Source organism: Trichosurus vulpecula, chromosome 7 (assembly GCF_011100635.1).
Source record: "Trichosurus vulpecula isolate mTriVul1 chromosome 7, mTriVul1.pri, whole genome shotgun sequence".
NCBI lineage: Eukaryota > Metazoa > Chordata > Mammalia > Diprotodontia > Phalangeridae > Trichosurus > Trichosurus vulpecula.
This window is the reverse complement of record NC_050579.1, coordinates 244411681-244533576: the sequence shown is the minus strand read 5'-3', so window position 1 is coordinate 244533576 and position 121896 is coordinate 244411681. Positions and strand designations below refer to the sequence as shown.

Genomic DNA, 121896 nt, shown 5'->3' with positions numbered 1-121896 from the left:
CCCTCTGAAGTACAAGTGGATGTACAATCAGGGCATCTTTCTAGGCTTCCCTGCCCCCACCATGAACCCTCAGCCAAAAGAGAGGAGGAAATATAAACATCCTTCCCAACGTAATGGCTTGGTCATAGACTCACTGTGACTAGCTTGAGGCTGTTTGGCACAGTGAATAGAGTGCCAAATATGGGGTCAGGAAGACCTGGGTAAATATCCCTCCTCTGACACCTACTGGCCACGTGAAGGTGGGCAATTCATAACCTCCCTGAGCTTCTGTTTCACCACCTGTAAAATGGGAACAGTACCATTAATTTTTACCTTACCCAGTTGGGCCTCCTTAAGGCTTCCTATTATTTCTTTAAAGCACCAATTATTACTTAGTCTTGGAAGGGGTCCTTAGAGTTCATGAGCATTTGGTCCAGCTTCTTTATTTGATGAAAAAAAGCTGAGGCCCAGGGAGGTCAGTTGACACGGCCAGTAAATGGCTAGACTTGGATTCAAACTCAGGTCTCCCTACTCCAGAATCTAACGCTCTTTCCCCGAGGCCACACTGCCTCCGTCTCTACTGTCTTCAGTGTTTCCTCCCAATATTTCCCTAGCCCAACTCACCTACCTGGGCCTCAGCTGTCTTTTCTATAAAATTGACTCATGGGATTTTAGAGTGGGATGGGACTTCAGAATTTTACAGACAAGGAGACAAAGGCTCAGTGAGAAGTGACTGGTCTAAGGCCCTAACGACCCCTACCTCCTCACGGCTTTAGAGGACGTTTAAATGTAGGAGATTTATCATTGTGCCTGAACCTCAAACCAGTTCTTCTCACCTCCCACCTGGGATAGAGAGGGAAAGGTTGTAGGAGTAGAAAGAATTCAAGGATTTGACTTCCAGGAACAGAAAGAAAAGGATCTACCCAATTTCTCCTCCCACCCCTGCCCCCTCCCCTCTTCTCCCTTCCCCCATAACTCCAAATGCTCAACACACAACTGGAGAGCCAGTCACAGTCAGTAATCTCAAACTAAGCCTGTTTATTTCCAATGCCAAGAAAAACCCATTCTCTGCCTTTTCTAAATAACATACAGCAGTTAGCCCACACCCTACCCTTCCTGTGTGTGCATTAGTACAGAATATAAGTTAATAGACTCTTACAAAAATACACACAAATTTCATATACATAGAGCCAGGGCTGGACTTTGAGGTAGGGTCAAGTATATTTCTTATAAGGAGATGGGCAGATACCATTCCCTGGACACAGCAAGGGATATTTTAGGTTCTCTAGCAGGCTGCACATCCATTTCTCCATTCCCTACCTTCTCCCCCCCAGACTGTGCTTTGTTTCCTCTAAGCTATTTCTGCGCACTCCTCACTGGGCATGACTAATTGTCTCCATACACTGACATCGTTCATAATCCTTGTCACCTAATGGATCCGACCCCCCAGGGGACAGAGATGGCTAGCTCCCCTGGCTCTGGTCTGGGTTCAGGAATGTCACTTACCTGACCCTGGGGTCTAAGGAAGGACATTGCTTCCAAAGCAGATGTCCCTGTACTGAGCTGGATAGGCTAGATATAATCCTTCTCTCCTTCTCTCCCTCTTTCCTCACTTATCAGTTAACCATTAAACTCATGCGTTATAAATCATTCATTGACACTATCTCCCCTTATTCTCTCTTTTTTTTAGAGGGGGGAAGGCAAGGCAATTGGGGTTAAGTGACTTGCCCAAGGTCACACAGCTAGTGTGTCAAGTGTCTGAGGCTGAATTTGAACTCAGGTCCTCCTGACTCCAGGGCCAGTGCTCCACTCATTGCGCCACCTAGCTGCCCTATCTCCCCTTATTCTCAATCCCTTAGCTATGGGTTTTAAAACCTCAATAATATTTGTAGCGAACAATTTTCTTGAGGGGGTGGGTTGTGGGAATAGAGAGAGAATTTCTCCTCCCAAACCCAACGGAAGGCCTGGCTAAGCTAATGACCCCAAAGCCAAGCCCTAGAACCCCAGTCTTCTGGCTCCTTTGTGTTCTGATCCCAAAATCATGGCTAAGAAGACCTAGACTTGAATTGTGAAGCAAGTCCCATTCACCATTCCCCTTGACATATGACTCAACTTCCCCTATTCCTGGCCTAAGGAAATGGAAAAAATACAGTGTCCCTCCTCCCTTCCCCTACCTAAGGCAAACAGCAGTCCAAGGCACTTTGATCTTCTTGGGCCCCCACGTTAGTGGAGTGGTTCTGGGTGGGAGTGGGTCAGGGGGCCCTTCCATTGTAGGGAGTGAAAACTTTGGGACTGGCTATAGTCAAAGACCACCCCCCCCAACTCCCCTGGGACATGGCCAGGCCCTCTCCCAGAAGTAGCAAGCATTCAGAACAATATTTGAGGGCCACCTATTCTATGGGGCCCCATTAGGAATCCCATGGGGTTCCAATTAGGACTTCTAGCCCTTGGTAGACCTGGGGGTTGTGGATAGTTTCCCTGTTATTGTAGTCTGATCACAGGCTGTTTATGGTTTGAACTTTTAAAAACCTCATAAAATTTTTTGCATAAATATTTCTGGGGGCATGGGCTCTAACCTGCCAGAAACTTGGGCTTTGGCTAATCAAGGATCCTAGCCAAGTGTCTTCCCCTTTCCTTCCCTCCCCTCCAACATCTAAGTCGATTCAGGTGTTAATGACAGTGTTCTGTCAAACAAAACCCAAACAGGAGCCTTTCATTCTCTCCAGAAGACTGCTTCGCATTTGTCCATCTGTCTCTCAGCTAAGTTCCAGCCCACTGAAGCAGGCTCAGGATGCAGCTTTTCGATGCGCTCCAGAGTACACGTAGGAAATGGGCTGTCGGGTTCCAGGCCGCACTGTGAAGGTGTTGAGGGGACTGCTGTATTTAGCACTGCTCGGGGAGGGCCTGGGGTTGGGAAGAGAGGCAGTTAGAGTATTGTAGGCAGCTAGTCTGCTGAGTTCCCCCCGCCCCCCACCCCGCCATGGTGCTACATTATTGCCAGGGAAAAGAAGTTCCTCCAGTACTTAAGCATCTTCAGCCTAGCCCCAGGTTCCCAGGCCCAGATCCCTCGATCCAATAGTCTGGGCCCACTTTTCCTCAACAGTGTCTCATAGAAATGGTCACCCACTGTGACTGGGGGTGGACAGGGATGGCCCAGAATAAGTATATGTTGATAAAATTGCCAGCTTCTGGAATTCTAGGGTTCTACACCAAAAACTTAGCCTAAAGCTGTGGGATTCAAGAAGGAAGAGGGGCAATAGGAGGGTAGTGGGTAGAGAAAGAATCTAGGGGAAAAGGTCTGAGGATAGGAAGGAAAGGTAAAGAAACAATTCCAAGAAGAGGTTGGCACCCGTTAAAAAAAAAATCCTATTCTCCACAGTGGCTCTTCCAAACTTTTTTATCCCTCCTCAAACCTTCCATGGCTCCCACTCCCCCCACCCACTCAGCTGAGATCCTTGACTCATTTTATGTAAAAACTGAGGCTACTTGCCAGGAGCTCTCTTTTCTCCCTTCTTTCTCCTCTATCACTCAGATGCCTTCTGCCATTGGCTCTTCATCCCTGTCTCACATGATGAGGAGGTGCTCTTACTCCTTACCAAGGCTAACCTCTTCTAGCCATCCCATTCCATCTCATCTCCTCCAACAGATTACTCTCTCTGAAATCCCCATTTTGTCACTCAATCTCGTCCAGTCTACTGGCTCATTCCCCACTGCCTACAAACATGCCTGTCTACCCCATCCTCAGAAAACCCTCACTTGATTTTTCCATCCTAGAAAAGCGATAGAAAACGCCTACATCTCTCTTTTTCTCTGTGTAGCTAAACTTGGAAAAAGCTATCTTCATTAAGTGTCTCCACTTTCTCTCTCTTCTTAAACCTTTACAATCCAGCTCCAGCCTTATCATTCCACCAAAACTGCTCTCTCTGAAGTTGACAATTTCAATGGCCTTTTCTCCATCCTCAACCTTCTTAACCTCTCTGCAGCCTTGGTCACTGTCGATCACTCTCTCCTTCTTGATATTCTTTTCTCTCTGGGTTTTTGGGACACCACTCTCTCCTGGTTCTCCTACTTATCTGACTGCTCCTTCTCCACCTCCTTTGCTGGATCCTCTTCCAGATCATGCACTCTGACCATCGGTGTGCCACACAGTTCTATCCTAGGCCCTTTTCTCTTCTCCCTCCAGATAATTTCACTTAGTGATCTCATCAGTTCCCAAAGATTTAATTATCATTTCTGTGATGACAATTCTCAAATCTACCTTTCCTACCCCAAACTCCCTGCTGACCTCCAAACACACATCTCCAAACTGCCTTTCTGATATCTCCAAAGGGATGTCTAGTAAACAACTTAAACTCAACACGTCCAAAACAAAATTCATTATCTTTTCCCCTAAAACCCTCTCCCCCTACTTTCCCTATACTGTAGAGGGCAATAACATCCTCAGGCTTACAACCTTGGAGTTATCCTCCACTCCATATCTTGCTTACCCACCACATCCAAAACATTGCCAAGGCTTGTAGAATTCACCATAGCAACATTTCTTGAATATGCCCCCTTCTCTTCTCTGGCACTGATTTCACTCTGGTGCCTTGATTACTGCAACAGCCTGCTGGTGGGTAAGCCTGACTCAAATCTTTTCCTGAAACAATCCATTTTCCAGTCAGCCACCAAAGTGGTTTTCCTAAAGCATAGATTTGATCATACCCCACCACCCCAATAAACTCTAGTGGCTCCCTATTGCCTCTAGGATGCAATACAAAATGTCCTGTTTGGCATTCAAAGCCCTTTATAACCCAGCTAGCCTCTTCCTTCCTTTCCAGTCTTCTTACAGCTTACTCCTCTACATGTATTCTTTTAAGAACAAGGCACTCCAACTTTCCAGTCCAGGCGTTTTCTCTAGCTGTCCTCCATGCCTGGAATGCTCTCCCTCCTCAATTCCACCTACTAACCTGTACTCCTTTAAGTACCAGCTAAAATCCTGTCTCCTACAGGAAGCCTTTCCCAACCCCTCTTAATTCTAGTGCCTTCTTTCTGTTCATTATTTCCTATATATCTTACATATAGCTTGTTTCTTTAGATTTGTTTGTATGTTGTCTTCCCCATTAGATGGGGAGCTCTTTGAGGGCAGAGACTGTCTTTTACCTCTTTTTGTATCCTCAGTCCTTGGCATATAGTACATGCTTAATAAATGTTTATTAATTGATCGATTCCTTCCCTTCTCTCCCACCACTGCAGGAGCAGGTTGGGGAAGAAGGAAATTTCTTTAGTCTTTAATAGGTCACACATAGCAGAGCTGCAGCAGCGGTGGCTCCTGTCATCATAGTAAAAGAATGGATTTGTAGCCAGAAGCTCTGGATTTGCACCCTTATCCTACCACTTAATATGCTCTATGAGTTTATGTTTCTGGGTTGCAGGTTCTTTATCTGCAAAATGGGGATAATACTTGAACTATTTATCGCTCAAATGCAATGCTTCTGTCTTACAGGAGGCCCAGTGGAAGACTGAGAAGTCATCTCACCCTCTTAGAAAACAGGCCCTTAGAAGAAGTAGATGCCAAGTCTAGTGAAGGTGGGTTTGGTGTTGGGGGGAAAGGCTAACCCAGAGGCCTAGCAAGGAAGGGACAAATGACAGAAGGTATCACTGCCCCAGTAGTTTTGACTTGTGACTTGTATTTGTGAGCCGATAAAGAAACTCTTGAGGAGGGCTGCAGCTGGGGTCTGGCAATGAATGCTGGTCTCTTTCTTTTACAAGGAGGAAGAAAAAGAGAAGAGGGGAGGAGGATATTTCCAGCATCTGAAAATCATTGCTGGGTATGAGAGGAGAAAACCCAAAGTCGCCTTTGATGAGGTTGCTGTAAGTAGCTTATACCAGTCTGGCCTGACTTGGCCCCCTCTCCTTTCCCAACATCTTCCTTCATTTACCCCAGGACTCACCTGCTGGGTGCTGGGGCAAAGCTGTAGTCTGTATTAGATACTTTGTATAGATTCTCCCCAGGTCCACCACTGCTAACTCCCCCTCCTGCATAGGGTCCATTCCTTCCAGTCCCTTCTAGGGATAGCTTTCGGGTGTGCAGACCTCCGGGCGCCCGGCCTGAAGAATTAACCCGTCGCATCTCTGTTCCTCCAGGCCCAGACCCATAGGTCCCACCAGGCTGAGGCCCAAAGGCATTTGGGGTACTCAGACTTCGGGCAGTTCCACCTCCGGGGCCACAGCGTGGGGGTCCAGGGCTTCTCCTCGGTTCATTGAGGTATAGGCGTTTCTTAATGAGGGAGCTCCGGCCCCCACTTGAGAAACGTTCCAAGCCCCCACCCCCACCGTAGTGGACACCAGGGTAGTAGCGGGAGTAGCTATTTCCTGGGGATCCTGAGGGTGATGGCCGCTCGTAGCCTGGAAGGCCTAGGTCCAGGGTCTGGCCATAGTCCGAGAAGCTGCTTCGCAGAGGTGAACCCCTGTGGCCCAGGTAGGCTGGGGTTGGGACCGGAGCTGGAGCTGGAGCAGGAGGTGGGTTAGAAAGATCAGCATCATTGCTGAACTCAGGGGGTGGTGGGATGACCTCAAAGTTGAATTCTTCTACCTCGTCCTCCCCTCCTTTGTATGAAGGGGAGGATGGCGAAGAGAAGGACTTGGGCAGCGGGTGGCTTTGGGGGCTGTAGGAAGAGGCCGGTCTTTCCTGGACCAGTGAGGCCTGAGGCTCTTCCTCTGACCATCTCTGCCTAGGCTGGAACTCTGCAGTCACTGGCCCTCTTGGGGATGGGGATCCCCACTTGCTGGGTCTGTCATGCTGAGTTGGTGCAGACATCTGGGGAGCCTGCTCTACCTCTCTCATGGGCTTAGGCACAACTGTGAAGGAGTTGGGCCTGACCTCACTGTAGATGATGCTTTCAGAGACAGACTCTGATTGATTTCTGTTGCCACGGAGACTCCCTGGCAATGAGGACCGGCCCAGGGCACTTCCCCTAGCCCGTCCCTTCTGGGCCCTCTGTTTGGCAGCGAGGAGTAAGGCCATTGGAGATCCCCTTTCCACCACCTCCCCTGTCACTGGGTGTCTAAGGACCTCCCTGTCAGACTGATCTTCTCCAGGGGTCTTGACTGATGGGCTTTCATTTTCCTGTATTCCTTGAGGCTCCTTCTTGGCAGGGCAGCGTGTTACTACAATAGCCTCCTGGCCAGAGTGTGCTTGGTCTTGGCCCTGGTGGGGTTTGTAGAGAACCGGCACCTCCTCTTGTGCTAAGGGAGTCTTTGGTGCAGGGGCAGGGGAAGGAGGTGTCACCATCTTATTAGGTTTCGGAGGCACCAAAGGGGAACCCTTAGCCTTGAGGGGAGAAGGTACTGTTGAAGGTTGAGGTTCTGTGGCTTTCTCCCCTGGTCCAACAGTTCTGGCTGTGGGGACGTCTGGATCCTTCTCTGCTTCAGGTTTGGGTGGGGTGGGCAGAAGTGGGAGCTTCTTGGCCACTGGCTTAGGAAGTTTGGTATCCCCAGCCCCATTCTCAACTATTCTTCTGGCTTCTGGTGGGGGCTTAGGGGATATGAGACCTGTAGCCGGCTTAGCTTCCTTCTCCAGTGAGGGGGATATCAAGGCTTCCAGCTCACTCCTGATGCGCTGGACACTTGGAGTCGGGGGATCAGCTGAGGCGTAGTCCACAGGTGGGAGAGTCAGGCTTGGGGGAGATTCTTTCTTGGGTAAATTGGGGCTCTTGTTTCTGTTCTCTCCAACTTTGGCGGGAGGTGTGGGACTAATCCCATTGCAGGGAGGGCGTTCTTCTCTCCTTGAACCACAGAGGTAGGCGGCCAGCTCACTTCTCAGCTTGTCCATTTGTTTGGGATCCCGCCAGTCCACAGGATCTGAGGAGACCTCAGCCACTGGGGTGGGAGTTTTGGGTTTGGGGATGGGAGAACTTAGTTTGGGGCCTTTCCCAAGCCCTGTCACTGATACTGGGACCTTTTTGATCACAGGCAGAGGGGGAGCCTCTGGAGGGAGAGGGGGAGCCTCTGGAGGGAGAGGGGGAGCCTCTGGAGGGAGAGGGGGAGCCTCTGGAGGGAGAGGGGGTGCTTCTGGAGGGAGAGGGGGTGCTTCTGGAGGGAGAGAGGGTGCTGGGGGTGGCAATGGAGAGGCTGGGGGTGGTGTTGCTGTTCTGCTGTTTATTCTGGGGCTGGTTTGGCTAGGTTGAGGACTGGCTGGCACAGTGTTTTGAAGCTTCCTGGGGCCATCTGGCTCCTGAATCCCATCAGGGTATGCCTGGGATGCAGGGCGAATATGGAAGCTGGGTGGTAAGGGAAGCCGGTTTGAGACCTTCTTAGGAGTCTCCTTCTCCTCTTGGGGATCCCCAGGAGACTCTTGAACTGGGATGGATGAGGTCCTGACAGGTGCTGGAGGGGGCACCTTTAAGGAACGGGGGAAGGTAAGATGGGAGTCAGGCTTGGACTCAGTAGGAGGGGCAGCAGGGCTTCTGGGAGGGCTGTTCTTGTGGGCCTCAGACTGCCCTCCATTTAGCACAGTCTCTGATTTCCATTTGGTGACACCAGCGGAAGGGAAGAGCCGAGGCCCTGTTGGGGTACAAGGAGACTCCGGGACAGGGGGTCCAGGTGCTGGCATAGGAGGGGGCGGGGGTGCCAAGAAGGCTAGAGGTGGGGCTGGAGGGATAAAGTCCGGAGGGGTGGGCGTTGGTGGGGAAGAGAGTGTAGATGGGGGAGACAGAGACTTGGGCATAGGTGGTGGAGGTGGGGCCATGTTGGGTGGGGGTGGGGGTTGCGGTTCCAGCAGTAGGGGAGGAGGTGGGGGTGCCATGGAAGGTGGGGGAGGGGGTGGAGACTCCGCCTTGAACATGGAGACCTCAGGAGGTGGTCCTGGGGCTGGACCCACAGGGGGTGGGGGAATGACGGGCTCTTCACTATAGTGCCCAGACCTTAGGTCACCCACAGAGCTGTAGAGTCGGAGGTTACCGTTGACTTGCAGGCTGCTACCTATTAAAAAAAAAGAGAGAAGAGTGAGAAAGGTCTAGAACTTCCAGGGTACCCATCTCACCATTCCCCACTCCCAGGGAAGGTCACCCCTGAAGGCAAACTATCGGTTCCTGTTTCTCAGGTAGAAAAGATGGGGCAGCAGTGGCCTGAGCCCTGCATACTTGGCAACATGACCCTCCTCTTAACAGCAGGGTAGGAGGACAATGTGACTTAATGGGATCTGGGGGAAGGGTGACCAGCACAGCCCCATTCTTGTTCCACCTGGTATAAGCAGAAGAGATACAGTAAAGGGAGTGGGAGGTGGGGGCAGTGAGGAAAGGAAAAATGCTACTTATTAGGGATAGGAGGGCTGGGCAGGGGGTAGACCTAGCTTTTCCCTTCTTCTTCCCACCCCCCACAGAAACAGACCTTTTCCAGCTAGGTCTTCTCCCCTCAAACCCCTCCAGGTCTGTTTTGCTACATCAGCAGGAAGAGGATAGCAGAGTGTAGCTGGGCTCTCACAGTGTGGGCCCATATGGAGGCACTAACCACTGTCTGAGAGCCCCTACAGCCCAAAGGCAAGGGGACCCCAGGTACCTTTATTTGTTACATCTTTGCCCACAAAATCCTCAGGGACAGATGGGGTTGGCACAGCCAGTCCATGGTTTTCCTGTGCGTTCTAGAAGAAACCCAAGAATCGTGAGTAGGGAAAGATATAAATTCATATTCTTTCCCATGGAGTCAAGAGTACCTGAGTTCAAATCTAGCCTCAGACACTTGACACTTACTAGCTGTGTGACCCTGGGCAAGTCACTTAACCCCAACGGCCTCATCAAAAAAAAAAAGACTTTTATAAAGTCACTCCTTTGTCTTTGACTCAAGAGCTTAAAATGGTTCCCCATTGCTTATTATTTTTTTTTGGAGGGAGTAAGGCAGGGCAGTTGGGGTTGAGTGACTTGCCTAAGGTCACACAGCTAGTAAGTATGTCAAGTGTGTGAGGCTAGATTTGAACTCAGATCCTCCTGACTTCAGAGCCAGCGCTTGGTCCACTGCACCACCCAGCTGCCCCTCCCCATTGCTTATTAGACAAAATTTAAACTGTCAAGCCTGGCATTTGAAGCCCTTCATAGCTGGCCTTGACCTGCCTTATGGACCATTTGCTATAGTCAGACTAACTTCCTCACTCTTTTCATGTTTGCCATACCATTTCGGTTGGCCCTTTACTTGGAATACCTACCATTCTCTCCTCTAGCTATTGCAAAACATAGGTCAGGACGACTGGAGATGGCCCCTGATGCAGTGGGAGACCTGGTGACTTTGCACAGCCCTGACTCATTTGAATACAATTCACTCGCAAGTCATGCCATCACCTTCCCGATGTCATTGGTCCTCTCTGGGAACAGAGGACAAACAACAGCCTTCTAGCTGTGCCAATCCTAGCCTTCCTTCGAAGCTCAGTTCCATTAGCATACTCTGAAAGTCTCGCTGTCTTGGACACAATGATTTTGCTGCTCTCTGACCCCCTCACAGCACTTCTAGTCTGCATTACAACACGCTGCATTTAATTTCAGTTTCACCAGTCCAGCTTTGTCTCTTGGACAGTAACCTCCTCGGGGGCAGGGAAAACATCTAGAATGATGCCTAGCCAGGTACCACATACATACATGGCTGACGTTTGCTGATGGATATAGCCAGGCCCCTGGAAGAATGGTACAAGGGCTCCTAAAATATGACATGAGAAATTCACATTCTGGTCAAATCGGTCTATTTGCTATTTCCCATCCATGACAGTTTGTCTCTTCCCTCTGCCTTTTTCCAGGTTCTCTCTCCTGCCTGGAATGCCACTTCTACCTCTTGAAACTCCTACCTGCTTTCAAGGGTCTGCTCAAGTGCCATCTCCCATGAGAGGGCGTTCCCAATTCTCCCAATTGTTAATACCACTTCCCCAAATTACTTTTAAATTTCACATTTGATTGTGAGCTCCTTGAGGGCAGGGCCTGTCTTTTGCTTCTTTTTGTATTCTCAGTGCCTAGCACAGTGTCTAGCACATGCTTAATAAACGTTTGACAGAATTAATTTTTGTATATATTTTGTATTCACTTATTTGGCTATACATTGAGGTCCCCCTCCTTACCCCCCACCCTAAAGGTAAGCACTTTGAGGGTAGGGACCATTTTATTTTGTCTTTGTAGGATACATGGTAGGTAGTTTATAAATGCTTGTTATATTGAAGTTAGACGTTAAGGAGAAAATAACTTAGAAAGTGTTGAGAAACAAAGTTGGAAAGGACATTAAAGCTGATCTAATCCACATTTTCCACTGGATCCATGAGGAAACTAAGACTCTGAGGGCTAATCAGGATCTAGGACCTCGCAATTCAAGAAATCTTCTGGGACTGATCCTGAATTGGCTTCCCCAGCCTCCCCTAATCTGAGCCTCCTTGTTCCAGCCACTCACATGCTGCCCTCTCAGCATCCTTACAGTTGGCTCTCTCCTCTGTACCACAAACTGCTTCCATTTCTCTTTTAATGGGATGAAAGCTGACATCAGTTAGTTGTAGAGGCAGGGGGAGGAAAATTTTTATGAAAATGAGACGCAGTCCTTGGCAAATTGCCTGGACAAATCTGGCTACAGGGTTTACCTTCGGGCCTTCCGACTGGAGGTCTGGGGGGAGAGAGGGGTTTGCAGCTGTTTTCGTAAACAGGCTACAGGCCTCCAGGCTGGAGGCTTCTGAGGGTTGATGTCTTTATGGGAGCAGCTGTTGTAATCTTCATCTTCCAATACTACCCTAGACCAAACCTCTGGGGAAAAAGTTGGCCTCAAACTCGGGTCACAGAATCAGAGAGCTTGGCACAGAACTGAACGCATAATAGGCATTCAATAAGCCATTTGTTGAATGAATGAACAAATGAATGAATGAAATTTTAGAACTTCAGAGTGGTCAAAGCTGGAAGGGACCTTAGAGATTATCTAAATCCAACTGGATCATTTTATAGTTGAGGAATTTTGTCCAGAGAGAAGAGATTTGCCAAAGATCACAAGTCTAGTGAGGGGGAAAGACAAGATTTGAACCCAGGTCTTCTATTATTTCCACTACACTTTGGATGGTTTATCTACAATTCTATAAAGAAGGTCTCTATGCTCCTCAGTTCCACACAACTCTTGACCTCAAAGTACACTTAAGTTTCATTGCACTCAAAAACCACAACTAATGCAAACCCATTCTCAGACTCAGTTTGCAACACTGGCCTGGATAGATTGGATGCTTTTTAATAACCCTCTTAATACCCTTTTTAAAAACACCATGAGGATTCATGGGACACACCCTTCATGCCTTCCTCGGTTAGAGAAGCAAATGCTTTTAGGGTGTTCCGGTCACATAGCAGAGAGGGCAGGACACCCCTTTGAACTTTACAGTACAGTTTGGGTGAGGCTCAAAGTCAGCCTCTCGCCTCCTCACAAAAGCCTTCCTCGATAGGGCCTAAATTGGCTCACCACCCAGTCATCATCCAAGACCCCACCCATTCCCTCTCCCCCACTCATTCAGTCTTTATACAAACAAGTCAACTCAATTACTCACTCCCTTGACGATGATCTGTGGCATGCTTTAAAATTCCTGGCTAACTTGCCGTTCTCACCCAATATACTCTTTGGGACCCATCTGTCAATGCTCATTTGCTCAGGCAATGCAAATATAAATTCATTTAAATATCAGTCCAAGAAGAACCCAACTAGGAAGGTAAGCCAGCTGCCCTCTATCAGGACACAGAATTGAGGGACTGGAGATCCAGAATAACATCACTATATACATTCCTGTTGAATCCTAAGGCCCCACCATTCTATTGGATTTATAGCTGCATGTAGCCTCCTATGTGCACTATCCACCCCTCCTACCCCCACCATTAGAATTCAATCACCTTGAGAACAGGGTTGTATCTCTGGTGCTGTAGCACGTAATAATGCTTAATAAATACCTCTTTACTCATTCAATAACAGCTCACATTTCTATAATACTTTATGGTCTATAACGCACTTTCCTTAAAACATGTAGGCAGTACAAGACTATTGCTGTCATTTTGCAGAAGAAGAAGCATTTATTTTTTAACACGTACACACACATATGTATATATGCTAATTATTTTTATTACTCAATATATTAGGAAAAGCATTGCACAGAAGTGGGCCAAGGGCAAAATCTTATGCCATGTCAACTAGAAATCTCCCCTTGTAGGACCTTCCATGTCTATTAATCAACAATCTTTGGATTTAATTAATTTTTTTTAAAGAAGCATTTATTAAGAACTACTATGTACCAGGCACTGTATTAAGCACTTTACAAATATGTCATTTCCTCCTAACAGGGTGTAACTATTGTCTCCATCCTGTAAAGCTATTATGTGTCTGAGACTGGATTTGAACTCAGGTCTTCCTAACTCTTGGCCCAGTGCTCTATCCACTGAGACACCAAACTCCCTACTTGCCTTGTCTTAATTGCCCCCATTTTGCAGAAAAAAAAAAGCAGGAAAAGAGAGGTGAGTCAGGTCCGTTGTAGGTAGTGTTCTTTGAATAAAAATGGAAAGCTTCACTTTTCTAACCTCATCACCTCCCATCAGGACTCTGAAACAGCTTCTAATTGGTCACCAACAGATGGATGTAATAACGCTACTGGATGTTTTTGTTTGATTGGTTTGCTTTGCCATAAGGGAGGGGGCTTCTGAAATGACTGCTGGGAAGATAAGAGGCAGTAAAACATTTCTAAAAAATGAACTGGAAACCAAATTCTGAAAGGGGGAGTTACCAGGCTGAGTTGGGATCTGGTTCTCCACCAGGACTCTCAGCTGACTCCCTCACAGTGTAATTGCAGGGAAAGCCCACGGAACCAGGAGTCGGGAGACCTGGGTGAGAGTTCTGGCTCCCCCAATAACTCACTGTGTGACGTTGGATGAGTCATGTTTTCTCGTCTGTTAAGTCTGTTAAGACGTGATCTCTAAGATCTTTTGCAGCTCTCCTATTCTTAGGGTTGGGGACAGCAGGGGCTGGACCCCTGGTCTCCTGCCTCCAACTCCAGTTCTCTTTCCACCATCCCCTTCTGCTCCTATGTATCTCAGCAGGTTTCTATACACGCCTGCACATCTGAGTGCTCCCTTCACCGGCCCTTTCTTTGTTAACCTAGAGAATCAAGACTGGGAGAAAGGCCTCATCTTTGGACTTTGAACTTTCTACGGGGAGCTTTCAGAAGGTTTTTATGCCCCAGAATACAAGCCACTTTCCTTTCCCTGCCCTGTTCAGGCAGGGTAGCAAACAGAACACTAGATTTGGAACCAAAAGTGCTGGGTTCCAATCCTGTTTCTGCCACTTGGGCAACTAACCAGCAGTGAGGTGATACAGAGCATAGAGTGGTAGAAAGAACTGGAGTCAGGAAGACTGGATTTAAATTCAGCCTCAGATATTTACTAGCTGTGTAACCCTGGGCAGGTCACTCAACTTCTGTCTGCCTCAATTTCCTCAACTGTAAAATTAAGGTAATAATACCACTTGTGTTTTTCTCTTTCCCTCCCTCCCTCCTTCCTTCCTTCCTCCCTCCCTTCCTTCCCCCCCACCCTCTTTCTCTCTTCCTTCCTTCCTTCCTTTCTTTCTTGACAATTGGGGTTAAGTGACTTAACCAGGGTGGTCACACTGCTAGTAAATGTATGAGGCTGGATTTGAACTCAGGTCCTCCCGACTGCAGGGCCTGCACTTTATCCACTGAGCCACCTAGATCCCCGTAATTATTATTATTTGCTTACTTTCCCTCTCTGGGATTCAGTTTTTCTCCTTTCAGGCTGTTAGATTAAATGGTCTCTAATGTCTCCTTTAGTGCCAAAATCCTATGATGCCTACCCATAGCTTACACTTACACTGCGCTTTATGACTACAAAGTACTTTTAATCAACAACGCCCTAAGGTAAGTGCACTTAGCCCTTCCACACTGAGACTTTCCCCATCACAGTTCTGATATATCGAAGTTTTGACTTATCACAGGTCGGGATAAGAAATCAAATGGGAATTTTTGGGAAGTTTTACAAAGCTGCAGATGATGCAGAAAAAAACTGTAAACACCCCATAAAAGAAAAAGAACAAATTCAGACTCCCACTCTGGGCCAAAAATTTTAAGAGGATTTTCCAGATTGAGGGGGTGCCTCACCCTAAAACCCTGAGACGTGGAAGGGAGAACTGGAGTATAATTACCACCACTCCTATTGGACAAAGAAATTGGGATGAAGAGGAGCTGGGAGGTACTTTAGAGAGCCAGTGACCCACTCAAGGTCGCACATGTAGTTACATCACAGAGACTGTGAAAGGTTAATTTAAACTTGTTCGAGGTCTCACACGGCTGGTAAACATTAGAACTGGGACTTGAATCCAGGCCCAATATGCACTATTAGGTAACTAAGTGATACAGTGGCTAGGATACCGAGTCTAGAATCAGGAAGACCCAAGTTTCTTACTAGTGTGACCCTGGGCAAGTCTCTTAACTTCCGTCTGCCTCAGTTTCCTTAACAATAAAAAGAGGATAATACTAGTACTTAATTCCTAGGGTTTTTGTAAGGATAAATAATATATATAAAGCCCTCAACACAGTGGCTGGCACACAGTAGGCACTTAATAAATTTTACTTGTGCCATGTTTAATATGTAGAGCCTATATTGGATTGCATGGAGGGGAGGGAGGGGGAGAAAATTTGGAACTCAAAAGCTTGTGGAACTGAATGCTGCAAACTAAACATAAATAAATAAATACATTTTAAAAATGAATAAATACTTGTTCCATTTCCCCGTCTCCACTTTTCCCACCATACTCCTTACTGCTTTTCAGGAAGTAGCCCTATTATTAATAGCCATGCCCCAGATTTGAACCGAGTTTGTTGAGGGCCCCAAAGCAAAGTACTAATCACCCTAAAACCACCATGTGCCATGAGGGCTTAATCACCTCCTCTCTCTAAGCCTCAGTTTCCTTTTCTGTAAAATGAGCCAGTTGGACCGGATGATCTCTAAGGTCTCCTTTGGCTCTCACATTAGAGGATTCCTTTCCTTCCTGGCCCATAGTGAAGCTTTGAGTCACCCTGAAGTTCTCCAGAGAGCTGTCAGCTCTGGGAGCCGGAGGGCATGACTCAGTTACAGGAACATTGGGAGGAGAAGGAACAGAAGAGGAGACGTAGATGGGGAGGACTCAGGTGTCCCAAGCAGCTGTCTTCTCTGGGACAGGGAGGGAAGGGATTTCCTTGTCTCCCAGGCCAGGAGAAAGCTGCTGTGGCTCAGTGCTGGGGACCATTTCCTCATACTGCCCTTTTTTATGAGTTCCAGACTCGAAGTCCTATGTGTCGGGCACACGGGAGTGTCTAGACTGGGGCTGGGGAGCCTGTGGCCTTGAGGCCACATGTGGCCCTATAGGTCTTCAAGTGTGGCCCTTTGACTGAGTCCAAGTTTTACAGAACAAATCCTTTTATTCAGGGGATTTGTTCTGTGAAGTTTGGATTCAGTCAACAAAGGTGAGTTGGTTTGGTAACCTAACCTTCTTCTTAGGTCATTTTGCTCCTTTCCTCATACCTGCAGTCCAGGCATTGCTATGTCCAACCCAATAGTTTAAGGAGGATCATAGCTATGGAACTGGGAGGGAACTTAGAGTTCATTTAGTCAAACCTTCTTACTTTATAGATAAGGAAACTGAGGCCCAATAGGGTTAAATAATGCACCCAAGGTCACTCAGGTAATAATAGAGTTCAGATTCAAACTCAGGTCCTGGGACTTATGGCCTGGGACTTCAGTGCTTTTCCTCCTTATTATGTTGTCACCTTTTGATTGGGAAGGATAGGATCATAACCCTCCTTAGGGCTACCTGCCTAACTTTAAGAGTCAACAGATTTGAGGGGTAATCAAAACTAAAGAAATGAAATTTGAGCCAGGATTTGAACCCAAGTCTCCTGACTCTAACAAGCTGTGTCTCTGTGGACAAGTCATTTTCCCTCTCTGGGTCCATTTCCCAATCTGCAAAGGTGAAGTAGATTAATTCTAAGGTGCTTTCCTGCTCTAAATTTTATGATTCTAGTTACTGAAACAGGTGCACAATTTGCATGTGCCTCATTTGAAGTCCAAATCAGGGTCTGGACAACCTCTCGGAGGCTGGGCTCCTAGGCAGATTGCAGGTGTGTGAGGCCATTGCCTCTTTCTCCCTCCTCCACCCCTCTCAAGGAATAAATGCATTACTCTTTGCTCCACCCTCGGCCTGTCAAGTCAGGCCCTAATTTTCATTTGATGTTCCTCCCCAAAGCCTGCTCTCACATGGAACTACTCCAGCCCCAAGAAACTGTTGGTTCAGCTGTTGACAGCAGTGTTCCTGCACTTTGCAGGAGGCAGTTATGGTACAGTGGAGAGAACACTGGCTCTGGAGGCAGAGGTGGTGGTTGTGGTTGTTTAGTTCTGTTTGACTCTCCATGACCCCAATTGGGGCTTCCTTGGCAAAGATACTGGAGGGGTTTGCCATTTCCTTCTCTGGATCATTTTACAGATGAGGAAACTGAGGCAAACAGGGTGAAGTGACTTACCCAGGGTCACACATCTATGAAGTGTCTGAGGCCAGATTTGAACTCAGTTCTTCCTGACTCCAGGCCTAGCTGGATAAAGCTACTGAGCCACTTAGCTCCCAAGCGTAAGGAGTCAGAGGACCCAAGGTCAAAGCCTACCTCTGACACTAGGATTTTAGGCGAGTCACTTAATCTGTCCAGGCCTCAGTTTTCTCAATTCTAAAATAAGACATGTGGACGACCTCATCTCTGAAGTCCCCTCTAGCTCTAGAGCTAGAGGGACCATCAGAAAGCACATTATCCAACACCTTCATTTTACAGAGAGTTAAAGTCCAGAGAAAGAGCATAGCATGAAAGAACTAGAGTCCCAAGGAACCTCTGAGGCCAGATGCTCCAACGCCCTCACTTTTCCAAATGAGGAAACTGAGGTGCAGGGAAATTAGGTGATTTTCTTAAGGTTACAAAAAGTAAATATTGGAGGTCATGTCCCACAGATCACAAAGCACAGTCAGAAGTACTGATTAGGCGCTAGGTCCAGGGTTTATTTCATTGGGCTGCCCAAGTGGGACTGTGGCATCTGAGGCCACCTCCCGTCACCCTGATCTATATCTTGCTACTGGACCCAGGTGGCTCAAGAGGAGAGAGTGAGGCTGGTGACTTTGCACAGCCCTGACTCACTTAAATCTAACTTGCTTGCAAGTCATGACATCACCTTCCTGAAGTCATGGTCCTCTTTGAGAAGAAAGGACAAACCACCACCACCACCAGTGGCACTGTGATTAGCTAAAGAGGCCATGGTCCATTCATGGGGTGTGGGTGGGGAACCACGTAATCCCATACATATAATCAGGCCCCACAGCCTGCCTATCCCAGCTCTTAAAATCCCCTCTTGGAATATAAGGTACAACTAGTATAGAAAGCTATTAAGTTGTTTGCCCTGGAGCACGGGGGCAAAACCCAGAGGGAATGGTCAATGTAATGTCTTGAGCCCCCAGATACTTTGCTCTTTGGCTCATTTTCTTGAAGGGAGTGACAAATCCCCTGAATAGGGTGAATCCATCAGGAATCTCCCTATATTCCCTCTGTTTAGAGACACTTCTTACTTTTCTAAATGACTTAATTAATGAGGCTCTTTTTTTCTCCCTGGAAGTCCCAGGTCAGAGTCAAAATCCAGAGTTCACCAGCCCCTAAACCCCAGCCCCCCATCCCCTAGCTACACACACACCTTTTCTTCTTCCCTTTCCTTACAATTTCAATTTGACAAGGATTTATTAAGCCTGGGCTGTGTGCAAGGAGCTCTGCTAGATGCCAGAACTATAAAGACAAAATTAAAAATATCTTCTGCCCCCAAGGAGCTCACATTCTACAAAATGTATTCAAGACATACACAGAAAAGTAAAGACAAGATAATGTAGGAGGTAGAGAACCCTAACTGGGAGGGTTAGAAAAGGCTTAGAGTAGAAGGTTTTATCTGGGTTGGGCCTTGAAGGAAGCTATTGATTTTAAGAAAGGACTATAAAGAAGGAAGAAGATTTGAACTCTGGTCCTTCTGTTTCTGGGGCTGGCACTCTATCAACTGTGCCACCATGCAACAGTCCTAGGAAGGAAGCCTAGCCCAACCATAAAGGGCTTTAAATGTTACACTGAGGGGTTCGCCTTTTATACTGGAGGCAATAATTGAGTCTCTGAAAGTTTGTGAACAGAGGAATGATACAGTCAGAAGTCTGCCTTAGGAAGATGGTTGTGGCAGCTGTATGGAGGCTGGATTAGAGAGGGAGAGACTGAAGGCTGGGAGATGGATTAGGATGCCACTGAAATAGTCCAGGCAACAGATTATGAGAGCCTGAAATAGACTGGTGGCTGGAGAAGTGGAAAGAAGGCAACAGATTAAAGAGATGTTGTATGTATAACCTATATCGGATTGTTTACTGTCTCGGGAAGGGGAGGAGGGAAGGAAGGAGGCAGGGATAGATTTTGGAACTCAAAACTTTAAAAAAAATGTCAAAAATTATTTTAACATGTAATTGGGGGAAGTTATATATATATATATATATGTATATATACACACACACATATACATATATATATGAAAGAGATTTGTAGAGTAGGAATTTATTATCCTTGGCAACTGGTTGGATGGAGAGAAGTATGAGGAACAGCAGAGCAGAGCACTGGACCTAGAATCGGAAAGACTTGAGTTCAAATTCAGCTTTACTTACTAGCTGTGTGATCTTGGGTAAGTCACTTAACTTTGTTTGGCTCAGTTTCCTCATCTATAAAATTAACTGGAAAAGGAAATGGCAAACCACTCCAGTATCCTTGCCAAGAAAACCCCAAATGGGGTCACAAAGAATTGGACGTGACTAATTGACTAATGCATACCTTAAAATGCTATAAAAATGCTATCTATTGATGTTATCTGCAGAGAAATAAGTGAATCCATGAGAACTGACTGGTTCCCACTCCTCATAGACTTTGGAACCAAAAAGGATATTAGAGGTCAGCCAATGCCATGTCTTCATTTACAGAGGTGGATATAAGGGGATCAAGGAGGTGAAGTGATTCTCCCAAGGTTCCACAGTAACAGGGCCAGGATTTGAACCCCAGTCCTTCAAATCCAAATGCAGAGCTCTTTTTTTTAGTAGATCTCACTTGCTGTTCCTTTCATCTGACTCTCCATCTCTTTACTCCTCTCATTGACTGTCCCTCATGCTTGGCATGCTCTTCTGGGTTCCTTCAGATCTCAGCTAAAATCCCACCTTCTGCAAGAAGCCTTTCTGGGGCGCTCTCGATGCTCATGCCTTCCCTCTGAGATTTACCCTCCATAGATCTGGTATGGCTGTACATAGCTGTTTGCCTGTTGTCTACCCCATGAGAATGACAGCTTCCTTTTGTACAGGGACTGTTTTTTTACTTTGTATCTCAGGTGCTTAGTACAGTGCCTGATATGTGGTGAATACTTAATAAATGTTGTTAACTCAACCACACTGCCCCTAAGGGCCGAGAATTCATACCTTGTCCTTTTATATCCCCAGCCTTCGGATTCCTTCTCAGAGACATTAGAAGTTTACGGACCCCAGTTTAAGAAACCTTGCCCTAGAGAGAGGAAAGACACAGGCCTCTGCCTACTGAGTGAGCCAGGCTTCCTCACCTCTGTTCCTGAGCCCTGTGTTCCTTAAGACACTTTCACAAAGCTCTTTGTTCTTGGATACCCTCTCCCCACACCCAGGGCTTGGTGTTAAACACACACGAATATTCATTCTTAGAATTCCTTACACAGCCAAGCCCTGGGCATTCAGCCTCAGAGATTGGTTGGTAGGTAGAGGCTTGGCTGGACATCATAGCCACAGGTGCTCTTTCCACCAGATCCCACACCCTTGGCTACCCTGCCCTGTGCCACCCATTCAGGCTCCAGAGGGAGGAACAACTTGTCTACACTGGCCTGGGGGGTAGAGGAACATAAGGGAAAGAGCCTTGAATTGAAAAATTCCCATCCTGTCCCTTGACATAGTTCATTTGGCCTGGGAAGAGGTTTATCCCAAGAAGGAGGAAGGAAAGAAGCATTTATTAAGTGCCTATTACGTACCAGTGCTACGCTAAGTACTTTAAACATATTATCTCACTTGGTTCCCACAACAACTCTGAGAGTCAGGTGCTATTATTTTATAATTTTACAGTCATGGAAATGGAAGCAGACAGAAGTTACTGACTTGCCCAGGGTGATACAGTTAGTTTGTGAGGCTGGATTTGAACTCAGGTCTTCCTGACTCTAGGTCCAGCACTCTATCTGCTAGATCATCTAGCTGCTCAAGTGAAGACCATAGATATCAGAGTGCCTCTTCCCTCAAACCTAGTACTGATGGCAAGGCTTTTCATCACTACTGGGTGAAAAAAAAAATCATTGTTTTCCCAGTTTGGGTCAATACCACCTGGTGAGGGGTGGTGATGCCAAACTGGAGAAGGGGGCAGAATAAAAAAGGCCAGGGCCCATGGAGAACAAATGAAGGGCAGATGCCCTTCCACATGCCAAAAAGCATCTCTGCTGCTAATTCATGAATTTTGCTTTTCCGTACATTTGTGTGTTTTTTTAATGCCCTAGTACATAGTCAATTTTTGTAAAGGTGAGAAAGAAGTATACTACTTTCTGTTCCCATTCAGTAATCTCCACAGGCCTGGCATATCTGACTTTTCTCAAATTCTATCTGGGCTCTTAACTTTTTTTGTTTATATTATTTTGGTTAGATTTTTCTAGCTCTGAGAGGGGTAACATTGAGGCCCCTCACTTTTATAGTCCTACTATCAATTTCTTCTGTAATTCAATGAGCTTTTCCTTTAAGTATTTAGATGCTGTACCATTCAGTGCCTAAGTATTGATATTAGTTCACTGTCTATAGTGCCTTTAAGCAAAATGCAGTTCCCTTTTTCTCTCCTTTTCAGTCAATTTTTTTTATTGTCGTCTTGTCTGAGATCATGATTGCAATCTCTGCCTTAATCAAATGCATTTTTTGAAAAGAGATACACCCCTTTACCTCAAACCACTTCCAAATTACTAATTGCCCCCTTTCCTCATTTTTCTATTCACTAGAGGATTCTAGTTCCCATTTTCTCTCCATGTCTTTTTTCTCCAATGGCTACTAGACAGAAAGAGGAGGAGCAACCAGGATGCTTAGATAATTCACAAGTGGGATATAACCAAGGATCTACTGGAGCCAGAAAGGAACCAATTTCTAAATTTTCAGCATGAGTATGTATATATATATATATATATATATGTCAGTTTGATTTGTTTTGTTGCTTTTCTAGACTTAAGAAAGTGATGAAGAAAATGTTAATATACAGATTAAATTTAAAAGTGTGTTATGCTTACTTTTTTTTCCACCCAAAGAACTGGTTCTTAAACATTTACCAGTATAATTCTGGATATAATTTCTCTGTCATAGAGCCAGGACCCCAGGAAACAGCAGCCTATCTGGGGAGGTGGGCTCAGAAGTACAGCACTCCCTCCCAGCAAAAGTAGTGCCTTACCCTAGGGTTCCCTCACTCTTCGCTCACACCAGATCATATTAACTATATTACCAGCCAAAATCAAGATTGCCGCCTCTACCCAAACTCCAACAGAGCCTGAGTAAGCTCTATATATGAAGTAAGCTTAGTCCCAAATAAGAAATAAAAAAAGATATCTCCTCCCACTTCTCTGCAGAAGGCCGGAGCAGAGTGCTGTTGGTGGGGAATCAAGATGGTGGTAGAACATTGCGAATGGCATCAGATCTTTTTGATAGACTGATAGGTTTTGCTAATTTTTCCCCTCTTCTTCCTGTACTTCCTTTTCAAAATTCTTTGTTATAAGAGATGGCTCTGGGGAAAATCTAGGTGATGGAAAAAACCAAGGACTGAATAAAAATCTATTAAGAAAAGAAATAGCAGGGTACGGTGGGGCTCCATCTGATTCTGGTTTCCCCATTCCAGTGGCTATTAAGCAGAGATAATGGTCCAGAGTGGATGGGGTGATCAGAGTGACACCTTCGGGGCACAGCCCAGGACACCCCCCCCTCCCAAACTATTATCCAGCCTGACTCAGAGAGGGTGGGGTGACTGAAGTGCTCTCACTGCCCCAGGCACTGAGGACCTGTCTGGCCAGTTCCTTATATCACATTGGTATTAAATGTTTAATTCTCTGCCTATACCTCATTTGGGGATGGTTTGGTCTGGATCTGGAGAGGTGCCCCCAGTAAGGGAAAGTACATACTCATCTCCAACTTATTGGTGCAATCCCAGTAACACTTGGTCTATTTTCACCAGGAAGCTCCAAATGGGAGGGTGGGCTATAATAAGATACAATGAATTCTAGGCTTCTCATGCTGAAGTTCATAGGATTGTAGACTTAGTCTTGGAGGAGTCTCATGACCCTTGTTTTACAGATGAGGAAAATGAAAGCCTGAGAGAAGTGACTTGCCCAAGGTCATACAGGTGACCTACAGGAGTTCTCAGAACAATTTTTATTGTTGTTCAGTTATTTCTGTCATATCCGACTCTCTGTGACCTCATTTGGGATTTTCTTGGCAAAGATACTGGAATGTTTTGCCATTTCCTTCTCTGGCTCATTTTACAGATGAGGAAACTGAGGCAGATGAGGTTAAGTGACTTTCCCAGGGTCACATAGATAGGAAGTATGAGACGACATTTGAACCTAGATCTTTCTTTGACTTGCGATCCCATCTGGAGTTTTCTTGGCAAAGATACTGGAGTGGTTTGCCATTTCCTTCTTCAGCAACTTTTACAGATGAGGAAACTGAGGCAAACAAGGTTAAGTGACTTGTGACCCCATCTGGGATTTTCTTAGCAAAGATACTGGAGTGGTTTGCCATTTCCTTCTCCAAGTTATTTTGCAGATAAGGAAACTGAGGCAAACAGGGTTAAGTGACTTGCCCAGGTTATACAGCTAAAGTGTCTAGGTCAGATATGAAATCAGGAAGATGAGTCTTCCTGACCCCTGACACTCTATTCACTGTGCCACCTAGCTGCTGCTCTCAGAACCATCTCAGCTGCTAAAATATCTCTAATTTAACATAGATCTTCTCAGTCACTTGGCTAAGGCTGGTTGAGGAACAAATTTTCTATGGCTACTCTTGGCATCATGGTTCTTTCTCCTCTTGTCCCCACTTCAAATGGAAAAAAACCTAAAACTTTAGGGGAGAGGGGAAGGATGGCTGGTTCCCATCCTTTTCTCCCTATTGCCAGGCTCATTCTGCCCCAGTTTCTCCTCCTTGTCAGAAAGAGGGTTGCCCTATAACTGGTGGAAGTATCCAGAAAAGGGGAATGGGATAGTCCCCAGTGAAAGAGACTTCTCTTTCCACCTACCCCAACACACCAATCATCCCAAATATTCTTGGTAGCAACTCTGCCCCTTTTCCCTCCTTTTATGCCCTGTACTTGGCTCTTTCTTTTCTTCTCCCCTCCCACCCCATGCCAGAGAAGCCTTGAGGAGGTTTCTAGTGAGTGTGAGAACCATGCTGCAAAACTGGCACTGCCAACTTGGTGTCAACTTCCAAGTGAGCAAGTAGGCAGGGCCCTGGGCATCAATCCAGTTACTCTACCTGCCCCCAGCCCAGGGCAATGAAAGAAGACTAACATGACTTGACAGTGTGTGTGTTTGTGTGTGTGTAGCTGCCCTTCTCACTGCCCCATTGCCCAGGCAGGGTGATGAGAAGGGATTTGATAAGGAAAGCAGAGTTCATCTAGTCCAAACCCCTCAGTTTAACCCAGGGTCCCTCTGTAATCCAGAGAGCAGAAGTGTCCTTAGGGTACTTTGGATCTGTGGACAGAGAAAGATGGGTTTTCACTGCTTAGTGGACCACATAGCTGAGGAGGGAATCACAAAAGGGAGAAAAAGAGGCTCTAACAAGCTGCTTAGAAAAAATAAACAACCTAAGGTTTATATATAGTCATCCCATCTACTTCCTTTATCATCATGAGATTAGGGCTGACAGTGAATATTCCTCCTATATTACACACAGAGTCATAGATCCAGAGGCAGAAGGGCCTTCAGAGGCTCTCTAATCCAACCCTGTCATTTTTACAGATGGAGAAACTATGCCTTAGTGACATTGAGTTTCCCAAGATCACACAGGTCTTGTCAGAGGTAGGATTTGAATTCAGATCCTTTGACTCCAAAATCAATGCTCCAACACCCCCTTTCCTCTTTTCTTTTCCTGCCTTCTTTGTGACCCTTTGAAAGAGCCATTGACGTATAGTGTAGTGATCAGATTTGTCACCTGGACAAAAATTTGGGAGGAGAATGTTGGATGGGTGCACAGTAGAATTTGCTCACAGTGCCCATCCCCTTAAGGAGGATTCAGTCTCCCAGGAAAGGGCAGAGCCTTAAAAAAGCATTTTTTCCAGTAAGGAGTTAGCGCTTTAGGACTCTAAACCTGACTTGCAAACTAGGCTAAGCATTACTCTGCTGGGAGTCCTGTCTACAGCCTCACAAGAGTGAGTCACCATCAACTACACACAACCACTGACGTGGGTTAGACCCAAATGGACGGTTGAGCTGGGAAGGCAGGAGTTAGCTCTCTCCCAAGTCTTTTGGGATCAATACTAGTAGTCAATATATCTTGTAGGGCCTGATCCACCCTGGGAAGTGATCACCACCATCAGGGAGGCACAAATCAATTCTCCTTCCCACCAAAAATCCAAATGCCTTCACAATCCAGGCTTTTTCTCTAGCTCCCAGAAATTTCTCTGGCTGGGCACCTTGCTTGGATTGCTCTTTCTCTTCATCTCTTCATGGCTTCTCTGGCTTCCTTCATTTCCCAGCTAAAAATCCCACCTTTCATAGGAAACCTTTTCCAAGTCCTCTCAATTCTGGTGCTATCCCTCTGTTGGTCATTTCCTATTTATCCTGTACATAGCTTGTTTATGTTTTTTTTTTTTTTTTGCACATTGTCTCCCTCATTAGATTTGGAGCTCCTTAAGGGTGAGGACTGCCTTTTGCCTCTCTTTGAATCTCCAGCTCTTGGTACAATGCCTGGCACATATTAGGCACTTAATAAATGCTTACTGATTGACAATCATCCAAAACACATTTATCTAATCAAAGCCCGCTCTGTGCCCAGGAAGCAAAAAAAAAAAAAAATAAGGCACAGTTCCCACCTTCCAAGAACTTAAAAATATATGTAGGAGGGGAGACAAGATATATCTATCTATTTATCTATCTATCTATATCCATATCTGTATAGATAGATGTCGACACATGGGAAAAATTCAAGACAGAAGAGGTGGGACTTCAGTTGGAAATTGAAATAGATATTACCCAGTGGTGATTGTTTTTGGCTGGGGATATGGGGCGGGGTAGATGGGGTGGGGGTGCTGCAGTGAAGGAATAAGGGTAAAGTATATCTTTCAAATACGTTGAAAAATAAAATAAGAAGGCCTTTCTAACCTCTAGAAGTGATTGATTTAATGTAAATCCAAGTTCACAAAATATCTATTTCCTACATCATGGTGTTCAAGGTTCCCAACCACTCCCTTCTCCTGTGCACATCTCAAACTCTCACTCCAGCCTCCCTTGTACTTGTCTCAACACCAAAAGATTTCTGCTTTGTTTTGTTTTTGCCTTTCTTTATGTGCTTGAGGAGCATGTGCCTAGAACAATTTTTTCTGGTTGTTGTTAAGTCATTTTTCAGTCGTGTCCAACTCTTCATGACCCCATTTGGGGTTTTCTTGGCAAGGATACTGGAGTGGTTTGCCATTTCCTTCTCCAGCTCATTTTACAGATGAAGAATGAAAGCAAATAGGGTTAAGTGACTTGCCCTGGGTCACACAGACAGTAAGTGTCTGAGGCCAGATTTGAACTCAAGAAGATGAGTCTTCCTGACTCCAGGCCCAGAATTCTATTCACTTTGCCACATAGTAGGCGTTTAACAAATATTTGTTGACTTGACCTGACTTCACCCAGAAGCCCAGGTGGCTAGTTGCCGACTTCTTCATGTTTAGTGACTGCTGTCCTTCTCTGGTAATGGCACCAAGGACAAAGATGACCTCACATAAGTCAAGGGTAGGAGGGGCCTACCACAGCAGCCACGTGGCTCCCACCCCCTCAGCCTCAGGCCGGCAGGCCTGGTACCTTCCTCTGCCAGCCCACACTCCAGCAGGCTGGAACTCCATACTCACCAGGGGTAAGAAGGTTAACAGGGGGCGGACTCTTGGCCGAGGCTTGAGGGTGGCAGTTCCTGACTCACTCACTGTATTAAAATGATTGTCTCCATAATAAATTCCATCTGGAGGAGATAAAGGAGAGGGAGATGATGAGCTAGAAGATCAAAGACTTTGGGGCACCCCCCAATTGGTATGAACCCACTAAGTTTCCAAATCCGTCCTGGTGAAATTAGAGTCCTGAGGTAGCTCCTGATTTGACTCAGACAATATCATTTCCTCTTACATAACAGGCTTGAGAGGGTAAGAAAGAAGAAGGACACACATGCATACCACTCTGTTTAAAAGAATCCGTAGGGTTGGCCGAAGCTGGCCTGGTCCAGTTGCTTTTTTCTTTAAACATTAAAAAAAAAATGTCTTATTGATGGTTTTTGTTTTAAATAATAACAACAGCTCAAATATAGAACTTAAACCCTTATTTACAGAGAGTTTTACATGCATTATCTCACACTCACAACACAGTAGGTGCTATGGTCATTCCCATTTTCCAACGTTCATATAGATGGAGAGTCAGAGACAGGATCCTTGAGGGAAAGGACTATGTTTTATATTTCTTTCCCTCCGGCCTAGGCACAGTGTCTGGCTGTCCATAGTAGGATACAGAACAGGAAGGGAACTCAGAGGCCATCTAGTTCAATTCCCTCATTTTACAGATAAGGAAGCTGAGTCTCAGGGAAGTGATCTGCCCAAAGCCGCAAAGGTAGTAAGTAGCAGAGACAAGATTTGAACTTAGGTCCTCGAATTCCGAAGTTGGAGCCAATCCCACCCACCCCCACCCCCAGTCCCAGGCCCCCTTTTGGGTTCTTGATATCCCCTGTAACCATATTTGAGGCTGAGATAGGTTAAAGAGCTTGCTCTCGGTCACACAGTGTTAGAGGAAGCAAACCCAGGTGTAAGATTCGTCTGGATGTACCACAAGCCCTCCCTCTTCCCACCCCCGACACTGCACACATATTGAACTTTCTCTTGTAACCAGGAAAAACAGTTAAACAAAAATATCAGATAGCACAAACCCATCTAGATCACAACATGCTGCCTCTGTGCTAAGAAGAGGGAGGCGTGGAACCTTCATTTTCTCTGGCTCCTCAGAGCCCAGCTTCCCTTTAGCAATCTTTTCATTAACATCATTGTACTCACTGTGTACACAGTCCTGCTGGCTCCCTTTCAGTTCATACACACTATTTCTCTGAGTTCCTCATCCTCATTACTTCTTACCACACAATAATACTCCTCTATTCCCTGATGGATGGATGGCCTAGTTTAATAGATGAGACAGGGAGGTATAAAGTCAAAGCCAGAGCTTTAACCGGAAATTCTGGCCCTGGGCCAAACTCAATTGTTGTTGGTGGGGTAGGGTGGTGGTGGTGATGGGAACCTTAGGCCCTAGTTGGGTCAGGCTGGCAGGGAGGGCAGCCAGGCCCCCAGAGAGGCTGATGCATGGTCGATGATCCCTGACTTTCCAACCCCCCAGGAAAAGCTTAGGATGGGATGTGCAACCCAGAAAGGAGGCAGGGGCTTAGCAAGGGAGGAGCAAGTGACAGCTATGCCTTGTGCCATAGGGCTAGCCTGTTCTCTGTCATCTACTGTGTTTGCCTGGGACAAAACCCCTGATGACTCCTCTCTTAATAGCTCTAGTCCAGGCCAATTTCCCTAGATCCTCTGCAATTCAACTTTTAGGGATTTTATAGCCTCATGAAACTTATAACCTGTCTGTCCCTTTCAAGCCTGCAAATGCCCTTCTGAGGGCAAAGCTAAACACCGAGCCCAACTTCCTAGCTGAAGCTTATCTCCTAAAGAGAGAGAAAAACAAGAAAGGGTTTTTTTTTTTTTCAGGTGCTTGAATTTCTAGCTGGGATTGATTAGATGAGAACCCTCTCCTCCTTCCTGGCCTCCCAGACCCTGCCCTACTTAGAATCTGAACCTTACTTTCATGCAAATGTGTTTATCCCCAACACATATATTAGTAAGTATTAGTATCCCAAAGTACTGCCCTTCCTATACCATAATGATACTAATGACCACCTTCCCACTATGGGCAAGCCAACAGACTGAGGCTCAGAGTCACTTGCTTAAGGTCACATAGTAAAGCAGCAGAATCTAGACTGAAATCCCATCCCAGGGCCCTTTCTATTGTCTCAAATGGTGTCCCAGCGCTTCTGAGAGATTCAAGGTCACCGAAGGAAAATTTCATTTGTTAGCCCTATAGCACTAAGAAAAGGAGACCTCTTGGAAAATTCTCAACAAGAGTAGAAACAGATGGCTTAATCTCCAGTTAGGGAGAAAATTCAACTGCTCAGTATAGACTATTTCCTAAGTATTCTAGTTAATCTAGATTTTCCTGTCAGGAAAATTCTCTATACAAGCTGCCCACCAATACTTGGAATGGGGGGAGTGCTGGGGCTGGCTGAAACTGGCTTGGGAGAGCTGATTGTTAAATTTTCAGTGTGAGCATTTATACCTCTGAAATCAGCAAATGCTATAAATTATAGCTTGATTTACTGTTTCCTTGATTGTCTAGACTTAAGAAAGTGATGGGTAAATCTTGATAATTTGGATTAAACTTAAAAGTATCTCCTTCATACAAATTTTTGTGTGTGGGGAGAGCCAGATGTTAAACATTTACCCTCACACTATGGCCCGGAACACACTCTCATCTTCCCTTTTCAGAATTCATATCTTCCTTTAATGTGGACCTCTTAAAATGAAGGCTTCCCTAATGGCTACCCTCTCCTTCCCCTGGCTCCCACCAGCTCAAAAGCAAACAGGGTTAAGTGATTTACCCAGGATCACACAGCTAGCAAGTGTCTGAGGCCAGTTTGAACTCAGGAAGATAAAGTCTTCCTGACTCCATGCCTGGAGGCTCACTGTGCCCCACCCCACCCCCGCCAAAGGACCTAGGAGATCATCAACTCCAGCCCCTTCATTTTATAAAGAAACCAAGGCCTAGAGAGGTGAAGGGAGGATTTGATCCCAGGTCTTATCTCTTATCATACCATGCCACCTTTCTACTCAAGCTTCTTGATATCAGGGACTATATCTCTATCAACATAGAATCTTAAAAATACCTATTAAGCAGCTATTATGTACAAGTGGAAACAAAGACCAAACACAGTCCCAATTCTCTGGTTTATAATCCAGTTATCTTTTTCATCTTTATATTTCCCCTCCCTCTCTAGTGCCTAGAGCACGGCCTTACACATAGGAGGCATTCCATAAATGCCAGTTGAATGAAGGCTTGCTGGTCAAATGAAGGCTTTGGACTAGATCATCACTAAGATGCTTTCCATCTCAAAGGACCATAATCCTATTAATTACTGTGAACTAGATTAATTGGTCTTTATGGAAAACATAGGATCTGAGCTGGGTCTTGAAGAATGGGAAGATTAGGAAAAGTAGATAGGAGGGAGGAAAAGGGGGTTCCAGGCACAAAAGCATCCAGCAGTGAAGTTGGGGAAGTACCAAGAGTATCAGGGGAATAAGGAGACTGGCCAGCTTGAACACAGGAGTCACACAGGGGAATAGTGGGAGCCCAATCTAGAGAAATTGATTGAAGCCAGATTGTGTAGGGGTTTGAGCTGCTAGGGTGTTTGGACTGGACTCTATAAGCAGTGGGAAGGTGACCCTTCAGGGAAGCACATGAAGCATATTTGGATGGGCCAAGTAAAAAAACTCTTAGTTCAGAGACAGTTCTGGATGTCTTTCTATGTTTACCTCCAGGTAGTCCCCATGCCACCAGGGCTCAGCTTGGTAGTGTGGACACTTCCCCAGGTTATATTTACTAGAGAACTCAAGTTCGGGGCTTTCTTTACGTCACCCACAGCCTAGGATGAAAAATAACCTCCCTCAGAGACTTATTTCAGACAAGGGGGTGAGTCTCAGTCATCCTGAACTATTATCTTGCCACTAGACCTAGATGGCTCCAGAGGAGAAAGTGAGGCCGGTGACTTTGTACAGCCCTGCCTCACTTAAATCCAATTCAGTTTTATGTCACAGCATCACCTCCCTGATGTCATGGTCCTCTTCCAAAACAAAGGACAAACAACCTCTGGGAGTAGTAGTAGGACCTGCTCCACTGGGGACCCAACTGGAACTTGTCAATCTCAATCTCTCTCTCTCTCTCTCTCTCTCTCTCTCTCTCTCTCTGTCTCTCTCTCTCCCCCCCTCTCTCCCTCCCTTTCTTCCTTCCTTTCCCTTCCCTCTGTCCACAGAGGGTATCAAACCGTTACCTGCAGGTGTTCTGCTCAAAGCAATGTAAATTTTGATTGCTGAAACCTAGGGGTTTATGGGCCAGGTTTGGGCTTGGCATTACATTGCAGCAAGTTTCTTGGACAAATAATACTACTCATGCAATTAAAATGGATAACCAATCCTGGAATTACTTCTGTCATTTGCATAAACGACAGAAGACAACTGAGTTCCCAAACAGCTATTATTACCAAGCAACTAGTGTTCCCACTTATTCCAATCCTTATTTAGAGCCTCATGCTTTTCAGTCAAACTATGGAATGGACCAGTCCTGGAATATGTCCTCAAGAGATAACTGGCAACAGCAACAAAATAGAGGAAATTACCAAGCTGGCCTGGTTTATGACCACCCTGAAGTCAACTCATTGACTAGGGAATATACAGTCTTCACTCAACTTTAATACCATCATAAACCCCAGCCATACTTTCTACCTCTCTCTCTCCAGTCTGGTCTACCACCATATCAATTGCTTTTTTTCCTCAAGCATCCCCCTATTTGTATACTGTTTTGAACCAATTCAACTCTTTTCTTTTGGCACTTGAAATATTTATTAAGAAAAAGCACAGAGCCTTGGGCCTTAAACCCAAATCACTCAGGCTCTCAAGGATTGGCCAACAGAATTGGTCCCAGGCCAAGCCCTACTTGGTCATGGTTTGGACCTGGATTGCCTCAGAGTGAATGTAAATAGCAACTGTTTCTGTTTTGGCCAGAAACCCTGAGGGTCTTCCCCTCCCAGATTGATTTTTTTTTTTGACTAGGTAAAAGAGGCCATTCTCTGTCTCATTTCTTACCTAACCTTAATCACTGGTTGGGCATTGCCTCAGTTAAACTGAGACCTGTTAAAGACCTTAGTTTAAAAAGTCCAAGATGTCCCACTCCATCCAGGGCCATCTTCGGTTGTCCTGATCCATATTTTGCCACTGGATCCAGATGGCTGCAGAGGAGAAAGTGAGGCTGGTGACCTTGCACAGCCCTCCCTCACTTAAATCCAATTCACTTGCAAGTCATAGCATCACCTTCCTGAAATCATGGTCCTCTTCGAGAATGAAAGACAAACAATTTCAGAGACTGACATCAGGGAATAATAACCTAAGATCACTTTCCCAACATGAAGTAGGAACATAACTGAGATTAAAATAGATTAGAGTTTCCAACTTTTTGCACCCAAAGAGTACTGGATTTGGAGTCAGGTAAACTGGATTCAAATCCTACTGCATTTACTTATTAGCTAAGTAACCCTGGGCAAGTTACTTTGCCTCTCTGGGCTTCCTTCTTCTGTATCCTTCATCTCTAAATGAAAGGATTGAGAATAGAGGTCCTTTCTGGTCCCTAAGATCCCTTCTGGTTCTAAATGTATGCTCCTTTGCTTGTCTTTGTTTCCCTAAAAGGTCTTGGTATGACAGTGGTATACAGTTCCTTTCACATCTTGGTGGTTAGGGGTGCTGCACCCCCACGATCTGGAAAATCTAAGTGAAAATTTTTGTCTTTCCCTTCATACCAGAGAAGAAGTCTGAGTCATTAATGGTATTAAAAGATAAAATATTTTGATAGTATAAATATATTGTACATATTTTTATGCATTTCTGAGTTTCCAAACTTTTTCCGTGCCATCTGCTGGCCTTTGCACATCATCTGCAGTGTCCACAAAACTCCCCCAAAATTCCCATTTAATTCCATGTGCAAACCCACGATATATTGAAACCACCGTGATGGGGAAAGTCTCAAGGTGAAAGGGATAACTGTATATGTATTGGTGAGTTTGGCAGGGTGGGGTAGGAGTGGGGAAGAGATAGGGGTGATGACTTAGGATGGGAATTTGTTTAAAGGGAGAGAGAACAGCAGGAGCCACAGGTTTTGAAATACTCAACACAGGGATGATTTCCAAGATCCCTTCTTATTCAGAAATTCTATGATTTTAAAAAAGCTTGGTTGTGAAGGGGAAAGAAGAGGGTGGAAGATAAGACAAAAACAATCCTAGCTCCATTTGCATTCTAAGGAACACCAGGGACAACCTCAGTGGTGAGACTTTGAAACTCAAAAACTTTTCTTTTCTTTGTAAATTTTATGCCATCTGCTTCCCTGAAACTACTAGCAGTAAAAATTCTTAGAATACTTCTAAAAGCCGATGGACTTGTTTCAGAGACAAAAGAAAAAAGTAGGCATTAGGTTTTATCTATCTATTGCAAAACAGATCGCCTCTGGAGAATCACAAGATTTTTGCAGATGGGAGGCACCTTGGCAATCATGTGGCTTAATTCCATCTTGTGTTATTATCGTTCAGTCATTTAGTTGCATTTGACTCTTTGTGACCACTTATGGGGTTTTCTTGGCAAAAATACTATAACGGCTCACCATTTCCTTCTCCAGCACCTTTGACAGATGAGGAAACTGAGGCAAACAGGGTCAAGTGATTTGCCCAGAGTCACACAGCTAGTAAGTGTCTGAAGCCAGATTGGAACTCAGGAAGATGAGTCTTCCTGGCTCCAGTCCTGGCACTCTATCCACTGTGCCACCTAGCTGACCAGCTTCTTCTTTTACTGATGTAAAAAACAGAGCCCAGAAAGGGGAGTGATTTGCCCAAAGTCACAGAGCTTGTTAGTGGAAGAACCAGGAGTAGAAGCTGAGAGTCAGTCTGAGCCAGCAGGATGCCACCTTACTCCAAAAATTGGCTCTGGATGGTACTTGAGACACACTAAGTTGCAGAATTCCCTCTTCCAGGTTTGCCTAGCAAATCTTTAGAGGGGGCAAGTTCCATTCCTGATCAGGCATAGTTTAGGGTCTCTCAATTAATTCAGTAAGTGCAGTAAGTGATCTTCCTCCCCACCCCATTTTAATTTTCTAAATGATAAAAATACATGTATATGTATGTATGTGTATAAATATGTATACATAGATACATATATCTACATACACACACATGCACACACGCGATTTAAAGCAAACTCCATCTCTGAAAAATCCAGATTTCCAAAAAGAGAGAAATTAAGTTCACTTTCCCCCCCCCCCAAATAAAGGTTTTAGGATTGAGTTCCTTTTAAGTTCCCCTAGTGCACTGAAAATAGGGTTTGTTTTATACTTCAATTAAAGTGGAGAACAATGGATTTGGAGTCAGAATACTGGGGTTCAAATCCTGGATCAGCTATTTCCTGCCTCAAACTGGTGGGGGAGGGGTTTGTGGATTAGATGATTTGTACAATCTGTTCCAGCTCTAAATCCTATAATTGCATGATCCAATTCAGCATGTATTTCTTGAAAGCTGGTTACATGCTAGCGTGGAATTCCCAAATATTCAATTAATGCAGGACTTTCCAGGAATGTGCCTTTCGTATGAAAATAAGGGACAGCTGCATTTGTGGCTTCACATCAGATTGCAAACTAGAGTCCTGAGAACCTGCGACAGATGGGCTGCTGCCCATCCTTAGAAGGGGCCCTGGTCAGGGTTGCTGGCTTCAAGTCATAGCAGTGGTGCTAAAGAATCTGGTCCTGTCACAGGATCCAGGAGGAAGGCCCTGGAGCTCCATTCCTACCAAATCCAGCCTCTCACTACATGACTTTGTCCAAGTCCCTGAACCTCTCTGAGACTCAGTTTCCCCTTTTGAAAAATGAGGGCATAGGATTCTGAAGTCCTTTGGATTTTTAAGCCTATGATCCTATATGGTAGAAGTGGCATTGACCTAGGAATCAGGAGACCTAGGCTGGAGTCCCAGTTGTGCTGCTAATCTGCTGTGTGTTCTTGGACGAGTAAGTTATTCCACCTTCTGGGCCCAAACTTCCTTCTGGATAAAATGAGGGGCTTGGGCTAAGATGACCTGTAAGATCCCTTGACTTGAAGGTTCAAAGTGTGGTGGAGCCATGAGATTGATGCTATGGACACTACAGGAGAATATCATCCCCTCGTTGCTATAAGGCAGGCGTTCTTAGACTTGCTCTTTGACACTCTGGTGAAGCCTATAGACTCCTTCTCTGAATAATGTTTTTAAATGTCTAAAGTAAAATACATAGGATTACAAAGGAATCTCATAATTTTGAAATAAAGATGTAATTTTTTCCCATCTAAGTTCATGGACACCCTGACATTTATTCTCAGACCCCAAGTTAGGAACCCTTTGTTGTAAGGGAAGGCAGAGTCATTCCTCAGCAACTCTGGCATACTAACTGGTTATCAGTAGAAATCCCCCTCTGCTGCTGCTCCCCAAGTTTCATGCTCTTTGCCTCCTCAAACTAGATTGTATTTACTTATCTATTTTTTACGTCCAGCTATCACTAATTCCCCTTGTTCAAAGAGGGCGCTTAATGAGCATTTATGGAACTCACTCTGAATTCACACAGATTGAGTAATTTCGTGGATCTGAAGGCTGAGATCTCTGTTACCCAATCCTCCTCACTTACCCCCGTGACACGTCCCCTCTAGAAGGGTTCACCCTAGGGTTAGAAACAGATCAGTCGAGCTGCATGCAAAAGAGGGATTCATGGGGAGCAGGGACAGCTGTCCAATTCTAGAAATTTACATGCCACTCATTAGGCAGGCCTGGGGGCAGCACTCCAGACTACTTTTATTCAGCTCCCCGAAAGGAACTCTTCAAATCACTGACTAAGCAAGCTAAGTGAAGTCTCTGTGTTCTCTAGGGGGATAGGAATGAAAGGGGTGACCCCTTGGGCCCTGCTTGCTTCTGAGAAATCCAGGATGGAAAACAAGCTTTCTATAGGATGTAAGCTCCTCAAGGGCAGGGACTTTGTCGTTTATTCTTTGTATCCCCAGCACTGAGCCCGGCACATAGTAGACACCAATGAAATGCTTGTGTTAGATGGCTCCAATGCCCTCCTAGCCATTCCTCATTCCCAGTCCTGCCCTTCCCTCCTTTGCACCGCCTCCTGAGGATCCTACCAATCCTACTGAATTTCTCTTAAAAGCACAGTACTATAACAGTTAGTAGCATCCTAAAAAAGGAAAAAACACTTCCCTGTCTTCTTTCCCCTTTCTCACCCTAAAAGCTGCCTTTGAGTCTAAGTTAGGATGGAGAGGATGAGGGTCTGACATCAGTAGTCAACTATCTCAACCTGGAATGGCCTTCAAACAACAGATGGGGAATAAGGAGGGAGGAGATCTGCAATGAATGGAGCATCCAGACATGAGAGCACTCCTCCTCCCATCAAATGTAAGGGAGCCACGTCAGAATCAGAATCATGGGGCCTCAGCTGGCAGAAACCACACGAAGATTTGGGAACAGCTGTATGGCCTATTCCCAAATCCTGGAAGGGCTCAGATCACATAGAGAACTCTAAGACATTGCTCTCCCAGGGACTTTAGTAAAAACCCCAAACCTTTACGTGGGACAGAACATGGAAACTGATATGAGAAACCCATCCCCACGGGCTCCCTTGGGAAAAGGTAAAGGAACGGGATTTATTAAGCACCTACTATATGCCAGGCATGCTAGGCGAATTACAAATATTATCTCATTTGATCCTTACAACAATCCTGTGAGGTAGGTGATGTTTTATTCCCATTTTATAGTTGTGGCAACTAAGGCAAAGAGAGGTTAAGTGACTCGCCCAGAGTCTCATAGCTAGTGTCTGAGGCTGGATTTGAACTCAGGTCTTCCTGAGTCTAGGTCCAGAGCTCTATCCCCTGTGCCAACTAGCTACCTTGGTTCAGTATCTCCCTTTACTGAGAGTAGAATTCATTATTATTTTTTTTTGGAGGTAATCAGGGGTAAATGACTTGCTCAGAGTCACACAGCTAATAAGTATCTGAGGCCAGGTTTGAACTCAGGTCCTCCTGACTCCAGGACCAGTAGGCTATCCACTGCTGTTCCAGTAGAATTCATGATTAATGATAAGTTATTTTATATATATATATATATATATATATATATATATATATATATATATATATAATATAAAAATATATTATATATATATATATGTTTACACAGCTTTTAATTTTTTTAATTTATTTTTTTTTTGCTTTTTTGGCAGGGCAAGTGACTTGCCCAAGGTCACGCAACTAGTACATGTGTCAAGTGTCTGAGGCCGGATTTGAACTCAGGTCCTTCTGACTCCAGGGTCAATGCTCTACTCACTGTGCCACCTAGCTGCCCCTTACATGGCTTTTTAAAGTTTACAAAGTGCTTTCTTTACAACAGTCCAGTGAGGTTGACAGTACCATTATGATTAATTCTATTTTTCATATGAACCTAAAGCACAAATGACTTTCCCAAGGCAAAACGGAGAATAAATGCTGAAACTGGGATCCAAGCCCAGTTCTTCGGACTCCTGGTTCAGCACTCTTATCACCATACCATACTCTCTTTTTTAAAAAGGTTATTTTATTTTTTTTTAATCAGCATAAATCTACCTTCTCTTCCTCCCACCCTCGCCCCGTCATTGAAAAAGGAAGAAAAACAAAATCCTCGCTATAAACATATATAGTAAAAGTAAAAAACAAAACCAAAACTCAAAACAAACAGAAAAAACCCCAAACATAATTGCTATATCCCTCTCCCCCAAATCTCATTTTTGTACTCTGAGTCTTTTGCCTCTCTAATAAGGAGGTGGATAGCCACCACATTCCTTTTTAAGCCAGGTAAGCAACAGAGGAAAAACCTGTGGCCTGAGTCAAGGGCCAAGATTCCTCATCACAGCCTCCCTCCTCTCCTTCTACCCACCCAGGACTAAGTTTAGGAGTTTTCTATTTTTCACTTCCCCTGTTCTCCTCACCTCCACACCTCCACCCCATCCCTTAGATCCTAATCCCCTGGACAAACTCCCTCAGCTACCGAAGAGACAAAAGAACAGAAGCAGATGACTGGCCAATGCAGATTTCCTCTGCCCAGTCAACAAGCATTTATTAAGTGCTTTCAATGTACCAGGTCCTGTGCTAAGAGCTGGGGAGACACAGAAACCCAGTCCCTAACAGTATCCCTAACAGTATGAGGCTATCTCCGCAGCTACAAAGACAACCAGCAAGGTCTACTGGACAAAAGTGCCAGGACTCCTGGGTCCTAACCTCAGCTCTGCCACCTAGGGTGAGTCTCTTCTTCTACCCTGGGTTTGGGAGTCCTGGAAGCTGCCAAACTCAGGCACCATCTCCACCTCACAGGTAACTGTTGGTGAAGAAAAGCGACAGGCAGTCTTGGGGGGAAGGGCAGGGACAGAGGCAAGAAGCAAGAGCTGGAACATCAGCATCATTAGCGCTCCAGCTGTTTGTGGTTCTTCTTTATGAGTTTCCTACAGACTCCACTTAAGAAAGCCTATTCCTGGAAAGTTAGAGAGAAGAGGAAGAGGAGGGAGCCCAGCAATGAGTCATGAGGCTGGAGCCCCACGGGGCGAGCCAGGGTGACTGCCAGGCCTTTCTCTACAACCCTTTCCTCCTGCCTTCATGATTCTTTTCTGGCTGGCTAATAGAGCCAGGCTCTGAGTGACTGAATGCCCTGATCCATTTAATATTCACTAGGTACCACGTGCAAAGGCACCATGTCAGGAAACATTCGGGGTGTTGAAGTCTGTTGGCATTCCCTACTCTTCAGGATCTTTAAAAACTAGCTAACAGTACAACAACAGCAGTATATAACAAACACTGACTGAACGATGGGTTCTACTCCCAGCTCTGCCATGAATTTGCTGTGTAGGCTTGAGCAAACTGCTTTCCTTCTCTGGGCCTCACTTAGCTCCTCGGTAAAAAGCAGGGAGTGGACTAGGTTATCAGGTCGCTTGCAACTCTGACATTCTAGGAGTGGGTGATTCCACAAGTGGCTCAGACAATGAAGACTCTGAGAGCAAAGAGGATGAAATATCAGTGTGGGCTGGGGCTGTCGGGGAAGGTTTCCTGGAGGTGCTCCTGGGGCAGGCAGGTAGGGGTGGGGTGGGATAAGTAAACAGGCAAAACAAGGGCACCAAGTGGTCCTTAGGCAGAATTTCCAGGCTTTCAGGTTCCTGTTTGCCCTCCTTTCTTGATCTTTTTCATTTCTAAAAAAAAAAAAATGAACACATCTTCTCTACCTCCTACTTCCTCTCCCCTCCCCCCACCAAATCTTATCCTATTGGGCAAATAGACTCTAGGGTCATCTTAATCCTATATTTATTTGTATACCTAGTTCATCCTATCCCCCACCCCCAGAATGAAAGCTCCTTCAGGACAGGATTGTTTCTTGTATTTGTTTGCCCAGCACCTAGGATAGTACCTAAGCACATGGTAGGTGCTTACTACTTCTCTGCTGAAAGGAATGGAATAAATGTTTGTTGACTGAATACTCTAAGACAGAATTGCCTTCAGGGTGGGGTGGGGGTGGAGAAAGAGTTAGGGGCAAAGACAGTGACCTTCTGAGCCCAAATGACCCCAGAGCTACAAGCTGGAGGGCAGCCTCTAATCGGATCCTCGGGAATTAGGTAGGGACAGAGGCTTAATTCTGCTGTTGTAGCCCAGAATAATCCCAGTGACCCCAGTCCCCCTCATCCTAGGTCCTATTCTAATCCACTGACCCTGCCAGCCAGGGGGCAGCCACAGCCTTCCCAGGGGAGGGCGGTGAGGGGAAAGAAGGGATGCAGCCAGTAATTGACCATAATGAAGTCCTTCCTTGGTAATTAGCAGGTGAGAAGGACAAGAGGTTGAAAAGCTCCAGCCCTTTCCAGAGGGACTCCTGAGTGATCAGGCATTGCCTCACTCAAATGCAAAAGGAGAGGGGATGGACTGGTCTAAGGACAGAGGGAGCTTCAGAGGGCATGGGGAGTTAAAGCGGGGTGGGTCCCAAAAAGAACATAAAGGAAAGGATGGTAGGGCTAGAAAGGGGGGCCAGGGGCTTGTGTGAGGGAGAGGGAAGAGAGATGATCATACATGGGAAAGGGATAGTATGGAATAGAGGAAACCACAGACAAGCTATGGAGTGTGTACATGGGGAGTGGGTGGGAGGTGGCGTTGGAGGGAGCCACCCTCTCCTTCCTGGGAAATACAGAATCATGGAACAGGAAGGGGCCTTAGAGATCTTCTAGGCAAGAGAGTTCTTAACCTTGTCGGGATCACAGCTCCCTTTGGAAGTCTGGAGAAGCCTTCTCAGAATCACATTTTTAAATGCATAAAATATACAGGATTGCCAAAGAAACCAAAGATATTGAAATAGTTATTAAAATAATAAAATTTTCAAGTTCACCCTCTCCCCCCCAATCTGTCCATAGGTTCCCTCAGGGATCTGTGGACCTCAGGTTAAGAACCTTGATGTAGTCCAAACCTCTTATTTTAAAGATGAACTGAGAGGTCCGAAGCAAGGAAGTGGTTTGCTTAAGGTCACACACACAGTTATCATACTAAAACAAAATTTGAACCCAGGTTGGGAGACTTGAAATCTAGGGCTCTTTGGCCAGCACTGTATAAATTGGCTACAAAAACAACAACAAGGGATTATATAATACATGTACTGCAGAAGGGGGAGCTGGGGGAGGAAAGGGGTGGCAGGTTGCGTATGTGTATGTGCAAAGCTCCAGGCAAATCACAGAACACCTCCAGGAAACAGGAGCACAAACAAAAGTCTCCTTCACATCCACAGAAAGAAAGTCACAGGTCAGCCTTCTCTGCTGGTGCCAGCCTGGTCTTGGCTGAGAAGATTAGCTTAGTTCCACCTATAAAGAATGCACCTCCAGAGGCCCAACAAGAACCAAACCCTAGACCAAGTCCTCTTCAAGGTCTTCTTTAAGCCTTTTTTATTGCAGGAGGCTATGAACTTAAAAAAATACATTTTTAATAATTGTATTTCAATATAATTGGGTTTTTTGTAATCCTATGTATTTTGTTTGTTGAAAAACACTATTTTCAGTGGTCCATGGACTTCATTAAAACACCAGAGGTGTCCATGACTCAAAAATGGTTAAGAAACCCAGCTCTAATGAGATTCAGGAGAAAGAGCAAATAAATGACTTTTGTTCTAGCCCTGGACTTGCTTGCTACTTGCTTTCCGTGTAACCCCTCAAAAGTCTTATGAGCCTCCATTTCCTAATTTACAAAAGTAAGAAGCCAGGTGGTACCGTGGATGGAGTGTTGCATTTAGAGTCGAAAAGACCTAAGTTCAAATCTTGCCTCAGACACTTAGCATCTGTTCCATCCTGGACAAGTATTTGTACTTTTCATCTTCAGTGTATTTAACTGTAAAATGTGTGTAATTATAGCCCCTACCACACAGATTGTTGTGATGATCAGAGGAGATCCCCTATGTGAAGTGCTCTATAAACCTTAGATTACTATATAAACGCTGGCCATTATTATTGTTTGTTGTTAATATTATTATAATGGCAATATCTGCACTTGGTTGACGTGGGACCAAAATGAGAGAGCATGTGTAAAATATTATCTGAACATTAAAAACAGTGATGATACACATACACGGCAGAGATTTTGGGGTGGTGGCCTCTTCTCTACTGCACTCAGCCAAATGGCTCTGGGGTACAAGCCAATTAGAGAGGCATTAAGGAAACCTACAGTAGTGGGGGCGGGACTAGGTCTGGTACAAAGGAGAGAACACTGGTCCTGGGGTTAGAGCTCTTGGGCTCAAATCCTCCTTCTGATACTTCATAGCTTGGGCAAGTCACTTAACCTCGGTGTTCTCAGTTCTCAGTTCCCCCACCTGTAAATTAAGGAGGTGGGATTAGATGATCTCTGAGGTTCCTTCCAGCCCTACGGACATTAGCCTACAATGCTTATGCCATCTCTGGGGCCTGGGCATCCATCCGCCAGGCACAAAGTAACCAGGAAATAGAAAACCATACTCTGAACTCTCTAAAGATATTCAAGGCAGCTTTTCCTCCTCAGAGTCAGGGTAGAGCGGGTGACCATCCACCAGGAAGCTGACACGCAAATCATATTGCTCTATTGAGCAAGGAGGAGGGTGATGATGGAAGGGATGAAGAGGAGCTCGGGGAACATAACTTCCCTTCCAGGTCTTCAGGAAGTAAGGGAGCACCCTGGCTTAAAAGGAAGAACCACAACTATGAACACAAGAGCTAAGGCTTAAAGAGTGCTTTAGGATCACAAAGTGCTTTCCCATGCATTATCTCATTTTATCCTTACCACAACCCTGTGAGGTAGACGGTGAAGGTATTATTCACATCAACCCCATTTTACAGAGGCAGAAATTGAGGCTCAGGGATGGGGAAGGATTTGCTCAAGGTCACACTGCTAGTAAAGGGTGCGGAGTCATGACTCAAAACTGGAATCTCCCAACTCCAAACACAGTGCTCCTTCCACAAGACTCATTAGGACAGGAGATCTTACCTAGAGCTACAAGGGGTCTGACCGGCATACCAGGGACAGTTAGGCAACCGTGCCATGAAGAGCGGATTCTATTCTTTTTCTTAAAATTCTATCAGCAAAAATAACATATATATTCTGCCCTGCACTCTCCTTGTGCATCTGGGGGAGGGGGAGGGGATGGAGAGGGAGGACTTCCCCAATCTATTCCAACCTAGCAACCTAGCAAAGTCTTCTACATTGACTGTCTCCCGATGGGCCAACCCCCATCACCCCAGGGTCCGGAGGCAATATCCCAGGCAGGGGGTTGAGGGGTCTAGTCTTTAGCTCTTTGTGTGAACTTGAGAGAACTGCTTCATACCCCTCAGCATCAGTTTCTGCTGACGTCTAACAGGACAGTTAGGAGGAAAGAGCTGAGGAAAGCGAGCAAACAATGCTGGAAATAATCTTTAGACAGGAGTGGTAGAGATAAAACCCCATTTGTAGAAATCCTAGTGCTTTTCAAAGTACCTCCAAGTCAATTAGGGGAAGATATGATTCTCCTAATTCTGGGAATTTGGTCAGAATAGATATTAGCCCCATTTGAGATGAGAAAATTGAGTGAAGCACAGAGACTGTTAATAGCAGCCAGGACTAGAATCTAGGGCTCTTGACTCCTAATCCATTCTTTTCATAGTTGGGCTTTGATATATACAATCCTCTCCCCCTCACCCTCCAATGCCATACATACCCACCCACCCCTATTCCTGTTTGACAGGGTGGAGGGCCAGCTACCACACCCACCAGCACCCAACACCTCCAACTCAGCACACAGGACACCCAGGAGAACCAACTACCCAATGCATGCTTTATTTTCCACCCCTACTTGTGCTGGGATGAGCCCAGGCTGAGTCAGCTGTGTGCCTGAGCCCTGCCCTGGGGAGAGGGAGCTACCCAGATGAGCTCCTGGCCCAGCCCAAATCTAGGAAGGATACTAGCTACCTCTTGGATCCAGGGTTCCCTCTTCCACTGTCTCACTAGGTTCTAAGTGTCAGGGAAGACTGAGACAGAAATGTTTCCTTCTCCTTCCTCTTTTTCAGTTGCTACCTTTGGCTAATCTCTACTGGCCTACCTATGCCCTCTGCTTTGCCCAGCCCACGGCTCAGAGCTCAAATGAGGATACAGAAAGGAAAAAAAAAGTTTCATACCCGTCTCCTTCCCAGTCCCACTGAATTAAGAGCCAAGAAGGTCCTGTGAGCACTGCAGGGCACATGAACACACAGGGTGTATCAGGGCAGACCTTGGGCTCTACTCCTTCCCCCAAACACACAGCTTCAGATCATAGGATGTAAAGGGCCAAGGGAACTCAGAAGCCAGCTAGTGGAATTCCCTCCTGCTACATATGAGGAAACTGAGTCCTGGGGAAATCATGTGACTTGTTCAAGGTCAGGAAGATGGTAAAGCAGTCCCACCTATCATCTTACAGATGGGGGATGCTCATTTTGAGTTTATCCTCATAATGACTGTCCCATCCCTTTCTCACCAGCCCTCTTTGCTCATTGCCTGTATAAACTGCAAATATCTGGGGTATGTTTTGCATTTCTAGAGTTTGTTTCTGTGTTTCACATGGTGGGGGGGAGGGGGCAGGGCTGTGCTTGTAAATACCTCAATATCGGTTGCCAGGTCCATGTAACTTTTCTCTCTATTTGGGCTACCATAGATTCTTCAGGTCCCTCCACCCCACCACTAGTACAAACCATGTTGCCCCAACCGATGTAACTAGTAGTAAATAAAGAATCCCTGAAGCGGGAGACAAGAACCAGTCTAGTGACTACAGGAGCCCCAAGTGGGGTTCTTGTAGCTTGCCTTTGCTATACCTCCAGGGACACAAGCCCCTCTGTTACTGGCCCACAATTGAATCTTCTTCCCCTCCACTCTCCATTTCTGCCAAATCAGAGGAAGTACAGATTGTAGTGAGATAGATTATTAATAAGGTGACACAAGGCCCAAGCCCTGGGGCTTGGCTGAACTGTCCACTAATTTCTTCTTTTTTAGATGGCTGTCCATCCTGACCTTGCTAAGCAGGGAGTGTAGCAGGGGGTCGAAGTGGAAAGGGTGAGAGGACCTGGGTGACCTCGGGTAATTTACTAAAACTTCCTAGGTCTCAGTTTCCTCACTTGAGGAGTGAGAGGAGTGGACCAGATGGCCTTAGAGCTCTAAGATCTTATGACCACTTTTCCCACCTTCCCAGCTCCTTCCAGTTTCCTCTCTTGATCCAAGCCTCCTACTTCCCAACAGAGTCCCTTCGGACCATTAGAGAAATCCAGACCCCAAGATAACTCTGATGGCAGGGATGGAAGTGGGGGAAAAGTCAGTGTTAATAAGTGAAAATGTGAGTCATTTCTTCACATGTACTGGCACCAAGGGCAGTCAACCCCCACCTCTATTGACTTTTCCCGCTGATAGAAAACCCAACCATGCCAAAGTGGGAGGGGCGGCATGAATAGAGAGAGTGCCTCTGATGAGCCTGTAACAGCTGGCTCCCCTCTGGCTCCTCTGACCAAGCTGGCCCCAATGTAGCAACACTGGGCAGGGCCTGTGGCAAGGTCAGGGCCTGGAAGTCAGGGGTATGGGCAAGGCAGGGCTGTCCGAGGAGTCAGTCCTTCAGCTCTCTCTTTGATTGAGAGCTGGAACTTTTAGTAAACCCTTTTTTTGCAGATGAAGGAACTGAGGGCGGGAGAGGGAAAGTGATTCAGAAAGAAACATTTCCAGATCGTAAAGACAAAGGGGGTGGGAGGTTAGGAAGTTCCATTGGCCGGCTTTGCTACAAACCCTAACTGTGAGAACTAAAAAAAAATAAAAAGTTACTTAACCAACATAGGTGAAGAATAAATACCCCAGAAAGAGAACCGTGGGTATCTCAGGCAGGGGAGTGGGAAGGAAGTCCTGCGTTGGGATCCGTTGGAATCCCCTCCATGCACACACAGACATACACATACACACACACACACACCCCTCTGGATCCTAACAGCACCTCCTTCTCAGAGCCCAGCCCAGTAATCAGTCCCCCAGCTCTCCTCCCCCTTCCCCAGCAGTTTCTCTCTCTCCCTAATTCACAGGTTCTAACGCGTCCCTTTCCCGTCCACCCTCTTCTCCGAGTCTCACGTCTCCCCTGTTGTGCAGAGCCCATGGAGAGAGCCTCAGACTCGCGCTCTCTGGGCACATGCGCCTCTCAGCTCTCTGCAGGGAGAACAGGAGCCAAGACACTGGGCCAAGCCCTTCAGTGGGGGCTTTCGGGGGACCCTTTAATTCCTGGCCCCACCCACTAGCAGAGCTCTCCCCCTTCCGGCCCCAGTTCCAGAATCTACTTACCAAAGTTCCTGGTCCCCTCTACGGGGACCTCCTGGGTGAAGATCCAGGGGGGGTTGGTGGCATACAAGGAGGTGGTCGTGGGAGGTGTATGTTTCTTTCCAAAGAGTTTGCTGAAGGTCCCTTGCACCGATTGGTTCTTCTTCATCTTGCCCTCTGTGTGTATTGGGGTGCGGAGGGCTCCCTCCTCCCCTGCACTGGGGCTCCACTGAGTTTGACTGGACTCTGCCCCGGCCTGTCCCCGAGGGGAAGAGTCTAAGAAGCCATGCCCCCGTCCCCGGTCCTTACCCCGTCACAGGCTGCAACGGGCTGCAGGTGCTGTCGGCTGCGCAGCACTCCTGGAAATGGGAGGCACCTGGACAGGTAGAAGGGCTGGTTGCTGTTACCTGGCCCCGCCCAGCCGCCGCGCCACAGCAGCCGCCCCACCGCCTAACTCCCCGGGTCACATTCCTGCCTGCCTCCTGCCTACAACAAGCCATTGTTCGGTTGGCCTAGCTCTCTGGTAGTCTGGCGATCTCCTTTTCTGGGTGGCCATCTAGGACCTCCCTGGCAAGTCTGCAAGACCCACTGAGTTCATGCTCCCTGATTTCTTCCACTGCCTCAGCACCCATTGAGGAGAGGGTTCAAATTCCTACAAGACTCAGGTGCTCATGGTGGTTCATAGGACCAAAGGTAGGATTTGGAACAGAAACACAGCTTAGAGAACATCTTGACTTGTCCAAAGTTGTCCCAGATAATAAGAAATAGAGGCAGATTTCAAACCCAGATCCTTTTTCTCAGTCCTTCAATCTCATTCCACAACCATTTATTTAGTGTGAACTAGAAGCAGCATGGCCTAGTAGATAGTCCACTGCACTTGGAGTCAGGAAGGCCAGGGTTTGACCACCAGGGATTCTTACCAAGCTGAAACTTAGGAGCTCAGATACCTACTGGATAAGTTACCGAACCTCTGAGTGTCTTAGTTATCTCATCTGTAAAACGAAGAGGTTAAAAAAAATGAAGAGGTTAGACTCAATGGCCTCTAAGGTCACTTTCAGCTCTAAATCTGTTCCTATGACCACACAAGGAACTGAGGGATTTCTTTAGGAAAGTCATGAGAGGCCTCAGCAAGTCCCAGGCCATGCACTGTAGCCTTGGTTGGTTATAACACTCTTCTAGGTCCTGTTTGCTTCAGGGCCTGGAAGCCAGAGGGAAAGATGGAGGAGGAAAGGGTAGGAGTCAGGCTCATGCCTCTTGACAATCAGCTGGGGAGGCTGTGAAGTATGTGATCCCGAGACAGAGACAGATACTGGACTTTTCCCCGAATTACCCTCCTACCTGCCCTTCTTTCCAGCTCCCCTTTCCTCTATCTGATTTAGAGTGCAACTCTGATGGGCTAGCCAAGTTGTTTGAATGCAAAACGTACGCTTGCCAAAAAGACTATTTCATGGAGAACTCACACAGGGTAAACATTCACATGGTGGTCAGAAGAAGCAATACAAGACACTCTCAAGAACTTTGGAATTGATTGCGTGACATGGGAGACACTGGCACTGTTCAGCATGGCGTTCCCACATCAGAGAAAGGAGAAGTGAAACGGCTCAAAGGAAATGCAGGATGAGCAAATTTAGAATATTCGCCCCAAAGGTTCACATGGATTATTTGTGCCTGACCGGTGGTAGAGCATTCCAAGCTTGTATTGGTCTGATCAGCCACAGTTGGATACATTGAAACTTGACTCTAGCATAGTGATGTCATTTTGATCCTCTTCGAGGATGAAGGACAACAACCAACCAATCCTCTATCTGACTTACAAAGGTCTAGGAGTGCTCCAGGTATCCAGATGCTTGTAATTTTGATTTGGCTCTACCAGTGATGGCCGGATTATATGGCATGGAAGCTTCTGACCTCGATAAACTAGTGTCCCCCAACCTTTGAGACACCTGTGACCTGATGAGGTCCTGAGATTGACTGCTCTTGTTCCCTATTCTGTAAAGATGCTTTTTGTGCCACCAGCTCATGTCCAAAGCCCATATTTCATTAGAGTATCACGTATTGGAGAGAGCAAATCAAGTTGTTATCAAAGTTTTAATTAAGTGCTTACCCCATGCCAAGCACTGTCCTAAGCATTGGGAATATAAATACAAGCAGAAAGAAAGTCCCAACCCTCAAGGAGCTTCTGCTTTAATTAGGGAAGACAACACATGAAAGGAAGCAGAAAAGGGGTGGGGATGGGGGGAGAAGGTACCCATGAGGCAGGATGAGGAGTGGAGCCTGTAGAGGAATGGAAGTATGGCTGGCCTGGGAGCTTCCCTTGCAATGGAGGGTCTGGGAGGAGCCAAGCAATCAGAGGAAGGTATTGAGAGGGGGTAGTGTACTTCCAATATGGTGAAGTCCAGGGGAAGAGTCAACTTTCAGGATGAGGAGGCTTCTGTGGCATTGGAGCAAGTTTGGACAGAGTGGAGTCTAGGGAGGGATGGAAGCACTGAACTTATACCCAAGAATTTTTTATTCAGATCCTGTCTCTGGTGCTCTAAGAATTAGAGACAGGTGACTAGAACAGGGATTTCAATTCAATAAATTGTTTATTAAGTACCTACTATGTGCCGGGCACAGTGCTGAGGATTGTTGTTGTTTGTCCTTCAGAAGAGGACCGTGACTTCAGTGAATTGGATTTAAGTGAGGTAGGGCTGTGCAAAATCACCAGCCTTACTCTCTTCCCCGGAGCCATCTGGGTCCAGTGGCAAGATTTAGATCAGGACGACTGGAGATGGCCCTTGCTGGGGATGCAAAGAGAGGCAAAAGACAGTCCCTGCCCTCAAGGAGTTTACAATGGAATGATAACAGGGCTGCTGGAGGAGGGAAGGACTTGACCGAATTTCTTCCCCATTCTTCCAGTTCCCTCGGTATGACCATGAATAAGTCACTTAACTTTTGAAGTTTCCTTATCTGTAATATGGCATAATAATACTTGTACAACCTACTCACACAACCGTGGTTAGAGACAAAAGTTCTTAAACCTTAAAACACTAAATTAACATGCTGTTTAATAATAAAGAAAATGTACTGAGTGCGGATTATCCACTATCAATCAGTAAGCATTTAACAAGTGCCTTCTTTGGGCCAGGCATGGTGCTAGTGTGGAGATAAAAGACAAAAATAAAACAGACCCTGCCCTCAAGGAGTTTTCATTCTGTTGGGGGAGGAGAGAGACAATATGTACGTAAGTAAATGTAAATTACATGCAAAATAAATGCAATTTTGAGGGGGAGGGCACTGGCAGCTGGAGGTCTGGAGAGGCTTCCTCGGAGAAGGTGGTGCTTGAGCTGTTTTTGGAAGAAGCAAGAGATTCTAAGAGGCAGAGGAGAGGTGGAAAGGGGGATAGTCAGTAAAAAGGCTTGGAGACATGGTTAGCTGGGAGATAGAGATGTATCCAGCCTGGCTAAGCACCGGGTGTGATGACTAAAGTGTAAGAGATTCTTGCCCCAAAGAAGCCCAGAGTCTCATCATAGAGACAAGCCCTACATATAGAGAACAAGATAAACTATTACATATACATACATACATACATACACATACATATATGAATCTATGTACATAGGGGGCGGCACCTACGATTTCATTGACATAGGGAGCTTCATGGACATAGGGATGAGGGAACTCTTTCTACCAATGCAGGTTGACATCATCTCTGCAACTTACAGTCTTAGGGAGTTTCCTAGAGCTCAGAGAGGTTAAGTGACTCGCCCAGGGTCACACAGTGTATGGCAGAGGCAGGACTTGCTAGGTCTTCTTGGCTCCCAAAACAGCTCTTTACATACCATATAGCTATATAGTATTGCATATATTGATACTGCATATCTATCTATCATCTATCAACCCTTCTCTCTATCTCTATGTTTCTCTATCTACCTATCTCTTTATCTATGTATCTAATACCTATTTCTTTATATCTATCTGTTTCTTTTTATCTGTCTGTATATTTTTATCTCTCCATCTCTATCTCTCTGTATAACTCTTTGTATCTATATATCTAATTATCTTTTTTATATCTACTTATTTTTTGTATCTATATCTGTGTCTTTGTCTATATCTATTTCTCTATGTATCTATATCTGCTAATATATCTGTATCTAATTATCTATGTTGATATCTATATCTGTCTATATATCCATATCTAATTACCTCTCTATATTGATTTATCTATATATCTGTATGTCTATATATCTATATCTAATTACCTCTCGATATGTATTTATATCTGTCTAGATATTTATATCTAATTATCTCTCTATATCTATCTATATCTCTCTGTCTATATATCTGTATCTAATTATTTATCTCTCTATATCTATTTATGTATCTATATCTATCTCTATGTATCTATATCTATCTGTCTATATATCTATTTGCCTCTGTCTCTGTCTGTTTCTCTCTCCAAAAACGAGAGAGGCAAAGGAGCCCTTGGGTCTGGAGTCAGAAGACATTGCTTGAAGACTGTCCTCTGCCACTTCCTGGCTGTGTGACTGTAGGAAAATCATTTCCTCTTTCAGGCCTCAGCTTTTTAATATATAAATGAGGGGGCTGGACTGTGATCTCTGAAGCCTTTTCCATTCTGACACTTTGGGATCCTATGGGCACAGGCAGCACATGCAGCAGGAGTTCAGTGGAGAGGACAGGTCTTTGTGCAGGCTCCAGTGGTCCAGGATTTTAGATGGGCCTGGAAAGATAAGCAGGATTTTAAGATAGGAAGAGAGAAGGCAAAGCATTCCAAGTTGGGGATTGGTAGGAAGCACACAGGAGCTCATAATTTAACAACAGGTATAGGATGAGATTGCTCCCCTCAAGAAGCTTACATTTGTGGTTGGGGAGGCAAGCTCAGCCCATATGGAATTCAGAAGGGGAAACTGAGTACTAAACTGGGAGGTGCTGACAATAGGCACTGCAGAGGCAGCCAGGAAGCACAGCGGGTAGAGGGCTAGACTTGGAGTCAAGATAGACCTGTGTTTGAATCCTGCCTCAAACATGTACTAGTTGTGGGATCCTGGGCAAGTTACTTAGCTGATGCCTGCCTCAGTTTCCTTATCTGTAAAATGAGGATAACAATAGCACGTACCTCATAGAGTTGTCCTAAGGATCAAATGAGACGACATATGTGATGCAGACCTCAAACTGCCATATGAATGTTAGCTCTTGTTATAATTGGGTATTCTAGGACTTCAGGGAGGAGAGGTCATTGTGGGCTGCCAGTGTCCAGGAGGGCCTCACAAAATAGTGGGTAGGATTTGTATAGGTGGAAGGAGCTGGCCATTCCAAACAGATGGAACCACAGGAGCTAATTGAGCATGGGGATAAGAGCGAGCAAGAAGGAAATGTGTTTAAAGGGAGATCAGAAGGGAAGAGGCACCAAGGTGTACCAGACAGAGTACTGTTCTCAGAGCTGGCCCTGCTTGGGTTCAGCTCTCATCTCCCACGATTTCTGGCTGTGTGACCCCAGGGAAGTCACTTAACCTCTCTGTGCCTTATCTACAAAGTAAGAGGATTGAACTCACTGACCTCTAAGTTCCCTTCCGGGTGTAAATCAATGATCCTATGACCTACCTAATGGGAGGCGAGGGCTCATAAGAGGAGTGGTAGGACATAATGTTGGTTAGGTTAGAGGCAGGAAGTGCATTTTTTTTTTGTTATTTTTTGTTTTCAACATTCACTTTCTAAGATTTTGAGTTCTAAATTTTTCCCTCCTCTTTTCCCAAGATGAGGGAGTGCATTTCTTGAGGGTCTCAGAGTTTGGACTTGATTTGTGATTCAGGGGAAGGAATGCTAGACTGGGAATCAGAAGCCCTGGATTCAAATTCTGCCTCTGACATATGTGACCCAGAACTAATCATTAAAGCTCCCCTGTCCTCAGTTCCCTCATCTATAAAATGAAAGATTTGGACCAGATGGCCTCTCCAGTCGATCTTCCAACTCTTGAGTTATTATTCTGTGGCAGATAATGGGGGAAATGTAGAATCTTGAGCAGGGGGTGACAGGATGAAAGTGGCAGGTGTGTGCCGTCGGGATTGGAAGAGCTGGGGACTAGGAAGAGGCAAGACAGACAGACAACCCCCTGAAGAGAGGCAGGACAGACAGCCCCCTGAAGAAAGGCAAGACAGACAGACAGCCCCCTGAAGAGAGGCAAGACAGACAGACAGCCCCCTGAAGAAAGGCAAGACAGACAGACAGCCCCCTGAAGAAAGGCAAGACAGACAGACAGCCCCCTGAAGAAAGGCAAGACAGACAGCTCCCTGAAAAGAGGCAAGACAGACAGACAGCCCCCTGTGCAGATTTGCCAACCAGGGCCTGTTAATTTACTTTTTTAAATTTAATTTGTTTTCCTAATGTAGGGGTGGGGAACCTTTGGCCTCAAGGTTCCTAGAGGCTGAAGGTTCCTCATCCCTGTCTTAATGTTTTTTGGCCTTTTATGAACTATCACTTTCACTTCCCAATTACTGCACTCCTTTTCCCCCATGGAACCTTTCCTTCTAACAAGGGCAGCTCTGTGATGCAGCAGATAGTGTTGGAACTGTGTGACCCTGGGCAAGTCACTTAACTCATTTCCCTCAGTTTTCCCATCTGTAAAATGGGGCTAATGATAGCACCTACCTCCCAGGGTATAGGGATCAAAGGAGATGATAACACAGTGCCTGGCACATATATACCATCTAACAGGGCACGCCGCGTTCTGCAGTCATAGTCCACCACCTCTCTCTGGAAGGAAAGGTCATGTTTCATCATCAGTTCTCTGGAATCAAGATCAATCATTTTATCGGTCTGAATCCTGATGTCTTTCAGTGTGTTTTCTTTTCTAAAGCTGTATTGTTAGTTGGTTCCACTTGCGCTTTCTGTCCTCTACATCTGTTCATATGAATCTTCCCAAGTTTATCAGAATTCTTTGTACCTTTTTTCACGTAGTCCAATATTTTATCAAAGAAACCATTTCCTTCTTACTGTTATGGTCAGTCTGTCAGCAAGCATTTATTAAGCCCTTTCTATGTGCCAGGCACATATGTGTGTATTAGGAGGGCAAAGTTTATAATCTCAAAGAGGATCATATATATGTCTGAAAGGTTCGGAACCGCCGGATATAAGAAACTCTCAAAGTAGGAGGCAGAAGAATCAAAGCATATATTTAGGCTCCACAGTAACCAACCCATGAACCAGCATCCCCATTTTGACATATTGATCAAAAGCTTCCAGGCCCAATAAGTACGCCTTGAAAGAGTAACCAGGAGGCTACAGAGAAGCATGACGGTGTAAAACAAAATCACGCTTCCCCCTCTATGGTAAAAAGATTACCCACTGGCCTCAAGTCCTTGTTCAGCTTCCTCCCGTAGGTCAGCTCTGCTACTAGCAGCTCCTGCTTCAGCTTTGGCTGTAGCTGTAGCTGTAGCAGCCTCTGGCTCCAACGGAAGCTGTTTTTAACCATCCAGCTTCTGCGGGGGTGTAAGGTACGCCGGGGAAAGCACAGGTTCTTTCCATCAGCTTAAGCAAGGGAAGCAAGGTGAAGGGGCCGACAAGCTTACTCCAGTCCAACATACAAACAGCATTCAGTTTAGGGGAAAAAGCCAAACTAGTCAAGGGCACTTGTTGACTAAGTGCTAAGGAGCCCATTTTTGGTTGCCAACACAATGTGCTAAGTGCTGGAGATCCCAGGAGAGGCAGCAAACAGTCCCTTGCCCCCAAGAAGCTCACACTCTGATGGGGAACATAGGAGGTGGCAGGTAATCTCAAAGAGAAAGGTATGAGTAGCTAGGTGATTGGGGATGGTTTAGTCCAGAGAGTGGGTTTTGATTTGGGTCTTGAAGAAAGCAACTGAAACTGAGATGGAGATGAGAAGAGAAGAGACAGCATCCCAGGTATGGCAGATTACCTGTGCAAAGGCATGGAGATGGGAGATGGAAGTTCGAGGAACTTCAAATAGGCTGGTATAGCTGGGTCATGGAGCATGTGGAGGGGACATAAGAAGACCCTGTGGCTGTGGGTTTTGTTTTGTTCTTATTTTGGTAACCTTGGAAACATTTGGCAACTAGGATTCAGTGAGGGACATTGCTTTTAAAAAAATTTATTTACAGCAATTTAAAAAAAAAATTTGAATTCCAAATTCTCTTCCTCCTCTCCTCCTCCATCTCTTGAGCTGACAAGCAATATGATATTGATTATGCATGTGAGGTCATGTAAAACATTTTTCTCCATTTTTGTTGTTTTTCAGTTGTTTCAGTCATGTCTGATTCTCTGTGACCCCATTTGGCAAAGATACTGGAGTGGTTTGCTACTTTCTTCTCCAGCTCATTTTATAAATGAGGAAACTGAGGCAAACAGGGTTAAGTGACTTGCCCAGGGTCACATAGTAAGTATCTAAGGCCAGATTTGAACTCGGGAAGATGACTGTTCCTGGTTCCCAGCCCAGTGCTCTATCTACTTTACCACCTAACTGCCCCTCTATTAGCCATGTTACACACACACAAACACACACACAAACACACACACACACACACACACATGAGAAAAATAAAGAAGGTTAAAAAAAGTATGCTTTAATCTGGACTTAGGGTTCATCAGTTCTCTTTCTGGAGGTGGATAGCATTTTTCATCATGGGTCTTATGGAATTGTCTTGGGTCATTGTCTTGATCAGAGTAGCAAGTCTTTCAGAGTTGATTACCCTTACAATATTGCTGTTAATGTATACAATGTTCCCTTGGTTCTGCTCGCTTTACTTTGCGTCAGTTCATATAAATCTTCCCAGGTTTTTCTGAAACCATACTGCTCCTCATTTCTTATAGCATAATAGTATTCCATCACAATCACATACCACAACTTGTTCAGCCATTCCCCATTTGATGGGCATCCTGAGGGACACTTCTTAAATAGTGCTTTTAATAAATGTACTCTCCGTGGCTATACTTGTTTATTTGGTGGTATGTCTAGTTGCATGTGTTATTGTGAAGGCTTGAAGCCTCCACTGCACAGTCCCATACAAGAGGTGCCACTTTTACAGAGAGAAGTTTCCTGCCTTGTCTAGGACAAACAAAGGTCACATCGTGGCTGGCTCTGTAGACTCAGAGTGGGGAGACACTGGAGGCCAGATTCTGTTGCAATCAGTCAGGCATAGGGGGTTGGGTTTTGGTGGTCCGGAGACCACCAAAGGAGGAAACGTGAAGAAAATACTTAATTTTTTTTTTAATTTTTGGAAGAGGATGATAGCGTGGCAATAATTTGGATGCACAGGATGAAGGACAGGCAGGAGCTGAAGAATAAGATTGATATGGTGTAGTTTGGTTGGGAGTCAGAAGACCCGGGCTCAATTCCTTTTTTTCCCTACTTATTAGTTGTGTGACCTTGTGTATTAGGAGGGCAGAGTTTATAATCTCAAAGAGGATCATAAACATGTCTGAAAGGTTCGGAACCGCCGGATATAAGAAACTCTCAAAGTAGAAGGCAGAAGAATCAAAACATATATTTAGGCTCCACAGTAACCAACCCATGAACCAGCATCCCCATTTTGACATATTAATGAAAAGTTTCCAGGCCCAATAAGTACGCCTTACAAGAGTAACCAGGAGGCTACAGAGAAGCATGATTGCGTAAAGCAAAATCATGCTTCCCCCTCTATGGTAAAAAGATTACCCACTGGCCTCAAGTCCTTGTTCAGCTTCCTCCCGTAGGTCAGCTCTGCTACTGGCAGCTCCTGCTTCAGCTGTGGCTGTGGCTGTAGCAGCCTCTGGCTCCAACGGGAGCTGCTTTTAACCATCCAGCTTCTGCGAGGGTGTAAGGTACGCTGGGGAAAGCACAGGTTCTTTCAATCTGCTTAAGCAAGGTGAAGGGGTTGACTGGGAAAGCACAGGTTCTTTCCATCAGCTTAAGCAAGGGAAGCAAGGTGAAGGGGCCGACAAACTTACTCCAGTCCAACATACAAACAGCATTCAGTTCAGGGGAAAAAGCCAAACTAGTCAAGGGCACTTGTTGACTAAGTGCTAAGGAGCCCATTTTTGGTTGCCAGTACACCTTGGATAAAGGAGGAAGGGAAGGGAACAAACATTTATTAAATACCTATTAAATGCCAGCCACTTTGGAAATATTGTCATTTGCTATTCACAGTCACCCTGAGAGGCAGGGTTATTATCACCCCCATTTTACAGATGAGAAAACAGAGGCAGACAGAGGTTAAATAACTTGTCCAGGGTCACTCAGCTAGTATGTGTCTGAGGCTGGATTTGAACTCAAGTCTTCTTGATTTCAGGCCACAGGGCTCTGTCCATCCACTGGACCACTTAGCAGTCATCTCAGTCTCTCTGGACTTTCACTTTCCTTATCTCTAAAATGAGGGAGTTGGACTAAATGACCTTTAAGACTCCTTCCAACTCTAAATCTTTGATCCTGTGTCATCTCTGGACTTCTTCCCTTTTTTTGTTTGTTTATTTTATGCCCATGCCAGATGCTGGAAAAATCATACAACTGGTGAAACTTCAGGGGGATGTGAGTGACATCTTGACCCTTTCAACCAGAATCTCCTAAAGTGTTTCTCAAACACGAAGCTGTTAGCACCTTCTATGGATGGCTGAACAGAGCCTAGAAAAGGCCTTGCATCCAAGCTATCGTTAAAGCCACCACAGTAACTGACGTGGGGAGCAGAACTCAGATTTCTTAAGATTTCAGCCACCCAAAGAATTGGAAATCAAGGGGATCCCCATCAATTGGGGAATGGCTAAACAAATTGTGATATATGAATGCAATGGAATTCTATTGTGCTATAAGAAATGAGGAGCAGGCAGACTTCAGAAAAACCTGCAAAGACTTATATGAACTGATGCTGAGTGAGGGAAGCAGAAGCAGGAGAACATTATGCACGATTACAGACACACGGTATCTCTTATGACTAACTTTGATAGACTTGGCTCTTCTCAGCAATACAAGGTTCAAAGATAGTTCCCAAAGACTCATGATGGAAAAAGCTATCTACATCCAGAGAAAGAATTACGGAGTCTGAATGCAGATTGAGGCGAACTATTTGCTCTCTTTTTTCTTCTTTTTTGGTCTTGTTTCTCCTTTCTCATGATTCATTCCATTGGTCATAATTCTTCTTTACAACTTGACTATTGTGTAAATAAATTTAATGTGAAGGTATATGTAGAAGCTATATTGGATTACATGCCATCTTGGGGGAGGAGAGGGAGGGAACTTGTGGAACGGAGTATTGTAAACTAAAAATAATAAATAAATAAATAAATAAATAAATAAAAAGATTTAAGCCACCTTCAGCATCCCCCCTCTGTCCCTTTCCCCTGGATTTCATCCTCTTAGCTTGGCAAATTTCAAGATGGGGAGCACAGGGTTGGGGTTCCCTAAGGCAAGGATGGAGCCTAATTCTCCATCTAGTTCAACACCCTCTGTGTTGTTTATGTTCAGCCCCAACTACACTCACCTAATAATAACCAACACCCTTGGTTCCCTCAGTAAAAGAAACAGTCAAATAACAGGGCTCCCCCCTGGAAACAGACAAAAGCGCCATTCCTATAATTACATAGCCAGCTTCATAATTACCTTGTAACCCCGGAGAGTAAAGTTTATCATCAGTCACCTGAAATCTGAGATGGAGATATGGCCTGGAATCTGTGATTCTCCTCTCTCCAGAATCAAGGACGGATTTCCAGCATGGGATTTCCTGACTGAATAGGGAGGGCATTTGAGAAACAAAATAAAACAGGTGGACATTACCTAAGTAGTGTGGGGGTGTCCAGTGGCTCGGAATGGTCTAAGATGAACTCTCCCGCCTGGAGGCAGGGGAAGAGCTAAAATGACATACTAATGTTACTTTTCCTCTTCTATCACAGGGCCAGGGCCCCAAGAGTTCCAGCTGAGTCTCTTAGATCTGCCCTTTCTACCCAAAATGCCACCACCAAGGTCCAGAGTTTCATCAGTTCACATCTGGATTATGAGAACACCTTCCTAGTTGACCTCCCCTTTCCCAGCCTCCCCCACTCCAGTATTTCTTACACGTTTTTGTTTTGTTTTTTGGCAGGGCAATTGGGGTTAAGTGACTTGCTCAAGGTCATAGAGCTAGTACGTGTCAAGTGTTTAAGGCTGCATTTGAACTCAGGTCCTCCTGACTCCAGGGCTGGTGCTCTACTCACAGTGCCACCTGGCTGCCCCTATACATTGTTAATAGAGGAAAGAACAGTGGTAGTCATGAGGAAAAAGTGCTTGGTCAGCTTTAAAGTGATTTTTGAATGTAAAATTTTATTATTCAAACACCACTTTCATCGTGGGACTACAGATTTAGAGCTAGAAGGAACTTTAGTCCAACCTCCTCATCCTGTAGAAGGGGCAAATAAGGCCCGGAGGGGGTGACTTGTCCAAGGCCACACATCTCTCCTCTGCTGAAGAACCTACTGCCTACTGCCTACTGCTAGACTGTAAGTCTAGCTAGAAGGGGACCTCAGGGGCCATCTAGTGGTAGGATTTTAGGACCGTGGCTCTAGAGCTGGAAGGGCCCTTAGTGACCGTGGAGTTCAGCCCATTTCTCACAGAGAGATCAAGGGAAGTTAAATGACTTGCCTAGGGTTACACAGGTAGAACCCAGATATTCTGACTCCAAAGCCAAGGCTGTTTCTATTACAACACGGCTGGGGAGATCATCGTGGACTTGAGGGAGGGGAAGACTTCCTGGAACCAATGAGACTTAATCTGTGTTTGGACCAGAAAATTAGACCAGAAGTTGTAGAAGGAAAATTCAAAACCTGAAAGTATTCATTTAGCTGTTTCCTATAAGATACGGGTGCAAAGGAATCTCCTTAGGCCCTTGGCCTTTTTGCTTCTTTCCGAGCACCCATAAATGACAGGTCCTAGCCTGGAAATACTTGGTCTTGTTGTGTTCAGATAGGGCTTAGGAGCCTTAGGAGGCCTCTTCATTTAGGTACCTTTTAGGCTTTTTTTAGAGTAACCTTTCACCTCTTCCATTCTTTGCCTCGATGTCCAGGGTTCCTGTCTCCCGGTAGCTTTCCTGGCTGCTCCTAAGTGTCTACTCGGGCCATAAAGGGCCAATCTCTTCTGCCTATTTCTCAATTCGGTTCCCCTATGAAGGGTCTACTATGTGCACACCATACAAAGTGGTACAAAATGACATGGTCCCTGCCCTTAAGGGGATGATAGTTTCCTGGGGGAGGGAAAGGGTACATTGTGAATAAAAATTATAGTAACAATTTGTTTGGTCGTATCCAATTTTTTGGAACCCCATTTGGAATTTTCTTGGCAAAGATGCTAGAGTGGTTTGCCATTTCCTTCTCCAGTTCATTTTACAGATGAGGAAACCGAGGCAAACAGGGTGAAGTGACTCAAGGTGTAACAGCTTCATGTTTGAGGAATACTTTAGAAGATTCTGGTGAAAGGGTCAAGATGTCAAGAACAGCGTTACACCCACATCCCCCTGAAGTTTTACCAGTCCGTGTGATTTTCCAGCCTCTGACATGGGCATAAAATAAATGAACAAAAAAGAGAAAACGTTCAGCGATGTTAAAGAATCAAAGGTTTGAGTTGGAAGAAACGTTAAAGGTCATTTCATCCAACTTGAGCGAAGGCCAGGGAGATTGAGGCTTGACTGCTAGGTGATGCAGTGGATGGATAGAATCCGGCCACCTGGAATCAAGAAGACTTGAGTTCGAATCCAGACTCAGACACTTACTGGTTGAGTGACCCTGGACGACAAAGGGCCACACAGCTAGTGAGTGTCTGAGGTCAAATTTGAACTCAGGCCCAAGTGCTCCACGCACTGCGCCACCTAGCTGCCCCTAATGCTAACGACAGCTGGCATTTATTTAGAACTTTAAGATTTGCGACCTACATTAACTCAGTCCCTGCAACAACCTTGAGGAGTAAGTGCTATTATTACATCCATTTTACAGATGAGAAAACTGAGGCTGAGAGAGGTCTAGAGATCTTGCCCAGGGTCACACAGACAGTAAGTGTCTGAGAAGGAATTCAAATCCAGATCTTCCTGACTCTGAGAGTTCCAGCACTGTCCACTGCACCGCCCGCTACCACGGTGGCCTCCTAACTGAGTTTCCTGCCTCAAGCCTCTCCCCACTCCCATCTATCCTCCACTTGGCTGCTACTGTGATTTTTCTCAAGCATAGGTACACCTTGTCACCCCCTACTCAACAATCTCCAGTGGCTCCTTATTACCTCTAAGATTGAATAGACATTTCTTTTCTTGGCATTTTAATTTTTTTGGTTACTTTCGGTTTTATCAACGGGTTTTATTTTTATGTTACATACACTTTCAGATTGCTTCCACTTTGTAATAGGGTCTCTAACTAGTCCCCTTACTACATTTCCAATCTAGGTTCACTTTATTATGCCCCACAGACTCTACAATCCAGCTAAACTGACCCACTAGCCAGTCCTTGAACCCACTGCTCTATGTACCATCTCCACGCCTGGAGCATTTCCCCTCCTCACTTCAGCCTTTTAGTTTCCCTGGCTTCCTTCAAGTCTCAGCTTAAGTCTGACTTTCTGCAAGAGATATTCCCTTTTTCCTCCAGCTGCTAGTACCTTCCTTTCTGAGATTACCAGCTATCTACTAAATACATATCTTGGATGTACCTCATTAGGTACATGTTCATTTCTCACATTAGACAGTGAACTCTTCCAGATTGGAAACTGGTTTGTTTTTTTTTTGACCTTTGGATGTCTCTCTAGCACTTGGCACAGTCAGTGCCTGGCATATAGTAAAATCACCCGGAATGTGATAGGTTCAAAAAATAGAGAACTAGACATAAAATTGCAGGAAAATGTGAGGAGGAAGAGAATGCTTAGAGCTGATAGGAGCAGGGAAGGCCATGGAGGAAGGACCTGAGTTGAGCTGAGAAGGAAGGGAAGGAGGTAGAGACAAGGAATGGAAAGCAGCTTATATTAGGAAGCGTGGAAGCAGGAGACTGGGATGAAATGGGAAGGGGAGGGGGAAGCTGGAAGTTTGGGCTGCATTATCTATAATGAAGTGTGTAAAGGGGCATAAAAAAAGTAAAGATGGAAAGGTAAGTTGGAGCAAGACGGTGGAGGTCCAAGCTAAAGTATCCATTAAATAACAGGAAGTCATGGGAGACTTTTGGGCAGAGGAATAAAGTGGTCAGACCTCTGTATCATTACCTCCAGTAAGTCATTTAACCTCCCTCAGCCTCATTTTCCTTATCCATAAAATGGACATTATAATAGTACCTACTACAGAGGGTTATTTTAGGCTCAAACAAGATAACGCATGTAAAGAACTTTGAAAATATTAAAGCACTATTTGAAGTGCTAGCTATAATGATGATGATGATGAAGATAATAATGGATTTTATGTAAGTAATGGATCAGAGTGGGGAGAGAAGCATGGATATTAGCTAGGAGGTTGGTAGTCACCATCCAGCTCATTCTGTCCCTTTCTCCATAATCCCTGCTTTTGTCACCCACCTGGCCACACTGCCGATCTCAGAGAGCTTTGAGATCCCAGATCAGAGAGTCAGATGAAGCAGTAATTGTTCTGGTGACTTCTCTTGTTAATTCTCCCCCTGGGCCTCCCTCCTCCTCAATTTCCACCCTCAGCCTTGCCTTTCTTCTCTATTATTAGTAGTCATTATCATCAGAATATAAGATCTGAACACTGGGACCAAAGCTATTAAGACCCAAATCTCTAGGCAGCCTGGCCCCGAAGTCCACTGGTAACCAACAGTCATTGCTGACTAAGCACGAAAAGGTAAATAAATAAGGTGCGTTCCCCTGCCTGAAGCCAGCCTGGCAGAGCCAGGGAAGCCACCCACCAATTGCAGCTGTTATTTTCTCCCCTCCCTCCCTTTCCTGCCCTGGGGGTGTATGGCACTCACATCTCTAGCATTCTAGACACACTTCTAGGAGGCACTCACCTCACATGGGTTTGAGGGGAGTGGGAGCACCCTTGGAAGGCCAATAGTCAGGGCTGTGCTGGAGCCAGCTCTCACCCATAGTTATGTGAGCATTTATACCTTGGAAATCTACAAACGCTACAAATCAGAGCTTGATGTATTCTTGTTCTGTTGATCATCCAGACTTATGAAAGTGATGGAAAAAATGTTAATATTGCAGATTAAATTTAAAAGTGTGCATGTATTTTCCCATCTGGTTGTTAAACATTTACCAACATACCAGAGTAGGTTTGTTAAGGCTGGGAAGTCTATAGGATTATATAGGTCCAGAGCTCAAGGGAACTCAGGGGCCATCAAGACAACCTCTCCCACCACCCCCATTTTACGGATGATAAAAGCTTGGGTCCAGGAAGGTGAAGGTCACCCAGGTAGGATCTGAACTCAGGTCCTTTGACCCCAGAGACAATGTCTTCTTTCTATTCATGCTTCCTAGGGAGCCCTCATATGTTTGGGAGAGGGAATGTGGAGGATGGTTTGAGAGGGCTTCCTAGGCAGATAGTGATGCTCACCATGTGAGCAAAGCGAAGAGGTGGCTCAGTGGATAGTGTGCTGGGCCCGGAGTCAGGAAGACCCGAGTTCAAATCTGGCCCTAGATATTTAGTAGCTATGTGACCCTAGGTAAGTCACAGCTTCAGTTTGCCTCAGTTTCCTTGTTTGTAAAATGGGGATAATAGCACCTATATCCCGGGGTTGTTGTGAGGATCTAATCTGATAATATTTTAAAGCACTTAGCACAGTTCCTGGCACATAGTAGGTACTTAATACTTATTTCCTTCCTCTCTCTCTCCTTCCTTCCTTTCTTCTTTCCCTTTTCTTTCTTCCTTCCCCTTTCTTTCCATTCCTTCCTTACTTCTTCCCTTTCTTATCCTTCCTTCCTGCCTGCCTCCCTCCCCTTCTTTCTTCTCTCCTTTTCCCTTCTTTCCTTTTCCTTCCCCTTTTCTTCTGCACCCCAGGTCCTGTTCCAGAACCAAACAGAGTGTCTCCCCTCCTTGTATAGGTTCTGGTATAGGGCAGTGTGTATGTAGTGGGGTGGGGTGGGGTATGAGCTAGATATTGCAGAGAGGATAAGAAATAGCAAAGCAAACTAAGACTGGAGATGGGGGCAGTATGAGTGTGTGACTCAGGTGGGCATGTCCCCCACCCCCAGGTCCCGGCCCCCAGTGTCCAAAGTCACAATGGTCTCCCTTGACCCCACCCTGAGACTACCCACATACTACCCAGTACTTCATGGGACCCCTTTCTGATAGGGGCCCATACCAACAGAGGCGTCTCCTTCCTTCCACACAGGCCCTCTACCTGCCAAATTCAAGACACATCAGAAAGTCGTGAAAGATGCCTTACATGGTATGATGTCCTAGGCCCCAGGGTGGGTGAATTTAGTTCTGTGAGGTCCCAGGAGCAGCTTGGGGGGATGTGGAGGCCCTTTAAACAATGCCATGTCACCTGCTATTCCCATGTGCACTATATTGGCTGGGGGTGTGTGGGTCTGTGAGCTTCCTGCAAAAGGATTCTGGGATGGGCAGACAGGAGATAGGGGAAGAAGTCAGAAGATCGGGGTTGAAATCTAGGTTTTCCCTCCTGCTACCTGTATAACTTTGGACAAGTCACTTTATTTCTTTCAGCCTCAGTTTCTTTCCCTGTAAAAATGAGAGGTTTGGATCAGATGCCCTTTAAGGCCCCTTATAGCGCTGTGGCTTCCCTTTTCCTCTAAGACATAAGGTAATAGCTGTTCCAGGCTTCTTTCTCTAGCACTTCAGATCTCTATGTTGCTGGACCCAGGCCAAATAAAGAAGGGAGGGCCATTCTATATTCAGTGGAGAGGAAAAGTGCTCCCTTTCCTTTTACAGATTTCTCTCCTACCCCCACATTATCCTTATGAGTTCTCCTCCATATCAATCCTAGTTCTCAGGGAAGTATCTAATCAACACATCCATACTGAGATGTCTTAGTTTTCCCCTTTCCTAAGGAAATTGACATTTTAACTAGAGATCCTTTCTAGAAGCCAAAGGAATGAATCTCTAATGATAGAATTTTAGTCATCCCAGTAGAATGAAGGGGAGAGTATGGAGAGAGGGGTATATTTCTTGGCATCTCTAAAATCAGATCTTTGGGTATTATCTACCTTTATTTCACACGCTCATAAGGCAGGCTTTTATCTACTCACCAGAATTCCCAATTCAATGGACAAGAGCACAGGAGCCCCAATGGGACTGAGTATTTGGATAAACAAGTTTAAGGACCCCTTCATATGGACTTGCCAGGGGTGTGCTGATAAATATTTAACAATCAGGTTCTGGGGAGATATATGCACAGCTGTTTAAATTTAATCTGAATTATTAACACTTTCTTAAGCCTAGCAAACCCTGATTTCAGAATCAATGCTGACTTCTGAACTATAAAATCTGGTCAAGAGCTGGCTCCCACACACCCTTGGGTCTTGCCCCAGGGAGGGAGGGTTGGGCATGGACAGTAGGGGAGAACTAGGCATGCCTGAACAGTGAGGCATCATCATGCTCCAGCGGTAGGAGCATTGATTCTGGAGTGAGAGAACCTGACTTCAAATCTCACCACTGATGCTTACAGCCTGTGTGACCTAGGGCACAGACATCACTTAACCTCCCTGGGCCTCAGGTACCTCATCAATAAAATGGGGGAGGGGGATTGGATTAGATTAGGGGTGGAGAACCTGTGGCCTCGAGGCTACATGTGGCCTTCTAGGTCCTCCAGTGTGGCCTTTTGATTAAGTCCAAACTTTACAGAACAAATCCTTTTATTAAGGGGATTTGTTCTGTCAGGTTTGTATTTAGTCAAAGGGCCACACTTGAGGACTTTCTGAGGTGTTTTAAGCCTCCATCTATGATTCTATGAACTTTGGTGGGGCTAGCTTGAGGCCTGAGCAGGAGTTGAATATTGAGAGTAGAGAGACCAAGAGGAAGCTGGCTTGATTTCTTCTCATAGAACTAAAGAATCTATCCTCTTTTTTATCCCTCCCACCCCATTTCTCCCATCAAAGAAGGGAAAGACAGGAAAGACCTTAGTAGTTTTTGGAGAGCAGATGGTTAAATGAAACTAGCTGTTAACCTGGAAAGTATGTGAAAAGGCCCCACCCTCCCTTACTTGTGCCTTCCCTCCAAGGTTAGTCACCTAGGGCCTGGCTTGTTGGTCTTTGGAAGAGGCAGGGCTAAGAGCCAGACTTCCTGGGTTCTTCCTCTACCTCCTCTAATCTTTTACTTCTTATCTTTATTCTTCTTTCTCCTCCTTCTCCTCCTCCTCCTTCTCCTCTTCTCCTTCTCCTTCTCCTCTTCTCCTTCTCCTTCTCCTTCTCCTTCTCCTTCTCCTTCTCCTTCTCCTTCTCCTTCTCCTTCTCCTCCTCCTCCTCCTCCTCCTCCTCCTCCTCCTCCTCCTCCTCCTCCTCCTCCTCCTCCTCCTTCTTCTCCTTCTTCTTCTTCTTCTTCTTCTTCTTCTTCTTCTTCTTCTTCTTCTCTCTCTCTCATTCCATTGCTGGATTGATTTCAGAGGGAAAGATCCCAAACCCCTGGTCTAGTGTGACTTGGCTTTTGTCCTCTTGGCCTTTGCCTTGGATATGCTCTGTGACTTTGAGCAAACAAATCACTTACCTTCCCTGGGCCTTACTTTCCCTATTTGTAAAATGAAAAATTAGACTATATAGTTTGTCTCTTAAGGTTCTTGGCTCTGATATTCTAGGATTCTATAATTCTACTTCCCTTCTCGACTCCTTTGCTTGGCTAAGTAATGTAATAGTAGCTTAAGGAATGGGAGACAGATGGTTTCGAGAACCCAGGCCTCTATGTGGGGGTTTCTTAGCTCAGTCTTCTCTATAGAGTTTCTTTTCTTAGCTCTAGGAACCTTTGGTCAGAGCCTGCCTGAGTCTGGTACCCTGCTTCCTCCTGTCCAACCAGTCTGAATAGTGATGCCCCAGAATCACAAAATGTGGAAGACACTTTAGAGGCCATCCAATCTGACTCATTTTATAGGAGGAGAATTCTGAGGCTGAGAGAGGTGAAGTGAGTGGTTAGAAAGTGGCATGTTTGGCAGAGTGGCTACCAGCTACAAGGGAACAAAGGAATCATTCCTCTAATCCACAGGGAGATTGGAGCTTGGGCTTGAAAACTTTCACAGACTCTAAACCAAGTGAAAAAACGTTCACCTTATGGGCCCTTGGAACACTGGACACTTAAGGATGTTCATGATGCTAGGGGACATTTCAGGAAAGTCTTGTAACCTGTGGTAATGCAAGTACTGGTCCTGATAGGCCAACATGGAGCAGGAGGATAGGACCTAATTAGGGACCAGCTAGGGTATGAGGAAGAGTTTATAAAGCTTTTGAGCTGAAAGGGACCTTAGGCATCATATAGACCAAGTCACTCTTATAAAGCACTTTTTAACTATAAATCATGCTATAAATATAAGCTATTATTAATATTACAGGTAATTAAAATGAATATTACAAGAGGAGTCTCCTTCCCTGTTACCTCCATAACTTCCAGGTCTTGAGCCCCATAGTTTGGAAGGAACAAGGGAGAAAGACCAAGAGTCCCCCACAATATTGAAGTAAATCAGCTAGAGGCTATTTTTTTTCCTCAATTTATCCCTGTGCAGCATAAAAGGGGCCTGGAGTTTCGATCCTCTGATAAACTTCTAAATACCAAAGATTATTATTGTTGTTCCAGCTGTGTCTGACTGTCTGTGACCCCATTTGGACTTTTCTTGGCAAAGATACTGGAGTGGTTTACCTTTTCCAGCTCATTTGACAGATGAAGAAACTGAGGCAAACAGAGTTGAGTGACTTGCCTGAGAACACACAGCTAGGAAGCTAGGAAGGCCAGATGTGAACTCGGGTAGATCTCCCTGTCTCCAGGCCAAGCACTTTATCCACTGCATCGCCTAGCTGCCCATAGATAGTAGGGCCATAGATTCATGGTTCTAGAGCCATGGGCATTTAGGACAACCCTTTCATTTTATAAATGAGGAAAGAGAGGTCAAGGGAGGTGAAGTTACTTGTCCAGGGTCATACTTATCAATAAGCATCAGAGGCAGAATTTGAACCCAAGTTCTTTGACTTTGGTTAGTCAATCAATAAACATTTATTAAGCATGTACCCTATGCCAGGCACTGTGCTAAGCATTGGGGAACACAAAAAAGAGGTAAAAGATAGTCTCTGCCCTCAAGGAGTTCACAACCTAATGGGGAAGATAATATTCAAATAAATATGTACAAATTACAAACAGGTTAAATATGAAAAATTATAAATAGAATGAAGAGGGTCTGGGAAAGACTTTCTGTAGAAGATAGAATTTTAGTTGGGAGCTAGGGGAGGTCAGTAGGCAGAGATGAGGAAGGAGAGCCTCCCAGGCATGGGGGACAGTCAGAGAAAATGCCCAGAGCCTAGAGATGGAGGATCATGTTTGTGGAACAGCTAGGAAGCCAGGGTTACTGGATCAAAGAGTGCTTGGTGGGGAGTAGGGTGTAAAAAGACTGGAAAGGTGGGAGGGGGCTGCGTCATGAAGGGCTTTGAACATCAGAAGACTTTGCATTTGATTCTAGAGGCAATGGGGAGCCACTGGAGTTGTTGAGTGGGGGGGGGGCGGTGACATGATAGGATGTGCACTTTAAGGAAATCACTTTGGTGGCTGAATGGAGGATGGATTTGAATAGGGAGATGCTTGAGGTGGGCAGACCCACAAGTAGGTTACTACAGTTGTCTAGGTATGAGGTGATGGTGGCAGTGTCAGAGAAGAGAAGGAGACATATTTGAGAGATGCTGCAAAGGTGAAATTGACAGGCCTTGGCAACAGATTGAATATGGGAGGGATGAGAGATAGTGAGGAATCCAGGAGGACTCTTAGGGACTGAGAGGATGGCATTACCCTGTACGGTATTAGGGAAGGTGGGAGGTTCAGAGGGAAAGATAATGAATTAACTTTTGGAGATGCTGAGTTTAAAATGTCTGCTGGCAAGTGAGTGGCGCAGTGGATAGAGTGCTAGGTCTGGAGTTAGGAAGATTCATCTTCCTGAGTTCAAATCCGGCCTCAGGTACTTACTAGGTGTCTGACCCTGGGCAAGTCACTTAATCCTGTTTAACTCAGTTCATCATCTGTAAAATGAGCTGGAAAAGGAAATGGTAAACCACTACAGAATCTTTGCCAAGAAAACCCCAAATGGGGTCACAAGGAGTCAGACATGACTGAAACGACTGAACAACAACCAGACATCCAGTTGATGTCTGGAAAGGCAGTTGGAGATTTGAGACTGGAGGTCAGCAGAGAGGTTATAGCAGGACAGGTAGATTTGAGAATTATCAACGTAGAGATGGTAATTAAATCCCTGGGAGCTGATGAGATCACCAAGGGAAGTAGTACAGAGGGAGAAGAGAAGAGGGCCCAGGGCAGAACCCTGTGGGACACTTGTGTTTAGAGGGCACGTTCTGGAAGAGGATCCAGCAAAGGAGACAGAGAAGGAGTAGTTAGGGAGGAGGAGAACCAGGAGAGAGTGGTGTCCTGAAAACCTAGAAAGAGGAGAAGGTGAAAACAGTTTCAGAGGCTGAAGAGATGTTGAGGAGAAAGAGGATCGAGAAAAAGCCATTAGATTTGGCAACTGGAAAACTTTGGAGAGAGCAGTTTTGGTGGAATGGTGAAGTTAAAAACTTGATTGTAAGGGATTAAGAAGAGAGTGAGAGGGCAGAAAGTGGAAGCACCTATCTAGATGGCTTTTTCGAGGAGTTTAGGCACAAAGACATATAGGACAACAGTTAATGGGAATGGAAAGATCAGGTGAGTTTTTTGTTTTTTTTTTAGGATGGAGTAGACATGAGCATGTTTATAGGAAGTAGGGAAGGAGCCAGTAGACAGGGAGAGATTGAAAATAAGTGATAGAGTGGGGATGAAAGTAGGGACAATCTGTTGGGAAGGAGAGAAAAATTGTGAGTCGTCTACTTGGACTCATTGAGGAAGGAAGGGGATCAACCTAGAGGTCTGGAAAAAATAGCTATGAGGATTTTGATTGGGTGGTAAAGATGAAAAACAAGAACCTCAAAAGAGATGTGAGGAGTGAAAGTGGCAATGGAAAACAAAGAGTATATTTTTTTTTCATTTTACATTTTTTTGGAGGGGAAGGGCAAAACTACTGGGGTTAAGCGATTTGCCCAAGGTCACACAGTTGTGAGTATGTCAAGTGTCTGAGGTCACATTTGAACTCAGGTCCTCCTGACTCCAGGGCTGGTGCTCTACTCACCGTACCAGCTAGCTGCCCCAAGCAAAGAATATTTCACAGTGTCTTGGATCTTCTTATTATACGCCATTAATAATTGCTTTTTTGTGTGTGAGAGAGAGGCAAATGGGGTTAAATGACTTGCTCAGGGTCACACAGCTAGTAAATAATTGCTTCTTGATTGGCTGATTAATAGATGACCTCCAAGGTCCCTTATAGCTCTGACAGTCTATGATTCTGGCCACCCAGCTTCCTCTTTCCCACATTTGTGTACATGTCCCTTCCTTCTGTGTAGTAAATGTAGTAACCTCTCTTATTTCTATAGCACCTTAGGGTTTATTCAGAACCACCTTGTGAGGTACATAATGCATGTATTATCCCCATTTTACCGATGTGGAAACTGAGGCTCGGAGAGAAGGAGTTGCCCAAAGTCACAATGCAAGCTAATAACTGGCACTGGGTTTTGCATCCCTCCCCAGCCCAATGCAGAAACTTAATAAATCGGTAATAAAGAAATGAATCCAACATCCTCTCCCCTCCCCACCTAATCGTTAATGCTGTCTGTTCCCTTTTGCTTCTCTCCTGTGTCCCCAGCTACCAAGGAGAATCCGGGTGCCTCTAAAAGCCAAACCGGGCAACAAGCCTCAGCTCCCAGGCTTCTGCCGGCTCTCAGACAAGCTGCAGGACCCATCCCAACCCTGCAAGCGCTTGGCATCCACCATGCCCGTAGTGGTAGATCCCTGGAAGCAGCAGCAGCAGCAGGTCATCAACCATTGTTTTTTCACTCAGCAGTACACCAACTCGTACACACCCTTCTACACCTTACAGAAACCCACCTGCGGCTACCTGTACTGCCGGGACACCGACCACACCCGCAAGAGGTTGGACGTACCTTATACCAACGTGACCAAGTGGCGGACTGATGCCATTCTGTAATCACGAGACCCTCACCACCTGAGGCCCCCCGCCCCCCTCCCCCTGCTCCTCATCTTGGGAAGGCTGGGCCCCCGAAGAGGAGGGTGCACTTGCTAGAGGAGGGAGGGGCTGCCCTGGTGAGCTGGGCTCATCGGGGTGGCCACTTACGACGACGAGGGGGGAACTCCTCTTAAGCAGCAATTAAACATTACCCTTCCTTAGCCCACAAATTGAGGCTACAGGGGGACTCACAATCCAAGCAATTTACACTGGATCACGTGTGATTAGCTTCTGGTAGCATGGAACTCTGAGGTACTACCTTTCCCTCCTCCTGAACCCCCTCTTTCCCTTAACTCTCCGTCTCTAGAACAAGGTCCTGGTGCACCCTCCACCCTTGGCATGGCACTGCTTTGACTATGCCCTCATAGATTAGAAGAGTCATTGTATTGGTTAGAACGGATCTTAGAGATAATCTACTTAATCTAATCCTAGCAGGGCTCTGGGGAAAGAACTCTGATTCTGGACTCCAAGGACCTGGATTCGAATTCCACCTACCATGTTTAGAATGTAGGATGGATTATAAGCAGTCACTTAACCTCCCTTGTTTATAGATTTTTCCCGGCCTCTGACATCAGTTTCTAAGCTTAAATCTATGTTGCAATAATTCCTCATTTTGAAGAGGAGGAAATGAAAGCCCACAGAAGGGGATTCCCATGATTTGCTTACTCAAACTCAACCCCACTTTAAGGTTGTCCTTCAAACACCCCCAAACAGAAAGATCATTAAGAAGGAGGACGTCCTGAGATCTCAGAAGATCTACCAGGCAATCACAGCTGTCCTAGGTGCTAGCTGTGTGACCCGGGCACATTACGTCATTCTCTGAGCTTCAGTTTTCCCTTTTCCTTATCCTTGGCTCCCTACTCTCCGATGGCTCTGATTGGTGAGCGTTCCACCTTGGCTTACCCAGTCTAGGGCTTGCCATGGTACTTCCCAGGTATTTCCAAGACCTGCTACTGCACTCATACCACAGCTTGCCCTCCCCTGCGTTCCATCTCTTGCTCCACTAATATGTCTTTCCCAGTTAGACTCTAAACTCCTTGAGGACAGGGACTATCTTGTTTACTTGTGTTTGTATCCCAATGGCTTAGCACATAATAAGCACCTAATAAATTCTTTTCTCATTGAAAATGAGATCCACATGGTTCTTGGAGTTCTAAACCCTCTCCCCTCCCCATTTTCTAGATGAGGAAACTGAGGCTCAAAGAAATTAAATAACTTGACCAAGGTCACGCAAATAGAAAGTGGATTCAAACTCCGGATACTGAGTGGCAGTAGTTGTATGGGTCAGATTAGAGTAGAGGTTCTCAAAGCTCAAAGTCTTGGGCCCCCTTTACACTCTTAACAATTATTGAGGACCCCCTCCTCCCCAAAGCTTTTTTTATGTGGGTTATAGCTTAGCCTACAGGCAACAAGCATTTATTAATTTTTCTGTTGATTATTTGTTCATTGATTTAATTTTTTTTAAAATTTAGCACTTTGTCATCCACTGTGTTAAACATTGGAAATACAAATACAAGCAAAAAGAAAGACTGAATTTACCCTCAAGGAGCTTACATTCTAATGAGGAATGACAAAATATAAAAAGAAGCTGAAAAGAGAAGGAGGTGCTATTGATAGTTACTTTAGTAGAATGAAAATAATTTTGACCTCATGGACCCTGTGAAAGGATCTCAGAGATCCCCAGGGGTCTCTGGGCCACATTTTGAGAACTGCTGGATTAGTTGATTTTGGGAGAGTTGATTTCAACCCTAAATTCTATGATCTTACGATCCCGTCTCCTGGATAATGAGTCAGTAGTCCTGGGCCATACTAAAGGGGAAGGAACATATATCTTCTTTAGAAGGGTGGTGGTGATTCTCTCTTCCACCCAATTCGAAGGTCCTCTCTTTTATGTAATTTTTTGGGGGGTGGGAGAACTGCTTTTTCATTCCTGTCCCCTCTGTCTCTCAGAAACCAGGATAGGAAAATTTTAGAAAATATACAAGGTGTGTTCATGGTGGGTGTATGGGGAAGAGGAAGCAACTACCTTTGGTAGTGACTGGAGTCCCTAAATATTGCCTGGTATCCAAGCTTCAGAGGAAGGGTTGCCCAACAAGTTTCATGGAAGTCAACCATTATTTCCTGGGCTCCACCCCTCAGTCCAGATTAGCTGAGCTATTTGGTGAGACTGAATTTCTAGAGTCTAGGGACAAGACTGGATTTGGGGGAAGAATTATGGTGTGGTGGAAAGAATATAGCGGTTGGAGTCAAAAAAGCTGTGTTAATGAGAAGAATGGCCCTCTACCACTTCTGTTCTGTGTGACTTCGGGCAAGTCTTTTTTTCCCTTCTCTGGGCCTGGGTCATCTGTAAAATGAGAATCATATTAAGGTCCTTCCAGCTCCAACATTCTGTAGTGATTTGGGATTCTGTAGGAGGGGGAAACCTATACATGATTAAGTGGCCCAAGGGTTCGATCAGGCCTTCCGGGTCTTTCCTCTTTGGGAGAAAGATAGCAATAGCATAGAATTGGCAGCCTGAATGATACCTTTACCAGAGGACAGTCTGAAGTCCATAGTTCATGCATCAGAGCTGGAAGGGACCTTAGAGGCCATTGGTACCACCCCTCATTAAAACAAACAAAAAAAAAACAGACAAAACTGGTTATATGAATTTGCCCAAGGTTAGAAAATGTCAGAGGTGGGATGTGAACCCAGGACCTTAGGCTCCAAATCCAGCACTTTTCCCATCATACCCCACTGAGATTTAGTCCTAAGTGAGCTGGAGGTTGGCCAGCATCTAAAATCTAATTCTTCTGGGGGTGGTGGGGGGCGGGGTGGAAACAAGTAGGGGCTGAAGTAATTGTCCTTACACATTTTCTTACCCTCACTTGGTCACCAATAATTTGGTAGATGGAGGTGGATGGGAATAGGATGAGAGTGGAAGCTGGTGGGTAGAGGGAAAAAGATCCACTTCTCAGAAACTAATACACTGGACTTTAATTAAAGGCTATCTCCCTCTTGTGACTACTTTGAGTAGATGAGCCTCCCTCTGGCATTTCAGGCCCCTCCTGAGCCTGTAGGACAAACCCAGAGGCCAGATGGACAGGGGCTTGTGGGAAGATCTCTGAGTTCTGCAGTTTCAAAGTTGGAAGACACACAGCAGTGGCCTAAGCCTTTGGAAAACTTCCCAGTGGGCTGGCCACCATGTGGCTCTGTTGTGCCAGGCATCCGGCTGGCTATCCTACCGTGCCTCTGACTGGGACACAATCCCTTGCCAGCCCAGCCACCTGCCCCACCCTTTCTCTCCCACTGGCAGCTGTTCAGCCTTGTGGATTCTCTTTCTCTGGTGTGGAATCTGTCCCAGGAAGGATTTCTGAACAGAGAGAAAACAGCTGGAGGAAACCACAAGGTTTCAATGCTTCACTATGAGATTCCAGCCCCTTGGGGGAAAAAATAACCTTAGAAAATCATTATACATTCCTTCGCCTTTACCTGCTCCCCAAGCCTCAGAGGAGATGGGGGCTAGAGAGATATAAGGTTGAATCTTATGCTATTAAACCCAAGATTTCCATAGGGTCGCTTCATATGGTGGAATAAGTGAGGAGTTAAGTCTGGTTGTAACCATATTACTGGTTCTGAGGGCCTCTTCCGACTATTTAGAGGATCCCAGACACTCTGAGGGAAAAGGGACTTCATAAGCTAGCTAGTCCAATCCTTCCTTGACCAGAATTCCCCTCTACAATATCCATAAGTGGTCATCCAACCTTTGCTTGAATACTTCCACTGATGAAGAACTCACTGCCTGCCAAGGTAGCCCATTGCACTCCAGAGACCATGGCCCATCTCTGAAGTCCCTAGCTCTAACCACACCATCAAATCTCTCCCAAATAGATCCAATTTTGCTACAGACCCCTTAGTTCCCTCCCTAACTCTCTAAATAGCACCCTACTTGACTGGCAAGCCTTGCAGAAACTTCTGTATTGTTGTTCAGTCATTTCAGTTGTGTTGTGACCCCATTTGGGGTTTTCTTGGCAAATATACTGAAGTTGTTTGCCATTTCCTTCTCCAGCTCATTTCATAGATGAGGAAACTGAGTCATTGTTTATCTCAAGTTAAGTGACTTGTCCAGGGTCACACAGCTAGTAAGTGTCTGAGGTCAGATTTGAACTCAGGAAGATTCTTGACTCCAGGAACAACACTCCTATCAATTGTACTACTTAGCTGCTCTTTAGGACAAAAGCCTTCACTTAATCATGAGAGTTAGAAAGCTATGACTGAATCTTATATAAAGTATAATTAGTCTTTGAGGTCAATGCCCTGTCTCACTCTGGTTCTTCCCCATTTTAGATAGGTGTCAGGGAATGGGGCACTGGTCGCCTGAAGAGGGGAGGGATTAGGACCAGGGTGGAAGCAGGGTACACTAGAAGAAGACAAAAGTGCCTTCAGCTAGACTGGGACAACAGTAAAGATGTCTCTGCATGGAGATATTTCCCTCCCCCAGTTGCAAACTCAGCCAGTGATGCAGCGAAGGGCTGATGAAAGCATGTGTATTTTAAAACATGGACATTCCATGAAGCAGAATCTGTCCCAGGGGATTCCTGTACTGCTTATATGTATCCAACAGAGTACTTAGTACCACATTAAGGCCTCGATGTAGCAGAAAGAGCTCTGGGTTTGGAGTCAGAGGACCTAGGCTTGGATCTTACCTTTTCCACTTATTACCTGTATGACCTCGGGCTCTTGCCATGCAACTTCTCAATGTCCTCATCTGTAATATGAAGGGGTTGGATTATAGGTGAACTCTGAACCTAGGGTCTTAGTACGTAACAGGAGTTCAGTATTAACTACTATAGGCAGCTAGGCAGTGCAATGAGTAGGGCGCTTGGCCTAGATTCAAGAGCCCTGCCTTATACATTGACTAGCTGTTTGATCCTGGGCAAGTCACTTTAACGCTGTCTGACTCAGTTTCCCCAACTGTAAAAGTCAGATAATAATAGCAATTGACCTCACAGGGTTGATGGGAAGATCCAATATGATATTTGTAAAAGCACTTATCACAGTGCCTGGCACATGGTAAGTACTTCATAAATGCTTGTTCCCTTCTCCTTCCCCTATTGAATTGGTTATAGATAGACAGCTACAAATAGTGGAAGGGATTGGCATATACTAGGAAAACACCTTATCAGATTCTTCTCAGATGCAAAGCCTGATCCTATATTTCTTAACAAAAGGCATGTATTTTCTACCAGAAGATGAGAACACAGCGATCTAAAATAACTAAATTACATGTTTATATAGTTTATACAGATTATTCGCAGCTTGTATCTGAAATATTCTGTCTAGGTTCCTAAAGGGCGAGTACGTCTTCCAGGTTCTAGAGTAATCTGTGAAAGTTTGCACTCCTAGCTCATGGGCCCCAATCAGTGTGTTTCTCTTTAGCAGTAAGACAGTAAATAAAATTACGTCAAAGCAAACACACTTATTAAGAATAGTCACTATAAAACATTTCCTCATAAAACCGGGGTACACTGTCCCACAACTACAATTCCTGTGTTAATTGGAAAGACGGGCCCCAAGCTTAGAGTACAATGGTAGAGGCATGAGACCAAAGGCAATGCACACCTCTAGTACTGAATGGTCTCCTGTTCCTTCTCGCCTTTGGAGTCCTCACGCAGCTTGTCTCTGGATGCGGCACATCCATCTGCTTGGTGGGTTGCTCCGCTGAGATCCCAGGGTTTGCTTCTTTCCACTTCTGATTGCCAGGGCTAGTATCTCCATAGTCTGCTGTCTTCTCCGCTGTCAGGGTTTACGTTCCTTGATCCTTGAGCATCCTTGAGCCTCATATCCATATTGGTTGGGAGAGTGTGTGTCCACTTCCTCAACTATTCCTCAAACTCTCTTAAATTGTCTTTCCAGCAGCCGGATGAGTTGCCTCGTACTGGGTGAGCAGCCTCTCTGCTGGATGCCATGGCCATCTGGGGGTGGTGATGGACGATTTCCGTCCCTCCTCCTCTTTTGCTGACCCCTGGTGGCGGCACAGGCACAGGACTCGCCCTCCATCTAGCGGCTCCTGGAGCCGTCTGTTGGCTCCATCGTTGACACCTCTGCTCTCAATCTCCTTTCACCTCGCCAGGCTGTCTCTCAAGTAAAAGATGAGAACTATTTCTGTCATGATGCACTATTACCAAAGCTAAAAGATCCCCTTTTGGAACATGTAGCTAAAAATAAAATGAGCACATACCCATGAACAAAGACCTTCCCCACAATTCTGATGGAGAATGAAGGCATAGAATTTAAAGACTCTCTCTCTAACACAGGACATCTCTAGATCCCTGTGAATAGGCGGATTCTTTCCTTGGTGTCTGCATCTGTGGTGAGAGAAAAATGAAACAACTAGAAAAGACTGTTTCAACCATCTGAGGAGCTGATTTCCAGCCAGTGGGAAGGTTTAGTAGTTCAGCAAAGAGAAGGCTGGCTCATATGACCCAATGCTCTTTTTTTTTTTGGAGGGGCGAAGGCAGGGCAATTGGGGTTAAATAACTTGCCCAAGGTCACACAGCTAGTGTTTCAAGGGTCCAAGGTCACATTTGAACTCAGGTCCTCCTGACTCCAAGGCCGGTGCTCTACTCACTGTACCACCTAGCTGCCCCGAGACCCAATATTCCTAGCAGCACTTTTTGAGGTAGCAAATTACTGAAAGATTGGGAAGACAATGAGTATTAAGTTCCTACAATGTGCTAGACATTGTGCTGAGTACTTTTACAAACACCATCTCATTTGATCCTCACAACCTGTAGTAGCTCATTTTACAATTGAGGAAACTGAGGCAGACAAAAGCTAAGTGACTTACCCAGAGTCACATAGCTAGTGTCTCAGGTTAGATTTGAACTCAGGCCTTCCTAATTCCAGGCTCAGCGCTCTATTCACTTTTTTTTTTTTTACCTAGTGCCTGGGATTGACGATTAACTGAACAAATTGTGGCACTGTGAATAAAAAGTAATATTGTGCTGTAAGAAGCAATCGAGGAATTCAGATGGACACGGGAAGATTTTTATGATTTGATATTGCATGAAGTAAGCAGAACCAGGAGAACAGTATGAACAACGGCTATGCCAATCCAAATGAAAGTAATACACGAGGCAGCCTAATTCTGATTAATGACCTATCTTGGACCTAGATGACGGATGATGAAACTGCCAGAGAGGTCCGAGTATCATAGATCTAGAGCTGCAGGCGCCTTAGAGACTGTCCAGTCCGACCTCTCTTTTTTTTTTTTTAAATGCAATTTATTTATTTAACATATTTGGTTTTCAGCATTGATTTTCACAACATTTTGAATTACAAATTTTCTCCCCATTTCTACCCTCCCCCCCACTCCAAGATGGCTTATATTCTGGTTGCCCTGTTCCCCAGTCAGCCGACCTCTCTTTTTACACATGAGGATACTGAAGCCCAGAAACTGTAAGGACTGGAGGGAGGATTTGAACCTAGGTCCTCTGACTCCAAAGCTAGTGCTTTTTCTATTGCCCTGTTCTGTAGGGGTGAAAGACTACAACTACAGAATATTACGTATGCTGCCAGATGTGTTCATCTTGTAATAAGTTTTAATTGGTTTTTTCTATGATATAAGTGAAAGTTTTATGTAAAGTGGTCTATTGACTGTGGTATAAAAAAGGGACAAAAATGAAACCTCTCTCTCTCTTCTTGTGTCTTTCTTCTCTCTCTCCCTTATGTCTTTCTTTTTCTTTCTTATTTTCTTTATTTCTTCCTTCCTTTCTTTATTCCTTCCTCTCTTTTTCTCTTTCTTTTTTCCTTTCTTCTTGCCTTCCTTCCTTCCTCTCTTTATCCCTTCTTTCCTTCCTCCCTCCCTCCCTTTCTTTTTCTTCCTTCCTTCCTTCCTTCTTCCCTCCCTCCTTTTCTTTCTTTCTTTCTCTTCTTTCTTCTTTCTTTCTTTCTTTCTTTCTTTCTTTCCTTCCTTCCTTCTTTCTTTCTTTTCTTTCCTTCCTTCTTCCTTCTTTCTTTCTTTCCTTCCTTCTTCTTCCTTCCTTCCTTCTTTCTTTTTCTTTCTCCTTCCTTCCTTCTTCTTTCTTTCCTTCCTTCTTTTTTCTTTCTTCCTTCCTTCCTTCTTTCTTTCTTTTTCTTTCTTTCTTCCCTCTTTTCTTTCTTTCTTTCTTTCCTTCTTTCTTTCTTTCCTTCCTTCTTTCTTTCTTTCCTTCTTTCTTTCTTTCTTTCTTTCCTTCTTTCTTTCTTTCTTCTTTCTTTCTTTCTTTCTTTCTTTCTCCCTCCTTCTCTGTCTCTGTCTCTGCCTCTGTCTCTCTTTCTTCCTAGGAAAGCTAGATTGGTATTGTTCATAATTTTGTTATGGTTAAGTATTCCCAAAATTAATAGCTTACAGAAAACTTCCAGGTCCTTGAACCACTGCCCAGACCATGGAGTATGGAAGAAAATGCCACCATACAAAGACATATCACGAAGAACTTGGGTTAAGAAGTATTGATCTGATATCTATTCTCCTTCCTTCAAACTAGACTTTACCCCAGACAGATAAGCCTAGATATGTCTTCTAGATATATCTCTTAATGTTTTCTAGAAAGAAGGGGTTGTCCCAAACTCACATCACTCAATACCCTTGTTAGCCTCCATCTCTCATAAAGTCATAGAAATGAAATTTTGAAAAGGGCTTTAGAGATTGCCTTGTCCTGAAACTTGCCTCATGCAGGAGCCCCTTTTACATCATCCCTTTGGAATGGGGGTGGGGAGGGAGGATTGGGTCTTTGAGCCTTTGAATACTTGAAGTGATGGGGAACTCTCAACCTCACACGGCAACCTGTTCTATTGTTAGACAGCTCTAATGTTCCTCCTGATATTAAGCTGAGATCTCCCTTCCTACAATGTCTACTCCTTGTTCCTAATTCTTTCCCCTGGAGCTACATAGAAAAGTCTCCTAATAGCATCATAGACTTTCAGAATTGGAGGCGACCCCAGCAGCCACCCAGTCCAAACTATCCCCCAGGAAGAATTCCCACTGCGACATACCTGACAAGTGGTCATCCAGCCTCTGCTCGAAGACCCCCAAGAAGGGCACAATCCATTGTACTTTTGGACAGATCTAATTGTTAGAGAATTCTCCCCTGGCATTGAGCCTACATTTTTTTCTTCGTGTTTCGCATGCATTGCTCCATATTCTGCCCTCTGGGATAAACAGGACAAATCTGATCCTTCTACCATGTGAGAGCCCTTCAAATAATGAAGACAGCTATCAAACTTCTCTGAGTTTTGTCTCTTCTAGATCAGACATCCCTAGTTTCTTCCACCAATTCTCCCATGGTATGGTCTCAAGGCCTCCTGGTTGCCCTTCCCTGGACTCTCTCTAGCTTCTCAATGTCGGTCCTCAACTGTGACATCTGGAACTGAACATCACTCTTCAGATGTGGTCTTGGCAGGGGAGGTGAGGCCAGGACTATCACCCTTAGTCTCCTTATACTCCTTCCACATTAAAGCCCTTCAAATATTCAAAGACAGAGATCACCTCTCCCCAACCCCCACTCCCCCATTCTTCTCCCTGCTCTGAAGTTATGATTAGCTCTCTCTCCAATAAGTAGTTATGGGGCATGTGATAGGAATTCAACTGAGTGCCAGGCTCTGGGAGGGATACAGAAATTGGGAAGCCCCTCTGCTTCAGAGAGCTGAGAGTGTAATTGGGGAAACAGATTTACACAAGTGAAACAATTAGGGAAAGATGTAGGCAGGGGTGGGTAAGGGCCCAGAACTGTGTGGAGGGTAAAGACAGCAAAATGCTAACCAGTTCAGATGAAGGTGAGAACTATGTGGGTTGGAGCAGTTAGAGGTATCATCCAACAGAGCAGGTGAAATTCAAAGGATAGATGGGATCTGGCTAGTAACAATAACGCCTTACATTCATATAATTTCCTCCCTTTCTCTTCTCCTTCTCTTTCTTTCTCCATCCCTCCCTCCCTCGCTGCTCCCTTTCTTCCTCCCTTCCTTCCTTCCTTCCTTCCTTCCTTCCTTCCTTCCTTCCTTCCTTCCTTCCTTCTTTCCTTCCTTCCTTCTTTCCTTCCTTCCTTCTTTCCGTAACATAAGTCTATTCATTAAAACACATAAATGGGTTGGTAACATTACATCTGTTCCCTTGTATTGTATTGACTGCCTGTGGGAGTATCCTATGAGTTTCAGCCATATTTAAAGCTCTCTTTCTGTCTTCTATTTGTACAGTTTTCGAAGTGCTATCATGTTGAAATGGAAGACAGAAGACTTGTATAGGAGTTCTCTTTTAAGGGCTTAATAGACATGTGACCTGGGGCAAAAGTGGGAGCAAGAATTTAATTTAACAGACATTTATTTCTAATGCTTACCTTGTCCTGAGAGGAAGGGTGGCATGCTGGATAGATGACTGGGCCTGGTGTCAAGAATACATGTTAGGTAATTTTTTTCAGCTGTGTCTGATTCTTTGTGACCCCATTTGAGGTTTTCTTGGCAAAGATACAGCAGTAATTTGCCATTTTCTTCTCCATCTGGGTTTACAGATGAGGAAACTGAGGCACACAGGGTTAAGCGACTTGCCCAGGGTCACACAGCTGGGAATATCTGAGGCCAGATTTGAACTCAGGAAGCTGAGGCTTCTTGACTGTGTAGGTCCAGGCTACTGTGTCACCTAGCTTCCCTGTCAAGGATACCTACCTAGGTTCAAATCCTACCTTGGTCCATGTATGATTCTGTGCAAATCACTTAATGTCTTTGAACCTCATTTTCCTTGCCCTTAAGAATGAAAATAACAATAGAACCTGCCCCACAGGGTTGGGAGGATCAAAAGAGACAATATATAGAAAGCACTTTGTAAACCTTCAAGTGCTAGTTAAAAAGAGGGATGATTATGAATTACTTTACAGGGCTGATTCTTAGTTTTGTAATCTGTAAGGTAATTTAAATGATAATTATCATTATAAATGGCATGTATATAGGAAGTATTATTATCCCATTTACATATGAGGAAGTAAATGGTTTCACAGCTGGTAAGTATTAGAGGCAGAATCAGAGCCTGGTCTTCCCGACTCCAAGTCAAGCACCAGAAGCTTAGACAGACGGTCTCTAAGGTCCTTTCTGGCTCTAAATCCTACAGAATTTGAAGATCAAATTAGGTGATGTGAGTGAAGGTACTTCGTAAACGATGAAGGACTCTATGGCTATTATTATTATTATATAGCATATCCTTTGATTTGTATAGACAGAGAGGAAGAGGAGGTGAGAGCATGTGTATATGGGAGGGGAGGGGGAGTGAGAAACATACTGCATTGAAAAAGTAATTAAATTTAAAAAAGGAAATGGAAAATAGGATCTGGATTCAAGTCTTGACTCTGTCACTTAATACTATCTAACCCGAGAGAGGTGATTTGCTAGGTGTTTTTGTACAGTCGTGTTCGACTCTGTGACCCTGTGGACCATAACGAGGTTTTCTTGGCGGACTGAAATGGTTTACCATTTTCTTCTCTAGTGGATTAAGGCAACCAGGGGTTAAATGGCTTGCCACTTAACACAAGCTAGTTAAGAATCTAAGGCTAGATTTGAACTCAAGTCTTCCCTACTAAAGGTCCAAGCAGGGGTGGCCTTCCTTTTAAGGAGGCTTCTTTCATTCTAACAGGCCCTAACTAACCAATGTTAAATCAGAGTTTCAGGGGAAACCTGATTTCAGCTGTCCTCAGTTCTGTGACAAGAAACAAGACATTGTCAACCTGCCCAGAGCTCAGATGGAGCAGCCAGGGGTCACCCTAAAGGGAGACGCTGCCAAGATCTTCTGGTTCCATTTCCTCTTTTGGCCACCCTCCCCCATCCCAGCAAGAGGGGATTAGGAGATTATTCTCCGTTAAGAAAATCTGGGCACCCGTTCTCCAAGGGTTTTAATCCCTGGCACTCCCTTCTGGCACCTTCTTTCTATTTTCACCTGATCTCCCTGAAGGTGTCAGCCCCATTGGCTACTCAAGGATTTAGGGAGGACTTTTAACACCCGCTGTGGGGACAAGGTAGGGGGGGTGTTGGGGTGGAAGGGGGGCGTTGTCAGAAGATAATGGGATAGGTCTGAACCATCCTGGGCCTGGGGGAGGGGAGAAAAGAAGGCCAGACACTAGATGTGGGAATTAAGGATAAGGTATTAGCTGTTCGTGCCTTCCTCCTTCCCTTCAGCCGCTTTCTTTTTCTCTGCCTCTCCCTTGGATGATTTAAGCAGCCATCCGTCTCCTTCCCTACTCTGTTCAGAAGTTCCTATGTGCTTGCTGCGTGAAAGAGAAAATTTATTTGTGTTTGTGTGAATGTGTGTTAGCTTAGAAAAGATTGCGTGCCCCACTGAAAAGGAGAAAGGGAGCAAGCTTTGACCCTCACCTCAACTTTCCCATCAAGACACCAGCAAAAACTCGGGAGAGAAGATGGGGAACGTCATGGAAGGGAAGACGGTAGAGGAGCTGAGCAGCACCGAGTGCCACCAATGGTACAAGAAGTTCATGACCGAGTGCCCATCCGGCCAGCTCACGCTGTACGAGTTCAGACAATTCTTTGGCTTGAAAAACCTGAGCCCTGCCGCTAGCCAGTATGTGGAGCAGATGTTTGAGACATTCGACTTCAACAAGGTGAGTGGGGACAAGGGAGGCCAGGCATCCTGAGGAGTCTTGGAAGGCAGGTTGTGGTGTCATAGGAGGAGCAAATCATTTCACCCCTTTGGGCCTCAGTTTCTCCTTCTGTAAAATAAGAAAGTTGGAATAGATGGCTTCTAAGATCTAAATCTGTTATCTTTGCTATGATAGGGAAGCTTAGAAATCATCAGATCAAAATCTAGACATGGAGGAGGCCTCAGAAGCCACCTTCATCCAGCCCCCTCATTTTACGGTGGAGGAAACTGAGTTCCAGGGAGAGTGACTGGCCCAACCAAGGTCACACAGGTAGTGTACCCAAGATTCAAACCCAGGTCCTCTGACTCCAGTTCGAGTGGTCTTACTATTCTATCACAGTTGCACTAGCTGGAAAAAGACAGAAGGGGAAGTATTGCTTTTGTTCATCCAGGTGAGGAGGATACCAATGGTGCTCTAAGGGTTAACAGTTGCTTTTCCAGTACTTTGTGAAGCCCCTACTTTATTCTCTAAACTGAAGGTGCCCAAAAGTCTCTTCCCCTTACCTTGAAATACCATAAAACTTCCCCCTTATCCTGGACCATAAAATTCTTTGTCTCCCCACATCCTGGGTGATAAAATTTCCCCTATCTTCCTTATCCTGTCCTTATAAAAACAAGCTCTGTCCGTCTGTAAATTGCTAGTCCTTCTTCCAGGTCTAGCCAGCTCCCCTTGGTTAGGAGAAAGTCGTCTATGTGAATTCTTTCACACCTGATCCTGCTCTAGCAACTCTAAACCTGGTCACAGGGACTGGGCAAGATGGATCTCAAACTGTAACAGAAGAGGCTGTGGTTAGATGGTAGGGAGGACATTGGTAATTGGGGGCTCTAATCCTGGACCGTCTTCTTCATATCCTTGGGCAGTGTGTTGTCCCATGGGGATGGGAGTGGGAGAAGTTCCCATACAGGCAAAATCCCAGCTCTTTCAAAGTATGAAACTTTTTAAAAAAATAAGGTAATACTGCCTGGCCTGATTATCTCACTGGATTGTTAGAAGCAACTAAGTCAATCGAAACTCTAATGTAAGTTCTTCTTAAGAATGACTTTCTCCACTGTCCTGTGGACCCAGGACAGACCACCATTTCTGGATTGGCCTCAGAAAAAACAAACAAGCCTAAATCACACCCTTGCCCTGCCTCCCCGGCCCAGGCAGCAGGCTGCAGGCCCTTTCAAGAAAAATTGTTCACTGAGCCTGATAATGCAATTATAAGTCTTTCTTGTTTTTTCCTGGGGCCAGGATTAAGCAGAAAGTGTGGGAGAGGCTGACCCGAGTTCTGTTGGGTTGGACCTGGGTCTACAAGAGATACTGGGAAGCCTCTGGGGGCTGGTAAGGACTCAGGGCTATTTTCAGTTCAGATAAAGCAGATTATGGGTTTGGGGCAATGGAAATAGAAAAGACTTCAGTCTGATGCTTGAAGCTTTTTCCTGGGGGAGCTGGGGGGGAGGAAAAGTAGCCAAGGTAGGAGGGAGCTGAGTCATCCAGATGAGGGGTGAAAAGAAGCAGAGAAAAGAACTATCCAGGCAGAGAAGCAGCTTTAGGGCAATGGGAGTTACCTGTATTGGTGTGGACAGATCTCTAGAACCCAGAGGTGGGAATATTGGAAGGGTAAAGGTAGGAGAGGGGCCTTAGCGGAAGCACTTTATCAGCCTTGGGCTCGAGCCCTAAGGAGGTCATGGAGAACACACAACAAATATGAAGCTCTTTTCCAAAAGAGGAGAGCTGCACCCTCTGAGAAGCAGTGATGGTTTTGATCCACACGTGCTGTTACCCGAGATCACCCAGTAAAGGTCAGAGGAAGAAGAAATGGTCCATGATTTCCAGCTGAGAGATGCAGTCTAATAATGATCAGGCAGTTCGGCCTGGAGTCAGGAAGATCTGAGTTCAAATGTGACCTCAGTCACTTACTAGCTGTGTGACCCTGGACAAGTCACTTAACCTCCATATGCCTTCAACTATAGGGAGATAATAATATCACTTACCTCACCGGGTTGGGGAGAGGGGGAAGCTGTTAGCACAGTGCTTGACACATAGCAGGTGACTATGATCAATTAGAGATTACAGTCTAACCCTAACCCTAAATGTGCATTTAAAAGTTTATTGCCTAACCCTTATTATCTGGAATGGAGGACTGAAACGCTTTACCTGCTTCTACTCACTTCCATATCTAATTTATATTCTGTGTAGGAACACGTGCATGGATAAGTATATACAGAATGAATATATATATATATATATATATATATATATATTTTACAAATAGTTTTGGAGATAGTAGGTGCTAATATCTAAAAAGAATAGGATAGACTTTCAATTATTGTTGTGCAATCTCAGTCAATTTTGACTCTTTGTGATGCCATTTGGGGTTTTCTTGGCAAAGATACTGGAGTGGTTTTCTGTTTCCTTCTCTAGCTCATTTTACAGATGAGGAAACTGAGGCAAATGGGGTTAAGTGACTTGCCCAGGATCACACAGCTAGTAAGTGCCTGAGGCCAGATTTGAACTCAGAAAGATGAGTCTTCCTGACTTGAGGCCCTGAACTCTAACCACTGTGCCACCTAGCTGCCCCTAAGCTCTCTATCAGCTTTGAACTGATCAGAAGATCATAGATTTAGACCTAGAAAGGACTTTAAGGCCATCAGGCCTAAGATTGACTAAGGCCAATTTGGCAGGGATGGAATAATAAATGCTACCAACTATTTTACTATCAGCTTTCCCTGGCCTTAGATGCAGCTAGGTCCTGATTCGTATGAACAACGAATCCCCTGAATTGGCTGAATGTATTTTAATTTACATTATCCAAAATTACACTTCTCTGTAATAGATGGCCATTGGTTCCAGTCCAATGGAAACGGGCAATGAGAGCTCAAATAATGCGCCCACATCATGGAGATTCATTATTCTCATGAATGGAGACCTTGTTGTATCAGTCCTGGGCAGCTCCCATCGCTGCCATCCTGAAATCAGCTGGAAAAGCCCGAAGAGAGAGAGACAGAGCCCTGGAGGAGAGAGATGGGCATCAGGTTAATCATGTTTAACACTGTCCCAGAACGGGCAATGCCCTCTGCTTGCTGTAAGTAGGAAGAGGCGAATTCAGTGTGATTTGAGAACCTCAGCCCCCACATACCTTCCCTTCTGGTCTGTCAGAGCAGCTTCTTTACAATCTCTTCTTTGATGGGCCGCTAGGTGGTGTAGTGGGTAGAGTACCAGGCCTGCAGTCAGGAAGACTCATCTTCCCCGAGTTCAAATCTGGCCTCAGATGCTTACTAGCTGTGTGTCCCTGGACAAGTCACTTCACCCTGTTTGCCTCAGTTTCCTCATCTGTAAAATGAGCTGGAGAAGGAAATGGCAAACCACTCCAGTACCTCTGCCAAGAGAACCCCAAATGGGGTCACGAAGAGTTGGACACTATTGAAACTACTCAGCAACAGCAAAACTATAAAATGCACATTTGTTATCCAGAAGGGGGGGCCCCATTAACCCTTTAGTATTTGTTAGCTTATCATATGAGTTAGCCGGGCCCCTTGGAGGGTAGGTCAGTTTTGAGCCTCTGCTTCCTTACTTCCCTTCTGACACCTCCTACGGGAAGCCTTCCTTGATCTCCCTCCTTGTTAATATTCTTTCTGTCATCAAATTGTCTTACATTTACTTCTCTGTGTCTTTGGAGGATTCCCCTTCCCCCCACCCCCACCCCCTGTAGAATGAAGCACCTTGAGGGCAGGGACTGTTTTTCATTTTGACTTTTATGATAGGCCCAGTGCTTTTAACAGATGTTAACATATGAAAAAATTCAGAAAGCAGTTAGGTGGTACAGTGGATAGAACACTGGACCTGGAGTCAGGAAGACCTGAGTTCAAATGTGACTTCAGACACTTCCTAGTTGTGTGACCCTGGGCAAGTCACTTACCCCTGTTTGCCTCAGTTTCCTCATCTAAGGAGATAATAGCACCTACCTCCCGGGGTTGTTGTGAGGATCAAAGAAGAGAGAATTTGTAAAGCACTTTGTAAACCTTCAAACTCTAAAAATCCCATATTATTATTATTATTGTTGTGGTCAGAAGGTTCTCAGTACCAAGTGAGCAGGACGGGTGGAAAGGGCAGTGGGAGTTCAGGGGAGGACAAGTCTGGAAGGCTTCACACTGCATGCAAAAGTTATTAGGGCTCTCTTTCATATGTGATGTGCTCGAATGTGGTCCTTGGGAAAATCTGTTTCTCCTAACCTTACCTTTGGGACACTAATATGAGTGAATTGGACGTACTCCCCCCTCCCCCACTTAATAGTATTTTATTTTTTCCAATTGTTTTCAACGTTAATTTTTATAAGATTTTGAGTTCCAAATTTTTTTTCTCTCTCTCCCTTTCCCTCTACTTAGCAGCAGCATCTGATATATTCCCAGTGGTCTGCTGGTAAATGTTTAACTACCAGCTCCCTGAAAATGACAGATTTTAAAATTTAATTTGCATTATTATTTTCTCTATTACTTTCTTAAATCTGGAAGCCGACAAAACACTAAATCGATCCCTGATTTGTAATGCTTCCTGCTTTTCAAGATGTAAATACACCAAAAATTAAATAATCCTCAGCAGACTGTGTGAGCTGGCTTCATCCTCATCCCTCTTTCCTGATCTCATCAGTAGAATCGATGGGGTTGAACAGATGGTCTTTTCTAGGGTAGAGTTTGAGGTTCACTAGTAAAGCTAACCCCTAAATCCTAATAATATTACCCCCTCCCCAACATACAAAATCTCCTTGACTTGGTTAAGGCATTGAATGCCATTTTTTGTTTGTTTTGAGTGTAAACATATATAGAATCCTAGATACAGGGACATCAGGAGCCGTCTGGTCTGACCTCATTTTTACAGGAAAAGAAACTGAGGTCTTTTTACTTCAATTCAACAAACATTAATGCCAGGAAACAATCTGAATAGTTATAGTTGTTCACGAATGGGTTGGCTTGCTCCTTAAAGTACTAAGTTTCCCATATTGGAGGTCACTGAAGGTCGTTGTTAAAAAGTAAGTGCATTGTCTTAGAAAGACATTATTTGTCATTAACACCTTAGTATGGATCAGTGTATCAGGTTAGTTTCAAGTATGGAAGGGGCCTGAGAGACCACCTAGTCAAATCTCATCATTTTATACACAGGTTAGAAAAGTGGGGACCTGAGAGGAGTGTGTGACTTGTCTAAAATCACAAATTGATTTAGAAGCAGAGCCTGGATTAGAATCCAGGTCTCTTGATCCCTAGTGGGTGTTTTCATTTATTCACCAAAATCCTATTTAGCATCTACAATGCACAAAGCCTTATGTTCCTTGCTAGAAGCAGCTAGGTGGGTGAGAGACTTGTCCTTAGACTCAGAAAGACTCGAGTTCAAATCTCCCCTCGAACATTTGCTAGCTCTCTGACACTAGGCAAGGGCAAGTCGCAACCTCTCTCGGCCTCAGTTTACTCAAGATGGGGATAATAACAGCCCCTACCTCACGGCGTTGTTGTGAGAATCAAGTGGGATAGCATGTATGATGCTTTGTAAATGTTAAAGTATTATGTGGGTGGTAGTTATTGCTCCTTTCCCAGTCCTCCTTCATTAATTCCAATTTATCAGGAATATGTATATTATGGTATAGATTTGCATACACTGTATTGTATTAATTTATACATATGTACATATCATTGTATACATATCAGGGATATATATATATATGTGTGTGTGTGTATAATAGATATATTGCTGGGGAATATACTGTACTATATACACCATACATACTATTCTATAGCATACTATATATACACACTGTAATATATATAGTCTATATGTATATAATATAATATAATACAATGTGATGTAATATAATATAACATTATATTATATTAATTATATATTATATATTTCCATAAAATATATTCATATTTCTGTAGCAATATTATATATTATATTAATATGACATGTATATACTGCATTAATATATACTAATATTTTATATAGCATGTGTGTGTGTTTTGTTTAGTAGTTTTCCTTCATGTCTCACTCTTTGTGGCCCCTTTTAGGGTTTTCTTCCCAAAGATACTAGAGTGGTTTGCCATTTCCTTCTCCAGCTCAGGTAAACAGGGTTAGGTGACTTGCCCAGAGTAACACCACTAGTAAGTATCTGAGGCTGGACTTGACTCCAGGCCCAGTACTATATCCACTGTGCCACATATGTCTATGTATGTATGTATGTATGTGTGCATGCATTTTTGTAGGTGTTTTTAACAAATGCAAGTTGGCTGACTGGGTGATGGAAAGTTTAAATAATGCATCTTCACGGAACTTCTAGGAAGCAGGCAGCCAGGGAGTATATTGGATATAGCACTGGACCTGGAGTCAGGAAGACCTGAGTTCAAATTCAGCCTCAGATAGTTACTTACTAGCTGTGTGACCTTGGGCAAGTCATTTAACCTTTGCCTGCTTTGTTTTTCTCATTTGTAAAATGAGGGAAATAAGAGCCCTTATTCTGTAGGTTTGCTGTGAGGATCGAGCGAGATAATATTTGTAAAGAGCTTCACAGACTTTAAGGTGCTACATAAATGCTAGCTGTTATTATTAATAGAAGCCCACACTCTTAGGGCAGCTTGGAGGCATGGTGGATAGAATGCTGGGCCTGGAGTCAAATATATAGTTCAAATATAGAGTTCAAATATAGCCTCAGATACTCACTAACTGTGTGACCCCGTACAAGTCACTTGACCTTGTTTGCCTCAGTTTCCTCATCTGTAAAAATGAGCCGGAGAAGGAAATGGCAAACCACTCCGGTACCTTTGCCAAGGAAACTCCAAATGGGGTCAGAAGAGTCGGACACAACTGAAATATAACCATACTCTTAGATAAGAGTGTGACACAAAATAGTACAAGGTAAGTACGTTAAAGAGTTGTCAATCAACGTGCCAGTGGAGGCCAAGAGGGAGAGGAGGTTGTTATTGACACTATGGCGGTCAGATCAACTTGGGGCTCATAGAACAATGCTCTTAGCAGACAGCAAGTCTTGATGGAACAGGCCACTGGACAGACAAGTGTTGGTGTTTTAGGGAAGGAGGCCAAACGAGGTCTCTGGGGAAAGGCTATACTAGCTAAGTCACCTTTCTATAATAGCTCATATTTCTGAAGAGCTTTACGGTTTTCAAAGAGATTTCCTCAAACAGTCCTATGGAGGAGCTTGGGAAAGCATTATCATTCCCAATTTACCTAAGGTTCAGAAAAGTGAAGACTGGAAGATCAGAAGAGATGACAGATTTATGTGTCCTCATGCAGCTGGTGTCAGAGAAGGGGCTCAAACCTGGGTCTCTCCTGAGTCCAAGTCCAGAATCCCATCCACTCCATCATACTGCCTACCCAGTGGGAGTGGGGGAGAGAGAGAAGGGGAGGGCAGGGCATGGTATGATTTGGAACTGCTACAAAGGCCCATGGGATCTGATGAGGAAGAAGCACCCAAGGAAAAGGTGGTATAGAGGTGGTAAGGGGGGTGGAGGGAAGGAGAGAGGGGTGTGCGTCCCTACTAAACTTTGTGTATCTGTTTTAAATCCCCTAGGTTGTCAGTTCCTTAAGGGGGAAGGGACCATGGCTTAATTATTTTTGTTTCTTCCTTCATACCTAGCACATTGTTGGGTATATAGTAGGAACTTAATAAAGTGATTATTGACTAAATGTTGGATGAACTTCATACATTTCACCTCCAAGGCCTGGGTACTCCCTATCAGCTCTAGTCTCATTGGGACAAACATCTGAGACCTGGTTAGTGGGCAGAAGTATGAACTGGGCCTGGGAAACTCACTTCTGTCTGATTATGACATCAGAGGACTGAAAGTGAAATGCTCCTCCTGCCTCTTGCCAGAGAGGTGGTGGGCTATAGGAATGGAATGAGGCATACATTTTCAGACAGGGCTAACCTGTTGACCTTTTTTGCTTAATGAATTTATTTGTTACAGTTTTGTTATTGTTCAGTCATTTTGGTTGTGTCTGACTCTTTGTGATCCCATTTGGGGTTTTCTTGGCAAAGATACTAGAGTGGTTTGTCATTTCCTTCTCTAGCACATTTTTACAGATAAGGACCCTGGCCCTTGTAGGCTATGGTCTTTTCAGGTTCTCACTTTGAGTGAGGTAATGCCCATTCAGTGAATTGATGAGCTCCGGAGTGAAATGGGTTTAAGGTTTTGGTCTTTGAGGAAAGAAAGAAAGAAGGAAGAGAAAGAAAGAAGAAGAAAGAAAGAAGAAGAAAGAAGAAAGAAGAAGGAAAGAAAGAAAGAAAGGAAAGAAAGAAAGAAAGGAAAGAAAGAAAAAAGAAAGAAAGGAAGGAAGGAAGGAAGAAAGAAAGGGAAGGAAGGGAAAAAGAGGGAAAGGAAAGGAAAGGAAAGAGGAAAGGAAAGGAATCTAGCCAGTAAACCCCAAGTTATTTGTAATCTCATTATTGGATTTATAATCCAAGTAATCCCATTGCATCCTGGGCCACCTCCAGTCATTGTGATGAATATCTGGCCACTGGACCCAGATGTCTTTGGAGGAGAAAGTGAGGCAGATGACTGTCTGAAGCGTCCCCCCCCACCCCACCCCCATCACCCAAATCAAAGTCAAATGCAAGTCATGTCATCATCTCCCTGATGTCATGGTCCTCTTTGAAAGCAAAGGACAAACACAACAGATTGAGGAACTGAGGCAAACAGGATTAAATGACTTGCCCAGAGTTGCACAGCTACAAAGTGTCTGAGGTTGGATTTGAACCGGGAAGATGAGTCTTCCTGACTACAGGCCTGGCACTCTATCCGTTGTGCCATCCAACTGCCCCTTTGTTATAACAGCAGGTTTTATTAACGGTAGGAAGGTAATGGCAGTGTAGGGGTCCATAGATGGTGATTTTTTTTTTTAAAGGAAAAGAGCGTGCTCAAGCTAGGAATCCCCTAACAATTTTGTCCGTTCCTGCCTAGGATGGTTACATTGACTTTATGGAGTATGTGGCTGCCCTGAGCCTCGTCTTGAAAGGGAAGGTGGAACAGAAGCTTCGCTGGTACTTTAAGCTATACGACGTGGATGGCAACGGCTGCATTGACCGAGGGGAGCTGCTCAATATCATCCGGGTAACTTAAGGTGACCAGGTAGTCTGGTTCAGCCCAGACTGGCCCAGTTAATTCAATAACCTGGGCAAGCATACTGGTAAATTCCTGTTTGATCCCCAGCTACCAGGAAAGCTGCAGACCAGCTGTGAAGTCCTTTTCCTTACTCTGTGAATGATCATATCTAAAATGACCATATCACTGGAAAAAAATCTGTAGACCAACTATGAAGTCCTTTTACTTACTCTGTGAATGGCCATATCTAAGCTAACCCTTCATAATGCTTAAGATTTGACTATATAGCTCCAGACTCCTTTCCTAGATTGAGCCCAAGAAAAGACTCTCTCTAGTCCTTGCTTGACATTTCAGACTAAGGAGAACTCCTTTTGAAGTTTTTGGAGAAGGGAGGAGATTAAAATAATCTTGTTTTCTAACATCCTATTTGACCGTTGGTCAGTAGCAAATATTTAACAACTGGCTCTATGAAGACAAAAAATGTCTGAGGCCACATTTGAAATCAGGTCTTCCTGACTCCAGGCCTGGTGCTCTATCCACTTTGCCACCACACCAGTTTGGCAAGGACATTGTTAAACTGGAAGGTGTCCAGAGGACGGTGACTGGTAGAGTGTAAACTTGTTGAGAGTAGGGACTATGGTGTGTGTGGTGAAGGGCCTTGAGTCCATGTAATAGAGGACGGATTGAAAGACCTAAGGGTATGTACACTGGAGGAGACAAGACTCAAGGGACTTGATAGTTGTCTTCAGGTATTTGAAGAGATGTCATAGGGCAGAGGGATGGAACTTTTTCTATGTAGCCTCAGAGGACAGCTCCAGGAGCAGTGGGCACAAACAACCCTAGCTCTGGAGTCAGATAGCAGATTTGAGTTCAAATCTCATCTCTGATGTTTACTACCTACATGACCTTGGGAAATTTGATTACCCTCTCCAGGCCTCAGTGTCCTCATCCATCCGATTAGTGGATCAGAGTCGAGGGTCTCTGAGGTATCTTCCAGCTCGACATCCTACTTTTAGGTAAGACAGTATGGTGTAATGGTTAGAGCACTGGACTCGGAATCAGGAAGGCCTGGATTCCAATTTCAGGACAAATCACTTCTGAGGGCCTTGACTTTCCTCATCCATAAAAAGAGAGAGTTGGTTGGATTCAGGGGCCTCTAAGATTTAAGCTCTCAGTGCCTCAGTTTCCCCATCTGTAAAAAGAGGGGTTTGGTGTCAGTGGCCTTTAAGGTCCCTTTCACCCGTAGGTCTCTGATTCTCTGAAGTTATAAAGAGGAGCATTTAGGCTTGATGTCAGGAAAGACTTCCTCAGCAGAGACAAATGTCCAAAGTGGGGAGGGCTGAATTCTGTCTGGAGTTGCCCCGCCCTAAAAGTCTTCAGGAAAAGGCCAGATGACCACTTGTGGAAGATATCTATAGTGTGAATTCCTTTTCTAGTACAGGCTGAACTAGATGGCCGTGGAGGTCCCTGCACCTCTCCTTCTGTGACTTAGGGATTGGAGATCTGCCTCTCCCTGCTGGTGATTTGCTGTGTGTCTTTAGACAAGTCACTTGGCCTCTAACCTCAGTTTCTTCATTTATAAAAAGGGGATAATGATCCTGCTACCAAGCTCCCACTGTCATCGTGTGGAGTGTTTTGCAATCTTAGGGCTCTGTATACATGTGAATTACTGTTATTATCAATGCCTCAGGGGGTTGTTGTGAGGGTCAAATGAGAACAGAGCTGAAAGAAGGAACTATAGAGATGTGAAGTCACATGATCACACTGTCCTAGGGACCAAGATCCTTGAGAGTAAGGATTGCCTTTAATCTTCCTGTGTATCTCTATTGCTGAGCATACAGTAGGAGCTTAATAAATGTTTATTGACTGACAGAGAATGTCAGAGCTGGGAGGGAACTTCGAACATAAGAGTGTTGGAATATAGAGCATGGAATGTCAGAGCTGGAAGGGATTTACTTTGTGACCTCACACAAGCTAATCCCTTCTCTGGGCCTCAGTTTCCTTACCTATAAAATGAAGGGGTTTGTCTGGAAGGGATTTTAGAACATAGACTGTTAGGACACAGAGCATAGATTGTCAAGGCTGGAAGGCACTTAGAACACAGCATTAGAACACAGCATGTAATATCAGGAGCTGGGAGGGACCTTAGGACTTAAAAGGTTAGATCACAGAGCATAGAATGTCAGAGCTGGAAAGGACCTTGAAACACAGAATGTTAGAATACATGACACAGACTATCTGGGCTAGGAAGACTTTAAAACATAGAATGTTGGAACACGAGACATAGAATTCCAGAGTTGGAAGAGGACTTAGCACATAGAATGTTAGTACAAAAAACAGACCATCAGAGATTGGAGGTACTTTGGATATCATTTAGCCAAGCCCCTTTATTTTACAGATGGGGAAACTAAGGCCCAGAGAAAGGATTAGCTTGTGTGAGGTCACAAAGTAAATAGCAGAGGTGGGATTCAAACTCAAGTCTTCTGATTCTGAGCCCAGTGTTCTTCCTTTATTGTTATAAACTGAGCACATTTTGTGTGTCTGGCTCTGAGTGAGGCACCGTGGGGAATATCGAGAGGCCTAAAACATGAGAAACATGGGAATCCTGTACTGAGTGATGGATGCATGGGACTGGAGTAGTCAGGAAGTCTGCAAGAGAACTTGGAGATGAAGGGCATCCACTTCATTTTACAAAGCTTCTAAAGGCTCTTCTAACTCCCAAGATTCTGTGATTCTATGCCGTGTTTCCCTCAAGGAGCTCACACTCCACCAGAGGAAACAACCTATTTGTCTCTATCCAGTTTGGGTTTCACCCTTACCCTCTCCCTATCCCTAAACCAAACCTTCTCCCTTCTTCTCTTTTTCCTACTTTGAAGTCACTGTTCCTCTTCTTCAGGATTAAGGATTGGGGGGAATGAAGAAGAGAAGCTGAGGTTCAGAGACCCCACTGACCACAGGCCATCAGGGTGGACTGCTGTTGTTCAGTCTTTTCAGTCATATCTGACTCTTAGTGACCCCATTTGGGGTTTTTCTTGCCATTTCCTTCTCCAGCTCATTTTACAGATGAGGAAACTGAGGCAAACAGGGTTAAGTGGCTTGCCCAGAGTCACACAGCTAGTAAGTGTTTGAGGCTGGATTTGAACTCAAGTCTTCCCGACTCCAGACCCAGCAACCTATCCACCATGACACCTAGCTGCTCCCAGGCTGGACTAGATGACCACTAAAGTTCCTGTTCTGTCCCCCATCAACATCAAGAAAAATTGTGACTTGAGCAGCAAGGCACTGCTCCCCAGTAATGAAGCTAATTTCCTCCTGGGCAGGGTGTTGACTATGTGGGAAACACCATAACAGTCCCTCTACTAGGGAGAGCAGTCTGCCAAGAAACCCAGATATTTGGAAATCAACTCATTCCTTCCAATGCACAAGCAAAGAAGGCAACTGTCTTTCTCAGTCCTGCAGCTTGCAAAGGCAAAGCCAGAAATCTTTTTGAAAAACGCTGTTCCAATTTTACACTTATCTGGCGTGGATGCGACTATAGTCAAGGCAGATTATGAAGGACAAGTTAAGAAGCTACTAGAATTAATGGAAAACTATTCCTTCCAGACCTAAATTGTAGAGGCCGTGACACCCTGAGAGCTTGTCCTGCTGTGCCACCTGCTGCCTAAATCCTGATATTGCATCTTCTCCAGCCTTGTCCTCTTGGAGTCTCTGATTATTCCAGCTCTCCCTCTCCTTCATCTCATCCACTCTTCTTTTGTTTTCCTGTAGGCCATACGAGCCATCAACCCTTGCAGTGATTCAGCCATGAGTGCAGAGGAGTTCACTGACACAGTGTTTGCCAAGATTGATATCAATGGGGATGGTAAGGAGGAACCTTAAAGGGAGGGCGATGACACAATTGGGACCTTTCTCCTTCCTCTCTAACCCTCTTCTCCCTACCCAGTGTCCATCCATATACCCACCCATTCAAGCCCTGATCCACAGGTTCCATATTGGCTTTTAAAGGTTATCCCCAACCTTGATCACGGGTCCTGGACTCTTTTAAGCTCCCACATCCCAACTCTAGCATCCTGACTCCTATGCCTCCACATGCTCTCCTAAAACTTTAGCTGCTTCCCCACCTCCCATCCCCAATTAGCCTCCCTTCTTCTGACCCTACAACCTTAATCCTGGCTTCTGTCCTTTGTCTCCAGTCCTTTTTCCTTTGCCCCATCCTTGGTCCTTTGACCCCTCCTCTACTGATTCCCATGCCCCACCCCGTACTCTGGACTTCCTCCTTCCAACTGGTCCATTTGCTCTACCTCTGCTCCCTGTTCTAGACTATCTCTGCAGCCACACCCCCTATCCCCTGTCTCCCACTGGACTGTAAACCCATATGCCCCACTCAGAGATTGATGGCCTCTCCTTTCCTCCCCTCTAGGTGAGTTGTCTTTGGAGGAATTCATGGAGGGTGTCCAGAAGGACGAGATGCTGTTGGAGACATTGACCCGAAGCTTAGACCTTACCCACATTGTTCGCATGATACAGAATGGTGGGCAGAACTTGGACAAAGGACAAGGGGAGGATGGGGCAGCTGGGTAAGCCCAAAGGGGTCTGGGCTACCATCTCTGAGGGCTAGTTTTGTATTCTTTTCTTTTTTAAATATATATTATACATCACCTACATGGGTCTCAGTTTACCTCCTTTCAGGGTGTTGATGGGTGGTTAGAGCTGTTGACCCTACAGACAGCATGGTGTAGTAGATGGAGCTCTGGATTTGGAGTCAAGAAGATCTGGGCTTGACTTTTGCCTCAGACACTCACTAGCCATAAGACACTGGGCAAAACTACCTCTTAGATTCTTATTTTCCTCATCTATAAAATGAAGGGGTTGGACTCGGTCCCCTCCAAGTCTCTTCCACCTCTAAATCTATGATCCCATGATTGGTTTCCTGAGGGTCGTAAGGCCTGATTCATAGGTATAATCTGGGCAGGCTTCTGGTGTGGTAAGGAGGGAAAAGCCTAGGGCTTGGGTCAGCTATTTGCCCTGGCCTGCTGGAATGAGCTAGATCAGCTGGGGACAGGGCAGGGTTTATTTTACAGTGCTAGAACCACAATATCTCGGGGAATCTCAAAGGTAATTTATTCTAGCCCTGACCTGAGCACAAATGCCCTCTACAACATCCCTGATGAGTGGTCTTCCAGCCTCTGAAAGCCGATCCTAGGCTTTTCCTCAGTCTTATCTTGCTCCCTTCTTGTCCTTGGAAAGAAGGGATGGGGATGAGTGGCTACTGAAGAATGGAAGGGGAAAAACACAGAGGAGGGAGATCAGGAGGGAGATCTCCCAAGTCCTATTTCCCTCAGGGAGTACTCAACCTATCCTGAGTCACTCACTCATTCAATAAACATTTAGTAGATCCTTATTGTGTCTGAGCTCTCTGCTAAGCTCTGGAAGATCCAATGTTCTGATAAAACACAGTCCCTACCCAAAGAACCAAGAAAGAGTTGGATGGATTCTCACCTACTCCATGCTCCTGATTCTCCTGTCCGGGTTGCCCTCTTTTAAAGGCAATGGATCCTGTATTTCAGGGAGTACAGGAAAGGGGAAGAAAGGGGAGACAGCCTGGCCTGTTGCCCTTTTTCTGAGAGGTGGGAAGAGAACCATCAGTCTCCTACCCAGGCCGTGACAGTGCTGTCTCCTTCTCACTGCTACGGTCGCCTAGTAGCGTCCAGAAGTCTGTGCATCTTTGATTTGGTGTGCACTTTTTATGCAGGCTATGCATGTGTACAGATGTTGGGCACGTATGTGAGCTGTGGATTTGTGTGCTGGACGTATCTAGGAGTATGGGTGTATATACACATACATATATGTATTTCACATGTAAATCAGTGGTGTTCCATGGGATTTTTATTTTCACCAACCTTACCAAGATTAGGTCACCATATTTACTCAACAAGTGTCTATTGAGCTCCTACTATGTACTACATACTATTCCAGGTGTCCTCTTCTCAACTCATCCTCTGCACAGTTGCCAAGACAATATTACTAAGGCACAAGTCTGTTCATATCACCACTCTACTCCAAAGCCTGGAGCACGCTGACTTTTCTTTTGAATATAGGATAAAATATAAACTCCTCAGCCTGATATTGAAAGCACATCATAGTCTGTTTCCAATTCCTAGACCTACTTACTTCAGTGCATATTCCAGATTCCCTAGGACTATTCCCTACTCTCCAAACTCAAATGCCACTTCTCATTTCCATTTTTTCACACAAGCCATCCCCCCAGGTCTGGAGTTAACATGGTTTGCTCTGGCCCATCTCTCTCAGGACCAGGCTATTACATTTTACCTACACTCAGTGTCCTCTGGTCCCCTCAGGGGCTTGCAGGGATCTTTTCTTTGTCATTGACTCAAACCTCCCACTAGTTATGCTCCCTCACTTTAGGGCCCAGTGTGCAGCACCCCAGTTTCATTTAGCCATTTAATATCAGATTAACTTTTACTAAAGGATATTAGCCTTTCTCAGTCCCCCTTAATTGTAGTGCCTTCTCTCTGAAATCAGCTCCAATTTATCCTGAATATATTTTGTTTGTACATATTTTATTTGCAACTTGTCTCTCCTCTGTGAGCTCCTTGAGAACAGGGAATTTTTTTTAACCATACTTGATATCATCAGCACTTGGCACAGTGCCTGGCACATAGTAGGTTTTTAATCTTCTGATCTCTGGGAAAGGGGAAGGGAAACTGAGCTTATAGTTTAACCCAGTTGCTATATAGCATCAGTCCCACCAAGCTCAGGTCCGAAGCCAGCAGTGCTGGGTTCTACTAGGCTCCCAGGTTCCTCAGGGCCTCGATGCTAGGCTGGCTACACCATCCAGCCTGGATTCTTGGACTCCCATATCTCTGTGGTTTGAATACTGGCCTCTATTGGAGACTCCACTCCCTATAACCAGAAGGGAAAAGATCAATGTAAAGGCCCAGTGTTTGGGGCCACATGGCTTAAAGGGAGAAGGGGGAAGGAAGTGGCCCTTACACCACTTAGCACATGTGAATGAAACAGTCCCTCACCCTCAGATGGAAATGTATAGAAAAGCCCCAAAAGTGCTCAGTCAGGCAGTTTTAAAGATACAGATAGTTCCAACTATGTAGCCAATGGAAAAAGACTGCTCCCAGTCACATGGTAGGCCACATGCAGACTGTCCACATATAAGCCAACTGGCTCCAGCCTCTAGGAAGCAGGTCCTCCACTGTCTGGTGGATGCAAGCATCTTAATTAGGTAGGCAGCTTAAGCATGTGCTAACCCAGGGCTGTCCAACATACAGCTCTGGGCCGCTTGAGGCCAGCAAGTTCAATTTTATTCGGCCCACCTGTTTTTACAACAAGCACAGAAAGAGCTACCGCAGAGCTTTCACTAAGATGGCAAATCAAAATATATTGTCTATTGTTTCAATAAAAACTTTTAAAAGTACCATGACTTTTCTTAGCGCTTGTTAAACCTAACTAAGGTAAGACTACAAATTAGCTATTATTTTAGTGTACTGTAGTTTTTATTCTGGGTACAGCCCTCGAATAATTATTTTATTTTAATGCAGCCCTAAGATCACCTAAGGTTGGACAGCCCTGTGCTCCATTATACCAGAATGTACTTCCTTCTCAACTCTCCTCTGAATCTTTCTCTTCTTTTGAGGAAGAAGGTGGATCAGGTACCATCTTCTTTTTTTGGATTTTTTCTTTGGTCTTTCTAGGTGTTAATCTCTCTCCAGCTAACTTGTACAGCCAGCATGATACTCAACTCTTGATTCTTATGGATTACTAGACTCAGTATGGAATATCTGGAGTATAAGTGTCATTTGTCTTAAGCCTCAATCCCACCTTAGCTGGGAACTTTTAAGGTCATTTAGCCTCAGTTTTACTGTGTTAGCTGGGAAGAAAAGGAATAGGCAAGACAAAAGTAAAATATTTAATCAGTACTAAAACAATTAGTAAAGATAGCATTCTCATCACACCAACTCTAGGGATTAGGGTTTCATCCCCAAGAAAAGCATGAGAAAGACTATTGTCTTCTTTAAGATTCATGCTCTGGTGAATGGAGCATATGGCAAATATCTTTTGCATGGCTAGACCAAAGATTCATGGAGGAGCCGAATCTGTGATTTCAGCATCTGTTGCTTTCATCGTTTTCAGCTTCCCTCTGCCCATTCTCAGCAGCCAGCAAGAGGGCTACACTGTAGCTGTCCTCTTTCTTTCACCAGGTACCAAATGATCAGCTTTCCACACAGCTTTTCCTTCTTCCCAGAAGTCTCCACTGCCCTCCTAATAGAATCACTCTGTACTGTAGAAACACAGTTTTATGGGAATGAAGTCCAAGGCCCTTTAATCGAGCTCATCCTTGAAGCCCAGAGCTTCATGGAAAATGCAGTTCTTTCTCTTGGATGTTCTCCTATTTCTACTTCAAATGTTCATATGGACTATTTATGTCTGACCTGTGGTAGAGCCTTTCCAGCTCATTTTTGGTCTAATTAGCCACAGTTGGACACACTGTACCTTGACCCTGTTCAGTGATGTTATTTTGGTCCTCTTCAAGCACTAAAGACAATAACCAACCAATTACCATTATATTATATGTATCTGTGCACCTTGTAGCCAGCCCCTGAGTAGAATATGAACTCCATGAGAGCAAAGAATATGTTGTTCTTGTCTTTGTATAACCTGTAGTTTCAAAAAAAATCTAACTTCAGTGCCTCATCCTGGCATGGTGGCCATCTTAGATTGTCAAAGGTTCTGCCAGTGGAATGCAATTTCTGGCAAGTTCTACCATACTGGAAAGACTTGGAGTATAGTCTTAGAAACAGACTGTGTCTGCTTTACAAGGACTAGCCCAGTTACATACAGAGAGGTTCATTGCCAGTAGTTCATTATCATTGGTGTTGAATTCTTTGTCTATGGTAACTTATAAAACAAAGAAAAATACAGTATGGTCCTTAGTCCTATATGACTCCTTTACATTGGTGATAGAGTGGGTGAAAAGGGGGCAGAAAGCATTAAGAATCATAGACTTATTAAACTGTCTATAAGTATGAACTTACATAAGGGTAATATCCTTGTCCAATAACCAACAAGTGAACATATTAACAGAGAACCTGAGTTGTATAAATTTTCAGCAAAAATAAAACCAAAAAACTAGAAAATCTTATAGTTAAATGGAAAACCGGCTCATAGGTCCTCTTTGAAGAGGCAAATAACAGCGTTTGTATAATTGGCTTTGTTGTGTACCCAAAGGCACCAAGAAATATAATTTCATAGGCTGCTTGGTCGTCTTATGTTGCAGTGATAATTATATATATATATATATATATATATGTATATGTGTGTGTGTGTATGTATGTATATATATATATATATATATATATATATATATATAGTGAGAGAGAGAGAGAGAGAGCACCATGAAAATTCTCACAGTTTATGCATCAATAATTGTTGCAGTAGATGAAGAGGTAGAGAAATTCCGTAAAGAAATCAGTAAGACACTCCCAATTAAATCAACCCATACTTTGATACTTGGTGACTACTTTTATCATGCCTGTAAACATGGCTATGGATGAAGATAGTGAAGAAGATGTTGGAAGAGATGGTTCAAGAGTAAGGAATGGGAGAAGCTAAAGACCTGTGGACTGACTGCCTCATTCTTGGATTTCATGCATACTTTCTTCAGAGAAAAAAATAAAAAGACATGGGATGTGCTGAGTACTGACAAACATCACAAAGAAGGAAAGTGATTATATTTTAATTGACAGGAAGTGACCTATTCCTAATGTGGGAATCAGTCTTGGTTCAACTGTCTGTGTGCAGTCATACCACCAACTTGTTAAATCAGAGATCAAAATCAGAACTAAACTAGGAGAAAGAATAAAAATGAAAATAAAAAGAGATGCCTTGTAATTAAAAGTTATTTATGTAAAGTCTATCAATAGATGATGTCTATCAATATATATACATTATCTATATGTGTATACATGTATATGTGCACACATATTTACATACAACCATCCATCCATATATACGTATGTATATGCCATACATATGCATGGTGAGCATGAATAGGTTGCACATATTACAAAATGGTGAAGGAGAAATGATACAAAAGATATTATCAAAGAAACATATAATCAGAAGAGAAGATAGGCAAGATACTATTCTGAGGACAGTCCAGTGGTCTTTACAAAGAAGAAGGGCAAGAGCCAGGCCTACCCTGGCTGAGGTGAGGCAGGTAAGGAACTGAGGGGTGTGGAGAGGAAGGTAGTAAAAAATAATATTGGGAGAGAAGCTTTCTACAAGCCTCAGGAGCTAGGTGAGGAGAGAAGCAAACCAAGGGGATCTTCAGATAACACTTTTACCTAGTAACTGATGAAATAGCTGCTTCTTTGGCTGCTGATTGGACAGTGCAGTTCTTTGGGGAACCGAGGTTGGAAAGTCCCCATTGAGCTAAGCTATATGAAAGAGGAGCTGAAAGCATGTAACTTTAGCTCAGGCTAAGTGGAATGGATGGAAAGGGGATGACTCAGATTCCTCAGAAACTTACCCCAAGTTTTTCTCCTTAACTTAGGGTTTCCCTTCCTGTCCCTCTGTAGTGGGGTATTGGTCCCCTTAAAGATAGAATTAATTCCCTAAAGGAGTCTCCAACATCTGGTCACCACAAACTACAGCCCTGGTTCTGCTCTTTTTCCTCACTCCCAAGATATTTCCTTTAGAGCATTGTTGGCTTTCTTCCTTCCTCTGAAAACATCCCTGTCAGTCCACCAACATTCTCTTCCTGGAAAGACAATCAATACTCACATCTTGGACACCAGTGATGGGGTGCTTGTGCTTGGATCCTAATTCTAACATCACATTTCTCCTTAGCCTCTGCTTGGGTGCCTGTGCCTGGACCCCAATTCTAAAATTGCATCTCTCCCTAGCTTCAAAACATTGGCCCTAGCAGTTCCTCTCCAGTTCAAGAGCAGCATGCCTTAGCAAAACACTTATCTCTCCTCCTGATACTGCAGCCAGCTATACCCACAGAATTTATTAGTTTGGACTGCCTGTGTATTGCTAATTGGCTGTGCACTGGGACATAACAATATTTACTACTTACTGATGCGTATCCTAGATATAGTCAAATGATACTCCCTTACATTCATCTTGTCTAACAAGACATTTGATGGAAGCAACCCGGATATCTCCAGCCAGCGCCGACCTTTGGTTGACTTAGTGATGTTTCACAGTCAAAACCACACCCCCAGGTAGCCCCCCTCCTTGGGCTATTTCCCAGTGAACTCTGGGTAAGATGCCTGCACAGTAGATACAAAAAATACATGTTCTTTTAGGAACTGACCACCCCTTAACCACTCCCTAATCCCACCCCAAAACACCTAATTGACAGGTTTCACCTCCAAATCTCATATTTAAACTTTCCCTGTAGCCCTGTATGGTTGCAGGTTCCCTAAGAATTCTTGCCTGCTGTAAAGCATGATAAATCTTTGCCACCTTGACTTAAAGAATGTTTGAGATCATGAATTCATTCCAGATGGCCCCGACTGTCTCCAAGTATTTGGGTCTTTGAGTGGCACTTCCTTTCAATGACCCCATCTGGGAACTCCAGTCTTGGGGTTTCTGGACCTTGTCTCCCTCATCCCTCAACACCAGCTGGGAGCATCCCTCACATTTTGTGCTAATGATGAATGAAACCTGGGCCAGATTGAGACTGAGATTCTAGAGTTTCCTCCATCTCCCCTCACCCCTGTCTGTATCTCTGTCTCTGTGTCTGTCTGTCTGTCTATCTGTCTGTCTGTCTCTCTCTCTCTCTGTCTCTCTCATACACCCACACAACCACACACACTTGCAGGAAAGAATTCAAGGTATCAGCCTGAGCTCACTCTCAGAGCCGTTTCCTCTACTTGGGATCTAGGTTGGAGCAACTAGGAATTTTTCCACCTGTTGGACAAACAGTTGTGGGGTGAGAGTTGGAAGGAAAATGGTGGGACAAAGGATAGCTGAAGTCCAGGAGCAGACACAAAGTGAAAGAAGATAGGCCATTCCCTCAATCTGTCTGACCCATGCTCCCTTGAATTCTAGAATAAAGTGACTTTGGGGTGTTTTTATTTTTTTCCCCTTTGTATCTCCAGTGCTTGGCAAAATGGCACACGGTGAGCACTTAAACTAAACTTCTTGACTTCACTATAAAATACTAGGAGTCATAGCCTGGGATCTAGGATGGATACAGGATCCCATCATGCATTGCAAACCTGTAGAAGACTTCAAGGCACAGATCTATGGGAAGGAAACTACCCCTGTTACCTAGAAGCAAAGTTCTGGTTGCCCCATCTTAGTTATAGTTCTAGGATCTAGGAATCGAAGGAAAGAGTAAACAGGATTTCCCCCCACCCAATGTGAAAGAGAAGACTGTGTTTAGCCCATGTGGTTTGTGATGAACAGCAAGAAACAAGGAGGGCACCATGAAGTTGTGACAAGTTGCATGAATTCCTCCCACATTCGTTCGTTGTTTTCTCCTTGCTCCCTCTGACTCCAGTTTCTTCCAATTCTTCCAAGTGAGACATCCTTTCCTCTCCCTAAGGTCCCCCCCAGCTCTACTGTTCTATTGAATTCAAGACCGCTTTAGAGTCCACTGCATGGAGAGCACTAGGTTACAGCCTGTGTGGGTTACTGCTTTGTGAAGCTAAATAGGATAACATGCTATGTAAGCAAAGAATTGTAGTTCAAAACCATCCCTAACAAATGCATCTGAGAAGCTCAAACCAAGTATCAGTTAGGTGAGATTCAAAGGGAGGAAAAGTGATGCCTGATGGGGAGGTCTGCCTACAGGAGATATCACTTTAGTCATCTAGATTTTAAAGAAAGGATAGGAAACCAACAGGTAGAGTTGGTGGGGGAAGCCATTCTCTTCATGGAGATGGCTATCTTTTCAAATCCTTGCTGACTGTTTTGAAGTGAGAAGGGGTTTCTTTGCTTACCTTAGCTCCTTTCAAACTAATAAAGACATCTTCAAAACACAAGCTGAATTGTGTTAACAACTGGGGTAAGCCAACTAGTCTGAAAAAAGAAATTGTGTGTTACCACTGAAAAATGTAAGAATTAGCTCCATGTTAGCCTGGGGAAGATTTTCAGCCAATGAATCCTGGTGTGTGTATGATAGCTGTCTTTGAATCTTTATAGATCTAAAGATGACCTGGTTTTCAGAGACAGTCCAGTTGGACGGTCATGAAGGAATAAGAAAAATGCTTATTTATACTTTTTAAAAAATCATCATTGTTTTTCAATCTCCCTCTCCCCCACATTCAATTCAATTCATTTTAGCATTTTAAGTGGCTATTGTGTACACAACTCTGTGCTAGGTGGTAGGAGAGATAAAAAGTTTAGATAAGATGTACTTTGGCTTCATGAAGCTTAAAATCCAGTAAGGATACCAGGAGAAATCAAGGCAGCTAAAGAGACAGTGTGAAGATGTTAGAGAAAGGAGTAAACCAACCTGGGATCCTGGTTTTTCACCTTGGAAAAAGTCTTGTAGAATATAATTATGTGGATGTTAACAGTCACTCTGGTAAGGCTTGAAATTATGCCTTATGAAGTGGGCCTAAGTCACTAAAGATCCTAAAAGAGAGGAAGCAATCCTTGGCTCAGAACTGGGAGGTAGAGTTTTTGTTTTTTTCCTTATGGGAGTTTTAAGTCTTTCTGGAGAGGGAAACACGTTAATTACTGGGCTTTATTATGAATTGTACCATATACGCTTTTCCCAAAACCCTTTAGTACAAGTCACTGGGAAACATGTTCTGAGAGGATAAAGCAGAACCTCCCCAAGTCACTAAAGAGTTATCCAAGATTTGAGACTTTAGACTTAGCTAAACATACTCTAGTAGATTTGCAGAGGGCAGCAAATCTTAAATCTAGGGCTAGAGTATAAGGGTCAATCAATTGCCCTTACCCCCACTTAAAGTGAAAAGATATTACACCCTTTGTCAGATGAGAACAATCAATCAATCAGAGGTGTGAATTAGGAGTGCCAAAGACCTACACCAGTCTAGGCTTTAGACTAAATACAAAAAGGTGGTGCATGGATAGAACAGGCCTTGTCCTTCATGAAGTCAGGAAGACTCATCTTCCTGAGTTCAAAGACGCTTGTTAGCTGTGTGATCCTAGGCAAGACCCTTAAACCTGTTTGCCTCAGTTTCCTCATCTGTCAAATGAGCTCAAGAAGAAAATGGCAAACTACTCTAGTATCTTTGACAAGAAAACCCCAAATGGGGTTTTGTTTACAAAAACAGAACAGGCCACACCAGCACAGCCCTAGCCCCTGCCTCAGGAAACCAGGAGCAGGCCTTGGCAACCACTGAATGAACAGTAGCAGCAGCTTCTTCTGAAACTCTCAGCCCACAGATGGAAAGCCCACAGCATCAATTTAGAAGGAGATTCCAGGGATCTTCTTACTAGAACTGAGGCAAGACTCTGTTGTTTTGCCCTTACTAGGATCTGGGATACAGTCCTGAGTGGCAGTCCCAGGATGAGGATGAAACACTAGCATAGCAGAGCTTGTGTCCGCAGTGGAGGAGAGACCCTCCCCACAGTTCCAGGGTAGAAAAGAGTGCTTGTGGTTGATCACGGAGCACAGGCCATGAGAGTAGTAAACACTTCTCCTTACATCATATCACCTTGGAAGAACTGAAAACTTACAGGTCCCTAGAAGTATCTCTGAAAAAAGCTGCATAAACCCCTGAAACTTGGGACAGTGTGTCTGCCACCCTGGAAGCAGAGCCCTACTTTATCAAAGAGTTAAAAGTTAAGTAATAATCTGGGAAAATGAGCAAAAGCAGAAAAAAACTCTGATGATAGACCATGGTGACAAGGAAGATCAACACACACACTAAAAAGAAGACAACAAAGTCAAAGCTCCTACATCCAAAGCCTCCATGAAAAATATGTATTGATCTCAGGCCATGGAAGAGCCCAAAAAAGATTTTGAAAATCAAGTAAGAGAGGTAGAGGAAAAATTGGGAAAAGAAATGAGAGAGATGCAAGAAAATCATGAAAAATGAATTAACAGCTTGGTAATAGAGACCCCAAAAAATACTGAAAAAAATAACACCTTAAAAAACAGACTAGGCCAAATGGTAAAAGATGTCCAAAAAGCCAATGAGGAGAAGAATGCCTTAAAGGAAAAGGAGGTCCAAAAGCTCACTGAAGACAATGTGAACTATCTCACTGGAAAAAACAACTGACCTGGAAAATAGATGCAGGAGAGAGAATTTAAAAAATTACTGGACTACCTGAAAGTCATGATCAAAGAAGGGCCTAGATATCATGTTTCAGAAAATTATAAAGGAAAATTGCCCTGATATTCTAGAACCAGAGGGTAAAATAGAAATTGAAAGAATCTACCAACTACCTCCTGAGAGAGGTAGAATGGGGACAAATTATCTCACATAAAAAAGAAGCAAGTAAAGCTTTTACAGTGGAGGGGAAGAAGGGGGAAAGGTGACGGGGAATGAATGAACTTTACTGTCATCAGAATTGGCTGAAAGAGGGAATAAAATACACACTCAATTGGGCATAAAAATCTATCTTACCATACAGCAAAGTAGGAGAGAAAGGATATAAGAGAAGTGAGGGAGGGTGATAGAAGAGAGGGCAGATTGGGGGAAGGGATAATTAGAAGCAAAACACTTTTGAAGAGGGACAAGGTGAAAGGAGAGAGAGAATAGAATAAAGGAGGGCAGGGGAGGAATAGGATGGAGGGCAATAGAGTTAGCAATAGTAACTGCGCAAAAAATTTTGAAGCAAATTTCTCTGCTAAAGGTCTCATTTCTCAGACATATAGAGAACTGAGTTGAATTTATAAAAATAAGAGCCATTTCCTAATTGATAAAGGATCAAAAGATATGAACGGTGTTCAGATGAAATAATCAAAGTTTTCTGTAGCCATATGGAAAAATACTCTAAATCACTATTGATCAGAGAAATGCAAATTAAAACAATTCTGAAGTACTACCTCATACCTATTAGGTTGGCTAATAGGACAGAAAAGGTAAATAACAAATGTTGGAGGGGTTATGGGAAAAACTGAGACATCAGTGTACTGTTGGTAGAGTTGTGAACTTATTCAACCATTCTGTAGAGCAATTTGAAACTATGGCCAAAGGGCTATAAAATCATGCAGACCCTTTGACATAGCAATACCACTATTAGGTCTGTATCCCCAAAGAGCAAAACAATCAAAAAGGAAAAGGACCTATATGTGCAAAAATATTTACAGCAACTCTTTTTTGGGGACAAAGAATTAGAAATTGAGGGCATGCCCATCAATTGGGGAATGGCCGAACAAGTTGTGGTATGTGATTATGATGGAATGCTACTGTACTATAAGAAATGATGAGCAGGATGCTCTCAGAAAAAACCTGGAAAGACTTGTACAGGCTGATGTGAAGTGAAATGTACTGTGTACAAAATAACAGTAATATTGTAAGATGATTGGCTGTGAATGACTTAGCTATTCTCAGCAATACAAAGATCCAAGACAATTCTGAAGGACTTATTATGAAAAATGCTATCCATCCCCAGAGAAAGAATGATGGTATCTGAATATAGATTGAAGCATACCTTTTTTTGAACTTTATTTTTCTTGAGGTTTTTTTTTTTTTTGGTCTATGTTTTCTTTCACAACATGACTATTACGGAAATGTTTTGCATGGCCACACATGTATAACCTATATAGAATTGCTTGCCTTCTCAATGAGGCAGGGTGGAGAGGAAAGGAGAGAATTTGGTACTCAAAGTTTTAAAAGAAAGTATTTTTACATGTAACTGGGGAAAAATAAAATACTAAATTAAAAAAAGAAAACACCAAATGAGGTCACTAAGAGTCAAATATGACTGAAAAAAATGCTTAACAACAACAAAAATTCCTTGATCCATTTAGAAGTCTTTGAATGCCAATGGATAAAAGAGAGTGATATGTATTGGTATTGGCTAAGGAAACTTGGTCATGGCCTTCTATTCAACTTTCTTGAATTATTCACAATCCGTGATCATTCTATCTCTCCCTCTGCCTTGCAACCCCAATCCCTGTTCTTTGTCCTCACTATGATGATCAATCCATCCAACCCTCAATTCTTTCTCATGATTCCATTCAATCTCATCTTCAGCAGATTAATTCTACTACCATTCCACCTTTCACCTACCTTCAATCTCTGTCTATTGGTTATTTCCCTACTGCCCACAAACATTCCCATGTTTCCCCCATCCTAAAAAACCCAAACCATCATTTGATCTATCTATCCCTGCTAGCTCTCTTCCCATATCTCTTCTTGCTTTTGTGGCGAAACTCCTTGAGAAGATAATATACAAAAAGGTGCCTTCATTTCCTTTCCTCTCACTTTCTTCTCTGGTCTCTGTAGTTTGGTTTCTGACCTCATTTTTCAGCTGAAACTACTCTCTCCAAAGCCATCAGTGATCTCTTCATTGCCAAATAGAATGGCCTTTTCTCAATCCTCATTCTTTTTTTCTTTATTTAATATTTTTTAGTTCTCAACATTGATTTCCACAAGATTTTGAGTTACAAATTTTCTCCCCATTTCTACCCTCCCCTACCCCAAGATGGCATATATTCTGATTGCTCCTTTCCCCAGTCTGCCCTCCCTTCTGTCACCTCACTCCACCCCCCACCCATGTCCTTTCCCTTTACTTTCTTGCAGGGCAAGATAGATTTCTATACCCCATTGCTTGTATATCTTATTTCCCAGTTGCATGTAAAAAACAACTTTTTTTGAGCATTTGTTTTTAGAACTTTGAGTTCCAAATTTTCTCCCTTCTTCCCTCCCCACCCACCCTCCTTGAGAAGGCAAGCAATTCAACATAGGCACACATGTGTCATTTTGCAAAATACTTCCATAACAGTAATGTTGTGAAAGACTAACTATATTTCCCTCCATCTTATCCTGTCCCCCTTTATTCAATTTTATCACCTTGACCCTGGCCCTTTTCAAAAGTGTTTGCTTTTGATTACCTCCTTCCCTGCTCTGACCTCCCTTCTATCATCCCCTCTCTCTTATCCCCTTCCTCCCTACTTTCCTGTAGGGTAAGATACCCAAATGAGTGTGTATGTTATTCCCTCTTTAAGTCAAATCTGATGAGAGCAAGACTCATTCATTCCCTTTCACCTGCCCCATCTTCCCTTCCAACAGAATTGCTTTTTCTTGCACTTTTATGTGAGATAATTTATGTCATTCTATCTCTCCCTTTCTCTTTCTCCCAATATATTTCTCTCTCACACCTTAATTGTATTTAGTTATCTTTAGATATCATCCCTTCATATTCAACTCACTCTGTGCCCTTTGTCTATATGTATATATAGACATATATATGTATTGTATCTATATATGTATGTATATTCCCTTCAACTACCCTAATACTTAGAAAAGTTTCACGAGTTACAAATATCATCTTTCCATGTAGGAATGTAGCCAAAACAGTTCAATTTTAGTAAGTCCCTTATGATTTCTCTTTCCTGTTTACCTTTTCATGCTTCTCTTGATTCTTGTATTTGAAAGTCAAATTTTCTCTTCAGTTCTGGTCTTTTCTTTTCCAAGAATGCTTGAAAGTCCTCTATTTTACTGAAAATCCTTATTTTGTCCTGCAGTACTATACTCAGTTTTGCTGGGTAGGTGATTCTTGGTTTTAATCCTAGCTCCTTTGACCTCTGGAATATAATATTTCAAGCCCTTTGATCCCTTAATGTAGAAGCTGCTAGATCTTGTGTTATCCTGATTGTGTTTTCACAATTCTCTAATTGTTTCTTTCTGGCTCCTTGCAGTATTTTCTCCTTGACCTGGGAACTCAGGAATTTGGCTATAATATTCCTAGTTTTCTTTTTGGGATCTTTTTCAAGAGGCAGTCACCTTCTGGTTCTAGAAGATCAGGGCAGTTTTCCTTGATAATTTCTTGAAAGATGATGCTTAGGCTCTTCTTTAAAAAAAAAAACAACAAACTTATTTTAAACTTTTTAAGCATCTGCTTTTAAAACTTTGAGTTCCAAATTCTCTCCCCTCTTCCCTTCCCACCCACCCTCCCTAGGAAGGCAAGAAATTCAATGTAGATCACACATGTATCATTATGTAAAACACTTCCACAATGCTCTTGTTGTGAAAGGCTAACTATATTTCCTTCCATCCTATCCTGTCCCCCTTTATTCAGTTTTCTCCCTTGACCCTGTCCCTTCTCAAAGGTGTTTGCCTTTGATTACCTCCTCTCCCTATCTGCCCTCCCTTCTATTATGCCCACTTTTTCTTATCCCCTTCCCCTTACTTTCCTGTAGGGTGGGATACCCAACTGAGTGTGTATGTTATTCCCTCCTCAAGTTGAATCCAATGAGAGTAAGATTCACTCATTCCCCCTCACCTGCCCTCTCTTACCTTCCAACAGAACTGCTTTTTCTGGCCACTTTTATGGGAGATAATTTACTCTATTCTACCTCTCTCTGTCTCCCTCTCTCAATATATTCCTCTCTCACCCCTTAAATTTATTTCATTTTTTTTAGATATCATCCCTTCATATTCAACTCATCCTGTGCCCTCTGTCTATATTCCCTCCAACTCCCCTAATACTGAGAAAGGTCTCATGAATTACACACACCATCTTTCCGTGTAAGAATGTAAACATAGCAGCTCAATTTAGTAAGTCCCTTATGAATTTTCTTTCTTATTTACCTTTTCATGCTTCTCTTGATTCTTTGTACTTGAAAGTCAAATTTTCTATTCAGTTCTGGTCTTTTCACTGAGAAAGCTTGAAAGTCCTCTATTTTATTGAAAATCCATATTTTGCCTTGGAGCATGATACTCAGTTTTGCTGGGTAGGTGATTCTTCATTTTAATCCTAGCTCCGTTGACCTCTGGAATATCATATTTCAAGCCCTTCGATCCCTTAATGTAGAAGCTTTTAGATCTTGTATTATCCTGATTGTGTTTCCACAATACTCAAATTGCTTCTTTCTGGCTGCTTGCTGTATTTTCTCCTTGATCTGGGAGTTCTGGAATTTGGTGACAATATTCCTAGGAGTTTTCTTTTTGGGATCTTTTTCAAGAGGTGATCAGTGGATTCTTTCAATTTCTATTTTCCTTCTAGTTCTAGAATATCAGGGCAGTTTTCCTTGATAATTTCTTGAAAGATAATATCTAGGCTCTTTTTTTGATCATGGCTTTCAGGTAGTCCAATAATTTTTAAATTATCTCTCCAGGTCAGTGGTTTTTCCAATGAGATATTTCATATTATCTTCCATTTTTTCATTCCTTTGCTTCTGTTTTATAATATATTGATTCCTCATAAAGTCACTTACTACCACTTGCTCCAACCTAATTTTTAAGGTAGTATTTTCTTCAGTGGTCTTTTGGACCTCCTCTTTTTTTGGACTACCTATCCAGCAAAACTGAGTGTAATCTATCAAGGAGAAAAATAGAAATTTAATGAAATAGAGGACTTTCAGGCATTCCTAATTAAAAGACCAGATCTGAATGAAAAAAATTGATCTTCAAATACAAGACTCAAGAGAAACACAAGTTAAAAAAGAAACAAGAAAGAGAAAACGTGAGATTCAATAGGGTTAAATAGTGTATATTTCTATATGCCAAGGTGATATTTGTAACTCTTGAGAACTTTATTACTATAACGGCAATCAGAAGGAGTATACATAGACAGGGGATATCTATGTATAAGGTGACTTTGATGGGATGATACCTTTTCCATTTGGCTAATTGTGCCTTTTAAGGCATTCTTCTCCTCATTGGCTTTTTGGAGCTCTTTTGCCATTTGAGTTAGTCTATTCTTTAAGGTATTATTTTCTTCAGTATTTTTTTGGGTCTCCTTTAGCAAGTCATTGACTTCTTTTTCTTGCATCACCCTCATTTTTCTTCCCAATTTTTCCTCTACTTCTTTTGCTTGCTTTTCTAAATCCTTTTTGAGCTCTTCCATGGCCTGAGCCCAATTTGTATTTTTCTTGGAAGCTTTTGATAGTAGACTCTTTGACTTTGTTGACTTCTTTTGGCTGTATGTTTTGGTCTTCTCTGTCACCAAAAAAGGAATCTAGAGTTTGAGTTTGAGTCTGAGTTCGAGTCTGAGTTCATTTTCACTGCCCATTCATGTTCCCAGCCAACCACTTGACCCTTGAGATTTTCATCAGGGTATGACTGCTTGTAGAGTAGAGAGTACTTTGTCCCAAGCTTTAGGGTCTAAGCACTGCTGTTTTCAGAGCTACTTCTACTCCACGCTCACCCCAGGTTCTGTCACAGCTGCTCTCCTCCTCCCCCAAGAATGGCCAACCAGGACTGCAATACAGATCTGAGTAGGGCACAGCAAGAGAATCTGCCTTTGTGCCCACTAAGTGCTCCTTGTACTCCTACTCTTATCCACTGCTAAATTGCTCCCACCATGTGAGCCAGGGACTCAGGAAACAGCTGATGCTCTGGAGGCAGCCTCAGGAGCTTTCTGCTGCTGCTATGGCCACTGCTGTACCACTTCCTCCACCTCCAGAGTTGGTGGCCAGACTGCTCTGAACTCCATCCCCATCCCACGGTTTCCCCCTAACCTGCTCTTTGGTGTTTATGGGTTGAGAAGTCTGGTAGGTAACTGCCACAGCTCGCTGTTTCATGGCCCCAAGGCCTGTTCTGGCTGGCTGACTCAGGGTCTGGTCTGTCCCGGGCAGCACATGCTGGGGGGCCCTCTGCTCTCAGCACCTCGTGATAGACCTTTCCCAGTGACCATCCAGGCTCTCCTGGTCTGGAGATCTGTTTTCCTCTGCTATTTTGTGGGTTCTGCAGCTCTAGAATTTGTTCAGAGCCATTTTTACAGGTGTTTGGAGGGATTTGGCGAGGAGCTTAAGCAAATCGCTGCTGTCCAGCCACCATCTTGGCTCTGCTCCCCGCCGCAGGCTCTTTTTTTGATCATGGCTTTCAGGTATTCCAATAATTTTTAAGTTATTTCTCTTGGATCTATTTTCCAGGTCAGTGTTTTTTTTTCCAATGAGATATTTCACATTGTCTTCCATTTTTTCATTCTTTTGGTTCTATTTTATAATTTCTTGATTTCTCATAAAGTCACTAGCTTCTACTTGCTCATTCTAATTTTTAAGGTAGTATTTTCTTCAGTGGTCTTTTGGACCTCCTTTTCCATTTGGCTAATTCTGCCTTTTAAGGCATCCTTCTCCTCATTGGCTTTTTGGAGCTCTTTTGCCATTTGGGTTGGTCCATTTTTTAAGGTGTTATTTTCTTCAGTATTTTTTCTGGGTCTCCTTTAGCAAGTCATTGATTTGTTTTTCATGATTTTATAGCATCACTCTCATTTCTCTTCCCAATTTTTCCTTTACTTCTTTTACTTGCCTTTCCAAATCCTTTTTGATCTCTTCCATGGCCTGAGACCAATTCATATTTTTCTTGAAGGTTTTTGATGTAGGCTCTTTGACTTTGTTGACTTCTTTTGGCTGTAGGTTTTGATCTTTTTTGTCACCAAAAAAAGATTTAATAGTCTGAGTCTTTCACTGCTTGCTCATATTCCCAGCCAACTTCTTGACCCTTGAGGTTTTAATCAGGGCATGACTGCCTTCAGAATGTGTTTTGTCCCAAACTTCGGGGGCATTGTGTTGCTGTTTTCAGAGCTACTTCTACATGGCAAGCTCTACTGCACCAGTGCTCCTCCTCCCCCAAGAACCGCCAGCCAGGACTGAGACCCAGATCCAAGCAGGGCAAAGCAAGAGAATCCTGACTCTGCACCAGCAAAGTGCTCCCTGCACTCCTGCTCTGATCTGCTGCTTGATTCCTTCCACCAGGTGGGCCTGGGGTCGGAAGCAACCATAGCTGGAGCTCTGGAAGCAGCCACAGGAGCTTCTTGCTGCTGCAGCTGCCACACTGCTGCTCCCCAGGGCTCACTCTTGATCCAGCAGTTTTCTCACTGACCTGCTAAGTTGTCTTTGGCGTTTGTGGGTTGTGAAGTCTGGTAGCTACCACAGCTCAGTGATTTGGGGCTCTATGACTTGCTCCTCAGCACTTGGTCTGTCCTGGTGCGGCCCACATTGGGCTGATCTCTGCTTCTAGCATGGTGCTATAGACACTTCCCAGCAACCATCCGGGCTGTCTTGGGCTGGAGACCTGTTTCCCTCTGTTATTTAGTGGGTTCTATAGCTCTAGAATTTGGTCAGAGTCATTTTTTTGCAGGTGTTTGGAGGGATTTGGGGGAGAGCTTAAGCGAGTCCCTGTTTTACTGTGGCCATCTTGGCTCTGCCCCACCCAATCCTCATTCTTCTTGACCTTTGACACTGTTGACCACCCTTTTTTTTCTTTATACTCTCTTCTCTCTAGGTTTTCACAACACACTTTCTCCTGGTACTCCTTCTACCTGTCTGACTACTCTTTTTCACGCCCTTTGCTGGATCTGCATCCAGTTCACACCTGCTAACCATGAATGTCCTCCAACACTCTGTCCTGAACCTCTCCTCTCTTGAGATCATAACAGATGAGAGAGAGAGAAAGAGAGAGAGACAGATAGACAGAGGAGAGGAGAAGAGAGGAGAGGAGGGGAGAAAAAAGAGGTTCAGAAGAGAGCTTTGGAGGACACTCATGGTTAACAGGTGTGCTGGATACAGAACTAGCAAACGGCCTGAAAAGGAGTAGTCAGACAGGTAGAAGGAGTACCAAGAGAAAGTGGTGTTGTGAAAACCCAGAGAGAAGAGAGCATAAAGAAAAAAAGGGTGGTCAACAGTGTCAAAGGTCAAGAAGAATGAGGACTGAGAAAAGGCCATTACTTCTGGCAATGAAGAGATCACTGGCGACTTTAGAGTAGTTTCAGCCGAATAATGAGGTCAGAAGTAAGACAACAATTTTTTCACTTTATTATTCTTGCTTTTTTTCTGACATGGCTGATATGGAACTGTGTTAGCATGATTGTGCATGTATAATTGATATCATATTGTTTGGCCTCTCGATAGGTGGAGGAGGAGCTAGAGGGATAGAATTTGAAACTTTAAAAATGTTAAAAATATATAATAAACATTTTTAAAAAGGCAGCATGCATCCCTTAGGTGTTAGGGAAGAGATGTTGGTGCTTCTGTTCTTGGTATATTTGCAAAATAAATATCTCTTTTGTAAAGGTGTATTGCTATAATTAAATGGAACTGGGCTGTTAATCTCTGGCAGTTAACAATGGGGGGTGGTGGTGGAGGACATAGAATGGGGGTTGGGCCAATAGCATTGGAGAAAGACACCCTAGACCCTCTGAGGGAGGGCAACCCTAGGAAGAGATGAAGCCAGGCTTCATTCTGGAAGATTTGAGTCAGAGTTAATTGATACATATGATTTTCCTACTCAGTCAATACCAGTGGCTTCTGATTGTCTGTAGGATAAAATAATTTTTTTTTGGCTTGTAAAGTCTCATACAACCTTGAACCACAAACTATCTTACCATCCTCGTTGGAAATTACTCCATCCCCTGCATTCCAGATATAGGGAAGAGTATGGGCAAAAGAACAGAAGGCGGAGAGTACAGAATATTTTCATGGGGCACTGGACTATCTAGTTTACCTTGAGCCTAGGACCTTGAATGACTGGCAAGGTAGTTTGAATTTTACTTGGTAGGGTTTAGGGGCAGCTTGAAATTTTTGAGCAGAGGCATGACATGTTGATACTCCTTCAAACTCCAAACTGTCCAGCTCCAGAACCAGGATCAGTCTATCTGAGAGAAGTTAATAGACAGATTCTTAGGATGTGGGCTATGCCTTAATTTGAGGAAGCTATGCATGTATTCACGGTATTCATATCCGGGGATTGGGGGAGGAGAAGGGGGGTGTTGTCCTTCTTTTCTTGGTTGGTTCACCATTAACCGCTGAACTCCTGAATTGCCAGCAGGGGGCAATATAAGAACTTTCTAGAACCCTGTGGTGACTGGGCATTTGCGAATTGCTGGCTGTGCTTTTGTAAATAGGCAGTAAGTTTCATTTTCAGTCTCCAAGGGAAAGTGAAACTACTCTTCGTACTTATCTTTGTGCCTATTGTTCTGGTAGTATTTTTCCAGAATTAGCTAAAATGAAAAAAAAAAGTCTTAAACCTATAGGCCAACAACACCCACTTCAGAAAGATACAGGATTCTGTGCCAGAAGATCCTTAGTTCCTCTTGCCCACCAGAAGAGCTTCATCTTATTAGGAATCCAAGAAACTCATGTTTTAGGAGGTAGAAATGACATTTGGATGCCACTGACTCTGGCCCAGAGAATGAGTCTTTTGATGAAGATCAACACACAGAGATCACATGAGTCCAAGTATTTTTTTTTATCAAAAGGGAAAAAATATCAGAGACAAATTTGAAGAACCTGAAAAAGGAACTTTTTAAAAAAATAGCAATAGGATACTGTATCAGTTGACCAGAGATTCGAACAGTGACCTATCCCTGACCAGTTTCATCAGAGCCTCTCCAGCAGGGGCAGGCTGATACCTTTTGTGTTCAAAGGACACTGGTGTGTGATGTGTAGGGACGTCCCTTTGTGTTCTGTCCTGGCCTGATGTGGCTTCAGAGCTCCCTGAGCTGTCCCGGTTCACAGCCTGCCCCTTTGCACTCACATGCTGACAGATAGGGTTGCAGTTGGTAGTGAGGAGTTTCTCAAGGGTTTGACTCCATTGTAATTGAGAGAATTGGGGTAGAGGAGAGGGCAGAAGGCAGAGGAAAGAATGTGCAGAAAGGAATTTCTTTGATGCTGGATTCTAGACTAGGTACCATTTCCAGCTGTTCTACAGGCACCTTTCTCTAGCATGTTACAGTAATTAATTCTGGACATTGGAGAAATTGGGCACTCTCACTGCTCATTGTTTGTGCATTTTATTTTTTTAAGCAGGAAAGGCGATGTGGTACAGTAGAAGAACTGTTGGTTTTGGAGTCTGAGTAACAGGGTTCAAATCCCAACTTTGCTACAAGAAATGATAACATTTGTCTAGTGATTGGATATATGGGACAAAGAAGAGTGAGGACTGAGGTTAACAATGAGTTGTGAAGCAGAGAGAGAGAAAAGATGGTATTGTTCTTGATAGAGATATGGAAGTTTGGAAGAAAGGTGGATTTAGAGGGAAGATAATGAGTTCTGTTTTGGACATGTTGGATTTCATATGTCTGTGTGATATACAATTTAAAATATCAGTAGGCCTTTGCTGATGTTCAGGGGAGAGACTAAAACTATAAGTCATTTGCATAGACATGGTAATTAAAGTCTTGAAAGTTGATGAGGTCACCAAATCAGAGAGTATAGAAAGGGAAGAAAAGAGGGCTCAGGACAAAATTTTGGGGTACACCACAGTCAGGGGTCTTGTGTAAATGAAGATCAAGTGAAGAAGACTAGTAGGAGAAATAGGAGAGAGTAGTGTTATAAAAACTCAGAGAAGAGAGAGTATCTAGGAGGAAAGAGCAGTCAACAGTGTTAGATGATGCAGACAAATCAAGAAGGATTATGAATGGGAAAAGGCTGCCATATTTGGCAATTAAGAGATCATTGGTGGAGAGAACCAGTAGCAGGCAGAAATAAAGTGAGCTTCTCACCCAACAACTACTCCAAACACATCTACAATGTGTTGCTGTTGTTCATTTTTCAGTCATGTATGACTCTTCGTGACCCCATTTCAGGTTTTCTTGGCAAAGATACTGGAGCAGTTTGTCATTTCCTTCTCCAGCTCATTTTACAGATGAGGAAACTGAGGCAAACAAGGTTAAATGACTTGGGTCACATAATGAGTAAGTATCTGAGGCCAGATTTGAACTCAGGAAAATGAGTTTTCCTGATTTGAGGCATGGCACTTTATCCACTGGGCCACCAAACTTCTCAGTCTAGAAAACTGACCAGAACAAATCCTGAGTAGGAAATACAAGAAAAAGAAAATCATAGTCTGTCATTTTTCCAGCCCAGGTTGATGGCTGATCTAACGAGACAGAGAAGCTTGCCGATGTTAGGGACAGAATCTTGTCAGGTGCTCAAATAGGAAATATTCCAGAGCAGGAAGAGGCTGTGTATCCAGGCACAAAGGGGTCCCATATCCAACAGAGAGAGCCCTAAAACTGTGTAGAATGCAGGAACAGGTGCCAATTGGCAACTCTGTTGCTCACTACCTATTTCTAGGTCACAGATCCAGGGTGGACAAATGAGGGGACCTTTGCTTAGGGGTGACAATCTAGGATGAGGAGCAGATGTAATGAAGATCATATCCCTATAATTTGTCATTTGTGTGGGTCAAAGTTTCTGTTCCATTCACAAGATGAGGATCTACACTTCTCTCAGGTTCTCCAGGACTCCAAGACATGGTCCTCTACTTCAGGTGACAGCCTGGCATTCTTGACTGTGTCTCAGAGTTCTCTGGGGATTAGTTTTCCTTCAAATATCCCACCGACCTATCTATCTGTCTGGTCTGTCTGGTCTGTCTGTCTGTCTGTCTATCCCTCTATCTATGTATCTATGTATCTATCATCTATTAAATATAATACATGATTCAGGGACAAGGTGACTTCTGGGAGTCCTGGCCCTGGGATAATCCAATTTCTCTGCCTCAGCTCTCTGGCTCTGAATCAATGCCCAGCTCTGCCTCAGCTAGACTTCTACTTCAACCAACAAATAAGAAGTAGAGATTTAATACTGACTAACTTTGCCTCCCAAGCCTCAGACACATAGTGAAGATTTAATCCCCAGACTCTACCCTGCACAATGAGGTTCTTCTTCTTAGGACTGGGAAGGGGGCCGTATGAAGGGAGAGTTCCTTCCTTCTATCAGGTATTTTGTTCCCAAGCCTAGTACAGGAAGAGCCCTGAATTCATTGGTTGGTTCCACTGCTTCCTTTTTACTCCTTGACTGACAATAATTGGAATATGAGACTCCTCCTCACTTTCAGTATCTTGGACCACAGACACCAGTGCTAGACCAGAAGGGAGAGATCAGTCATATTTTGAAGTCTGGCCAAGGGACTTTCCAGAGACGCTCAACAGGACCCAGACACTCTGTCTCTAGCTTTTCCCGTTACCATTTGAAATCATGCTTCACACTCAAGTGGAGATACTCTACAACCTAGATCCCATTTCCTTTTCAGAACCCAAGGATCCTGTTTCCCAGGCTCCCCACTTTATTTCTCCCCACAGAAAATCATTTTGGCTAATGCAGCAAATCTACTGCTGGGGTCTTCTTTATGCTTCTATGGTCTGGAGACAAGTGATGCAACCTCCTGCTCATTTCCCATTGGTTAAAGAAGAATACTTTTAAGTGGAAAAAAAGAATACATTGAAATGCAGCCAAGAGATCATAGCTTTAGAGCTGGGGTCTCAGAGCTTATCTTATTTAACCCCCAATTAAAAAAAAAACAAAACAACATTCCTTGCAATGGTCAAAGATCACATCTGCCAGCTCTTTCAGTACTGAGGCTATAGTTCAGCTGGATCAGGGGACACAAATTAATCAAGGGCAGGATGGTGCTTTCTTATTATGGCCTTCCTTAACTTACTCCCCTCCCAAGTTTACAGAGGGGCTCCATGAGGCCAGAGGGGCAAGTCACTTTCCCAAGGTCCACAGTAGTAAACAGCAGAGCCTGAATCTGGGCTTCCAGGACTCTAAATCTGACACTTTGGCTCATGTATCACACCGATGGGGTTACCCCCAGAGTGTTCTCTGTTATGAAAAGAGCTTCCCTCTTTGGGACTTTTCCTATGGCAACTCCTGCTGACCAAGGATTCCCTTTTCCTTTCTTTGCCTATGAGATAGAAAAGAGGTAACAAGTTCCAGACTAAGAACTTTTCCCTTTCTCCTCAGATGGGAACTTTTACCATGACAGACAGAACCTGGAGCACAGGCTGGGAACTGGGGCTAGAGGCTGAAGATAGAGGCGTCAGAGACTGCTGGGGTTGCCTCTGGGTTGGCTGAGTAGCATTTTTTGAGTCATCCACGTAACAATGGTGTCAACTAACCCTCCGTATAAACCTTCTGCTGATGCCTCATTGTAGTCCAGAAGTAAGCTTGGGTTCTTGAAGGCCGTATCAATGGAGCACAAGCTACAGTGGGTCCTACCAAACTAGAAAGTAGTCAAAGTCAGTCCTATTGATAAGCTATGTGTCTGTCCTCCATTGGTCAGCCAGAGCTTTTCAGCAGGGTGCCAAAAGGTGAAGACTTGTTTTGGCCATAGCAACTGATGAAACTGAGGCATGGTGATGGTGTTCTGCATCGATGGAAGGTTCATCTTATAACGATGAAATCATAGACCTTTTGAAAAATCTAAATAAATAATCAGAAAGTCTAGGCTTTAGGGGAAGTGCTTCGTGAAGGATGATCTGATTTTTGCCCTTGAGGATAAGGTCCTCTCTCCGGTCTCTGCTTTCCCCTTGGCAGCTTAGCATTTAGTTAATCTTTAATAGATATTACTTCTTCAGTCCTACTGCCATCACCCTAGTGTCATGTTTGGACTCAGAGGTTCAAATCCTAGTCATCATCCCTTGCTCCCTGTGTGACCTGGGCTGAGTCACTAACTCAGTGGATCTCATTTTCTTTATTTGTAAAAGAAAGGGGTTGGACTAGATGATTTCCAAGGTCTCTTCTAGCTTTAAACCAATAATCTTATGATGCCATGACCACCTGTGCCTGAGCTACTATAATAGCTTCCCACTGACTCTAGTCTTTCTCTCTTCCCCACAGCTCATCTTGTGCACTTATCAGACCAACTCCCCTTAAATACTACATTCACTCTGTAACAACCCTGCTCAAGAACTTACGATGACTCCCATTACGAATAGCATCCAGTGCAAATTCTACTGTCGTGCATTACAGGTCAACTGTAATCTGAATAAAACCCACTCTGCCTTTCCTGGCTGATTCCTCCCTGCTTCTTAGTATTTTACTTTACAAATAGCACTTCATTTGATCCTCACAACAGCCTGCGGAGAAGGTGTTATTATTCCTATTTTAGAGT

The 121896-nt window shown here is 44.3% G+C and overlaps 3 protein-coding genes across 3 annotated transcripts; 2 read left to right on the top strand and 1 right to left on the bottom strand.

Moving 5' to 3' along the window:
• Positions 1-1759: 1759 nt before the first annotated feature.
• C7H6orf132 (chromosome 7 C6orf132 homolog) lies at positions 1760-46347 on the bottom strand. Its single transcript, XM_036765829.1, has 5 exons — positions 46024-46347; positions 27152-27258; positions 9517-9598; positions 5913-8940; positions 1760-2883 (listed from the first exon to the last, which is right to left on the bottom strand). The coding sequence occupies exons 1-5, from the start codon at positions 46166-46168 to the stop codon at positions 2766-2768; spliced, it is 3480 nt and encodes a 1159-aa protein (XP_036621724.1). The 5' UTR covers positions 46169-46347; the 3' UTR covers positions 1760-2765.
• A 16880-nt stretch (positions 46348-63227) lies between these two features.
• Positions 63228-70381, top strand: GUCA1ANB (GUCA1A neighbor). The gene is made up of 2 exons (XM_036766242.1): positions 63228-63318; positions 69796-70381. The coding sequence occupies exons 1-2, from the start codon at positions 63307-63309 to the stop codon at positions 70135-70137; spliced, it is 354 nt and encodes a 117-aa protein (XP_036622137.1). The 5' UTR covers positions 63228-63306; the 3' UTR covers positions 70138-70381.
• Positions 70382-82565: 12184 nt separating this feature from the next.
• On the top strand, positions 82566-96496 carry LOC118858614 (guanylyl cyclase-activating protein 1). The gene is made up of 4 exons (XM_036769193.1): positions 82566-82790; positions 91775-91924; positions 95684-95777; positions 96336-96496. Exons 1-4 carry the CDS (start codon positions 82590-82592, stop codon positions 96494-96496), a joined length of 606 nt encoding a protein of 201 aa, XP_036625088.1. The 5' UTR covers positions 82566-82589.
• The last annotated feature ends 25400 nt before the right edge of the window (positions 96497-121896 follow it).

What these genes read in the sequence shown, in the direction of transcription:
- LOC118858614 (XM_036769193.1), top strand. Translation starts at nt 82,590, where the DNA reads ATGGGGAACGTCATGGAAGGGAAGACGGTAGAGGAGCTGAGCAGCACC. An exon ending in AGACATTCGACTTCAACAAG is followed by an intron (nt 82,791 to 91,774) that starts GTGAGTGGGGAC and finishes GTTCCTGCCTAG; the next exon opens with GATGGTTACATTGACTTTAT. An exon ending in AGCTGCTCAATATCATCCGG is followed by an intron (nt 91,925 to 95,683) that starts GTAACTTAAGGT and finishes GTTTTCCTGTAG; the next exon opens with GCCATACGAGCCATCAACCC.
- C7H6orf132 (XM_036765829.1), bottom strand. Translation starts at nt 46,168, where the DNA reads ATGAAGAAGAACCAATCGGTGCAAGGGACCTTCAGCAAACTCTTTGGA. An exon ending in CAAAGATGTAACAAATAAAG is followed by an intron (nt 8,941 to 9,516) that starts GTACCTGGGGTC and finishes TTTTTTTAATAG; the next exon opens with GTAGCAGCCTGCAAGTCAAC. An exon ending in TTTGCCCCAGCACCCAGCAG is followed by an intron (nt 2,884 to 5,912) that starts GTGAGTCCTGGG and finishes TCCCAACCCCAG; the next exon opens with GCCCTCCCCGAGCAGTGCTA.